General features: G+C 41.8%; 3 protein-coding genes, 1 long non-coding RNA gene and 1 other non-coding gene across 14 annotated transcripts in view; 3 read left to right on the top strand and 2 right to left on the bottom strand.

Moving 5' to 3' along the window:
- Positions 1–1,766, bottom strand: part of LOC121444749 (tripartite motif-containing protein 43-like) — a 5,657-nt gene extending 3,891 nt beyond the window's left edge. Inside the window, exon 1 of the mRNA XM_041646646.1 lies at positions 1,356–1,766. Within this exon, the coding sequence (XP_041502580.1) occupies positions 1,356–1,766 (411 nt within the window). The remainder of the gene's footprint in view (positions 1–1,355) is intronic.
- Positions 1,767–15,233: 13,467 nt separating this feature from the next.
- On the bottom strand, positions 15,234–34,684 carry LOC121444757 (zinc finger protein OZF-like). 7 transcript variants are annotated; one of them, XM_041646666.1, is made up of 7 exons: positions 34,268–34,684; positions 33,219–33,221; positions 30,969–31,172; positions 29,828–29,999; positions 23,553–23,679; positions 23,226–23,318; positions 15,234–20,100 (listed from the first exon to the last, which is right to left on the bottom strand). In XM_041646666.1, exons 4-7 carry the CDS (start codon positions 29,840–29,842, stop codon positions 18,524–18,526), a joined length of 1,812 nt encoding a protein of 603 aa, XP_041502600.1. In that variant the 5' UTR covers positions 29,843–29,999; positions 30,969–31,172; positions 33,219–33,221; positions 34,268–34,684; the 3' UTR covers positions 15,234–18,523. The 7 variants fall into 7 exon arrangements, with proteins under 7 accessions (XP_041502600.1, XP_041502599.1, XP_041502602.1 ...); XM_041646665.1 differs by lacking the exon at positions 33,219–33,221; XM_041646668.1 differs by lacking the exons at positions 23,553–23,679; positions 33,219–33,221.
- Positions 34,685–69,835: 35,151 nt separating this feature from the next.
- On the top strand, positions 69,836–71,456 carry LOC121444758. The gene is made up of 5 exons (XR_005973821.1): positions 69,836–69,918; positions 70,256–70,311; positions 70,396–70,470; positions 70,730–70,788; positions 70,994–71,456. It is a non-coding gene; the product is annotated as an uncharacterized LOC121444758 (long non-coding RNA).
- LOC121444764 lies at positions 70,837–70,909 on the top strand. Its single transcript, XR_005973822.1, has one exon. It is a non-coding gene; the product is annotated as a small nucleolar RNA SNORD50 (small nucleolar RNA).
- Positions 71,457–113,118: 41,662 nt separating the features above from the next.
- LOC121444736 (synaptotagmin binding cytoplasmic RNA interacting protein) overlaps positions 113,119–144,179 on the top strand; it is a 40,121-nt gene continuing 9,060 nt past the window's right edge. For 2 of the 4 annotated variants that reach the window (XM_041646636.1, XM_041646637.1), the window contains exons 1-10: positions 113,527–113,658; positions 114,957–115,116; positions 115,815–115,933; positions 116,054–116,161; positions 118,829–118,942; positions 119,042–119,218; positions 134,647–134,782; positions 137,079–137,284; positions 140,744–140,893; positions 141,185–141,306. In XM_041646636.1, coding sequence (XP_041502570.1) covers positions 114,969–115,116; positions 115,815–115,933; positions 116,054–116,161; positions 118,829–118,942; positions 119,042–119,218; positions 134,647–134,782; positions 137,079–137,284; positions 140,744–140,893; positions 141,185–141,306 — 1,280 coding nt within the window. In that variant the 5' untranslated portion in view covers positions 113,527–113,658; positions 114,957–114,968. Of the gene's footprint in view, positions 113,659–114,956; positions 115,117–115,814; positions 115,934–116,053; positions 116,162–118,828; positions 118,943–119,041; positions 119,219–134,646; positions 134,783–137,078; positions 137,285–140,743; positions 140,894–141,184; positions 141,307–144,179 lie in introns of all 4 variants that reach the window. The other 2 variants (XM_041646635.1, XM_041646638.1) reach the window with 2 other exon arrangements.

Genomic DNA, 144,179 nt, shown 5'->3' on the forward strand with positions numbered 1-144,179 from the left:
CATGGTAATACATAAAATAAGAGGAATTGGTTAATTTAAGATGTAAGAGTTAATAAGAAGCCTAAGATAACCGGTTGAGCAGTGTTTTAATTAATAGTTTCTGTATGATTATTTTGGGTCTGGGTAGCCGGGAATGAATAAGTAGCCTCCATCAATACAAAGGCAATGAAATCCTAAGAATTTCCACCAATATAAAAAAAATTTCACTAGTAGAATTAAAAAGAGGTAGATGTGTGAAATTTAGTAATAGATGTGGTAAAGTTATGTATATATATATAGTCTAAAATAAACAAAATTGATACAATTAACACAAAAAAAGGAAAGAAATGAACAAATGGAGGGAGAAAGAAGGGAGGAAGGAAAAGGAATAAAGCAGTTCAAAATAAAAAAAAACAGGGCTGCCTGAAGGAATGGTATTGATTGATAATTCATATGTTCATGCAAATATGACACTCTGTATACATTCATTAGAATTCATGGGGCAATCCTAGAGTCTAATGCAGTGTGTTGTACTCTCAGCAATACACTCAATAGTCTCAGACTCTTTTGCCATACAGCCAGGCCATCTTCCCGCATGCAGAGCGCTATTTCACACTCAGAATTCAAGGCCATCATCACATGTTTTCAAGTATCATATCCCATGCCTTATACTGAAACCTTGAATGACGATTTGGGAAAATAAGTATCTCAACCAGATTTTCAGCATAAATCTCATACTCACTCTAAACAATAGTTTCATTCTGCACTCTGCCTCTAGATTCTCTTTAACTTCTTGGATCTTCTTCTGTAAAAATGCCATTTGCTTTAGAAGTCTCTCCTGTAAGAAACAATAAATATCAACTTTTGATAAACAGTGATAATGTTCAGACTCTTGGACATTAAATAAAATAACTTTATCAAGAAAACAAGAATAACTATATTCCTTTTTTATTTTAGGTAACTTTGAATTTTAATTTTAAAACACATAAATAGAATATGGCATATCTATTTGTTCAGGTAAAGTGATAATTATGAGTGATAGCTAGATAATTTACATAATTCCCACAGGATTCTCTTTAGCTGACTCCATTGTATTTTCTAATTTAGTCACCAGTCATATACACTTTTAAAAGATATGAATACAGTATATCACTTTCCAATGACCTGGGAATAATGTATAATAAAACACAACTTGATCTTACACCCATGGGTCTCCCTAGGAGTGTTCACATTATAGTCACTCTTTCTTCACTAGCTGCTAATAAAGTGCCAACATTCAGAAATGAGTGGATTCCTCATAATCAAAACCAGCATCTTCCTGTTGTCCACTGAGCCTCACTCTCCAGGTTTCATGTTCTCTCAGGAGTATCACTCACCATTTCACCCTCAGCAGCTGCTTCAATGGAAGAGTGTCTGTGACCTCTGTGTATGAGGGAGTCAGAGCAGAGCTGACAGAGGTAGATCCTGGTCTCCATACAGAAGATCCCCTTGGTCTCCTTGTGGATCACACACTTATTCTCCTCCGAAATCAGGTACTTCTTGAGGCTGGCTTGTTTGGCGATGGACACCAGCTTCTTCAGAACAATGTTGGTTCTGAAGTCCTTCCGCTTGGTTCGTTTCCTACATGTAGGACAATGGCCTGGAAGGAGACGGTCTTCCCAGAAAAGGTGGAGGCAGACTCGACAGAAGCTGTGGCCACAGTTTATGGTGACTGGGTCTATAAGGTAGCTCAGGCAGATAGAGCAGTTGAGTTCTTCAGTGACGGTTCGTGAGAAGTCTGACTCCATTTTGCTGAAGGAAGAAAATCAGAATTACCATTATTACACCAAGAGAAGGAAAAAAACTTCATAAAATTTGATTAAAGTTGTAATTCTGTTATGTCTAAAACAAAGCATTATTCATATTTGGTGTCCAAAAATTCATATAAGCTTAGAACTAAGTTTTTAATTTTTTTCTTATTCACTCTTCTTCACATGAATAGAGATTGATATGATGAATTTCTGTGCCCTACAATCTGCATCTTTTTCAGAGACTCCATTCAAATTAAGAACTTTGTTCAAGGTCTGAGACAGGCTCTCTCAGTGTTTATGAATAAATTTACACCGGCGTGATCAAGGTACTTCAAGTACACAAGTTAGTCTTTTACTACAGATCTATTTGGTTTAACACTTCCCTCTTTGGTTGTCTATTCAAGAGAACAATCTCCAAAAAACAGGATCCCTAGTAAATGTTTTGCTTTCTGGTTGTAGCATCTTACTCATTATCATATTATCCCTTCCCCTTAACACATGAAGGCAACCTTAGTTAATTGTCTTCTTTCTGCTGCAAATGCCTAAAAAGAATAAGATTTTATGTTTACTCATAATTCAAGAAATGGTGGCATAAGCTTGAGTTAGCTGATCTCATGGCCCTGACACCAAACACTTAAACAGTGTTTATGAATTGCCAACAGCATGCTTCTTGTTGGTGTCAGGGACCTTGTAACACCACGGAGTTGTGACAATAAACATGGCTCCAGACAGTACCTCCGCCATGAAGCTAGGCTCTCAGAAACCTAAGGAATGGGATGGATCCAAAAGTCAAAGCAACAGCTTTACTCTTAGCCATATCATTTAGAAAATTAAAGATTCATGTGGTCAGAAAAAGAGATAAAGAGTAAAAATAGATTCAAAGACAAAGAAAACCTCTAAACAGTTAACAGTGTGTTTAAAAATATGTGTAGGCTTGGGAGAGAAAAGATAAAGGATAAAATCCTTAAATTAAAAAAGAAAGAGAGCAGGAAGGTGTGGTAGCACACACCTATAATCCCAGCATTTGGCAGGCAGAGGCAGGCAGACCTCTGTGAGTTCAAGGTGTGGTGGCATAACACCATTAATCCCAACACTTTGAAGGCAGAGCAGGCAGATCTCTGTGAGTTAAATGTGTGGTAGTACACACCTTTAATCCCAACACTTTGGAGGCAGAGGCAGGCTGATCTATGTGAGTTTAAAGTGTGATGGCATACACTTTTAATCCCAGCTCTTGAGAGGCAGATGGAGGCAGATCTCTGTGAGGCAAGGACAGCCTGATCTGCAGAGTGAATTCCAGGACAGCCAAAGATACACACAGAAACCCTGTCTCAAAAAGCCAAAAATTAAAAATAAATGAAATAGAATTTAAACTAAAACCACATAAAGATGGAAAACACACAGACAATCTGGATACTATATGTTATTATGTTCTCTTTGAATTGTTTTAATGCTGAAGAAGGAGCAACAGCTGCTAAAAAAACATTTGATTATAAATGTTGCTGGATTAATTCAACATACATTTTTGAAAATGCTTTGACTTCAAAATTTATGTCAAAACATACGTTGGAGAAGAGATTTTGTTTTTGTTTCTACAGGAAATGAGAGGACGTGGATTCATTCTAGGCTAAGAAAACTCAGGTTTCATCAATAAGACGCCATGAGAAATCTCCGTAGGAGCAGATGACCCAGATGATCCAACGTTTCAGAGGACCTCTGTTGTAGTTTCCTCTGAGTTCTACATCCAGAACAGTTCCAAGACTGCTAGCTGGGATAATCAAGTTGTATGGATAATGGTCAGGAAGAAAGCTAAACAAGCGAGATTCAATTCAGAGACTCACACATCTATGAAGGGCATGAATAAATGCTCTAAAAATATTCTTTAAATTTAGACAACAATCAAAATTGAAAAGTGAAAGGTAAGTACCTTAAACATTTACTTTTAGGGCAACAAAAAATTGTGTATAGATAAAACTAAAATTATCTATCGCAGTAACTCACATGATATTGACAAATAAAGATGACCAGATGGGAACAGAATATTTTTGGTAGTGACAAACACTCATTTCTAAGCAGAAAACTCAGTTTGGTAATATATTAAGAATAGGAACTATGAAGGAATTTCCACTGTAAACTGTGTACTTACCCAAGGAATTGTCTCTGGCCTCAGCAGTGCTGAATGAGAACACCACACAATTTCCTCAGCTCTAGGGTTCAATCCTCAATGTATGCAGAAGATAGATCCACCGGTTGAAGAGCCAGAATGTGTGGAAACACTCTCTATCTGCTCTGGTGAAGAATGCACCAGGCTAAGCTCTGGTGTGTCCTTATATATTCTCTAAAGACCACGCCCACTTCCTCCCATGGTTGCTTTCATGAACACATCCCATTGGTGGCCATTTGTCAGTACCAGTGTTCTGACTGGATGGAAGATTGAATTAACTCTGAGGCCAAACTCCACAAGCAAATCTCCACAACAAGCTTCCCTGAGGGACTGCTTAGCTGATCCAGAGAATCTGAGTTCAAGTCCTAGTAAGAACATGGTGACTAAAACCATCTGTAATGAGATCTGGTGTCTTCTGGAGTGCAGGCAAAAATAATGCATAAAAAATATGCATAATAAATAAATGAATCTTCAAATAATCTTAATAGCTCATTGAGAATTTTGTACACTTTATTTTGATCACATTCATATCAACTGCAAATCCTTCCAAATTCATTCCCTTTACTAAAACACTCAACTTTTTCTTTTAAAAACAAGGGAATGAATATGGAAATTTCCAATACTGAACTTTCAAACTGTAAAAGCACATCACAGTACTTCCATCCTGAGACCACATAACAAATCCCAAATATTTTTCTCCCATGTATATAACCTGTAGATATGATTGGGTTATCATGTTTCATGCATCTTCTTTCTTTCTTTCTTTCTTTTTTTTTTTTTTTTTTTTTTGGTTTTTCGAGACAGGGTTTCTCTGTAGCTTTGGAGCCTGTCCTGGAACTCCCTTTGTAGACCAGGCTGGCCTCTAACTCACAGAGATCTGCCTGCCTCTGCCTCCCGAGTGCTGGGATTAAAGGCATGTGCCACCACCGCCCGGCTTGTTTCATGCATCTTCTAATTTTATTTCAACATGTGGGTTAAAGTCAGACTTTGTATGGTTGGATTCAATGCTGTCTCTGAGAGCTTGTTACAACCAATTAGGTGGGAATAATTATCTAAGATTTTCCAGTAGGTATACAATCAATTGCATCCAGATGAAATAGAAAGATCGTCTCTCTTGAGTGTAAACCTGTGGCTATGACCATTTCAATATTTTTAGCTTTTTCATTATAAGTTTTCCTACCTTTTAAAAAATACAAATCTAGAGATCATATGGATGATAAGTAAATGAAATGATAGTGGTGAGGCTGAATCTTTCTTTCCTCGACAGATAACACAATGTATGCATTCCAGTTGAGTCCTAGATCTAGACCAACTAATATTTGATTCCATTGTTAAGACATGATGTGGGATTCCCCTCTGTATGCTGTGAATACCACTGGTTAATAAAGGACTGGCTTGCGCCTGTGCAGGGTAGAATAGAGGTAGGTGGGGGAAACTAAACTGATGCTGAGAGAAGAGGGGCTGAGTTAGTGAGAAGCTATGGAGTCAAAACTGGAGACAGAGGCAGAAGGTGAAGCAGGTTGTACTCTATTCACATAGGAAAGCTCTACAAGTTTGACAAGACCAGCTACCTCATTTAGGGTTTTATGGGTAAGTTACATGTCATTTTGATATTTTTCCCATCACCATTGTACACATCCCTTGTAATTTGTCTTAACATACTTATAGCTTTTGTGTTCTCTAAATACTATACCCATCTCAAAAACTGACATACCACATAAATAATGCTAAAATGCTTTTGGCTCAGCCCTCCTTATTATTTATATCTCTCATTCTTTTGATCTCAGGATTGCTCAAACATTAATTTATCTTTGATTTGGTTTTCTACAAAAGCAAACAAAACATGAGATTACCAATCTAGTTTTAAAAAGCCTAGTAATGCTCATTTAATAGTTCTTAGAAAAGAAGCATTAGACCTTTCAGGCAGTCACTTACAGAAGACCAAAACTGTGCAAATGCAGAAATCAACAGATCATGGGGATCCCATCCATATCTATATATAGATCTATATCCTAGCTCCTGCATCAATGGTTCCAGAAACATTGTGGAAGAAGGGGGTCAGAAAGACAGTATGAGGCAGAACGCTAGGAAGTCTACTGTGAAACTCTCTCTCTCCTAGGAATGGCTTTATAAACCAGAAAAGAATAATGAATATGTAGATGTGGAAGCAGAAAACTTTTTGAAGAGAGTCACCCCTAAACCAAGAATTATTCTCTATCAGGGATGGGCTCACTCACTGTTCACAAAATACAACGTGGGCAGACCTTGTGAAATTGACTAAAACCCAAGAAGTGACTTTTCCTTTGAGAGATTTTTCTGGGTTGAATCATTTGAAGTAAACAGACCCAACTTAATCCAGATCTTTTGAGGTGTGAGAATGCATCTAAATCTCGGCCACACTTTCTTGTGGCAGCTTTGCAAGGGATGTTTTCCTTTTCCTTTTTGTTTTTTCAAGACAAGCTTTCTCCGTGTATCTTTGATTGTACAGAAACTGTTTGTTGACCAGGCCGGCCTCGACCTCACAGTGATCCATTGTCTCAGCCTCCTGAATGCTGTGATTACAGGTGTGTGTCACCACGCCTGGCCTATGGATTTTTCTTGGTTGAATCATTTGAAGTGGACAGATTCAACTAAAACCCAGTCTTTTGAATTGTGAGAATGCATCTCCAATCTTGGTCACACCTTCTGGTGTCAGCCTAGAAAAAGAAATGTGTAAAAAGAATAGAGGGAGAAGATGATGTGATTTTACTTCAACTAACAACATATTAGAAAGAAAGGATGAAAATGAGGCATCCAGGTGCAAAGCAATCCACAGTACCTGGCTGGGCTACTGTGGGTTCTATCTGGTGATGGTGTCACACATCTTTAACCCCAGCGCTTCATCGGCAGAGGTAGGCAGACCTCCATGAGTCTAGGCTGGCCTGATCTATACAACTAGTTCCAGTAAAGTCAAGGCTGCACCAAGAATTCCAGTCTAAAAAGTGTTGTGGATTCTGAAGTGCCTCACACCTGAATTTCCACACAGCTCTCTATCTCCTTAATTTGAACACTAGTCAGCCCGAGCTAGGCATGCTCGAACTCTGATGTCCCTATATATTGTTGGCACTGAATTAGAATGTTATATACAGAATGCATTTTATTTTATTTTTTATTTTTTTACTGATTTATTATGCTATACATTTTTCTCTGTTCCCTTCCCTTCCTCTCCCCTCCCCCTTCTAGATCAGGCTTGCCTCAAACTCACAGAGATGCGCCTGCCTCTGCCTCTCGAGTGCTGGGATTAAAGGCGTGCGCCACCACTGCCTGGTGAGATCTTGTCTTTTTCTACTTCTCATGTAGATTAGATTCATGTTATCACTCTTAGGGTCCTCATTATTGTCTACGTTCTCTGGGATTGTGAATTGTAGGGTGATTTTCTTTGCTTTATGTCTAAAAGCCACTTATGAGCAAGTGTTGGACTCTAGCGTCCAAACACCGAGAAGGAGTCACCCCCAGAGACCATCTCATACACCACAGCCGATGCAAAAGCATGAGGATTTTATTAATTCTGTCATGACAGGGTCCCCCAGCATTCGGGAAGCCGAGGGACCTCGAATAGCGGGTACAGTCTATTTTTTTTTTTTTTTTTTTTTTTTTATTTTAATTTATTTATTTATTAAGAATTTCTGCCTCGTCCCCACAACCGTACAGTCTATTTTTAAAGGGGCCACAGAAGCAAGGGGGGTTGTTTTTTAACTATTTTGATTGGCTTATTCGAAAGGGCTATTACCAATAATTGACTGGAGAGCTATTGCCAGATCAGATGAGGTAAGAGGTCATTTTGACCCCGTTTCCCAGGGGACCGAACCAAAGCATACATATATGGGTAATAGTTCAGGAACTGAGTACGTGCGAGTGTAGCTGTTAGGTCCTTGGTTCCCAAGGGAGGAGGGGAAGCACTATGGCACAGAGGTTGAGAGGATTCAGAATTGTCAGAAATGACTTTAGGATTGTCTTAAAGTCTTACATTCCCTCCTCTTATTTGGTCAAATATCTCAATCTTGAGATATTAGTAAATTTGGAGGACCAATTGGATCTGTACACAGAGATTAACAAACCAGTGTTGTAGGCCCACCATAGATCAATAGAAGGCACCAGGTCCTGTTGTCCTGGGGCTTTGAAACTGTTAGATGAGGCTATTTCCTCAAAATAGGAGGTCCTGCTGACAAGCATAGCCAACAAGATTGTGTCAAGCTGGGGTCAGTACTATTTAGCAAGGAAAAGACTCCCATTAACAGATTAAACAGTCGCTGGCCTGTATTAGAGCTTGCCAGCAGTCAAGCAGGAGTTGTAGAAGGGTTTTTAGGACTAGGAGTGGAGCCCAGGGCCCTGGAAAGGGGGGCTACCTCAGCAGGGGCTAGCTGGCCCTGGTCAGGTAACATTGGGTTGGGCCCTAGTACTATGGTGATTGGAGGTGTTACAACAACTCACAGGGTGAACAGAATCCCTATGTCTTTTTTTTTTTTTTTTTTTTGGATCATACAACCATAAACCCCAAGTATTGCCTGTTAACCGGTTAGCTCTTTTTTTTTCCTCAGTGAAAGTGATTATGACTTTTTACATTTTCAGGCAGCACAATAAAATACTTTAAGCCCCCCCCATACTGCAGAGTTTGCTTTCCCCCCCAGACAAATATATCATTCAGAATATTTGTATACAGGATAAAAGTTTCTGGGGGTTTTCTCAGTATCCTCCCAAGAGTAATTTGCTAAACATAGGTCAGAAGTTAGCTGGGGGAACCAGGTATTCAGGGGATGAACTCCAGTGGCTAGCCTTAAGGCTTGCCCAGTCTCAAAGTTAGTCAGGGTCCAGGTTAAGTCCTGAGGTATAAACATCAGGGCAAAGATCAGCAAGTCTGGCAGAGTCAGGCCTCCTTGAGAGGACTTTGGGTACACTGAAGCTTTCATTTGGATGGTCCTGGGTCGTCCTGTGAAAGTGCAGGCTTGACGTGAGACGCATGCATCCAGGCTGCAATACTGTCCTCTTTGAGGGCAGTAGGTGTAGGGTCCCTTCCAGCGAGGTCCAAGGTTCTGGGACTGGTGTCTCCGCACGTACACAGAATCGCCAACCTGGAACGGGTGTGCGATTTCCGGGTGCCGGGTTGGTGTTGGGAGGTGTCAGCAGAGAAGGAGGGAGAGTAGCTTAGTCCAGCGGGCAGCAGCAGGGATAGCTAGGGCCCCTTTAGGGAGGGTCTAGTCTGGCCTGCAGCAGCAGGCTCTGATCAGATAAATACCATTTTATGTCCCAAGTCCTTCCCGACACCCATGGAGACAGTCCCGCGAGAAGCCCCTGGGAGACAAGTGGGGGAGATGTCTGAACCCCCGTGTCCAAATATTTCCTCCAGGGGAAAATCTTTTGCCAGCCTCCAGGGGCAGCTGTGGGGGATATGTAGCTCGGATATCCCAGGAGGCTAGCTCTGCCACTAGTTGACAGAAATCAGGGGTGAGGGCAGGGGTATCAAAGCAAGGGCTTGAGGAGGCGTGGATTGCAGGTATGAGCAGGCAGCTGCTGTTCTGGCTGTGGGGTGCTGCAGCTTTTCTCATGTCCCTCCGGATATACCCCAGGTGTCAATTCTGGAATGAATGCGAGATTTCCAGGTGTCAGGGTGGCCCGGGGTCTCTATGCCTGGGCTCGGAGATCTGGAGAGCCTTCAACCGCGCCTGCAGATGGGGTTTGTGAGCAAATGGGTCATGAGGGGCCTTAGGAAACTCAGAGGGGGCTCCCCCATATTGGATCTCATAGGGGGTTAGTCCAAGCTGAGACGGGGTGTTTCGTACACAGAACAGGGCTAGGGGAAGGAGCTGTACCCAGTCTCTGGTGCCAGATTCCAAAGGCTAATTTGGTAAAGGTCTTTATTTATTCTTTTTACCTGTCCTGAACTCTGGGGTCTGTATGCACAATGTAATTTTCCCCAGTCTTACCTATGCCCTGACTTTTCTGAGTAACAAGGCAGTTTTACCATCAACCTCGATTACCTTGAGCAGGCCAAACCTCGAGAAAATTTCTTCTTTGATCTTCTTAGTACTGGTAAGAAAAAGCTTCTCTGCCTTTAGGCCGATGTCCCTTTAAGTAGGCTGCTCAGGTCATTCACCATTGCTGCCCTGTCTTCTTCAGCAAATCTTACCAGCATGCGTCACCAAAACCTGCTCTGCTTGGGCATTGCAGTACCGCAAGCTTCCCACAGTTGCGGTCTGGGAGCTGGGGGCAGTTGTTCTCTGTGAAACTTGCAAGCAGCTCGGGAAGGCTGTTTGGAATTGGGCTCCGGCATCTCCCAGCCCCTCCTCGTTTCAGTCAGTTGCTGCCTGCCGGGGCAGGCGGCTGTAAGCAGAGTTCCCAGGCTTGGGCTGTGACCAAGGCAGCTGGGAGGAGTCAGCCGGCAGTGGCTGCAAAGCCTTCCTCAGCAAGGTGGGCACGGCAAAGGCAGAGAGCAGCCTGCTAATTTTTATCAGCCCTGGAGAACAGTAGGGGAAGTCAAAGTCTCCAACAGGTCTTTTTCTAATAAAAGCGTGGAACACTTAGTAATAATCAGTCATACTTGTGTCCATAGTCAAATGCTTCAGACAAAGCGAGGGGGAACTCCTCCCCCTCCCCCCCCCCCCCGTACACCCCAGAATCGGACACCTGGGTGCACAGCATAAGCAAGGGGGGGGGGGGGGATTTCAGTACTGTCACTGTGGCTGCTGTGTAGGCCTCTCAGGTGGGCAGAGCATCGCTTCAGTAGCCGGCTGTGCTCGGCGCCGTTTTCCGACCTGCTTCTGCTCAGCAGCTGCTTTGGGAAGTGTCTCGAGCCCAAAGCCCTGTAGGGCCACTCCTCACTGAAGTCCGCATTCGGCCACTCAGCAGCTGCTCCGTCTGAGGTGCGCAGTCTCTGCAGCTGTCATCTTCTGTTGCCTCCCTGTCTGTCTAATTTTTTCCTTTACTAAGTCCTGGAGGGAGCATCTCTGCAGTCCCTCCATTCTCTGCAACTTGCTGTCTGATGCTGACTGGCCTATAAAAGACATCACTACATTGGCTTGGCGATCTGCTGCCATGGGATCAAAATGGGTGTACATCCTGTACCCCTCCAATAGTCTTTCTAAAAATCCTGTAGGAGTACTATCCGACCTTTGTACTATTGCTCTTACCTTAGCCAAATTAGCAAATTAGTGGGGTGCTTTGCAACCCCCCCTCCTTTTTTTTAGACCCGCCAACTGGACTCTGGCAATAAAGACGGAGCTGCTCCCTACCAGCTGGAATATTGAAGTCCCATCCTCTATCTTGTCCGGTGATTGGGTTGGCCTGCTGTCAGCTCCTGGGACATTCTTTTTCCTCTGCGGTTAGGAGCACCTGTAAGAGCTGCTGGCAATCATCCCAAGTGGGCTGATGAATAACCAGAACAGATTCTATAAGCCCGGTCACGGCCTGAGAGTCCCAAGAGAAGAAAGGGTTTTAAGAGAAGAAAGGGTTAGAGGCAGAAAAAGGCAATATTGTAATTGGCCTGCTACTGAGCAAAGGGGAAATGCTTGGGAGATCACTCTCTCTAGTGGACATCCCTCCCCTGTCCCAGCATAGACATTGAGTACTGAAGTTTTCAGGGCTAGGCCCCCCCCCCCCCCCCGACCAGACCAGCAGGGCTCCTCAGGAACCAAGTGCTTCCTCCGGGGGAGGAGGAGGAGGGAGAAGTCTGTCATGCTCGGCTGGATATCAGGAAGAACCAGAGGTGCCTGGATTCTGGGTTTCTTTTGCTCCTGTACAGGAAAGAGAGAAGACAAAGGGCTTGGGGAGGGGCAGCCATCAACTCCTTCAGCAGTGGGGCTGCTTTCGGAATCAGGGAAACTGATGATGGCCAGGAGGCCGGTGCCAGGTTCTGAATACCTGCAGGTGGATTTTAACAAAGACAAACAGACATACAAAAACAAAAATACAAAGAGACAGACATAAACTCAAAACCAGAAGCTGGTGCTCTCACCACCACTCTGGTGTAGAACTGAAAATACACAAGAACAAAAGGACAGACATAGACTCAAAATCAGAAGCCGCGCGGCAACAAACTGATACGAACCTGGAAGGGAGTGGGCGATAAGGGCCACACTCCCTAGAAACTAAGATGACCTGGTCGCTCCTAGTTTCACAAATTGCCAGTGAAGCGTCCTCTACGGCTGGGCCAGGGAGTGTTCCCGGACACGTCTGTCCCACTGCCTGGTCCCCTTCAAATACTAGCCCTGCGCAAGTACAATATTCCTTCAAATTTACTGATTCACAATTACACAGAAACAGAAACACAATACACAAACAGACAGACATAAAAATGAGCTCATTTTTTTTATACCTCCAACTGGGTCTAGAGTGTGTCTGGGAGCGACTCAATTCCCTGTCAGGGAACCAAATGTTGGACTCTAGCGTCCAAAGACCGAGAAGGAGTCACCCCCAGAGACCATCTCATACACCACAGCCGATGCAAAAGCATGAGGATTTTATTAATTCTGTCATGACAGGGTCCCCCAGCATTCGGGAAGCCGAGGGACCTCGAATAGCGGGTACAGTCTATTTTTAAAGGGGCCACAGAAGCAAGGGGGGTTGTTTTTTAACTATTTTGATTGGCTTATTCGAAAGGGCTATTACCAATAATTGACTGGAGAGCTGTTGCCAGATCAGATGAGGTAAGAGGTCATTTTGACCCCATTTCCCAGGGGACCGAACCAAAGCACATACATATATGGGTAATTGTTCAGGAACTGAGTACGTGCGAGTGTAGCTGTTAGGTCCTTGGTTCCCAGGGGAGGAGGGGAACCACTATGGCACAGAGGCTGAGAGGATTCAGAATTGTCAGAAATGACTTTAGGATTGTCTTAAAGTCTTACACAAGTACATATGATGTTTGTCTTTCTGGGTCTGAGTTACCTCACTCAATAAGATGTTTTCTAGCTCCATCCATTTGCCTGCAAATCTCAAGATGTCATTATTATTATTATTATTATTATTATTATTATTATTATTATTGCTTTGTAGTACTCCATTGTATAAATGTACCACATTTTCCTCATCCATTCTTCAGTCATGGGACATTTAGGTTGTTTCTAGGTTCTAGTATGATAAAGAACGCTGTGATGAACATAGTTGAGCACATGCCATTCTGGTACGATTGAGAATCTTTTGGGTATACACTCTAAAGTATTGCTGGATTTGAGGAAGGTTATTCCTAATTTTCTGAGAAATCACCATACTGATATTCAATGTGATTGTGCCAGTTTGCACTTCCACCAGCAATGCAGGAGTGTTCCTTCCCTTTGTCCCACATCCTCCCCAGTATAATTTGTCACCAGTAATTTTGATCTTTGCCATTCTTACAAGTTTATGATGGAATCTCAGTCTTGTTTTTATTTACATTTCTCTAATGGCTAAGGATGTTGAACATTTCCTTAAGTGTCTTTCAGCCATTTTAGATTGCTCTGTTGAGAATTCTCTGTTGAGGACTGTACTTTTTTTTTACTGTATTATTTGTTCTTTTGATGACTAATTTCTTGAGTTCATTCATATATATGCATACATATATATTGGGTTTTGTTTTGTTTTTGTTTATTTATTAAAATTTCCACCTCCTCCCAGTTCCCTCCCACTCCTCCCATTCCCCTTTCCCCTCCCTCTCTAGTCCTGAGAGAAGTCAGGGTGCAAAAAAAATTGCCCATTTCCTCTTATGATTGGAGAGGTGGGGTAGGAGGGTCTTGTGGAGGGAGAGGAAAGGGAGGAGGAGGAGGGGAGGAAGTGGGAATTGGGGGGAAGTTTTAATAAATTTTAAAAAATTAAAAAAGAAAAAATTGTCCATTTCTTTTACATTTTCCAATTTTGTGAGGAACAGGCTTTTGTAGTAAGACTTAATGATTCTCTGAATTTTCTCAGTGTCTGTTTTGTCCCGCTTTCCATTTCTGGTTTTCTTAGTGTTCTCTCTCTGCCTTTTGATTAGTTTAGATAGGGGTTCGTCAATCTTGTTGATTTTATCAAAGAACCAACTCTTTGCTTCATTGATTCTTTGCATTGTTTTCTGTGTCTATTTTGTTGATTTCAGCCCCCATTTCGATTATTTCCAGTCTTCTACTCCTCCTGGGTGAGTCTGCTTCTATTTTTTCTAGAGTTTTCAGGTGTGCTGTTAAGTCTCTAATGTGAGCTTTCTCCATTTACTTTATGTCGGCACTTAGTGCTATGAACTTTCCTCTTAGCACTGCTTTCATAATGTCCCATAGGTTTGGGATGTTGTGTCTTCATTTTCACTGAATTCAAGAAAGACTTTAATTTCTTTCTTTTTTTTTCTTTTTTTTTTTTTTTCTTTTTCAACCCACTGGTGGTTCAGTAGTTGACTGTTCGATTTCCATGAGTTTGTAGGCTTTCTGGGGGTAGTATTGTTGTTAAATTCTAACTTTACTCCATGGTGATCTGATAAGACACGGGTGGTTACTCCAATTTTTTTGTATCTGTGGATGTTTACTTTGTTACCAAGTATGTGATCAATTTTCGAGAAGGTTCCATGAGGTGCTGAGAAGAAGGTATATTCTTTCCTGCTTGGTGGGATATAGCTCAAGTTTTTACATTGTCATGCCACACTATCTTTTTAAAATATATCTTTTTTTCTTTAAAGTGTGGTGGAAACAACGCTTACTAATGGAGTAGCTGTTGTTTGGCATGTACCTAGCATTTCATAACTAGAGATTTAATTATACAGAGTAACTTGTTACACATCCTTTGGCATACATACGTATACCTGTCCAGGTACCAATTTCAATAATATTAGAAATTCATCTCCCAGAGACTGCATTTAACTCAGTGGAATAAAATATTACCACTTTTCACAGCTATCTGAGGTAATTCTCAGTTAATCTGTTGAAAGTAATGTGCCAGAATTATACATTTCTACAAAAATGCTTTTTTTTTTTTTTTTTTTTAGATTACTCGGCTTCACTGTGTATACTGAAAACATTGGGGGGGGGGCATGTTTTGCTCAAAGTTTAGGTAATAAAAATAGAAATTGGCTGTCAGTGTTGGCAGGCGCCTTTAATCCCAGACTTGGAAGGCAGAGACAAGTAGATAGGTGAGTTCAAGGTCAGCCTAGTCTACACAGCAAGTTTCAAGGTCAAATGGGTCTCCGTCTCCGTAGCAAGTTCCAGGACAGCAAAAGCTACCTAATAAAGAGATCCTGTCTCAAAACAACAAATTAAATAAATTTTTAAAAAATTAATATTTAATTATTTATTGTGTGTATGCCTGCAGGTCAAAAGAGGGCACTAGACCCCATTACAGATAGTTGTGGGTCACCATGTAGTTGCTGGGAATTGAACTCAGGACCTTTGGACGAACAGGTAATGCTCTTAACCTCTGAGTCATCTCTCCAGCCCCAATAAATTAAAATTTTACATACATTAGTAGAAAATGTGTGGTATGACTCTTTTATGATTCATACTTAAAACAATATGATCTTGCAGTGGCATTTAGTGTAATAATCCCTTTCAAAATGTTATGTGCTGAGTAAAACTTGGTCCACTGTGTGGTGGTGATGACAAGTGAATGAACTTCTGCTCGATGATGCTGACAGGAGGGAAAAACAGTAACCGGATCAAGGGAATTGCCACAAAAGAAATTAATGCTAATCTTAATCAGTCTCATAATTTTGCACTATTTTAAATGTGGGACCAAAGCACATTTGCTGTTTTTCTATACATAGCTTGCTCCCTTTCCAACACTTCAACATCTTGCAAAACAGCAAAGTAGACCCACAGTAGACGCAAAAATGATAAGCCTACCTACCTGCTCTTCAATTTTCAACCTAAAAAAGAAACCATCATCAAAATATGTAGGGGAAGCCCAGCCCAAGAGAGCGTGTTCGCCTTGGGCTAGTGTTTACTTATAAATCTGGCGAGTGTGAGCACCCTGGTCCTTTTTTTGTACTTTCTGCTCATCGCTGGTGTTGTAAGCTAGTCCCTCATTAAAGTTTACTATTTCATATTAAGCTAACCTGGTTATTACACCACATCATTTTGGCGACCTAACGCCTCCGCCCCTAGGCGGGCCCTGGGCGCAGGCTTGAACTTTAGATTGAGAGAGCTGCCCGCTCATGCGCACTACACTCTCTTCCTGAGGGCTGCTACTCATGGAGAGCAGCCCCCAAACGTCCTAGTTTGTTCCCCCTATCTCGCGGCTCACTGCCAGGGTCCGATCTTCCAGGCACTTGCAAGCAATTTTCACAGCGGGCTCCTGGCCCAGTTGCCAGGCGCCCCAAGGCGGTGTACTAAACACAGCCCCGCCTGATTTTCCCAGCTCTAGAGACAGAGAGCAGGATACAAGTACTCAGGCCAGAGTGCACTTACCCCTTCCCGCCTATCTCGGCTGAGTTTGAATACAGCCAAGGCTCAGATGCGGATCCAATACCATCTGATTTTACCCAAGGGGGGGGGGGGGTGTTCGCCTTGGGCTAATGTTTACGTATAAAAATAAATTTAATTTCCTGAAAAAGTTCTAAACATCAAGTGTTTCATTAAGCAATAGGAAATGACAGGGCACACTATTTGTCATGATATTTATTATATTAGCTGTATGGATTATCATATCACAGTTAATGGATCATTAAGAAAGATCTCTAACATAAAGTTCTAACCTGAGGTGGGTATTCAATGCTTCTTAAGCAATGTATCAGAACCCTGGCCTCTACCCAGCAGCTGACAACCAACAGCTCCCAACATGCAGTTAAGTAAACAAGAATGTCTCCAGACTTAGTCAAATGTATCCTCGAAGACTGTATCACCACTCATGTTTTATGCTTGAATATTCAAGCATTTGCAGTTAAAGTAGTTAATGTTTAACATGACCCATATTCATATGTATAATATATACATTGGTAAATCTCTCTTCATTACAATTTCTTATAGAAATGAAAACACTATAAAAATATTTGGCAATTATCTAATTTATTTCTTCAGTGAGATACCCCTGCATGATAAAAAGCATTCCCAAAAATGATTCATTGTAATTTTCTTCCACAATTGATTCTTCTAGAATTAACCTAGAAAAGAAGAATGACAAGGCAGGCTTCTCTTCTGTATGAATGTGCTGATACAAAGTTATTCACATTCCTCAGAAAGAGTCCTTGTATTCATAAAATGAATTGTCAAGAATGACCTGTTAGTAATACAATGAGAACAGATCACACTTGGGGAAATTAAACATTACATTTATTTCACACTAATGTGCCAGGCATAAAGGACAAAAAAAGGAGGAAAGATCACTGTTTCTTCAAACAATTCTTAAATGCCAATAAATTTCTTCCACCTTTATTTGCAAGAACGTCCTTAGGGTCACCTTCGCTTTTCTTTGACACAAACTGGAAAAAAACTGCCTGCTGTTTTTTGGGTTGCCATCAGTGAGTTCACAGTGTCCCAGCAGAGCTCACTTAACTTGCAAGGGCTACGGTGGAGGCAGAGAATTGCAGACTATGTCCAGAGATAAGAAAATGGTCTCTGCGGGACACATGGCCACTCTGCTACTCGGCATCATTTCTCTGTACACATTATGTGATGTATGTCAACGCTTAATTTCTAGATGGTCTTGATTTCTTCCATGCCATAAGACTTCCCTTAGATTATACTGTCTGATGCTTGCCTAGCTGTAATTCATGGGCTTCCAATATTATTGGAGGCTTTCCTCTCTCAAGGAGGTTCTCTAATGCATGCTGTGGTGAATTTCTACTGGAAAGCTCCCACAATAACCCTATTCCCATAGATCTTCTTCACAGGACTATTTCATATTTAACAAGCAGTGACTTCCAGATAATTTTCCAATGGTTACATTTCTTGAAGAGATTTTTACCAGTGTGGACTTTCTCAAGCATATTAAGGCATGAATGATGCCAAAATGGTTTTCAACTTTAATTATATTCATAGATTTTTCTTCTCAATTATGTTATAAAAAGTATTTACCACACTCAGGGCTCTCACTGAGTTCCTCTCCAGTATGAGTTATCTCAAATATACTGAAGAAAAACATGTTTAAAACTTCTATATTCTCGGGGGCTGGAGAGATGGCTCAGAGGTTAAGAGCATTGCCTGCTCTTCCAAAGGTCCTGAGTTCAATTCCCAGCAACCACATGGTGGCTCACAACCATCTGTATTGGGGTCTGGTGCCCTCTTCTGGCCTGCAGGCATACACACAGAATATTGTATACACAATAAATAATAAACAAATATTAAAAAAAAAAACTTCTATATTCTCTACATTCACGTTTCCTCCTATGTAAATACTTAGATGCATTCCAAGTTTAGATCTGTAGTGTGGGACATTTTTCCACATGTATTACATCTATTAAAATTTCCTCTTGTGTGGGTTTTCTCATAGCATGTTAAGGGCAAGTTCTGGTGGGACTCCCCCTCACATCCATTCCTAATTCTTGTCAGCCCTGTGTAGGTCCTCTCATGTTAACTGAAAACTGTTCTGCAGAAAGAACACCTACCCCACTCACACTCAAGGGAATTCCTGGAGTACTGCAAACCTTCTGAGGCTTAAACGTCAGGCAAACATCTTTCTGTACCCATCCCCATCATGCATCCCGATGTCTATGAGTTCTCTGATGCCTAATTAGGTTTGATTTCTGTGAAAACGTTTTTCTACATACAATACATTCATAGGGTTTCTTCCCAGAATGAATCAACTCATGTACAATGAGAGATGATTTGTAACCAAACATTTTCCCACACTGACTGCATTCATAGGGCTTTTCACCTGTGTGAATTCTATAATGCTTACTGAGGACTAACTTCCACTGAAATGTTTTCCCACACTTAGTACATTCGTAGGGTTTCTCACCTGTATGAATTATCTGATGCTTGTTGAGATATGACTTGTTCTGAAAGGCTTTGCCACACTGTTTACATTCATATGGTCTCTCACCTGTGTGAACTTTCTGATGAGTTTTGAGGTATGATTTATTTTGAAAGGCTTTTCCACATTCTTTACATTTGTGTGATTTCTCGCTGTTGTGGATTCTCTGATGCCTCCTGAGGTCTGACTTTTGGTAAAAGGCTTTTCCACACTCGTTGCATGCATAGGTTTTCTCACCAGTGTGAGTTCGAAGGTGCATGTTGAAGTATGATCTGTTATGGAAGGTTTTTCCACATTCTTCGCATTCATATGGTTTATCTCTCTTGTGAGTTCCCTGATGCAATCTGAGGTATGACTTCTTTAGAAACGCTCTTCCACAGTCTTGACATTCGTATGGTTTCTCACCTGTGTGAGTTCTCTGGTGCATTTTGAGGTACCACTTATGCTGGAAGGCTTTACCACACTCACAACATTCAAAGGGTTTCTCACCAGTGTGAGTTCTCTCATGTACAACAAGGGCTGACTTTTGCCTGAAGCTTTTATCACATTTACTACATCCATAGGGCTTTTCTCCTGTGTGAATCCTCTGATGAGTAGTAAGGGAGGATTTAGTGCTAAAGAGTTTCTCACACAGAATACATACATGGGCTTTCTTCTGGTCATGTGTCCTCTGATGAACTGAAAGGTCTAATTTGCTAGTAAAGATTTTCTTTCTTTTAAGGCATTCACAAGGTTTGCTCCCTGAGTATGTTTCTTGGTGTTCAGTGAGGTTACATGTTTTACCAAAAGTTGCCTTCCCTACCTTAACCATGACATCCGACTCAACAGAGACTTGCTCATAATCATTATGCTTATACAAAGTTAGTCCCATTTGAAGTCTGTTAGATGGAGTAATTCTTTTCAGTACTTTTGCCTCCTTTGTATCTTTTCCTTTTCCATTGTGTTCAAAATCCTGTTGCCCAGTTTGAATCTTGGAATGTTGACCAAATTGCTCAGGACACCCGAGGGATTTCCCTGCTACACCACAGTCACTATATTGCTTTAAAGTGTATATGCCATGAGACTCAGAAGGAAGACATGTATTCTCATATCCATTCAACTCCTCAGGCTTCACTCCTGAACATTCTCTATTATTTACAGCAAAATTTGAAATTTTCATGGAGCAAAAATAAAAAGTGTTTTCTAATCCATCTGTTTCCTCAGTTGCTCTATTGTGGCTATTGGCAGTAACTTGCCATAAATGTCTGTCTTCACATTTCTGGTTGGTCTCAACTGTGCCGTCCACACTGTAGAAGCCTAAAAGGACCAAAAAAATTTTTTTTCTGTAAATTACAATTTAGGTTTTCTAGTGGAATTCTCATGTTCATGCCAAGAAATTTTTTCCTATACTACTAGCATAGTGATTCATTAAGATCATATTAAGTACTAGTTTATAAACTTTATTTATTCTTTTGATATAACATACTGAAACACACTAATAGATTAACATATTTTTCCTCACTTTATTTTTGTGAAGCAATATTTTGATGAAATATCCACCAATTCCTATGACCTTTTCTTTCCGGCATTCTCTTTTTCTGGTCTTAAGAAGGGAAATAATTTCTACCTTTTCTTTGCAGATTATGAGAAAAGCCCAATAGGCTGCCTCCTAACCGGAGGTCTCCCTTATGGCCATGTGTTTACATCTTTATTTGTTAGAGTTATTACTTCAGGAGTGATCATGGATTATGAGTTTTCAAACATGAGAGTCCTTTCTTTCCACTTCCACACAAAACAGATATCAGTAATTGAGGTCTTAATTGAACAAAATTTCCTGCTCTTTTCAGAATCAGAATACAAGGAAACTCATGCCCACCACCACCCGGGAGAAATGAGCATGCTGTACATCAATTCTAAAATGTCTGGCTACTTGTGATATCAAGAGCTTTGACATTCACCTCCAAATTGCTGATACACCCTCCTATGTCTGATAATCCATAGATTCTCAAGGATGTTATCATGTTTACAGAAACTTTACTTCTTTTAGTTTCATAGAAGATGGAATCTTCTGCCATTTCTCATTATCTTTGTTGCTTTAGAATGAGAGAAAGAAAATAGATGGAAGTGCTGCATTCAAACTATAATCCCCATTTTAAAAAAACCAGCTTGAGTTCTTCAATATGAAAACTTGTTTCACTTCTCCTTGATTCTTTCTCAAGTGGAAACACCCCTTCCTATGCTGGATCCTCCTTATGGTTTCTTAGATCATGCCTCACACGCCTTAACTTGTAGGTCTCTTCCTGTATTTTATTATAAACTACCTAAGTGAAATACTCTATAACTTTAAACACCATCTGTTACTCATTCTACTCTGGTTCAACATTACAAACAGTTGTTTGTGACTCCTTAGTATAAATAAACTTATCTGTCTTTTATCAAAATATTAATTCCATGAAGTAAGGATATTATTTTTACATTTTTATCGATGAACAAATATAAAATGACCAGCACTTGAAATCTGTCTCATTAAAATGTGCTAAAAAGATAGGGCTGGAGAGATGGCTCAGTGGTTAAGAGCACTGACTGCTCTCCCAGAGGACCAAGGTTCAATTTCCAGTGTCCATGTGGCAGATCACAACTGTGTATAACTCCATTTCCAGGGGATCTGACACCTTTACACCAATGCACATAAGATAAATTTAAATAAATTATTTTTTTTTAAATGTACTAAAACTGATAGCTTATGCTGGAGAGGATGTGGAGTAAGGGGAACATTAATCCATTGCTGGTAGGAATGCAAACTTCTACAACCACTTTAGAAATCAATGTGGCGGTTTCTCAGAAAATTGGGAGTCAACCTACCTCAGGATCCAGCAATACCACTCTTGGGAATATACCCAAGAGATGCCCTATCATACTACAAAAGCATTCTATGTTCATAGCAGCATTACTTGTAATAGCCAGAACCTGGAAACAATCTAGATGCCCTTCAACAGAAGAATGGATAAAGAAAGTGTGGCACATCTACACATTAGAGTACTACTCAGCGGTAAAAAACAATGACATCTTGAATTTTGCATGCAAATGGATGGAATTATATAACACTATCCTGAGTGAGATAACCCAGACCCAAAAATATGTACTCATTAGTGGATTCTAGCCATAAACAAAGGACATTGAGCCTATAGTTCAGATCCTAGAGAAGCTAAGTAATAAGGTGAACCCAAAGAAAAACATATATAGACCCACCAGAAAATTGGAAACGGGCAAGATCACCTGACAAAATTTGGGAGCATGGGGGCGGGGGGGAGGGGAAAAGGAAGGGAGAAGGGGAGGGTTGGGGAGAGCTTGAGGGAATGGTATAGTTGAGATGGAGGAAGGACAGATATGAGAGCAAGGAAAGAGATATCTTGATTGAGGTAGCCATTTTGGGGTTAGCAAGAAACCTGGCTCTAGAAAAATTCCCAAAAATCCACCTGGATGAACCCAGCTAGGACCCTAAGCAATAGAAGAGAGGGTGCCTGAACAGGCCTTGCCCTGTAGTCAGACTGATGAATGTCTTAAATATCACCATAGAACCTTCATCCAACAACAGATGGAAACAGAGGCAGAGAACCACATCAGAGCACTGGACTGAGCTCCCAAGGTCCAGTTGAAGAGCAGAAGGAGGGAGAGTATAAGCAAGGAAGTGAAGACCGTGAGGGATTCCACTGAGACAATGTGCCTGAGCTAATGAGAGCTCACCAACTCCAACTGGACTGAGAATGAACAAGCATAGGACCAAACTAGTCCCTCTAAATGTGGTTGACAGTTGGAGCAGACTGAAGGGTCAATGACAATGGCACTGGGATTTGTGCCTACTCCATATACTGGCTTTTGGGGATCCTATTCTCTTTGGATATATACCTTGCTCAACCTAGATGTAGTAGGGAGTGCCTTGGACTTTCCATAGCGCAGAGTGCCTTGCCCTCTCTTAAGACTGGAAGGGTTTGGGAGGATCTGTGGAGGGGGTGGGAGGAGGGGAGGAAGTGGGAATTTGGATTGGTATTTTTTAAGTAATAAAATAAAATAATAATAAAAAAGAAAGAAAAATCACACAAAAAAAATGTGCTAAAACAAAAAGCACATGAAAAAAAAAATGTCTGAAAACAAAATCCCCATGAGACTGGCGTTTAAGAGGCAACTGAAACAATGGAAAAAGGAAGTACCAGAGAAAAACATCAAATAACAGAAGTCAACAATTAGACTTCAGGGGCAAATCTTAGAAAATTTTTGTCAAATTGAAAGGTAGGAACAAATTCAAGAGAATTCTTTTTGTAGACTATGTCTTCTTGTAGACTTCACCGAACAAGTCTGAGCCCTCAAATATGGAACTTAGGATAAATTAGTAAAACGGCCAACCTGTGCTAGACATGAACTCCCATTCATGAGTACCGACTAACCTGACATACTCTGGTTTGTAGATTCGTCTGCTGTCCATGGCTCTGCTCCCTGTTCCAATCTAAAGATTAACTCGGGTTTAGGGCTGCATTGTCCTGTTAATTAGAAATAATGTAGGACTTAGAAAATTATGCTAATAAGGTTCTTTGAAGAAAGACAAAACCAGGTTTTAGGATCTACGCACCAAAAATACAAATGTGGAACTTTCACTAGAGAGCAGTGAACAGTCATGGAACCCGCGGCCCAGCACCTTATCCCTGAACAGCTCTACACCTCACACTTGCTCACATTCACTGCAGTGAAATGGCTGGCTCCTTAGACGTACTTACCCAGTGACACCAGGCTGCTGTATGTCTCCAGCATCACATTCCTGTACAGCACCCTCTGAGCATCATCGAGATTCTGCCACTCCTCCCAGGTGAAGTTCACAGTGACATCCTCAAATGACACCAAATCCTGTAACAGCACATTCCTCCTCGATTACTCTATGCTTAGAAACAGGACCCGAGGTCTCCTAAATAGTGGAAGGCCTTCATGTGCACTTTACATTATAATTTGTCTTGCTTATGAAGTGGAGAAGAAGAAACATCAAAGAACTATCCTGAGGTTATTGATTTATTAATGGACTACAATAATTACCTTATAGATTAAAACCTTAACTGTTGGAATAAGAGAACCCAGGCCATTCAGGTAACCAGGCCTTAACCACATAGGGCTGTGAGACATGAACACATGCAGGCCTCGCTCTGCCTCCTAGGCGTTGGAGGCAGCCTGACTACTGTTATGCTGTATGGGTCATGCAATAATAATCCCTACACCCCAAAGAAAGAGTAACCCTTCTCACTAAGTTTTATATGCCCTACTCCCTAGCTCAATCATGTATCAAAAGTCGTATGTTTTTTTGTTTGGTTGGTTTTTTGTTGTTGTTTTTTGGTTTTTCAAGACAAGGTTTCTATGTGTAGCTTTGGAGCCTGTTCTGGCACTAGCTTTGGAGACCAGGCTGGCCTCGAACTCACAGAGATTCGCCTACCTCTGCCTCCCAAGTGCTAGTATTAAAGAAGTGCACCACCACTGACTGGCTCAAAAGTCCTATGTTAACCAAACCTGCTTTGTGCAAGACCTCCCGTTCCTCAGAAACATGTCAAAGTTTAACCTTTGCTTCACTTGGCATGGCTGAAACTCCCCTTCAGAACCCTGTCTTAACCACACAAGCAACCACATACCACAGTAATAGTCTTATAGTCCTATACATAGCATCATATGCAGGTAAATGAACCTGTCCTGTGACGACAGGAAAACACAAAACTGAAGGAACTGGTCGCGGAGTGAATGACTCTGCAACTACATATCTTTACTAGTAGTTTCTTTCTTTTTTGGTTTTTCAAAACAGGGTTTCCCTGTGAAGCTCTGGCTGTCCTGGTGCTATATATTCACTATATTGTCCAGACTAGCTTAGAACTCAGAACTGAGTGCTGGAATTAAAGGCGTGTGCCACCACCCAGCTTGATATCTAGACTAATTTCAATGATAAGTGCAAGTCAGAGGAGCAGCAGGTGGCAATTGAAGTTCAGGTCTGCCAGCCAGGAAGCAAAGCTCTAATGGGTGAATCTCAGATAGGCAAGGCCCCAAGGGCTTTGGCCCCATGTCTCTTGCTACTGCTGTCCCATTTTTCTCTGGTATTTGGCATGGCGTGAATGGGCAGGAGGAAATCCCCACTGCCTTTAATGTAGTGTGATTATCTCATGGAAATATCCTGTTCTGCTGGGCATTTTCCCCTGAGGACCATTATGAGATGATTTTCTCCTAAGCTCTACTGTTTAACTGAAGCAGTGATTTTAAACAATAATAGTGTTAGTTTAAATAGGATTTTGATGATTGAGGGTCTTTAATAAATATAATAAGGGATTATAATTTATTAAATATAGTAGAGAAACTAATATAGGAAAAAGCAAGATATAGTGTAGCCCCTACCTCTGATAAAGCAGGGGCTGCAAAGAACAGAAAATATCCACACTGCTACTTTCTCTTGAGGAGCCATATAGACCGTGACTTAGGTTAATGATTAAGAAAAACAATTGAGGACTCAGAAGGCTGGCGGGCAGCTAGGATGGCAGATGAGGAGGAAGACCCCACCTTTGAAGAGGAAAATGAAGAAATTGGAGGAGGAGCAGAAGGTGGACAGGGGAGAAGAAAGAGACTTTTCTCCAAAGAATTACGGTGTATGATGTATGGGTTTGGGGATGACCAGAATCCTTACACCGAGTCGGTGGATATTCTTAAAGACCTTGTCATCGAGTTCATTACTGAAATGACTCACAAGGCAATGTCAATCGGGAGACAGGGTCGAGTGCAAGCTGAAGATATTGTCTTCCTGATTCGAAAGGACCCAAGGAAGTTTGCCAGAGTTAAAGACTTACTATGAATGAAGAATTGAAGCGGGCTAGAAAAGCTTTTGACGAAGCCATCTATGGATCTTGACACCATTTGTAATATCTGAAATTTTGATATTTTATTTGGAAACCATACATTCTAACTTGTCTACAGTAACGCGATGGCTAGGCATGCAATGAAAAAGGCCTTCAGTTCTCGCTCTGTAACTTGAGCCTTTCATTGCCTGCCTTTATATCTTAATCCTTCACCAGGACTCAGTGACTTCTGAAAGTGTCTCAAGTTGTGCAGCTCCATCTGAAAAGGCAGTGTTTCGTAGACTTGTGTATGCCAAGCTCTATGCCATGGCTGCATAACATGCAATCTAAATGTCCTTTTGGCTTTATGAAAGTTGAGACTCGTGCTTTATGTATTGCAAGTTTTTATGACAGTGGCGGGAGAAATTCTTAGAGAATGAACTGGTTTGTGTTTCTTTTAAGGAACTAAGTTCTTGTAAGAATGCTTATTTGTTTTAATATTCTTTTCTAAAGAACTCTTTTTTTTTTTTTAATGAAACTACTATTTGTTAAGTGTTAGTGGACCTCATCTTCCTTGGCAACAGTAAAGTTTCTAAAACAAGTGCTTTCAGGAACAGGGATGGCACAGCTTATAAACCTGAGTCAGGACAGATGTTTTGGGTGGTGTTCTATTGACATAAATGTAAGTAATTTCATTGTAAAAATGTATAGTTGATTTAACCAGTATGTTACTGTGCAAGCATTTTCATAGTTAAGGATATGCAGGCTTCGTGTGTATTTAGCGTATCGCATTAAATTATTTTATTTAGCTTATAATAAGGATTAAAATTACATTTAAAGAGGTTACTGAATGTTACTCTGTGAAACTTACTGGTGCTTCTTAACATCGCTAAATCAGTACTCGGGGAAATGCTACCTGTTTAATCTGTTGATACAAGGAATAAGGGATGAAGAATTAAACACACAAAAAAAAAAGAAAAGAAAAACAATTGAGTGCTAAAAGCCGAGCTAGCTCAAATTCTTTTCATCTTTATGTTGGGAGATGTGTTCACAGGTTTCGGTGTGCATCATAGCTAAAACAAAGCTTTAACAAATGACTTAAGGTTAGGTTAAGATGTTTTTGTTAATGTCTTTGAGGTAATAAAAAAAAGTATCTTGGAAAGCAATTTAAAGGCATACTTTATTAATAAGTTCACTGGTACTGTGGCTTCTCCTTCAATCTCTGAGCTGTTGTTCACTGGTCCTCATGGCAGCAATAGCTAAGTTTTATATGCCTCTTGGTCCTGTCCCTCACTGGCTACAACACTAGGGAGAACTGGTCCTGCACCTCACCTGGGCAGCACAATAGAGCTGATCCTGTTAACAGGGTGCAGGTGAGCTGGTCCTGAGGTCATGAGAGTGGGAGAGTTGATCCTGCCCCCCTCATCTGCCATGCAGTGGTGTGGGCGAAGGAAAGATGCCCTCCCCCCTCCCCCCTTGGCACCTGCGGCAGACAAGAGAGTTGATCCTGCACCTCTCCTGGGCAGCACAGTAGAGCTGACCATGTTGATGGGGGCATGGATGAGCCACCGCAAGAACCTGAACATGGGAGATCTGGCCCTGCTCCTCATCTAGCACACAGTGGCATGGGTAAGGAAGACATTTACACACACACACACAGCATCTCACTGCCTGTGGCAGGTGGGAGAGCAGGCCCTGAGGTCATAGAGCAGGAGAACTAGCCTTGTCCCTCACCAGCTGCATCACTCAAAGAACAGGCCCTTCATCTCGCCTGGGCAGCACAGCAGAGCTGAAAGCATGAGCGTGGGAGAGCTGTGGCCCTGCCCTCTCTGGCACATGGTGTAGAGGGCGAGAGAAAGATTCCCTCCCTCCTCACTCCTTGCCACCTGCAGCAGGCAAGAAAACTGACCCTACCTACACCTCACATGGTGAGGACAAGAGACCCTGTTGATGCCTGCACAGGTGAGCTGGCCCCAAGAATGTGAGCATGGGAAATATGACCCCACCCCTCATCTGCCATATTGGGAGAGATGCCCTACCCACCAACCCTTGCCTGTGACAGGAAGAAGAGCTGGCCTTGCCCCTCACCATCTGCAGCACTTGAGAGAGTGGCCCCTGAATTTCACTCACCCGGGCAACATAGTACCCTGGTGGTGTAGGTGTGGGTGGGCTATTCCTAGGGATGTGAGAACAGGAGAACCAATCCCACCCTTTGCTGCTTGCTATAAAGGATGAACTAGCCAGGGCAGTGCTAGAGCGCTCACCTTGGTAGTGAGGATGAGGGAGAGTTGGCAGGCTGACCAATCCAGTAACCATCCAGACCCAGGCATCAGGGCTATAAGTTGGTCAATCCCCAACTCTCTGGGTAAATATCACTTAACAAAATTAAATCAAGACCAGATAAGCAAATTAAATACACCTATAACTGCTAAAAAAGAAAAAATTTGGAACAGACATCAAAAGTCTCACAACCAAAAAAAGCCCAGGACCAGATGGTTTCAGCTCAAAATTGTTTCAGCTCAGAATTCTACAAGGTTTTCAAAGAACTAATACCAATACTCCTCAAATTGTTCCATACAATAGAAACAGAAGGAACACTGCCAAACTCTTTTTATGAGGCTACAATTTCCCTGATACCCAAACCACATAAAGACATAACATCTTGAAATTTGCAAGCAAATGAATGGAGCTAGAAAACACCATATTAAGTGAGTTCACTCAGACCCAGAAAGACAAATATCATATGTACTCACTCATAAGTGGCTTTTAGATATAAAGCAAAGAAAACCAGCCTACAATTCACAATCCCAGAGAACCTAAACAACAATGAGGACCCTAAGAGACATACATGTATCTAATCTACATGGGAAGTAGAAAAAGACAAGATCTCCTGAGTAAATTAGAAGCATGGGGATCATGGGAGAGGGTTGAAAGGGAGGGATGAGAAAGGGAGGGGAGCAGAGAAAAATATATAGCTAAATAAGATCAATTTTAAAAGCATAAATAAAAAAATAAAAAATAAGTTGGCCCATGCCATCATTCACCCCTTCTACGATCTGCAGGAGGACATGAAGAGGCCAGTCTTAGAGATCCAAAGCTGCAGGATCTGCACAGCAGAGCAACAACAGGATATCTAAGTAGAGTCCCAGTGAGGGCCCAGTGTCAATAATGTAGCAGAAACCAGAGACTTCTTGACCTCTGACTCTTGACGTGTCTCTGACTCTTCATGACCTGACCTTTAATGACTCTGACTCTTCATGACCTCTGACTTGCAATGAACACTTGCAAGTAAAGATAAATGGACTAACAGGTATACTGTGTGACTCAATATGCCACACGACCGCTTCCACAATGAGATTTTTCTTTCCATTCCTTTTAAAATTTATTTGGGGGAGGAAGGGGCAGGTTTTAAGAACAGAGGGCAGATATGAAGGAACGGGGAGATGAATGGGATTGAGATGCATGATATGAAATCCACAAATTAATAAAAAGTTTTTAAAAAGAGAGACAGAAGGAAAGGAAAAAAGAAGGCAAGGAAGGTAGGAGAGTAGAAATGGGGACGGTTCAGGGCGTAGTTCATAATAGGTAAATGCTTAATGTTCATGGGACACGGGGTTCAAGCCCCAATGTATACAAACACACAAATTAAAAGTAAAAAGAGTCTGAGTATTTGGCTGACGTTAGTGAAAAAAAGATGGTTAATTGCAAATGGAGCCATTTTCTAGAGAAAAAGAGTATCAGTTGAGAGACTTGCAAGAGCCAGAGAGCAGAATGAAGACACATGAAGCATGGCCCTGGACTAGGCTTTCGGCAAAGAACTGCCCTAGCTGTCTAATGGGAATATATGCCCAAGTCAGTATACACAGGGCAGCCCTACATCCCACCACCCTTGTCCTCTCCTGAGTGCTGGATGAGTATGGACAGGAGGTTAACAGACACTCGACCATGATCTTATCCAGTTCCGTAACTGGAAAAGCTTCGTGGTGGAAATGACAGTGATCCAAGATATTTTCAACCTGGGAGAAATATGAATAATGTACAGCAACAAGAAAAACCATAATTTCTTAATTGTTGCCATAATTACTACTAATAGGAGTTGAAGTCGAATTCTCTCCATAAATTTGGCCAGGTCTTATTGATGGTCAGACTATAAATAAAATAGCAATATGTATCCAAGCGGGGTATAATAAACAACTCACCACACATTCATTCATGATGTCTGTAAGCTGCTTGTTTGTGTTTTTGCCCTCGAAAACACACAGGTGATACCAGAAGCACAGTTGAGAAAAGGAGACCAAGGTAGAGTCATGAAAGTGAGAGGGTATCCATGGTTTGGTCCTAGATTCTCCGCTCAAAACACTATGCAATTAGCTGAAAAAGAAGAAGAAAAAAAAATTGTAAGAAAATTTCCTAGGGGCTGGAGAGATGGAGAGGGGCTGGAGAGACAGCTGTTCTTCCAGAAGACCCAGGTTCAATTCCCAGCACCCACATGGTAGCTCACAACTGTCTGTAACTCCAGTTCCAAGAGATCTGAAGCCCCCACACAGACATACATGCAGGCCAAACACCAATGCACACAAAAATAAATAAATCTTAAAAAAAAAAAAGCAAAAGAAAATAGTCCCATCTATAAGAAAGTGCAACAAAGATACCATTGACAATGGGCTCACAAGTACATTCAGAGCCATTACACATGAAAGCTATGGCTGAATTCATAAGCACTAACATCAGCAAATAATGAACAATTTGGTAACAACATTCCCTTCCAAAAGTACTTAATAATTGAAACCACAGAAATTATGTTTTCCCTATCATTAACGCAGAAATGCACCTGTTACATGAAATATTCTACAATCCACCCAAATGGGCTCCATTATAAGCACTTCCTCTACATTACTTCTTCCTTCATATAGCTCATTTCCATGGAAAATATGCAGATTGCAAGATTTTTTTTTTTTGCCCATGCTTATACAGGATAAAAAAAAAATGAACATTTCTTATAGGGCATTGATTGCTACAGTAATGTTTCCAAATGGGGCATCTCCACGTATCTACACCCCCATTTACTTCCCATGATTACTATGAGCCATTTGACTCATTTGACCAAGTGAACTCAGTAAATACGAAAACAACCTAAACTTGAAAAGTGTTTCGTGCTGGGCGGTGGTGGTGCACGCCTTTAATCCCAGCACTCGGGAGGCAGAGGCAGGTGGATCTCTGTGAGTTCAAGGTCAGCCTGGTCTACAAGAGCTAGTTCCAGGACAGCCAGGGCTACACAAAGAAACCCTGTCTCACAAAAAAAAAAAAAAAAAAAAAAAGTATTTCCTGCCTAGTACTTACCTACTAGGCACAGGTGTGCTGTGAAGAGCTTTGGTGCCAGCTTGATGAAAACAGAGCTTTGAGAAGACTCAGCAGGAACCACTAAATGTGAGACAGAACACCCTGAATGAAGCAGTCTCAAAACACTGATGAATCAAACCTCATTCATCACTGAAGGCAGGAAAATACAGAAACTTCCCAGTGGAGACCAGTCCAGATATCGACCTACAGAAATGTGAGGGAAAAAAAATTAAATTGTTCTTCAAAGCAATATTTTTGTTGATGTGTTATACAAGAAAGGTTTATACATTTAATGATTTAGAATTCAATTATTTTAACATATAATAGGAAATAGTTTCCAAGCATGGCAAACACAATACAAAGTATTCTGTAGCCAGGTGCCTAAGGTTTGAAAATCACAATAAGAATATGTGAAGTTGCCAGGTGGCACATGTCTTTAATCCCAGCACTTGGGTGGCAGAGGCAGGTGGATCTCTGTGAGTTTGAGGCCAGCCTGGTCTACAGAGTGAGTTCCAGGACAGGCTTCAAAGCTACACAGAGAAACCCTGTCTCGAAAAACCAAAAAAGGAAAGAATACTGAAGTCACATGATTCAAACAAGTAATGTCTGGCTACAAAGACAACATCTAAGCTTTTAAACAGAAAGGCTGCCACTTTCACGTGAGTGTGGCATTTTGTAGTATTTACATGTATAGGTTGACATGCATAAGTTTCATGAGATCTCATTTTGCATTTTACAAAACTGAGACTGATTTCTATTATTTTTATTCTTATAAATTTTGGTTAACAGAATGCTAGCATTAAATAAAACACTTCTGTTTTTAACCTTTAAGGTTCGACAATATACAGAATGTATTGATGGTAATAAGGATAGGAAACTTAAGACAAGGTATTTGGAAAGTGTTTGAAAACTGATCACCTTGTTCTGTGGTAAAGCATTTGCAGATCATACTCAGACACTAGATTTCAACACCAAAAACAGAAGCACACAAATCTAAGACATGTACACATGGTAACTAGAAATCAGTATTAGAAAAAACACAAACATTAGTTTTTGTTAAGTGCATGGTAAACAGACATACATGCAGACAATATACTAAGACACACAAGATTAACTGAAAGAGCTTACACAATGGAAACACTGAGGGAAGAGGAAGGGGAAAGTAAACTAACCAACCACTGATTCAGCCCAGGTGCGACAGGGCACCCATCCACACTAGATCACAACTTCCAGATACAACAAATATTTCCCAGGCCCTTGCCAATCTTTTTCAACTAAGCTGGTAGAAAAGGATCAAGCCCCTACCACCCATATATTGCTAGCTTCTGAGAAGGTGGTAGCTTTGCCCAGAAATTGTTCTAAGCAATGGGATCAGCAGTTGCTTAGGTCATGCAAAGCTACGAGTTGCACCTACACTCTGCCTCCGCTCAAATGCACTAAGTTCATTAATAGTAGATCTTGCCTGCTGTGGGGCAGGTCCCCATCGGAGAACTTTCACAGGACTGAGACTGTTCGCATGCCCATTACACAGCTGGAATTGCATCCACGGTAGCTCTTGCTTAACTCCCTAGAGATGTACACTGCCTTATGTGGACTCATCTTCACACATCATGTATCACATGCACACAAAGAATCTCCCTCTGGCTGAACAAGTATATCCCTGCCTCCGACCCCATCCACAGCTTATCAGCCTATGACGCAGATGGTACTACAGTCACTGCCCAGCTTGCAGCTCTGTTGCATTACACTCAATAAACACACTTCCTATTCTGGTCCAAAGGGCAAATTCATTCACAGCTCAGCAACCAACATAGTAGGCTGAGCATTAGGGTAACGAGGAAGGAATCGGTAGTCCAGATGGGCCACTGTTCTGTTCTGAAACGTGAATGTGTCATGGTGTACAGGTAACTTTCAATTATGCCATGAAGATATGGACAGACCCTGTTAATCGAAGTAAGTTTTAGTCAGAGGGGCTATATCACAAGGTCCTGCTTTTCTGTAGAGTTAGGCTGCAGCAGTCTAAGGCCTGGACCCAGAGCTAATTCCCTACTAGGACCCAGCACTTACTTCCTGGTCTCTTATTAAAGGTTTTCCTCCACACTAGCCGGATGGAGTTCCTACTGATGAAACACCCTCCTTCAGAACCTGAAACCCCCTACTTTGTTCCCAAGAAAATGTTCTTATTTCAATACTTGAATCTTCTGAGAGACCTTCTTGTCTCTGGTGACTTGCAAAAAAACGAAACAAAACCTTCTAAGACAGTGGTTCTCAACCTTCCTAATGCTGCAACCCTTTAATACAGTTCCTCATGTCATGGTGACCTCCAACCATAAAATTATTGTCGTTGCTACTTTATAACTGTAATTATGCTACTGTTATAAATCATAATGTAAATATCTGATATGCAGGATGTCTAATATGCGACCCTTGTGAAAGGGTCGTTTGACCTGTTGATTGAGAATCGCTAAGAACTCAAACCTAGACTGCCAAGCTGGCCATTGTCAAGCCCAAAAAAATTACTTTGTGAAGAGACAGGAAATTTAACGAATACAATTGTCAATACACAACAAGATCTACAGTCACTACGTGAGAATTTCCCCAGGAATTTCGGGTCAATTCATTAGGATAACAAACACCCTTTTTCCGTTACCGACTGTGGGTCACAGGCCCTGTTAAGTTGGGAGCGTAGGTCCCAGTCCCTCGCACCTATCCCAGCCCCCAGGCCTGGTCTGGACTTCAAATCCCAGCAGGCCAGGTCCTCCAGGTGGGGTCAGGACCACTTTTTTCCCCAGGGTACTTAAATGATCCCTCCAAAAGAAGAATACGTGGTCTCCCTTTCTTTCGTTCCTGTGGCCTCCCGTTTCCCCCTCGGGGCCACCTGAGAGCGCAGATCTCCCATTAAACCTGGATATTTTTTGATTTGGCTTGTTTTGATTTGGCTTGATTGGGAATTTTTGCGTCGTCAGGGAGCTAATATTTAAAATTCCTAACAGGCCCCCTTCTCGCTCCAGCACTGTAGTGTCAATTTACACTTTCCCAAGCTCCCAGTTTGGGTTTTCTGGGTCATTCTAGTGAAAATTCCCGGTTCTGTAGTCTGGTCTCCTATTAGTGGTCTTTTTCCACCCCCAACCCCGCCTCAAAAAAAAAAAAAAAAGAGCCACACAGGTAACAGGATTCATCACTGGCAGCAAGGACTGGAATGTCAGCTCACACCGCAGCCTGCTCCCCCAACCCCCAGCCTGGCAATCTATAAAGACACGCACCGCCCTCACCCCCAAGTCGCCATCTTGGGCTCTCACCTTGGCAGAGCTTCTGTAATGGCCCTCTGTTGGGGTCACAGACCCGGACACCTCCTAGGGCAGTCTTCTGACCAGCAACCGTGAAAGCACTGTCCAGGTCGTCTGATCCGATTGGGCACGGTGGGTCCCGCAGTCTCCTTCCAGACCCGCTCCGGCCTGCCCTCGCACTGCGTCTCAGTCCCACCAAGATCCACCTATATTTCTGCTTCCAGCGAGCAAAGGGGTTCGGGTCCCGCTTCCGAGGATCGCGACTCTCCCCTTCCTATTTCGCACCCACTCCAGGAAGCCGGCACCAAACTCGCAGCCCGAGAGATTGCGTCAGCACAACGCCAGGCTGCGACTTTCTAAGCCAAAGTTCTCAGGAGAGTGTGGCACAGAGGAGTCTACCAAGGCCAGAACCTAGCTGTTTACCTGAGCCCCAGAGGGATGGCCTCGTAGGTGAGGGACTACATTACCCATGAGCCTCTGAATAACTATGGCAAGTGGAAAAGGACACTTCCCTCCAAATCCACACTCGTAATTACCAGGAATAGCGGATTTCTGAATAGGTACCTACTTTGTAACAACGATGTGACGTTTCTTCACCTTTCTCTCATTCGAACCCCAGGTGTCTCAAAGCAGTATGGAACCTGAGAAGGAACCTCCAGTGTACTCATTATAGAAACAGACCAATTATCTCTGTGGGAGACACTGAGAAAATCGGTATGATATTGTGGGATATTCACCAGGGAAGACTGCTTTCTATAGGTTTAAACCAATAGAAAGTGTTTATAATCCGGCTGGCGACTACCCCGAGGGTTCAAGAATCCCAGTGACACCCCGAGTCTTCCTCGGGATGAGATTTAAGCACAAAAACTATGTCCTAAGCTACTTCAGTTAACAAGAATAGTTACCCAGAAGAACTACAGAAGCCAAAAACCAAGGTTAGTACATTTAGAGACTTTCCCATAACTATGGGCTTTGATAAATTAGGCCTTTGTTTTAGGTTTGTCAGGCGGTGTTGTCTACGTGCTGAGTTTAACAGCCTGAATGGCAGGCACCCCCATCATGGAGTCAACTGTGCTACAGTCTCAATGGTACTTCCATCATGGAGTCAGTTGCGCTAAGGTCTCAGGGCCTACTAACGTCTGGGGCCCTGTTACAAAATCTTATGATGGCTTCTCAGAGCTCCGCAGGAAGCTAAATGCTTAGTGATCTCCAAAACCTATGAACTAGTTCCAACATCACCAGTCAACTGTCAAATTCAGCATTCTGCTTATACCACACAGTAATTTTCCACCATTTTGGACCTCTTAATAAAAGGAAATAACAAGAAACGACGTAAATAGACAAGAGACAAAAGTCAAGATATTTCCTGTATAGGAATAATTGAAATCTGAGATGAAAAAAGAAAACTCACTTCCTGCCAGGCAGTAGTGGTGCATGACTTTAATCCTAGCACTCAGAAGACAGAGGCAGGCAGATCTCTGAGTTCAACGTCAGACTGGTCTACAGAGAGAGTTCCAAGACAGCCTGGGCTACAGAAAGAAACCTTACTTCAAAAAAAAAAAATCACTTCCTAAAATTTAAATCATTTTCAAAAATCTTCAAAAGTGAACTAATTGAAGCTGGGAGTGGTGGACACATCTTTAAACCCAACAGAGGGATTAAGGGAGGAGGGATGTAGGTGGATCTCTGAGTTCTAGTCTATCCTGGTCTACAGAGCAAGTTCCACAACAACCAGGACTACCAGAGAAAGCCTGTCTCAAAAAAGAAGAGGAGGAGGAAGAAAAGAAAAAAGAACTCAGAAACCAGACAAGCATGAAATGAGACACAGTCTAAAGAAATGTAGACATCCCTTGCTCAGAGTTGAGATGATAGATTGCACATTAAGATGAATTTTTCAACATAATTTAAACATTCACTATATAATCTTAATAAAGTTCTCATGAAAGTATTTCTGTCTGTAAAGTGAAAGACATATGCCTCAAACTTATAGGGGTCCACCTGTCTCTGACTCTCGAGAGTTGGGATTCAGGCCCTTAATAACTTATTCTTTTTTTTTTTTTTTTGGTTTTTCGAGACAGGGTTTCTCTGTGGCTTTGGAGCCTGTCCTGGCACTAGCTCTGTAGACCAGGCTGGTCTCGAACTCACAGAGATCCGCCTGCCTCTGCCTCCCGAGTGCTGGGATTAAAGGCGTGCGCCACCACTGCCCAGCTTTATAACTTATTCTTAACAAAGTAATCAAGTATCATCCTGAGGATTATCTTATAAAGAAATTGTAGCCTCCAATAAAGTAGAGAGTGTAAGCAAGGTGCAGGGAAACCACCGAACTGAACCACTCCACGGGTAGAAAAGAAAAAGTTTACTGGGGATCAAACTGCCACAGCTACTGAAGAGAAAAATGGAGGAAAAGCAAGTGGATTTAACATGACAGCCAGCAGAGTGAGGTTTTTGAGCTAATGCTGGCTGGTTGGACTGACTGGGAATTAGTTATCGTTGCTAAAGGTAGTAGATCTTTGAGGACAAGGATTAAGGGAAGTTCCTAGGTAAAGAGAAACTGGTTCTTTAGGCCTGTTTATCCAACAACAATCCTCTGTTTACCTGTCCAAAGTCTTTCTGTTTAGGATATTGTCACCAGCACTGCCATTTTTAGGGGCTGCTTCTGACCTAACAGAGAGCAATCAAGGAAGACACCTGACGTCGATGTCTGGCCTCCACACACACATGTGTGAGCATGGGCACTGAAAGACCCTCAGAGAGGACTTTTTCTCCGATGAAGACCCCAGAACCAGGACACTCCGAGACCAGGCCACAGGATGCAATTAGCAAGAGGTTTATTGAGTAAACACAGGTACCTGCGGGCGACAAAGTCTTTCGGAGGACTTGCGCGCCTGCAGACTGGGGGAAGGTCTTTTTATAGGAAAGAGGGCAGCAGAATCAGATTACAGAAGCAAATGCGTGGTTAGTGGTCAGTTGGAATGGGGCAAGGGGCATAAGTGGTTTTTCCTTTCCCAGCACAGATGTATGGGAACAGATATCCTGTTCCTCTTTTGGTTTTTCTTTTCCCAGCACAGATGTATGGCAACAGACATCCTGTCATATAGATGTTCTATCTTATATCCTGCTTTACAGATTGTCCTACTTTATAGATAGATATCCTGCTTTGCAGCCAAGGGCCCTGACCTCACTCTGCACTTACATTTGTTCGTCAAAAGCCTTGTGAAATGATATTACAGCAGCTAAGCTGGGATCTTTCATAGGGGGAATTGTTTCTTTTGTGAACTGCTGATATTATAAGTTTGGCACATGTGCTGGCTATAGGCATCCTGTTTCCCTAAGCAAACGGGATGTTCTCATGAGAGCTGGCTAGCTGCAGGTCCTGAAAGGGTCCTGAGGGTCTCAAGCGAACAGGATGTTCTCATGGGAGCAGGCCAGCTGCGGGTTCTGTGGGCGGGGGGGTGTCCAGAGGGTCTTTCAGGCACTACATGTGAACACATACACTCACAAATATACACACACCACACACACAAAAAAAAAACATTATTTTAAGTGGATACACTATGTAAAACAAGTAAATTCTCTTGTCCAAAGAATTGTCCACCTCCCGGCAAGAATTTGTATTTTGTATAATCTTTAAAAATCCTTTTATAGCCGGGTGGTAGTGGTGCATGCCTTTAATCCCAGTAATCCGGAGGCAGAGACAGGTGAATCTCTGTGAGTTCGGGGCCAGCCTGGTTTACAAGAGCTAGTTCCAGGACAGGCTCCAAAGCTACAGAGAAACCCAGTCTCGAAAAAACAAAAACAAAACAAAAATCCTTTCATAGCCAGGAAGTGGTGGCTCAAGCCTTTAATCCCAGCACTCAAGGAGGCAGAGGCAGGCGGATCGCTGTGAATTTGAAGCCAACCTGGTCTACAGAGCGAGTTCCAGGACAGCCAGAGATACACAAAGAAACCCTGTCTCGGAAAAACAAAAAACAAAAATCTTTTTATAGCAGTCCGTGGCAGGCAGCCTGGTCTACAAAGTAAGTTCCAGGACTACACAGGGCTACACAGTGAAACCCTGTATCCAAGAGTTTAAATAAATAGATATTCTTTTTTTTTTCCACTGGGTCCTGAGATGGGGATAAATAGATATTCTTTTATGAAATTAATAAATTTGCATGAGCAGAACTCCCGGTGCAGTCGGATAATAGCCATCCACTGAACTCCAAATTCATTCTGTGGGTCCAAACTGTGTTTCTTTGATCATTTCTCTGGATTCATCATTCCTGTCAAGTTTCAAACCCTGGACAAATAAATGGCTCAGTACCTACTTAACATATCAAAGCAGACCTAGCCACCAGGTTCTCCCAGCATCCCTCAGGTCCCTACTTCTCACAGGGTATTACTGGCATACTCCACCCCCTACCCTCCAGTCCAGGGACTGGGCTGCCCATCCCCCCAGAGAATCTTCCCTGTGTAATCCAGACATTGTGGTTACCTACCCTTTTTGTACCTTTGGCTTCCTGACTGCTGTGACCTGGTTTCTCTTTCCCTTCTCCTAACCTCCCCCCCCCCCCACACACACACACACACCATGGCCCAGCTCAGTCTCGTCATGTCCACTCTGGACTCTCCCAGATGTCTCTGTCCCTGCCTCTACCTGCGCACTCTCTTTTATCTACAATAAACTTTCTCCTGCACCACACCTAGGAGAGTCCTTTCCTTTCCTTTTCATTTTTTTCCCATTCACTACCCAGAGCAACATTCACTTTAAAGAATGGGGCACGAGTGCCCTCTTGTGACAGACTAAGGTGTATACATTTGTCTGGACATAGTTTTTAGTAGCATATGAAAGAGCTTGAAATCAAATCATTTCACAAACATAAAACATCCTGCACTACTAAACCAATTTGTACCAGTACTTTAAGTAAATGAAGGTCACAGTCCCAGAAGACTTGATAATGTTAACAGCCTATATAAATAATTCACACTAAAATGTTCTTCCTTAAATTATTCTCATAGGGGCTGGAGAGATACCTCAGGGATAAAGAGTACTGGCTGCTCTTCCAGAGGTCCTGAGTTCAATTCCCAGCAACAACATGGTGGCTCACAACCATCTATGAGACATGGTGCCCTCTTCTGGTGGACAGGCATACATGCAGACATAACATTGTATACATAATAAGTAAATTATTTTAAAAAATTATTCTGATAGCTCAAACAAAATCTTAGTGGAATAGAGGTTGATCATCACTTAACTGGATAGCAAAGGTTCCCCCTTCTGATTTTTTTTAAATTTTTTTAGTTGATATTTATTGAGCTCTACATTTTTCTCTGCTCCCCTCCCTGGCTCTCCCCTCCTCCCTTCAATCCTCCCCCAAGGTCCTCATGCTCCCAATTTACTCAGGAGATCTTGTCTTTTTATACTTTCTACTTCCCATGTAGATTAGATCTATGTGAGTCTCTCTTAGTGTCCGCATTGTTGTCTAAGTTCTCTGGGATTGTGGTTTGTAGGCTGGTTTCCTTTGCTTCATGTTTAAAAACCACCTATGAGTGCGTACACATGATAATTGTCTTTCTGTGTCTGGGTTACCTCACTCAAAATAATGTTTTCTAGCTCCATCCATTTTCCTGCAAATTTCAAGCTGTCGTTATTTTTTCTGCTGTTTAGTACTCCATAGTGTAAATGTACCATCAGTCGAGGGGCATTTAGGTTGTTTCCAGGTTCTGGCTATGACAAACAAAGCTGCTGTGAACATAGTTGAGCACATGTCCTTGTGGCACGATTGAGCATCCTTTGGATATATACCCAAAAATGGTATTACTGGGTCTTGAGGAAGGTTGTTTCCTAATTTTCTGAGAAATCGCCACACTGACATCCAAAGAGGCTGTACCAGCTTGCATTCCCAGCAGCAATGCCCAAGTGTTCCCTTTTCCCCACAACCTCTCCAGCATAAGTTGTCATCAGTGTTTTTGATTTTGGCTATTCTTTTTTATTCTTATTATTAAAAATTTCCACATCCTTCCTTCCTTCCATTTCCCTCCCCCTCCTCCCCCTCCCCCTCCCACTTCCTCTCCAGTCCTAAGAGAAGTCAGGGTGCCCTGTCCTGTGGGAAGTCCCCTCCATCCAGGTCTAGGAACATGTGCATCCAAACAGACTAGGCTCCCAAAAAGCCAGTACATGCAGTAAAATCAAAATCCAGAGCCATTATCATTGGCTTCTCAGTCCGCCCTCATTGTCAGCCACATTCAGAGAATTCAGTTTGATCACATGCTTGTTCAGTCCCAGTCCAGCTAGCCTTGGTGAGCTCCCATGAGATCAGTCCCACTGTCTCAGTGGATGGATACACCCCTCCCGGTCCTGACTTCCTTGCTCATCTTCTCCCTCCTTCTGCTCTTCATCTGGACCTTGGGATCTCAGTCCAGTGCTCCAATGTGGGTCTCTGTCTCTATCTCCATCCATCGCTGGATGAAGGTTCTATGGTGATATGCAAGATATTCATCAGTGTGGCTATGGGAGGCCAGTTCAGGCACCCTCTCCTCTGCTGCCCAAGTACCTAGCTGGGGACATCCCCTTGGACACCTGAGATCCCCTCTAGAGCCAAGTCTCTTGCCAACATTAAAATGGCTCCCTTAATTAAGATATCTTCTTCCCTGCTCCCATATCCACCCTTCCTCCATCTCAATTACCCCATTCCCCCAAGCTCTCCCCAATCCTCCCCTTCTCCCTTCTATTCTTACAGGTGTAAGATGGAATCTCAGAGTTGTTTTGATTTGTATTTCTCTGATGACTAAGGATGTTGAACATTTCCTTAAGTGTTTTTCAGCCATTTTAGATTTCTCTGTTGAGAGTTCTCTTTTTTTTTTTATTGGATTGTGTTATCTTTTGGTGTCCAATTCCTTGAGTTCTTTGTATATTTTGGAGACCAGACTTCTGTCTGATGTGGAGTTAGTGAATATCTTTTCCCATTCTGTAGGCTGTTGTTTTGTCTTGTTGACCATGTCCTTTGCTTTACAGAAGCTTTTCAGTTTCAGGAGGTCCCATTTATTGTTTCTCTCAGTATCTGTGCTGCTGGGGTTGTATTTAGGAAGTGATTCCTTGTGCTAATGCGTTCAAGTGTACTTCCCACTTTCTCTTGTATACGATTCAGTGTAGCTGGCTTTATGTTGAGATCTTTGATCCATTTGGACTTGAGTTTTGTGCATGGTGATAGATATGGATCTATTTTCATTCTTCTACGTATTGATATCCAATTATGCCAGCACCACTTGTTAAATATGCTTTCTTTTTTCCATTTGACATTTTTTGCACATAGTACACAAATATGCAGACAGGCAAAACACTTACACACCTAAAATTATATTAACTTAAATAAATAGAATAAACACATCTAAGCATTTTTAAATAAAGCCAGGCAGGTGGTGCTCACCTTTAAGCCCAGCACTTGGAAGGCAGATGCAGGCAAATCTCTGAGTTTGAGGTCAACCTGGTATAAAGAGGGAGTTCCAGGACAGCCAGAGCTACACAGAGAAGCCCTGACTTGAAAAACAAAACTAAAAAATTAAATAGTTAATAATATTTAAAACAATTTTTACTAAAAGAGAAAAAATAATTAGTATTTAAGTAGAAGAGGACTAGGCTGAACACATTGAAATGCCTTCTGAAAATATACCTGGCAGGATATAAACTTTTTTGAAACTGAACATGTACAAGATGTGAAAAATAGAAAACTTTTCAGGTGTGTTGGTGTATACCTGTAATCTCAGCATTTGAAAGCTAAGGCAAAAGAACTGTGTGCATGAAGTCAGCCTGGGCTGCGTAACAAGACCCTGAGAAAGGAGAGAAGGAAGAGAAGAAGGGAGGGAGGGAAGGAAGGAAAAAACCGTAGAAGAGCTCTAAATTTAAAAGCTAACTTCAGCATACTTAGAATTTTAATAAAAGCATTCACCAAATTGAAAATTCACAAAATATTCAGATATATTACATATTATATGTATGTATATATATATATATATATATATTATGCTAAGATGAAATCATTTAAACATGTTGTTTTGATTTTCTTCTCCAACCAACTTTTTGATTCACTAACACTGAAAGTTTTTTTCTCAGCTGTTCCTAATATATATACATATATATATATATCAAAGAGATTAAAATATGAATAGATGGTGGCTATGTCCAGATTCTAAAATTAAAATATGCAAGCCGGGCTATGGTGGCGCACGCCTTTAATCCCAGCACTCAGGAGGCAGAGGCAGGCAGATCTCTGTGAGTTAGAGACCAGCCTGGTCTACAAGAGCTAGTTCCAGGACAGGCTCCAAAACCACAGAGAAACCCTGTCTCGAAAAACCAAAAAATAAATAAATAAATAAATAAATAAAATATGCATAGATAGAGACTATGTCCAGATTCTAAAATTAATTTGGGTCCATATGGCTCAAAAGTTGGACTCTCACTAAAAGTCATATTGTAGCATCTGTCACTAACATGTGGAAATATTTGATTTTTTAAAAATTTATTATGGAGGAGGCACACACCTGGAGCAGTGCAGTCTCAAGGTTGGCAAGCTTGGGTGCCCTCACCAACCAGCTCACTGGCTCTGTATGAACCTTTGATACCTAAAAGTACAATATTCTTTTTTTCTGCCACTTCTGGGAACTGGACCTAGGGCCATGCATCCAAGTCAAGCACTCTACCCCAGACCTACATCCCCAACTGTACTGCTCTGATGAGATTGCTGATCTCAATACAACATTCTTGAAGATTACTCTCTAGAGTCCTCACCAAAAGAGGGCACTCCACGACCATTTTAAATAAACCCAAATGTCTGAGCTACAAGAGTGGAGTGAGCATTGGTCTTCATGTCAACAAGGTAAGGGATCTCCTACCTCATTTTTTGTATAGCTTTTTAGCTATTACTGGGGAATGAGGACTATAATGAGTCCAAATGAATGTAAATGGCCAATGTTTCTCTGAATTACAGCTTTTCAAATTCTGAGGCTCTTTTTTTTTTTTTTTTTTGAGGGGGTGCATTTGGTTTTTTGGTTTTGGCTTTTTGGTTTTCTTGAGACAGGGTTTCTCTGGTAACAGCCCTTGCTCTCCTGGAATTTCTTTCTTTTTCTTTTGTTTATTTATTTTACAAACCAATCCCAGTTCCCCCTCCCTCCTCTCCATTCCTCTCATCTTCTCCCCATTCCATCCCCATCCTCTCCTCGAAGAAGGTAAGGCTTCTCCTGGGAAGTCAACTAAGTCTGTCCCATCATCTTGTTGAGGCAGAACGAGCTCTCCTAGAATTTGATTTGTAGACTGACCTCAAACTCACAGAGTTCTGCCTGCCTCTGCCTCCCGAGTGCTGGGAATAAAGGCTTGCACCCCCACGCCCAGCTACATTTCAAGTTTTGAACACTTACACTGTTCTTTTCTGGTTTCCCCTCAAAACATATACAGTAACCTCAGAAATCATCACACTAATCAGCAGATTTTTATATGTAACTATCCTTTGTGTTCCATGAGACATTGTAAATTACTAAATTACAAAATACATGTATCCAGACATCATTTAATAACAATTATTAGGCATCTCCTGCTAGCCAGACCGTGAAGAAAACAAGGATAGGTTCCCGGCCTCAAGGGACCTATGTTTCACTAAGGGAAATGAATTAAAAAAAAAAATCCACAAATAGAAAACGAGAGAGGTGAGTGGGAACTCTTGGATCAGAATTATAGTTTTAAGTAAGTTGATCAAAGAAATCCACATTGAGAAGGTAATGGTTAGGTGAGAGCATACAGGAGGTGAAGTAAGCCAGGAAGAAGAGGGAAGAAAAGGCAATCTTGACCAGGTATGGAAACAGCAGTAACAAATTCTAATCAGAAAATGGCCTCTGGGCCGGGCGGTGGTGGCGCACGCCTTTAATCCCAGCACTCAGGAGGCAGAGGCAGGCGGATCTCTGGGAGTTTGAGGCCAGCCTGGTCTACAAGAGCTAGTTCCAGGACAGGCACCAAAGCTACAGAGAAACGCTGTCTCGAAAAACCAAAAAAAAAAAAAAAAAAAGAAAGAAAGAAAAAGAAAATGGCCTCTGCCCCACCCCACCCCACCAGCTACAACACTTGGGAGAGCAGGCCCTTTACCTCACCTGGGTAACACAGTAGAGTCAACCTTGTGGATGAGCAAGCCCGGAAGTTGTAAGCATGAGTGAGCTGTCCCCACTACTTGCCTGTCATGTGTCGATGTGGGAGGGTGAGAGATGTCCCCCTTTATCCCTTGCCTCTTACTGCCTGCAACAGACAAGAGAGCTGACCGTCCCCCTTACCAGTTGCAAAACTCAGAAAACAGGCCCTACCCTTCACCTAGGCAGGAGGTTGGAGGTGAGGGGAACCCAGCCCCAATGTTATGAGCAAAGGAGACCTGCCCCCATTACTCATCTGGCATGGGCAGAGGAGAGATGCCCTCTCCCCCACCTCCCATCCACCAGTGCCTGAGACAGTGGAGGAGCTGGTCCAGGGATCATAAGAATGGAGGGTCTGTCCTTACCCCTCGCCAGCTGTAGTACTCAGAAGAGTGGCCCCTGTACCTCACCTGGGCAACACAATAGAGCTGGCCCCACCCCTCACTCAACAACCAATGTTCAGGCAACATGGAAGGAGGAAATCTCTCCAGAAACCACCCCTGGACAAAAGGCTACAGGCAATTAGCAACTGCTAAGAGAGAGAAAGAATTAGTCTTCTACAGGAATGAGCCCCTTACTTGGTTATCTAACAGGTCTGTCATGAAAAAATAGATACGAACTTTAAACAGACTCACTAGATTGTGTGTGTGTGTGTGTGTGTGTGTGTGTGTGTGTAACAATAATAAAAAGAGGCAATGAATTTGAGAGAGACCAAGAGAGGAGATAGAAGAAGTTGGAGGGAGAAGAGAAAGTAGGAAATGATATAATTATATTTTTTAATATTTATTTATTATGTATACAATATTCTGTCTATGTATATGCCTGCAGGCCAGAAGAGGGCACTAGACCCCATTACAGATGGTTGTGAGCCACCATGTGGTTGCTGGGAATTGAACTCAGGACCTTTGGAAGAGTAGGCAATGCTCTTAACCTCTGAGCCATCTCTCCAGCCCTATATTTTAATTTTTAAAATCCAAATAAAATAGTATTTTTTTGTTTTTTGGTTTTTCGAGACAGGGTTTCTCTGTGGTTTTGGAGCCTGTCCTGGAACTAGCTCTTGTAGACCAGGCTGGTCTCGAACTCACAGAGATCCGCCTGCCTCTGCCTCCCGAGTGCTGGGATTAAAGGCGTGCGCCACCACTGCCCGGCCTAAAATAGTATTTTTTAAAATCCATGTTTAGGAGCCTGGAAGATAGCTAAGTGGATAAAGCTTTGGCTGTGCAAGCATGGGATTGGAGTTCAGATTTCCAGAACTCATATAGTGCTGAGTGGGTGTGGCGGCCTATAATTCTATCATTCATAAGCGGAGACAGCTGGTTCACTGGTAAAAGAATAGTCAAGGAGACTCCCAATGTCAGTCTTGAACCTGCATAGGCATACATGTATGCACACACACGGAAACATGCAATACACATACATGCACACGACACACATAGACATGCAAAAAGGTTTACATGAAATGGGTTATGAAATGTATCTCAGTTAGTAAAATGCTTGCCTACATTCACAAAGTCCTGGGTTCAATTTTCAGCATGGGTATGGTGGTGTATACCTTTAATCCCAGCATTTCCAGTGGAATAAAGTGATCAAAAGTTCAAAGTCAGTCTTCGTTAGAATAGTCAGCCCAAGGCTAGCTTGGAACATATGAGACTGTCTCAAAATAATTGTGGGATTTTCTATGCTAACTCAGATGATTGGGAGAGCTGAGAAAGAGCAGTGAGGGCCAGTTGAAGATGACACAGAATACTAAGTCAATAACATATACTCAGGTTTCTTCTTCCAGTCTCCAGTGTGTGCAACAAGTCTTTCTCTGCCCCACCAGCCAGCTCCCAAATAATGACACAGAGACTTCTTACTAATTATGAAAGCTTCGCCTATAGCGTGGGCTTGTTCTTAACTAGCTCTTATATCTTAAAGTAACCCATAGTTTTCATCTCTATTCTGCCATGTGCCATTTTACGATTCTTTCATTCTGTACCTCTGACTTGTTCTATGCCTGCTGGCATCTCCTCTGTACACCTAGAGTCAGCCCAGCTCCTCTTCTGGCCCAGAAGTCCCACCTATTCTCCTTGCTTAGCTATTGGCTGTTTAGCCTTTTATTAAACCAGGCACAGTGACACATTTTTGCAATGTTGTCATCAAATATCTTGCAACTTATCTTATTGATAAGTCCATTAGTTAAGGGAGCAGGTAGGAAGACTGTACCAGTCATGTAGGCCAAAGTCAGCAAACAGTCATTTTCTGAATGGAAATGAGAAAGGAAATTGCCATTGAAAAGAATTGTTTCCCATAGATGTGATTGAGATTCTTGAAATGTTGGCTCTCTATTTTAAAGTGTCCAATCAATATACAAAATTTTGAGAACACCTTGAGAAACTTAATTTTTTCACCTTATTATTATTGTGAGAATGTGTGTTGCACAATATGCATATGCATATTACTGACACATACGTGTCATGGCTCATGTAGGGAAGTCAGAGGACAGCCTTGTGAAGTAGTCCTTCCTTTCCACCTTTATGGGGGCTCTGGTGATTGAACTCAGGTCGTCAAGCTTGCACAGCAACTGCTTTTACCGACTGAGCCAACTTTGATGGGCCCCATCTTGGGAACTTTAGTAGAAAGAAAAGCTGCTAGGTAGACCACTATTAAGTAACTATTTGTACTGTAACAGATTAATTATAGCCACTTAATTTCTACACAAATATGGAATATGCTTCCTTCTGCATTTTGTTTTATAAAAAGTATATATGTAAGCTAGGCATGGTGGCTGTCATATATAATTTCAGTACTCTAGAGGCTGAAGCAAGAGGATCATGAGTCACAGGCTAGCCTATGTTATATAGTAAGTTTCAAGCCAGCCTGGGCAACACAGTGAGACCCCCATCTCACAAATCTAAAATATATAAGGTAACACACTTCTGCCCTCAAATCATTAATCAATGTAATTTTCTTACATAAGTTCCAACATCCTGTATTTTAAAAATTGGGGATTCCATATATGTAACACCAACTACAATTTCCACCTAGCTGTAAATATTATATTAATATAATAACAAAGTATTTAACAAGCATGGAAAAGAGAAACAGAGGATCGCAAATAAAATATTTCTCCACTTTTATCTGTCATACTTCTAAATAAATTAATAACTACCATTTATCAAGTTCAAATTCAGCTAGTTCAAGTTCAACTACATATCTTTAAATCTCATTTTGTGACATTTTTTTTCCTGAAAACTATCTGTCCATTGTATTACCCCTCTGCATAGATGTGTAATAGATTTACCAAGGCAAAGTTGTGGAATTCACAACTTTACATAAATGAATGATAAATCCTTTTAAAACACGGTTTTGAGAATACTTCTGGAGGAACTTGAAAACTCTCTTCCACTGCTAACTTCCTAGGTAAATAAACCTCTTACTTCTGTGTTCCTTCTTGCATTTTTTTAAAAATGAAAATAACTTGTGCATTACTGATTACACAATATTAATGTTAGATAATTATGTTAAAAGGTTTTGACCTCTTCATATAAGGCAGCGCATATCATCATCAACATTAGATATTTATTTATTATTACCTACCATGATTAAAGCAGTGTGACATTCGTTTGTGAGGAGTTAAGAGCCAATATATCAAAATAAAACAAAAAAGGAAATAAAACAAAAACAACAGATGTGATGAAACACTCCACTAATCCTCGGCTAAGACATAGGACAATGAGGACTTTAAGATCAGCCTGGGCTACATTGTAGGATCTTATCTCAGAAACAGGGGGAAAGGCTTCTGGTCAAATGGCAGAGTAGAAGCTGCCTCTGTGTGGCCTGGGGAAAAGTGTTAGTATTAGAAAAACTAACTCGACTCCCAAAAGAGAGAGGAAGTGCTTCAGAAATTCACAAAACGAGTGACTGAACAGCTGAAAAGTTTGGAGATAGAGGATCAAGGCAAAAAGAAGAAAGTCAAGCCCTCAGCTCCAGCCATGCAGTTCCTAGGATGAGAAGGTAGACTAGATGGTCCCAGTAAAAGACTAGAAGTATCACTTTCAGGAAAACCCTTCACAAGTTTAAATCCAGTTTTTAGGTTTGGGTGAATGAGTAATTCCTTCAACAAGATGGCTCATTAGTAAAGAGGCTTCTCAGTCACTCTATATAACATAGAGAACAGTGACCAGGTGCCGTCCTCACAAGGACTTTATTGTTTAAAACTGACTTACTTGAAGGCCTGAAAAGAGAGTAATCAGCAGTCAGGACACCTAAATTAAACTGCCACAGCCCCCTGGATGAGAGACATCCTGGGAGACATGTATGGAGAGCAGGAAAGCTAGACATTGCCAAGAACAAACTGCATGCAGCAGGAGGCCCCGCTCTGGCAGCAAAGCCGATCAGGAAAGACAGACCTACCCTCAATGGCCAGGAACTGACCTCATCAACAGAATAACTCCAAAGAATGAGGTCAGTGGGTGGATTAATTGTTGGAGCCAGCATTCTGCCTGAGGCTCGCTGTTAAGGAGTCCAGCGATTCTGAAGCTCCAGAATACCTAAGAGCCGAAGGAAGCTAGTCAATGCTTCAACAAGGTGACTGATGCATAGTGGGCTCCAAAAGCATCAAGAGAGGTGCACCTGGTCAGATCTCAGTGGTGGGGTTGCCTTCCTCACTCCCAGTGCATTCAGGAGACACCTCTCAACTTCGCAAGCACACTGTTAGCTACCCTGAGGGCAGGAACTGTGGCGACTCTAAAGGGTGGAAGAATCTGTTCGACTCATAGCTGTAAACCTAAGAGCATTCAGCAGAGAACCCTGGTATTAAAAGAAGGAGAATTATGAAGGGAAGGCAGTTCAGGCAGCTATCACATGCTTGTCCTGTACAGGCTTAGACCCACAGAGATCAAAGTAAACAGATTCAGCCCACTCTCCCCAGCTCCCAGAAAGAAAATAGTTTCACGTTTCATTTTTTTTCTGTTCTTTCTTTTTTCCCCACCTTGTATATTCCCTTCATTCACTATTTTACTGTAAACTTAATGGTATTTTTACTATATTAGCTTTTTTAAACTTCCATGTTTTTTCCCCTTCATACATTTATTTCAGGTTATTTTTTCTTTTGTTTGTTATTGGACAGTCTTTTTCTTTTCTTCTGATCTCTTGTTTTCCCTCCCAGTTTTTAAGGGGAAGGTGGTTTACTTTGACTGATAATTTTAAGGATACAGACCGTTTGTGATAGGGAAAACATGGAGACAAGGGAAATTTTGAACATACCAATAGGAGCAAACAGCTGTTTACTAACATCTGGGCAGACGAGGAAGCATAGGAAAGAGGAAAAGTCAATGCTCTTCTGATTTTCTTTTTATCCCATCTTACTCAGTCTGGACCATCAGACCATAAAGTGTTACCACCTGCAATCAGGATGTGTCATCAACCCTCGGTGTGAAATCCTTACAGACATGTCTAGAAGACTCAAAACCCATTGACAATGACAGGACAGATTTGCCATCACATGTCTACCCCTTGTCAACCTGGTGCCCAAATGTACCTCTTTTAAATCAAGTATTGTATGAACATAAGTACCATGTGGTATGAGTGCACAGTGGTGCTGCCAGAAGACACACTAAAAATTTCTGGGGCCAAACAGATGGGTCAGCAATTAAGAATACTGACTCCTCTTTCAAAGGATTCAGATTCAATTCCCATCACCTGCAGTGTAGCTCATAGCCACCTGTAATCCCAGTTCAAGGAGATCCAACACCCTCTTCTGACCTCCACGGGCACCAGGCATATATGTGGTGCAAAGATCATGCAGGCAAAACACTCATTCACATAAAATAAAAATGAAATACATCTTTAAAAGGATTCTTTACAATTTTATGTATATATGTAAAATCTGAAAATAGAAAGTCAACTCTGATAGAAGAAGAAGTCTAAAAAAACAGGGGAGAGGGGAACAAGGGAGGCTATATGGAATATGTATGACATGAAAGTTGAATGGGGGACTTTATTTATACTTATTGTGTGTGTGCAGATGTACTTGCTCCGTGGCACATGTGTGGAGACCAGAAGGCAGCTTTCAGATTTGGTTCTTGCCTTCCACCTTTTTAAAGTAGGGTGTCTTGCATCTGATGCAGGCTAGCTCTAGGCTAGCTAGCCTTTCTCTTTCTCCACTTACCGATCTCAGCAGAAGGACAGGGGATTATCAATTCATGGCACTGTTTAAAAGTGTTCTAGAGCTAGAAGTCAGGACGTCAGCCTGACCAATACTTTTCCCTGCTGAGCCATGTCCCTCACCCCAGAATGGTGGACTAGATGAGAGAGGGAAAGGCCAACGAGAGAAGAGAGGGAGCATGAAGAGGGACAATGGGGCTGCAAGTAAGAACAGAGCGTAACAACATGTAGGCGTGGGAATAATGACAATGAAACACATTTTTGTACGTCAACCAAAAGCACAATTTAAAATAATAGCAAAGAGAGATCCAAAACCAAAAATCATAAAACCTGGAGATGGTCTCCACTACCCATGCAACAAGATTAAGATTGGACGAATAAGGCTTGTTGTTGTGTGAGCTCCTGAGCCTATGCCTCAGGCTGCCTAGTACCTCTGCCCTGCTCTGGTCATAAATTGAGTATTGTCTCAAGTGAGAGCACTTTATCCTTCTTAGTATTAGAGCTTGCCAACACTGTTCTCAAGTAAAGCCAAGATCTTGCTAAGATAACACGTGAAGTAAATCACTAGATACTGCAGAGTTTTTGTCGTTTGGGGCAGGTCTTTGGATTTTTTGATTTTGTTTTGGGTCTTTTGTTGTTGTTTGGATTTTTGTATTTTGTTGGTTAGTTGGTTGGTTAGTTTTTGAGACAAGATCTTGCTTAACATTCCAAGTTGACCTGTAATTCACCTTGTAGCTGCCCTTGAACTAGTTCTCAGCGGGTCCTATCCACTCCCCCAACCCCCACCTCAGTACTGAATTTACAAGTGTGAGCCACCACGTGTTGCTGATAGTGCAAATGTTTTGGAGATTGCCTAAAACATAAAAGTTCGTCGGGAACATCCATTGGAAACTGTCATATGAAGACAAGATGGATTTCTTCCTTTGGGACCCTTCCTACACTCAGGAGTCATTCCTCACTTTTACTTAATAAGCCTACATTCGCTCTGCTCAAAGGAAAAAAAAGAGGTAGAAAGGAGAGAAGAAAAAGAGAAAATAAAAGATGACCTAGTAAGTAGGCAAGAGAAAAGCAGGAGGGAAATTAGAAAACTAATGAGGTAAAGAATAAAGTTAGTTTAAAGGCCACGCTAGGGCGGTAACTAAAACAGGATTTTGAAATAGTGGAAATTCCACCATTTTATGTTGAAAGAGAGAAATTCAGTCTTTGTAGCTTAGTTCAGCGTGACCGAGTAGCTTCAGGACTATAAATCACCCATTGCTACAGTTTGATTGCTACGGTTTGATGTCAGAAACCAAATCCTAGGAGGTCACAATATTGCAAAAGCAAGATCCACAGAGCTACTCAACAGAAAGCAGCTATGTTGTAAAAGCACTAATCTTTTTTAAAATTTTTCTTCAGGTGCATGTGAATAAAAGTAAGATTAAGATTATTTTGGGTTAGCCAGGCGATGGTGGCACATGTCTTTAACCCCAGCACTCGGGAGGCAGAAGCAGGCGGATCTCTGTGAGTTCGAGACCAGCCTGGTCTATAGAGCTAGTTCCAGAACAGGCTCCAAAGCCACAGGGAAACCCTGTCTCGGGGAAAAAAAAAAAAAAAAATTATTTTGGGTTTTTTTAATTAGTTAAATAATTTTTTTCATTTATTTTACATACCAACCAGTTCCCTTCCCCGTTTTTTAAATTTAAATAACATTTTTTTTCCAAATTGTTTTTTGAGGCAAGCTTCACTGTGCAGCCCAGGTGGCCTTGAAGGTAGTCTTCCGGCTTTAGCTTTCCTAGTGCGAGGTTTGTTCTAAGAGTCAGTCAGAGTGTCAGAAAGTCTGCTATAAGACTGCCTCTCCTAGAAATGGCTGCATAAACAAGACCTGAGCAATGACGATATCAATAGACATTGTAGGGGTTTGAATGAGATTGATTCCCATAGGCTCATATACTCACAAGCTTAGTCCCCCAGTTGATGAGCTGTAAGGGAAGGACTAGGAGACGTGGCTTTGCCGGAGGATGTGTGTCGCTAAGGGTGGGCTTTGACATTTTAAAAGCCCATGCCAGGCCCTCTCTACTTGCTGCCTGTGAATCAGGATGTAAAGCTCTCAAACTATTGCCCTAACACTGCGCATGCTGCCATGACAGTTACCTCTCTGTAACTGTATACAAAGCCCCCAATTAAATGTTTTTCTTTTTTTTTTGACAAGAGTTGCCTCGGTCCCGGTGTGTCTTCACAGCAATAGAACAATGAATACGATAGACATATTCATACCAAAGGAAGGAAGTCTATCTCACAGGGTCCCACCCCTAGGCAAACGAACACTGACAAGTGCTGAGAGAGGGAGATTAGTCTGCCAATGGAGTGAAGCCCTGCCTGGTTATCTAACACAATGTGGTCAGCCCTGAAACCATGCACACACAACAAAAGTGGTAGACCGGGAGCTGGAGAGATGGCTCAGTGGTTAAGAGCATTGCCTGCTCTTCCAAAGGTCCTGAGTTCAATTCCCAGCAACCATATGGTGGCTCACAACCATCTGTAATGAGGTCTGTTGCCCTCTTCTGGCCTGCAGGCATACACACAGATAGAATACTGTATACATAATAAATAAATAAATGTTTAAAAAAAAAAGTGGTAGACCACATTTACATATTGCGCATCTATCTAAATATGTGCGTGACAATAATAAGCAAAGAAAAAGAGGCTATTGTTTTCAGAGTAAGATGCCTCTCAGGGGAGAGTTTGTAGAGCAGGACCATGAGTGGGGCTGGAGGGAAGAAAGGGAAGGCAGAAAATGATTTAATTACATTTGAATTTAAAATGTACTAAAGAATAAAAGGAGCTGTTTGAAAAAATAAGACTTAAATAAATAAAATAATCTTCCAATTATGACTCCCTAATAGCACGCGATCAAAAGAAGATTATTCAGACTTGTGCTGGCTTTCGCCAGGTCTCTACCCTTCTCCTGCGGCTGCAAAGGTTTAGTCGTATTTCACCGTGGTCCTTCCCACTCATTGTCCGTTCTTCCTTCTGGGCTCCATCCCATCAGGCCATAGTCTTCTTTTCCAGATGTCTGTTTTGACTTTCAGTCATTATTTCTTTTGTTTTGACCCATTTCATCCCTCGATTTTTAAAATCGGCTGCCTTGGCAAAATAATTTTTTTCCAAACCTGGTCCAGGATGGAATTACTGTCTTGGAAAAAAAAAAAAAAATGAGCCCCTGTTGGAATTTCTGTTTATAAGATGCCATGACCAGTTCAGGTTGCTAGGGTTCTGTGCCCTGACACAGACGGTCAAAAGGTCACTGCAGGATGTTGAGGTCTCAAGGCTTGGGATGCAGATTACAGCCTTGGATGCACCTGGGGCCCCTGTCAGGCGCTCAGACCTGGTGGGAAAGAGGTGCAGAGAGGCCTCTTGAGCCATCAGTGACTGAGCAGGAGTCACTTATGTTTGTGATTTCACTTTCGAAGTCTCAATTTGTGATCCATAAATGGTTTAATCAGAGCAACTTCACAAGGCTGTGAAGAGGCTTGAATAACATCATGCTTGCAAAGTTTTTTTTTTTTTTTTTTACAGAAAGGAGCCATGGAGACAAGGCCTGGTAGCAGAGAACACCATCACCCACAGACCACTGGCAGCATGAAAACCCAGAGACGCCAGCAGTCAATGAGATGTGGACCCTCCGTCTTCAGCACCTTTGCCCCAGCAGATACAAGGCCAATACGAGAGGGTCCTACCTGGTGAGACCCTATTTGGCAGCCTTGCAGGCACCAGGCTCACCCACCAGACTTTAACCCTCCCTGGGCCCTGCGTGAAGAATTCTGACAGGACTAGATGAGAGGGCACCAAAACATCAATGATCTCTCTGACCACTGAAGACTGTGAGACCTTAAGGAGTAGCACAGGCACCGTTAGGCTACAGAGGAAGAACAAATACAGTTGGATCAGCCACGCCTGGTCTTACAGTGAGGCGAGGCTGTTTGACAGAGTGTGACAAGCAGGAGAGTCGCTTGGCTAGCCACGGGATGCTGTTGAGCTCCACCACCTTTTTGGACACCAGCTAGCTACCCTTAAGGGTGGCTACTTCCCCAGCCCCAGGGGAACCCTGCAGCCAAACCATTCACCCAGCCAAGCCTTCCAGACAGATCCCGGGGCTCTGCAGTTCCCCAGAAGTTGTTTATCCTGGTTAGTGTTTTGTTTTGTTTTATCAGCTTGACACAACCTAAAGTCATCTGGGAAGAGAAGCCTTGATTGAGAAAATACTTCCCTCAGATAGGCCCGTAGGCAAGCCTGTTTGGTTTTCTTGATTGCTGATTAATGTAGAAGGTCCCAGCCCACTGTGGGCCTTAGGCACGTTGGCCTGGCAGCTATTTTTCCACGGTCTCTGTGTCAGCTCCTGCCTCCAGATTCTGCCTTGAGCTCCCGTCCTATCTTCCCTTCACGGTGGACTAAAAATTCTTAAGTTCACAGCAATAGAAAGCAAACTAAGACATTGTCCAAGGATGGCTTAGATACTCCCTGCCCTCAGAAAAGGTGGGGTATCAAAGTGCCCAACTAAAGACATTTTCTCCTTCCCTTGAATCTTAGCATGAGCATTTGCTTGGTTAAATTACGGCTAGAGTTATTTAAATACAGCTTTTGGAGCAGGATTTCAGGGAAAAACTCTTAAAAGAGAAGTATTGACCTTTTATCTCCGCTTCAGTTTCACCATGCTCCTGCTGTCCGGAATACGGACAGACGCAATGACCAGAGCTACAGGAACTCACAGACCCATAATGCAACACAGGTTATGCAAGTCACACACCAGGATGGTCCAGCAGAAAGACAGACATTTGCATTTCTAATGACAGACGGTCCACCACAGCAATCCTGGGAGACAAAACAATGGTTTTCTGTGGCCTGTGAGACAGAGATCTGGTTTTTGTAAGGGACTACCTTTCAGAAGTTTCCTTACTGAACAACAAAGGCTGGAGCTAAAGGGAAACCATACTAATAAGATATAAAGATTTCAAAACATATAAACCATAAAGATAAGAGTTGGGAAATCTTCTTGAGCAAATGCAGACTCTGCACTGAAAAGGTCAAGAACAACAAAGGTAAAGAACGCTGTGATTCTTTAGCGGTCCAGGGAAGCCCGATGGAAGCCAACCTGATGCCGATGTTCCTCGGAGCGTCTTACATGTGGTGAGAGCTGCAGGGCTGGCTCAGTGGGTAAGAGCACTGGCTGCTCTTTCCAGAGAACACGGGTTCAATTCTCAGCACCTGCACAGTGGCTCTCTACCCTCTGTTACTCCAGTTCCAGGGAATCTGACGCCCTCTGCTGGTCTCTGGAAGCATCAGGCATGCCATGTTGCATGCATACATGCAGTCAAAACACCCATAGGCGTTTTGATAGATAGGCAAGCCTGACGTGAACTTCAGAACTTTCTTCCTCCTGAGTATTGGGGTTTCAGGGTTGCACCACAATGCCAGATTTTATGCGGTGCTGGGGATCAAACCCAGGGCTTCATGCATGCTGAATAAGCACTCGACCAGCTATAGCCTATTTAGTTTCGCTTGAGATGGTTTTGTTGTTGTTGTTTGTTGTTCATTTGAAACACAGCTGAAGCCTTCAACTCACTACATACCTAAGACTTGTCTTGAATTGCTGATGTTCTGCCTCTACCTTCAAGGTGCTGGGAATTACAGCTATATGCTCCCATGCTTAGCTGGCATAGTACTTTTTCAGTATGACAAAATTTTGCTGGATTCCAATTCTTTTTTTTAAATATTTATTTATTTATTTATTATGTATACAATATTCCTTCTGTGTGTATGCCTGCAGGCCAGAAGAGGGCACCAGACCCCATTACAGATGGTTGTGAGCCACCACATGGTTGCTGGGAATTGAACTCAGGACCTTTGGAAGAGCAGGCAATGCTCTTAACCTCTGAGCCATCTCTCCAGCCCTCCAATTCTTTTACTTACTGAGAACTCAGCTGAGATTGCTCTGCTCAGTGTGCAGAAGGCAATCTCAGTGGGCACCTCTGAAGTATCATTAGAGACCATCTTGGTGAAGTAAGCTGTTCCATTTCCTCTGACTCAGATTTTAGATCATGTGATGGTTAGTTTTAATTGGGAGCTTGCCTAGAATGACCAAGGAAGAGAGTTTCAGTGAGGGATTGATCAGCTGGAGCAGGTGAGTCTATGGGCTGTAAATGAAAGTGGGGTTGGCAGTGGTGGGACACAGCTTTAATCCCAGCACTTGCAGGTCAGAGGCAGGCAGATCTCTGAGCTTAAGGCCAATCTGGTCTACAGACTAAGTTCCAGAACATCCAGGGGGCTGCACAGAGAAACGCTGTCTCAAAAAAAAAAAAAAATAGAGAGAGAGAAACAGAGAGAGGCGGGAGTGTTGAGCACAAGCCAGGGAGCAAGCAAGCAGTGTTCTTTCATAGTTCCTGTTTGAGATTCTGCCCTGACCTCTACCAGTGATGGATTTTTACTTGGAAGTGTGAGACAAATTCTTTCTTTCCAAACTTCTTTAGGCTGTGATGCTCATTTCAGCAACAGAAAGCAAAATGGAATATCATCTAATGCACCAAGAACATGCCTTGAGCAGTGGTGGCACATGCCTTTAATCCGCAGAGGCAGGCGGATCTCCGTGAGTTCAAGGCCAACCTGGTCTACAGAGTGATTTCCAGAACAGGTTCCGAAGCTACACAGAGAAACCCTGTCTCCTGTCTCGAAAGAGAGAGAGAGAGAGAGAGAGAGAGAGAGAGAGAGATACCTATAGCTATGTAACCTGAGAAGAACATGCAAGTCTTGACTGGAATTCTTCTAGGTATCTGAATGCGAGACAGAAGTAATTTTTGATGCAATCCTAGAGGCTCCATATCAACATGGTGCCCTGGAATGACAGTTCCATATCTGGAACGCATGTGCTTGTCTGAGAAGCACCACTGAAATCTTTCGCTGTAACTTATCAGTCAGGCTCCTGGGTTCATTGCCACATTCACATAAAGCCTATGTCCCAGTACACCTGGAATTTTTTTTTTTACTATGTCACATGCCAGAGACTTACTGATAAGAATCATATGACTGTTGTATCTCATTAAGTCCTCATGATTTTGTCCATTTTTGTGCATGGGGTGGATTTTTATATCATATGCTTTGAAAAACTGGACCAGAGGGGGCTGGAGAGATGGCTCAGTGGTTAAGAGCATTGCCTGCTCTTCCAAAGGTCCTGAGTTCAATTCCCGGCAACCACATGGTGGCTCACAACCATCTGTAATGATTGTGAAAGAAGGTGCCCTCTTCTGGCCTGCAGGCATACAAGCAAAACAGAATAATGTATACCTAATAAATAAATAAATATTTAAAAAAAAAAAAAAAGAAAGAAAAACTGGACCAGAAATTGTGACCATCCTCTGAGCACTGGCTAGCTCAGGTTGTGAGTTTCATTTTATGATTCCTTTTGAATGGTCCTTTGTCCTGGGCTGCAGCATGATGGACAAATGGATAAATTTTCAGTTTTCAAGGTGCTACCACAGGTTTTGGTTCATGGTCTATTTATTCATTTTGATCATCAACCACATGATTAGCTCATATGTGAGGTTCGTATCTACAAAATATCTACCAGTGAGTCGTTGTTAAAACTAGCCTATAGCCAGGCGGTGGTGGCACACACCTTTAATCCCAGCACTCAAGAGGCAGAGGCAGGCGGATCTCTGCGAATTCGAGGCCAGCCTGGTCTACAAGAGCTAGTTCCAGGACAGGCTCCAAAGCCACAGAGAAACCCTGTCTCGAAAAACAAAAAAAAAACAAAAAAAAATCAAGAAAAAATAGATAGATAGATAGATAGATAGATAGATAGATGATAGATAGATAGATGATAGATAGATAGATAGATAGATAGATAGATAGATAGATAGATAGATAGATAGATAAAACTAGCCTATATACACATCATTGTTATATAGCATTTGGCCCTTGAGGCAGAATGTACTAGACTGGTTTCAGTCAGAAGCTGGCTGTGCTTAGTGTCTTAGGGTTGGTGCTGCTGTAATGACACTGACAGAAGCAACTTGGCGAGGAGAGGGTGCATTTGGCCGACAACTCCACCTCAATGGTCACCACTGATGGAAATCAGGGCAGGAACTCAAACAGGACAGAATGTGGAGGGGTGCTGCTGACTGACCTGCTCCTCATGACCCGCTCAGCCTGCTTTCTTTTAGAACCCAGGAGCGGCTCCACCCACGATGAGCTGGACCCTTCTCATCAATCACTAATTACGAAATGTATTATGGGGCTAGAGAGATGGCTCAGCAGTTGACTGTTCTTCCAGAGGTCCTGGGTTCAATTACATTCAATTCAGTTCAATTCAACCATCTGCAATGCGATCTGGTGCCCTCTTCTGGCCTACAGGCATATATGCAGACAGAACACTGCATACATAATTGTAAGAGGAGGGCCGGCTTGTTCGTCCTGGCCACCCCGAACCAAAATAATCACACAGAAATTGTATTAATTAAAACACTGCTTGGCGGGCTGGAGAGATGGCTCAGTGGTTAAGAGCATTGCCTGTTCTTCCAAAGGTCCTGAGTTCAATTCCCGGCAACCACATGGTGGCTCACAACCATCTGTAATGAGATCTGGCGCCCTCTTCTGGTCTGTAGGCATACAGACAGAACATTGTATACTAAATAAATAAATATTTCTTAAAAAAAACACTGCTTGGCCCATTAGCTCTAGCTTCTTATTGGCTAACTCTTATATTAATTTAACCAACTTCTATTAATTTGTATATCGCCACGTGGCAATGACTTACCAGCAAAGATTCTAACCAGCATCTGTCTCAGGCGCAGGATCCACAGCTTCTCCCTCCACCTGTTCTTTCCAGCATTCCATTTAGTTTTCCCTGCCTAGCTCTATTCCCCTATAGCTCTGCTATAGGCCCAAAGTGGTTCCTTTATTAACCAATGAAAGCAACACATAGACAGAAAAAAATCTCCTACACCACATAATAAATAAATGAACTTTTTTTTAAAAAAAAAAAAAGAAAAGAAAATGTCTTACACAATTGCCTACAAGCCAATATTGTGGATGCATTTTCTCATTTAGGGTTCCCTCCTCCCAGCTGACTATAACTTGGGTCAAGTTGATATAAAACTAGCCAGCTCACTTAGGGAAGATAGATCTTTAAACTCCACTACACTTGAGATTTGAAGATCTATCTGTGAACCAAGCCATACCATCAGCTAAAACTTCTTTGAATAGTGAGTTCCATTTATCTAAAGGAAAATTAGTCTCCCTTATAGGTTATTATTATTCAGCAAGACAAGTATTTGTTAATGGAATTGGTGAAGTTCTTGGGGACCCAGCTGGGCTTTATCTTGAAAGCAGAATTTTATTTAGGGAGGGCTTTTTTGCTAAGATTGCTTCAGTAATAGGATGAATGAGTGTCCATATGCTAATTGGCAGCTCTGGATTCCAGATCATGTAAATATTTAAAGTTGCAATGGTTGAGTGCTATATTTCCATAAATGCCCAATAACAAGCAAAGTTTACGTCTGAAGGTTATATATCTGGTGGCCATCTCAGGTCATTTATGTATTAATTTGGGGGGGTGTTTTTTAAGACAGGGTTGCTCTGTGGCCCTGGCTGTCCTAGAGCTCACTTTGTGGACAAGGCCAACCTCGAACTCACAGATATCTGCCTACCTCTGCCTCCTGAGTGCTGGGATTAAAGGTGTGCACCACCACCGCTCAGTTTATTAATGTATTATGCACAGATGTATTGATGTAGTAGTCTCTGGTTATCAGCTCAAATTTATTGAAGTAAAAGTTGCTGTGGTAACAATATAACCAAGAAAGCCAACTTAACAGGAGGAAAGATCTATTTGGGCTCATAGTTAAAGATGAGCTGGTCCATGGTCACTTGGATTAATTACCTTGGGCCTAAACTGAACAGTATCTAAACAGTGGAGCATGTGGTAGAAGAGGCTACTCACCTCTGGGCAGCCAGGAAGCAGAAAGAGACAGAAAATGTTTGCTGGAATAGGCTATATCTATCCTTCAAAGGTACACTGCCAGAGGCCTCCTTTCTATAACCAGTTTTCTCCTCCTTAAAGTCCATTCAGCTCTAAGTGGGATAATCCATTGTTGAGGTTAGTGCTTCCTCCTCTCAATAGCACCACCAACAGCTACTAAGAGGTCAGTGCTAAGGCCAGAACCACGACACATGAGACCATAGACAAGCATTGCATACCTAAACCCTAACAGACCCTCATTATATACACTAAGCTAACACGCAATCCTCTTTCTTTCTTTCTTTCTTTTTTGTTTTGTTTTTGAGACAGGTTTCTCTGTGGCTTTGGAGACTGTCTTGGAACTCACTCTATAGACCAGGCTGGCCTCGAACTCAGAGAGATCCACCAGTCTCTGCCTCCCAAGTGCTGAGATTAAAGGCATGCGCCACCACTGTCCATCACAATCTTCCTTTTGTTGTTGTTGTTGTTTGTTCATTTAATTAATTTTTTGTTTTGTTTTTGAGACAGGGTCTTATTGAAGGGGGCTGCTTGTTCGTCGCGGCTGCCCAGAACTGAAATAATCACACAGAAACCATATTACTTAAATCACTGTGCTTGGCCCATTAGCTCTAGTTTTTTATTGGCTAACTCTTACATATTAATTTAACCCATTTCTATTAATCTGTATATTGCCACGTGACTGTGGCTTACCAGCTAAAGTTCTGGCATCCGTCTCCAGCAGGTCTACATGGCTTCTCTCTGACTCTGCCCATCTTTCTCCCAGCCTTCAGTTTAGTTTTCCCCACCTACCTAAATTCTGCCCTGCTATAGGTCCAAAGCAGTTTCGTTATTCATTAATGGTAATCACAGCACACAGAGGGGACTCCCATATCAGGGTCTCTGTATGCAGCCTGGCTGTCCTAGAACTTGATATGTAGACCAGGCTGGGCTGTAATTCTCACAAAGATCCTCCTATCTCTGCCTTCTGAGTGCTGGAATTAAAGCTGTGTGCCACCATGCCCAGCACTTGCAATTCTCTGGTCCTAGCATCCCAAGTGTATCCCACTTGGCCCTGATTTGCAGTCTCCGTTAGCAGAGCCTGTTTAGTTCCATGTTTTATGACTTTGGCACTTACAAAGGTGGTCATGTTTTGGGCAATATTGAATAATGGAGTCAAAAGAATACCCAGATAAAATACATGCTATCTGCACTATGCAAACTGGCTCAGTAACCAGGGATCTTCTTTTTTATTTATAGATATTTCCAAGGACAATGATTTTTGTTTCATTTTTATCAATATTCCTCTGACTACTGGCCTAGATTTCTTCCCAAAAAATGCATTTGTTAAATGGATCCCTGGATCTTACCAGGGTTGAGAGCCCAGCTACATTTATCATAACTGTATTTGGGGTGTTTGTTTGTTTTGATTTTGAGACAGATTTTCCTCACTATACAGACCTGGCTGGCCTGGAACTCTCTATATAGACCAGGCTGGCTTTAAACTCTCAGAAATCTACTTGCCTCTGCTTCCCAAGAGCTGAGATTAAAGACATGCACCAACAGACCCAGGCCACCTCTTGTATTTTTATTCTCATCCCTTGTGCTAGTCTCTCCTTATTGACAGAGAGGTGGTCTAGATCCCATTTCCCCAAAGCAACCAGATGGAAGATAGCACCATGGTCAGCCTAACACCTCCTCGGGGAACTGGTACCAGCCTGAAATTGCTAGACGGATGAGACCTGTGTGTCCTCTGTGCTGTGGCAATTCTGTTTCTGTGCCAAACTGTTCATCAAGTAATACCAGGAGTAATAGACCAAGAATGTGATCCATTCTAAGAATTATAGATGTCAAAGTCACCAAGAAAGTGATGGCTCACATGAAACATTGCTTTCCCCACATGAGGGAGATAAAGATTAGTTAACAATGAGTATCGTCCCCTCATGGCCAGCAGGTGTTACCATACAGCAGCCTCAGAGTGATAGTCTATGCTCTCGGGTCATGGCTAAATGAGCTCGTTTCTCCTGACCAGGGACAGATGCAGCAGTGAGATTGACCAAGTGCTGGAGGATGCACATCCTTTTTTTTTTTTTTTTTTTTTTTTTTTGATTTTCGAGACAGGGTTTTTCTATAGCTTTTAGGTTCCTGTCCTGGAACTAGATCTTCTACACCAGGCTGGCCTCGAACTCACAGAGATCCGCCTGCCTCTGCCTCCCGAGTGCTGGGATTAAAGGCGTGTGCCACCACCGCCCGGCTGCACATCCTTTTTTTTATTATTATTATTATTCTCTCATACATTGCAGCCTAACTGCAGTTATCCCTCCCTCTAGTCCTCCCAGTTCCACACACACACACATAGACACCTGTCCTCTGCCCCAGATCCACTCCTCCTCTGTTCAGAAAAAAAAGCAACTCTCCAAGGGATATCAACCAAACACAGTAGAAGTTACTGGAAGACTATACACAAACCCTCATATCAAAGCTGGATGGAGCAATCCAATAGGAGGAAAAAGGTTCCAATAGCAGACAAAAGAGTCAGAGACACTCCCACTCCACTGTTAGGAATTCCACAAGAACTCCTAACCCAAGCTACAGAATACATACCATATATGCAGAGGACCTAGGGCAGACCCACACAGACTCTGTGACTGCTGCTTTGGTCTCTCTGAGCCCCTAGGAGCCCTGCTTAGTTGATTCTGTGGGCTGTGTTTTCCTGGTGTCCTTGACCCCTCTGGTTCTTAGTTCTTCCTCCCCCTCTTCCTTGGGGTTCCTGGAGCTCCACCCAATGTTTAACTGTGAGTCTCTGGAGGATATGCATTCTTGAAGCAGACTAGAGAAGTGCACATAAACCCTGGAGCAGGGAAAGTTATTGCCAAACAGTGATATTCCTAGCACAGGCTGTGAGGACTTCATGACTCCATGCAGAAAAGAAAATGTTCTATGCTCGGCCAAAGCACACTCTTACATAGCCATGGGATGGTGGACAGGCTGCACATGACTGACTCTGCCAAACGCCTGCTTTCTGTTCTGTTTTAACAGATGAAGTGTTCTTGTTCCGATCAAAGACTTCACTTCTATTCTGGGAAGGAGTTCTTGCTGTTTCAAAGATTTGTCTCCTGAAATCTTAACACTTTCTTGCTTTGTAAGGCCACATAACGTCCATGTCTAGTGTCACCCACTTATAAAAGCAGTCCTTTCACCTTCCATTCCTCTCTGCCTGCTAATCCACATCTGCCTTCTCACCTTCATCTCACCTCAGCCTGCTGTGCTACTGAGACCATGGGATGTCACCAGGGGTCTTACTGTTGCCAACCCCAATGACGGTTTCTATCCTCAAACTTAATGTTTTAGAAGCATTCAATCTAGTTGACCTAGATCTCACTGAAACTCTTCATTTCAGTTCTGGAAAATCACATTGTCCAGTTCCCCCTCCCCCCACCCAGGGGTCTGCTTGGCTAGCTCTTCATCCTCTGTTGGAACTCTCAAGTTTCCAGTGTTCCAGAGCCCCCGGACTGGGCTTTCTCGTGTTCTCTATTTATATTCTTTCCCCGATGATCTCACTCCTGTCGTGCTTTAAATTACTTTCTTATGCCAGCAACACTCAAGCCCTAACCTCGCCTCTGAACTTCAGACTCGTGTATCAAATGTTTAATGTTTCCACATTATGAGACTCTTGCCTTGAGTTCACTGACTTGATTGTTTTTTAGTTTGTTTGTTTTTAATTTTCATAAGATAGCCAGGTGTCTGTCTTGCCATGAAACCTAGCACTTGCTGGGTATTTCGGACCAGAGGTGGAGAGGATCACTACACTGAAAAAAAAAAAAAGGTTCTTGAAATTTTAAGATTATTTTTCTGCTTTGAAATAAATGAATTGTGCTTATCATACATAGCTTGGTGTACATATTTTTTCCTGATTTAACTGAAAGCTGCAATAGTGCCATTTATCCATTATTACATGACAGTCTTCTTTTAGGTGCTATGTTTTCCCAGGCTGGCTACTGTAAGATGTCTGCACACACTGTGGTGCTAATCCCAGGCCACTGCTATTGTATTAGTCCTTACCCAGAGACCCTAATCGGCATTTGTCCGCTAGCCTTTCTGTGATCCCAACTTTTCTCTTCGAGTTCAGTTTTACAATTCTGATGGCCCATTGGACAAAGATAGTAAAATGTTACATCTAAAATTTAATTTAATTTTATTTTTTAATTAATTATTTATTTATTAAAGATTTCTATCTCTTCCCCTCCACCGCCTCCCATTTCCCTCTCCCTCCCCCAATCAAGTCCCCCTCCCTCGTCAGCCCAAAGAGCAATCAGGGTTCCCTGCCCTGTGGGAAGTCCAAGGACCACCCACCTCCATCCAGGTCTAGTAAAAGACCTGGGAAGGTTGCTGGCTGCTCTTTCAGAGAATCTGGACTCAATTTCCAGTACCCAAGTGGCGGCTCGCAATCACCTGTAACTCCAATGCCAGGGGATCTGACACCTTCTTCTGGCCTCTGCAGGCACTGCGAACACATGGCACACAGGCATGAAAGCAATCAAACACCCATACACATCCAAATAACTGATTTTTTAAAATTTAACAAGAGCAAAATTATGTCATCCTCTTGTTCTTGACCTCAAACTCCCATGAGTCACTGAGGCTGCCATTCTCTTCACCACTAGGTTTCACTCTGCGTCCTCTCTGCTCCCACAATTCATCATCTTATCCTCCCATTTCCTCGGCGATAGCATGCTTGGCTGACATGATTATGAGTCTGGAGTCACAATCATTTGGAAATATTGGTTAATTCAGATCTCCATACATCTTTTCCCTCATTTTTAAAGCACGGTACAATAGTTTGGATCATATGTTAGAGGCTTGGTGCCCACATTGGCAATGCAGGATAGTGGCTGTGCTTTTCCGTTACTATGACAAAGTACCCGAGGAAAGAAATTTTAGCAAACATTTATTTTGGCTTATGTATAATCCACCATTTAGGAGAAAGAGTGATGGCAAAAATGGCTCAAGTTGTGGCAGCAGGAATGTGAAGCAACTGGTCACATTGCCTCCACAGTCAGGAGTGAATGCTGGTACCCAGCTCACTTTCTCCTTTTTCAGGTTTTATTCTGTCTGCCCTCCCCACCCTCCACCCCACCACTCCAAGGGATGATGCCATCCATATTCAGAGTGATCTTCTTTCCTCAGCTCAATTTCTCTGGAAACATCCTTACAAATACATCCAAAGGTATAGCTCTTGGGTCATTATAAATCCTATCAAGTTGACCACAACCCTTACCCAGCATTTAAGAAGCAACCCAGCAGGTCTTTAGGTCAGCAGAAGTGCACTCTTGGGGCTCTGGTTTCTTTCTCTTCTCTTTCATTTCCTGGCCATGGCGGGGGGGGGGGGGGGTTGCTCTGTTATGTACTTTTCCAGCCTTGTCATAGGCCCTAAGCAATGGACCAAGCAGTCATGGGCAAGAACCTCCAAACCATGAAACAAAACCTTTCTCTTTACAAAAGTTCATTATCTAAAACACTGGTTCTCAGCCTTCCTAGAGCAGCTCCAAATACAGCTCTTTGTGTTGTAGTGACCCCCAACCATAAGGTCATTTCATTGCTACTTAATCACTGTAATTTTGCTATTGTTATGAATAATAATGTAAAGATTTTTGGAAAAAGAGGATTGCCGAAGGATCGAGACCCACAAGTTGAGAAGCACTGATCTAAAGTCTTTGTCACTGTGACAAAAGTTAGCATATAAGGTTAAAAATACACACTAGAGGTGGGCGATGGCAGTGCACACCTTTAATCTGAGCACTTGAATCTCTGTGAGTTCATGGCCAGCCTGGTCTACAAATCGAGTTCCAGAACAGACAGGCCTGTTACACAGGAAAAAAAAAAAAAAAAAAAAAAAAAAAAAAAACCTGTCTTGAAAAACCAGACAAACAAACAAAAACATACTAAAATCGTTTTGAAGATTACATCGATCTAATGATCTTGAGAACCTAATAGCAAAGCTGCAGAGATAGTTCAATAGGTAGAACATTTGCTTTGAAAGCCTAAGACCTGAATTTGATCCCCAGAACCACATAAAAATGATGCTAGTTGTAGCACATGCTCATAATTTCAGCACTGAGTGTTGGAAACAGGAGGACCCCCAGGGCTCATATCTCAGCCAATCTAGACCTATTGTGAGCTCCAGACAAATAAGAGACCCCTATTTAAAAATATATATATTTATTTATTATATGTACAGTATTCTACCTGCACGTATGCCTGCAGGCCAGAAGAGGGCACCAAATCTCATTATGAGCCACAACACGGTTGTTTGGAATTGAACTCAGGATCTTTAAAAGAACAGCCAGTGCTCTTAAGCGTTGAGCCGGCTACCTCTCCAGCCCAAGACCCCACTCAAAAAGAAATGGATGGTGTTCATGAAGTTAACACCTAAGGCTTCCACCTGCACATGCATACCTGAGCACATTTATTTAAAGACACAGGCTGGATATGAAGCCCGGAGACAGAGCACTTAACTTGAAGTTAACACAAGGACTTTACTATGTCAATCTATTTCCTACCTTATTTCAATGGCTAATATTATTGCGATGTTCCACACAATTTTTTATTTAAATAATTCCATTATTTATTCATATCATCACTATAGCATGTGTGCATATGTGGGTGGGCATACATATCACAATGCATGTATGGTGGTCAAAGGACAACTTTTTGGAGTTTGTTCTCATCTTCCATGTCTCCGGGGGTTTCAGGGATTGAACTGAAATCACCAGGCTTTCCTGGCAAGGTTTGTATTCACTAAGCCATCTCAGCAGCCCTGGTTGCACTAATCCTTAAATTCTATTTGTTCAAAGTTGAATGGGAACTTCTAACTAAATCGTTCCTTTGGGAAGGTCAAAGACTTTGGTGTTTTCTCTTTACATTTTTAATTTTGATTGCTGTATATGCTGAGTGTGCCAGTGCCCTCAAAGGCCACAAGAGGATGTTTGATCCACTGGAGTTAGAATCTGATATGGGTGCTGGAATGGAATTTGGGTAGTAGCTGTTAACCAAAGTGCCATTTCTCCAGCCTGACTTTAGGGCTTTCATATCAGGTTTGAAGCACACTGCACACACCAGAACTTAATGAATATTTATTGAAATGATTATCACAACAAAGATCTTATCTGAAAGTTTACTACAGGAAGTGAGCTTTTTAGCATAATGAACTCTTCAACACTTACCAGCATTCAGTTATTATGAAATCACTTCAAATACTTGGGAGCAAATTGCTATCACTGCTATTTTAAGTACGAGGACAACGGTTTCCCTCGGTTCATCTTTCTAGATTTCCTTCTATTTTTTAACTGAATCAATATTTATTTATTTATTTATTTACTTATTTTTTGAGACAGGGTTTCTCTGTGTAACCACGCTGGCTGTCCTTGAACTCACTCCATAAACCAAACTGGCGACCAGCCTGGTCTATAAGAGCTAGTTCCAGGACAGGCTCCAAAACCACAGAGAAACCCTGTCTCGAAAAACAAAAAAAAAAAATAAATAAATAAATAAATAAATAAACCAAACTGGCCTCCTACTCACAGAGATCTCTGTCTCTGCCTCCTGAGTACTAGGTTTAAAGGCAGGCATGCGCCACCATTGCCACCATTGCCCAAATGAATTTTAATTTAATTTTATTTTATTTATTTATTTATTTTTGGTTTTTCGACACAGGGTTTCTCTGTGGCTTTGGAGCCTGTCCTGGAACTAGCTCTGTAGACCAGGTTGGTCTCCAACTCACAGAGATCCTCCTGCCTCTGCCTCCCGAGTGCTGGGATTAAAGGCGTGTGCCACCATCGCCCGGCTGAATTTTAATTTTATTGTGTGCTGTTGTCAATAGTGAAAAACTGGAAACTGCTTAAAATACACTGATACATCCTACTGAACACTGAATATCATGCTGCTACATATATAGATTATTCTGTATTCTGTATAATGTTCTGTCTGCATGCATGCCTAGGAGCAGAAGAGGGCGCCAGATCGCATTACAGATGGTTGTGAGCTACCATGTGGCTGCTGGGAACTGAACTCAGGACCCCTGGAACAGCAGCCACTGTTCTTAACTGCTGAGTCATCTCTCCAGCCACCTGACGGTGTTTTAAAAGCAACGTGAAGAATGCATGAGTTTACACTGTACATTAGGCAACATTGTGAAAAAGAAAAAACACCTAGGAGAAATTTCATCTTTGCTATTACCTTTTGCTGGAGTTCAATCATTCGAGTTTTCTGAGAGACACCACACATACCCCTTCACTCATTTAACAATTACTTGGCCATAGGCTCTGCTCTTAGTCAAATAAAAGAGCAATACCCAAAACCAGAGGAGCTCCTCACACACTGTAACGGAAGCTGAGGACAAATGCACACGTCATTTTATCAGTGCAAACTGCAAATAAAGACCCGAGTTTCCAAATGCTGAAAAATCCAGTGTAGTTTGTGCAACCACACATTCACCTGTACATGCCAATTACTGGAGCATTATTTTTGAGTTTCAAGTCTATGAATTAGTCCCTCTTATTTTTACATTTATAATTTAATAGCAAGAAACTTAAAAATCGCGAAGGACAGCTGTGTGACCTTAGGCCAACCGGCGGTTTTTGACCTGCTTCCTCCTTTGTGAAATGGAGTGTTAAACTTCTCAGGATTGTCACAGAATAACGGTCACTAGAGCCTTGTAACCGGGAGGGGGAGGGGCTGAACCGGGCAGGGGGGCTAAACTGGCACTGGGCCGCACGCACGCGACGGCGTGGCCTTCCGCAGACCTGCGGGATCCGCAGGGTGCACGAAAGATAAGCGCAAGGCTTTCGGGTTTTCACCCGCGTGGTTCTGTCCGCCACGGTCCATTCCGCTGCGCCGCTGGGGACCAAGCGCAGCACCGGGTCACCAGGCCAGCCAAGCTGCTCCGCCAGCCGCGCGCAAAGGCCGCCTGCGCGGCGATCGCAAGGCCGCTCCCAGCCGCCGACCGTCCTAGCCGACTTGGCTCGAAGCAGGCGGCTGTTCGTTTGAATTCTGGCGCCACTCCCACGCCACGTAGAGCCGGCGGCTCGGCAGACTCGGAAGAGACGGGTGGCAGGGTGCCGGCGGGAGCGCGCGCAGAGATGGACGCGCACGCGGGCCGGCGGCCGGCGCGCGCCACGCCCCAGAACGGCCCGGAAGAATAGAGCGGCGGCGCGCGCTCCCACGCGGTGCCTCAGGGAAAGACCACGCCCCTACACTGCACCGAGTCCAATCGGTGCGAGAGGGAGGGGCAGCCCCGGGCTCACGCCACGGAGGCTATAAAGGGAGCTGCAGGCGGAGCGGCTGGTCCTTTTACGTCGGCGAGCTGAGAGTCTACTGTGGTCTGTAGGTGAGTTCGCGGTGCAGACGGATGGGCCGGGGAAATAACGTGGCGCGGGGTGAAGTTGGAGGTTTCTGTTTTGTGGGACAGCCTTGGAGGTTAGCGTGTCGTTGAAAGCTTGCTCTGGGAAGTGCGCATCTGCAGCGAGAGACTGCAAGATTGGAGTGTAGGCCCAAGAAGGTTGGGGCTGGGCGGCCTGGATGGACTCTGGGGTCTGGTTCCTCAGCCCCAGCACGGGTGGGTTCTGACACGTCACTGACGTGCGGAGGAAGGGTCCAGGAGTTAGGAGCTGTTCGGAATGTATTGGTGTTGCCCAAGAGTCGACTGATTAAAAATCCTTTCACAGGAGCGATGACGCCATCTTTTTCTGGGTCTTCAGAGCGGTTGCAAAGAGATGCCCAGGTAAGGGTGATGCAGCTTGGGATTCTTATTGAACGGATAGACCGATTGTATGGTGCTTAAAATTCTGCTTTTTTTTTTAATTAGATGGAGAGAGGTCCAAATCATCCAAGAGAATTAATAACAAAAAGTAATTTGTTTAAGACCTGACTCATTGAAAAGGTGTGTATGAAGCCTAGGTCTTTGTCAGCATAAATAAGCATTACGTTTACATATAAGTAGCTTCCTATTAATGAATACTTAATGATTTGGGGTGGCTATAGTATTGAAGAGCCACCGTAAAACGATTGACTTTAAACAGTCGTGGGTTATATATCAAAGATGGTTGCCCGGAGGAAGAAACAAAATGCGAAAGTGGAGTGTTTTAGATGCATGGGACTTTGTAGATAAGTGTGTCATGGTGCTTTTTTTCTGCCAGCAGTGAAAGCACAGAGGTGCCGGCTGCCTGCAAAGTACCTAGCTCTCCTCGGAGAATCGAGTGTGAGTAGAGGGTTTTTTTCCTTTATTTTCTGAACATGTTTTTGGTCTAATCTATGATGATCCTATCCCGAATCTGAAATTGCTGTTGAAAAATCAAAATTACGGATCTGGCTTCTGAGATAGACTGTTCTAAAAGCACCTTGAGTTTTTTTTTTTTTTTTTTTAAGTGTTGGTAGTATTGTAATCGCTGTGTTTCTTTTTCTAGGGCCAGAGACAAGCTTTTGCTGGCGAATGAGAATTGGAGGTGGTGAAAAGGCAGACACGATGTGCAGTGTTGACTACTAGCGTGTTTGGAGTTGAGGCCTTTGCACGGCTCTGGCTGTCCTCACTCGTCCATCTTACCTCCTAAACAAGGAGACTGTTTGCCTGCGGAGCCATCTGCGATACTAGTTTTTGAGGAGAACGTGGGATCACGCTTACAGAAAGTTGTGGGTTGTATGCAATCAGTGGATGGGAGTGTTTAGTCGTTGATCCTGTTGGGTTTAAAATGAATGGAATTAAAGCTGGGTGAAAATTTTCAGTGGTTTTATGAGAATCTTTACTAGGATTATGACACTGTCTAGTAAACAGAACAGCATATGATGTGGCCTGTAATATTTGTTATATGCCTTATTCTCTTGCCCAGTGGGGTTTAACTGAATGCTGCAATAAATGTACAGTTGCAACAACTATTTCTTCAGTTATTTGCGTCAGTGGTGGGTCAACATATAAGGTTGCTGCATGGAAATGAGATGCCAGGGATTGTGGTCTGTCTTTGGGTGTGATATCCAAATAGCAGTATTGTGGGGGGGGGGTGGTCTTTGCCAGTAAGGTTTCTTTGTAGACCAGGCTGGGCTTAAAGCTGTTCTGCCTGCCTCTGGTGCTTTTGGTTAAAGGGAATGGCCTAGCTTGCCCTTCTATCTTGCTAACTTCGATTATCCATTTGTAGTTGCCAGGGGATTTTTGAGGCAGGGTCTCCCACTCATAATAAAGTAGGCAGATCGTTGTGTCCAGTTTTAGTTTAACACTCATGTGCTTTGTGGAGTCTGATCCAAAGTGCCTCAGCGGCCAGCTTAGAGTTTAAGATAAAGATCCTTAAGTAACTTGCTTATAAAATTTTTATGAGAACAGAATCTAGTAGTCTCGCCTATAACATCCAATTCCTTCTGGTACCATTGGACTTAACCTTGCTGCCTTTGGAAAAGGAGTTGGCTATGAATGCCCATTCTTCATGGGTTCTGACTGCTCAAAGCTAGCATGCTGTTTGGGTGTAGTTGAAGCATCTTGGTCAGATCAGATATTCTCTAGCTTGATATTTTTTAGCTCTGAGTGTTTCTGCAGATTTTTCTAACTCAACTAATGAAATGTGGCAGTGCTGTTTTACATTTTATAAACCTTTTGGTTTTTCAAGACTAGTTTTATCAATGGCAGGAGAGGGCTTTCCTATTTAGAACCAGCTCCTTTTTTGTTTCTTGGTTTTTGAATTGTCTTTTCTGCTGAATGCATCCTCCACTAACTGGCTTATTTTTCTTTTAATAATTAGAACATTAAAACTTTTTGTTTATTTTATTTTTAGTTGCAAAAAAAAATTTCTTAACCCTCCTCGCACACATTACCCCCTACCCCTCCGCCCACTCCATTCCCCCTCTCGAGAATGAAGAGCAGTCCCTATTCCCTGCCCTGTGGGAAGTCCAAGGTCCTCCCACTTCTATCCAGGACCAGGAAGGTGAGCATCCAAACAGGCTAATAGGATCGAAAGCTAGTGCCATTGTCCTTGGCTTCTCATCAGCCTTCATTGTCCGCCATGTTCAGAAAGTCCGGTTTCATCCCATACTTATTCAGTCCCAGTCCCGCTTGCCTTGGTGAGCTCCCAATAGATCAGTTCCACTGTCACGGTGGGTGTACCCCTCGTGGTCCTGACTTCCTTGCTCATAACATTAAAACTCTTGATACTCTGCTTATTATTGGGTTTGGGTGGGTTTTTTAGTTTTTCAAAACAGGGTTTCTCAGATCACCTGCCTCTGCTGGAATTAAAGATGTATGCCACCACTACCTGGCATTTTGGATTTGAGACGGTCCTGGCAATTGGTGGAACTCTTAAAACCAGGCTGCCCACTGCCTGCCTCTGCCTCCCAAATGCTGGGACTAAGGGGCATATAGTTCAAGATTCCTGGCTATTGGGTTTGTTTTGCTCCTGGGACTTGAACCCAGGGACTTGTACATGTTTCTTCGCTCTCTAGTACTGTATTTGCTTTATCATATAAGTTATCTACATTTTTTCAGATTTTTAATTTCCCTATTGACTCCATCCTTGATTCATTTTCTATTCAGCAGTAAGTTACTGAGTTTCTGTGTAAAGTACAAAATGGGAGTATATCCCAGGAGTCATTTGAATCCAGTTTCAGGCTAACTCAGACCCCAAAGACTTTACAAATGATGAGTCTTGCCCACTAGTGATGGTGTATGCCTTTAATCCCAGTCAGCAGACTTCTGGATTTGATGCCAGGCTGGTTTACAGAGTTCTGGGACAGGCCCCAAAGCTGTAGAGAAACCCTGATAAAATTTAAAAAAGAAAAGACAAATAATTCATGGATAACAGTGAATGTGAAATGAGGGAACAATATCTGAGTTTTTGTTGGTTCCCTGGTTCCTGCCCCCTTTTTGCTTGAATCTAATAAATTGAATAAATTGTCATTGTCTCTTGAGGTCTTAAAATCAATGTTTCATTAATTGATAGGTCTCAGGTCCAGAACAAGGAGTAAATCAATAATAAAAAATGTGTGTCCCATGTGTTTTTTAATCCCAGTAGAGTCACGTGGATCTCAGTAAGAAGGCCATCCTGTCTACAGAGCTCCATGATAGCCAGGGCTATCCAGAGAAACCCTATCAGGGAGTGGGTGGGGACTCCTTGCCCTTTTATCCAAGCTGGCAAACAGTAAAAAACAAGGCAGGGTTGTGAAATGATTTGTTTTGAAGCCCTCTGACCTCTTTTTGCAGTTTCTTCTGTTTGTTTCCTTGCCTTCTAATGGGTCTTTTACTATATCATATTCAGTTTATCCAAATTATTGTACATGCTAGTACTAGTTTGCCAAGGAGCCCAAAGATAAAATTTCTCTATTCCATTTACCAACGGTGGTACAAAATATAAAGAAAAATCAAAAGCAAGCCAGGAAGTGGTGATTCCACACAGCTTTTAATCCCAACAGAGGCAGTGGATCCCTGAATTTAAAACCAGCCTTGTCTACAGGACAACAGCTACACAAAAAAAAAAAAAAAAAAAAAAAAAAAAAAAAAACTGTCTTCAAAAGGAATGAAAAAAGACAAAAGCAACCTTAATAGAAACAGAAAACATAAACATTTCTTTTATTGATTAGTTTGGAAGAGGGTGTCAATATGTAGACCTGGCTGACTTGGAACTCACTCAGACCAATCTGGCCTTGAACTTAAGACAATCTTCCTGCTCTCAAGGGTAGGAATATAACAAGCTTGTACCACCATTCACAGCAAGAGATTATTTTTTTTTTTCTACTAAAGGATAGAAAGAGATTGAGTCAAAACCAGTTCAAGTATAGGGAAAATACAGTTAGGCCTAAGGAACACTGCATGTATAAAGTATAGTATAGTTTAGTTTCGGGGCTGGAGAGATGGCTCAGAGGTTAAGAGCATTGCCTGATCTTCCAAAGGTCCTGAGTTCAATTCCCAGCAACCACATGGTGGCTCTCAACCATCTGTAATGGGGTTTGGTGCCCTCTTCTGGCCTGCAGGCATATACACAGACAGAATATTGTATACATAATAAATAAATAAATATTTTTTAAAAAGTATAGTATAGTTTAGAACCTACTTGTAATAAATTGGGGGGGGGGGGTTGGCATAAAAAATGGAATAAAAAATAAGGCCGAGTGCTCAGCACATTACCAGAACTTTTGAGCAGTGGGGTTTAAGTTATAAAAAGGTTATATCTTGACATTTTCAGTAAGAAGACATGATCAGAAGTCGACATATTTATCCATCATTGACTGGAGGGATGTGTGTGTGTGTGTCTATGGCGTGGGGTAGTATGTGCACATGGGTGCAATTGCCCTTTTAGGCTAGAAGAGAGTACAGGTCTACAGCTGGGACATAGAGCTTGCTATGTGGATGCTAGGAACTGAGCATGGGTACTCTGAAACACAAGTACTTTCAACCATTGAGCCATCTCCATCCTCATTGACTGAGGGATTTATACCTGAACAAGAAAGTCCAAAAAGACATCATTTTAGTGGAACTCTATTTGAAAGTGCTAATTTTATAGTTAAAATTAGTTTTCATTAAGCTTGTTGATTCAAACCTTTTAATATACACTGGATGGCTTTTTCTCACAAGCATCAAAGACTAGCTTTCTAATTTACAGGTATTAACTGGGTAATTCTTTTTGTTAATAAAAAGCTAATACTAGTCATTATCAGGAACCTAGAGTTGTTAGTTTGTTAACGAACTACCTAAGAGTTCACTAAAGACTCAAGTCTTTAAAAACCTTAATGGGACCTCACTATGGAATATGAAACGTATTTGTTTCAGACTGGTTTTGCAGGTTGAGAGCAGAATTTACATATTTGGCTTCAGTAACTTTAGCCCAATTGGAATTCAGTTGCCCCTGCCTCGTGTCAGGCTTCCAGATAATCTTAAAATATAGTAAGTACAAATCTACCATTTGTGCTTTCTAAAATTAGTTCTATTGCCAGAAACCTAATCTGCACAGCACTTGGTCATGTGTCCTCTGAACTAACGCCTAAAAAGTTTGCTGCTCGTACTGTATATTTGAGCTTCTGGCTGTTTTTGTGGCTTTTTTCTTCAGTTGCGCGGTGGGGATTAGAGCCCTTTCCGGTTTTTCTTTCAGTTTTTTTTTTTTTTTTTAAGATAGTCTCACTGTGTAGTCCAAGTTGACTTCAAACCTAACTCAAGTTTCTAAAGTATTAGGATTTTTTTTAATTTATTTATTTATTAAAGATTTCTGTCTCTTCCCCGCCACCGCCTCCCATTTCCCTCCCCCTTCCCCAATCAAATCCCCCTCCCTCATCAGCCCAAAGAGCAATCAGGGTTCCCTGCCCTGTGGGAAGTCCAAGGACCACCCACCTCTATCTAGGTCTAGTAAGGTGAGCATCCAAACTGCCTAAGCTCCCACAAAGCCAGTACGTGCAGTAGGATCAAAAACCCATTGCCATTGTTCTTGAGTTCTCAGTAGTCCTCATTGTCCGCTATGTTCAGCAAGTCTGGTTTTATCCCATGCTTTTTCAGATCCAGGCCAGCTGGCCTTGGTGAGTTCCCGATAGAACATCCCCATTGTCTCAGTGTGTGGGTGCGCCCCTCGCGGTCCTGAGTTCCTTGCTCGTGCTCTCTCTCCTTCTGCTCCTGATTTGGACCTTGAGATTTCTGTCCGGTGTTCCAATGTGGGTCTCTGTATCTGTCTCCTTTCATCGCCTGATGAAGGTTAATATTCAGGAGGATGCCTATATGTAAGCTTTTTAGGTTCCCCATGTAAATGAGACACAAGGACTTGACATTTAACTCAGTGGTGGAGTATGTGCCTACCATGTATGAAGTGATGACAGAAAAAAGATCCCCGTCTCTCAGGTTGAATAATGCAAAATTAATCAAAGGCTTAAGTATAAAATTTACAAATATGCGCCAGGCAGTGGTGGCACACGCCTTTAATCCTAGCACTGGGGAGGCAGAGGCAGGCGAATCTCTGTGAGTTCGAGGCCAACCTGGTCTACAGAGTGAGTCCCAGGGCAGGTTCCAAAAGCTACGGAGAAACCCTGTCTCAAAAAACCAAAAAGAAAAGAAAAAAGAGAAAAAAAAGACTTTTTTTTCAAATTAAGAAAAAAAGAAGGATAGAAGGGGAAAGAGAAAGAGTGAGGAGGGCTGAGGATAGAGCTAAGAGGTAATGAGCCCATTCAATATGTGTAAAGTCCTAGCTTGGATTCTAAATATCACAAAAAGGGAGGGGAAAAAACCCTTATAATTGGAAAATATATTTGCTAATTGTACATCTGACAATATACAGAGTACATAAGCAACTTAACAACTCAGTAGCAAACCCCCACATGATCTAATTTCTTTTTTCTTTCTTTTTTTTTTTTTTGTGTGTGTGTATGTGTGTGTTTTGTTTTTCAAGACAGAGTTTCTCTGTATAGCCCTGGCTGTCCTGGAACTAACTCTGTAGAACACGCTGGCCTCGAACTCACAAAGATCCTCCTGTCTCTGCCTCTAGAGTGCTGGTATTAAACGTGTGTATCACCACCACGCAGCGTGATCTAATTTCTTGAAATGGAAAATAATAAAGGCACTTACCACGCAAATGTGACCACCTGAGTTTGAGCCTCAGATGCCACAGAAAGAACAACTCCGGAAAATTGTCCTCTAGCCTTTATATTCACACCCTACTCAAGTATTCATCATGCACGCATGAACAATAAAAATAAATTTTGCAAATTTAGGGCCAGTTTGTGCTGTATGACACCTTGTCTCAAAGTACAAAAATGAAAAAACAATGAGATGGGCTAATGAAGGAGAGTGGAAGAGGGAGGGAAGGCAAAAGGGTGGGTGCATATGAAGAATTTGTGATGTTCATGTCTTGTATGAAAGCAAAATTTAAGCAAAGAGAACTTAGATTTATTAAGGAAAAGTGAATGAATTCCTGAGAATGGGAGGAGTTCAAAGGAAGGAAAGAGTTTGGAGTAGGAAGTGTAGAAGAGGAAGAAAGTACAGTTCGGAGCAAAAGTGGATTCGGACTGCCTCCACCTTCATGGATGCAATCTCCGTTTGCTGGAATCCGCTGGATTCAGGTACAGGTCAGGGAAGACCTCCAAATGATACAGTTTCTCCAGTGCAATGAACCCTTAATCTTGGCCTTTGGTGGGCTTAACTCAGAGGGTTAGGGTTCTGAAAAAGTCAACAGTCACCAAAGCTCATACCCAAAAATAAAAACATGCAGGGCAAGGAGTGAACTGAGTGAATGTAAGCTTATTAGGAAAAAAGAACTCCCAAGAGAAGGGAGGGACTCCAAATGAGGACTACTCAAAACCAGCTCATTGGTACCTTTAGCATGTGCTAGTAAAAGAAATAAAGAGGGGCTGGAGAGATGGCTCAGAGGTTAAGAGCACTGGCTGCTCTTCCAAAGGTCCAGAGTTCAATTCCCAGCAACCACATGGTGGCTTACAACCATCTATAATAAGACCTGGTGCCCTCTTCTGGCATAGAGGCATATATGTGGGCAGAACACTGTATTCATAATTAGTAAATAAATCTTTAAAAAAAAAAAAGAAGGATCTCTGTGAGTTCGAGCCCAGCCTATTCTATAAGAGCTAGTTCCAGGACAGGCTCCAAAAAGCTACAGGGAAACCCTGTCTCAAAAAAACAAAAAACAAAAAAAAAAAAAACAAAAAAAAAAAAAAGAAAGAAAGAAAAGAAAAAGAAAATCTATTATATTGTAAGAAGAAAAGATACCTAGAGTTGTCTGGAAGAGTCCATAGCAGAGACAAAGAGAAGTAAATGAGGACATGGCCAGGGGCGAGGGAAGAGAGAGAGAAAGAGAGAGAGAGAGAGAGAGAGAGAGAGAGAGAATGAGAATAGTGGTGATAGCAAGAGATGGGGGTCGCCTTTATATACAACAAAAAATGGGTATCTGAGAGGAGGGAAGCAGCCTGGGGAGGTGAAAAGGCCCAGGATGATAGTGTAGGGTCTTTGGATGGTGTAACAGGTACTTGTGAAAACGAACCATAGGAGCCTAGGGCCAACATGGGATTTGAAATGTTATAACATAGGTACATGGCAATGAAAAGCCATAGTCCTTCTGCCAGAGGTAAGAGAAATGACTCCTTTTTCCTGTTTCACAAGTTCCTGTGGAATGCAGACTTTTATCTAAGTGCCAGAAATCCTTCCGTACTCCAGCTTCAGCCCATTTCCAGATGTATGGACTGCCTGAGACCTCATAGTTCCTAAAGCCCAAAGAGGACAACAAAGGGAGAAAGAGCGAAAGGATACAGGTTAAGCGGTGTAGTGAGTGGGAGGAATAGCGTCTAATGTTCTGTGTGCCACAGTGGGATAACCATACTTGACAGCAATTAACTGCTTCAGAAGAGAAATAGATTGAGTATGCTCCCAGCACAAAGAAATGATTTTCCGAGGTGACAGTTACACTAATCACTCTGATTGTCTTTGTTAGGGTTTCTATTGCTGTGATAAACACCACAGTTGAAAAGCAACTCTAGGATGAGGGTTTCTGTCTTCTTACAGCTCCACAGCATAGTCTGTCATCTAAGGTAATAGGCTTTCTGCCCCCACCCTCATAGGTTTCTCTGCCTATGAAGTAAGCCAGATCAAGCTGAATTGAAAAACTATAACAACAGGTTTATTTGAGCAATCCAACTTCCAGGCAAGTTCTCTAGTTCCAGAGATTAAGCCCAAAGAAGTTGCACCCCGAACTAAAGCAGGGAGACTTCATAGGTTGTACACATGGGGTGATGACGTTGTGTCCGCCAAAAGCTGGGTTTGTGCCCAAGTATTGTCAAAAGCTGAGAGGCTGGGGGCTGGAGAGATGGCTCAGCGGTTAAGAGCACTGACTGCTCTTCCAGAGGACCTGGGTTCAATTCCCAGCACCCACATGGCGGCTCACAACTGTCTGAAAATGCAGTTCCACAAGATCTGACACTTTCACGCCAATGCACATAAAATAAAGTTAAATAAATCATTTTAAAAAAAAAAGCTGAGAGGCTGGATGGAGATTTGGTCTGCTGACAGCAACAGGGGAGAACATAGTCACTAAGAAGGTAGAATTGGGCTTTTAGAGCCTTTTGTTTGTTCAGAGATTCAGTTGAAGATAAAGAGATAGGATTCAGGCTTTCCAGGTCCTGCAGAGTGAGCTGGAGAGTCCAGCTGAACAGAAGGTAATCAGGGCAAGAACTCAAGGCAGGGTAAGAACCTGGAGGCAGGAAGCAGGGGCCATGGAGAAGTGGTTACTGGCTTGCTCCCCATACCTTGCTCAGTTTGCTTTTTTTAATTGATATTTATTTTTTTTTAAAAGATGTATTTATTTATTGTGTATACAGTATTCTCAGTGCTCTGCCTGCAGACCAGAAGAGGGCACCAGATCTCATTACAGATGGTTGTGAGCCACCATGTGGTTGCTGGGAATTGAACTCAGGACCTTTGGAAGAGCAGGCAGTGCTCTTAACCACTGAGCCATCTCTCAAGCCCTTAATTGATATTTATTGAGCTCTACATTTTTCTCTGCTCCCCTCCCTGGCTCTCCCCTTCCCCTTCAACCCTCCCACAAGGTCAACGTGCTCCCAATTTACTCAGGAGATCTTGTCTTTTTATACTTTCTACTTCCCATGTAGATTAGATCTATGTGAGTCTCTCTTAGTGTCCGCATTGTTGTCTAAATTCTCTGGGATTGTGGTTTGTAAGCTGGTTTTCTTTGCTTTATCTTTAAAAACCACCTATGAGTGAGTACATGTGATAACTGTCTTTCTGTGTCTGGGTTACCTCACTCAAAATAATGTTTTCTAGCTCCATCCATTTTCCTGCACAATTCAAGCTGTCGTTATTTTTTCTGCTGTGTAGTACTCCATTGTGTAAATGTACCACATTTTCCTTATCCATTCTTTGGTTGAGGAGCATTTAGGTTGTTTCCAGGTTCTGCCTATGACAAAAAAAAAAAAAAAGCTGCTATGAACATAATTGAGCACATGCCCTTGTGTCACTATTGAGCATCCCTTGGATATATACCCAAAAGTGGTAATACTGGGTCTTGAGAAAGGTTGTTTCCTAATTTTTTGAGAAATCGCCACACTGATATCCAAAGGGGTTGTACCAGCTTGCATTTCCACCAGCAATGCAGAAGTGTTCCCTTTTTCCCCACAATCTCTCCAGCATAGGTTGTCATCAGTGTTTTTAATCTTGGCCATTCTTACAGGTGTAAGATGGAATCTCAGAGTTGTTTTGGTTTGCATTTCTATGATGACTAAGGATGTTGAACATTTCCTTAAGTGTCTTTCAGCCATTTTAGATTCCTCTGTTAAGAGTTCTCTGTTTAGGTCTGTACTCCATTTTTTTTTATTGGATTATGTGATCTTTTGGTGACCAGTTTCTTGAGTTCTTTGTATATTTTGGAGATCAGACCTCTGTCCGATGTGGGGTTAGTAAAAATCTTTTCCCATTCTGTAGGCTGTCATTTTGTCTTGTTGACCGTGTCCTTTGTTTACAGAAGCTTTTCAGTTTCAGGAGGTCCCATTTATTAATTGTTTCTTTGTGTCTGTGCTGGCGTTATATTTAGGAAGTGGTCTCCTGTGCCAATGCATTCAAGTGTACTTCCCACTTTCTCTTCTACAAGGTTCAGTATGGCTGGCTTTATGTTGAGGTCTTTGATCCATTTAAACTTGAGTTTTGTGCATGGTGATAGATATGGGTCTATTTCCATTCTTCTACGTGTTGATATTCAATTATGCCAGCACCACTTGTTAGATATGCTTTCTTTTTTCCATTTGATATTTTTTGCATTCTTGTCAAAAATCAGGAGTTCGAAGATGTGAGGATTGGTATCTGGGTCTTCTATTCAGTTCCATTGGTCCTCCTGTCTGTTCTTATGCCAATACCAGGCTGTTTTCAGTACTGTAGCTCTGTAGTAGAGTTTGAAGTCAGGGGTTGTGATGCCACCAGAAGTTCTTTTATTGTTCAGGATTGTTTTGGCTATCCTGGGTTTTTTGCTTTCACATATGAAGTTAAGTACCATTCTTTCAAGATCGTGGAAGAATTTTGCTCGGATTTTGATGCGCATTGCGTTGAAGTTGTCAGTTTGCTTTTTTATAGCACCCAGAGCTACTTGACCAAGGTGGCACCACCTAGAGTGAGTTGAGCCCTCCTACATCAATCATCAGTCAAGAATATGCACCATAGGCTTGCCCACAGGCCAAACTGGTGTGGGAATGTTCTCATTTTGACATTCCCTCTTCCAAAATGACTCTAGTTTGGGTCAAACTGACAGAAAACTAGCTAGTATTCTGATCTAATCTTTACACATTGTATACATTCATCGAAATGTCACACTGTGCTTACATAATTATGTACTATGACTAGATATCATCCCCAAATAAAAATAACACACATACATATTATGGTTAACTACATATTTCTTCATATATATCTTATTTTATTTTATTTTTTTAAATATTTATTTTATTTTTTATGTATACAATATTCTGTCTGTGTATATGCCTGAAGGCCAGAAGAGGGCGCCAGACCTCTTTACAGATGGTTTTGAGCCACCATGTGGTTGCTGGGAATTGAACTCAGGACCTTTGGAAGAGCAGGCAATGCTCTTAACCACTGAGCCATCTCTCCAGCCCCCTTCATATATATTTTAAAATATAAAAATTTTTAAGGGTTTTTTTAGATTTATTTATTAATTATGTATATAGTGTTCTGTCTGCGTGTACACCAGGTCTCATTATAGATGGTTATGAGCCACCATGTGGTTGCTGGGAATTGAATCAGGACCTTTGGAAGAGTAGGCAGTGTCTTAACTACTGAGCCATCTCTCCCAGTCCCTATGCATATATATAAATGTGTGAGGTGAGGTCAGAAAAGTTTAGCTAATCTTTGCCTTCTAACTTATCAAATATAAAATATAATTAATATACATTAAGTCATACATTTAAAAATATATAGCTTTCATCATTTCCACAGGTATATACCCATGATATTATTATTACATTCAGGATAATGAGTACATTCATCACGTCCAAAAGTGCAGGGGCATTATTTTGAGTAAAGGATGGCATGTAATATACAAATCAAGATTTGAATAGGCAGTCTCTCTCTAGATTTCTGTGGAGAGATCTAAGATGTAAAAATAAAATTTGGAGTCATTAGTATACAGAGGGACTATTTAGAGCTACAGGATTTGCTGGGTGGTGGTGGTGCACACCTTTAATCCCAGCACTTGGGAGGCAGAAGCAGAAGAATCTCTGTGAGTTTGAGGCCAGCCTGGTCTACAGAGTGAGTTCCAGGATGGTCAGAGCTGTTCTACAGAGAAACCCTATCTTGAAAAACAAAAACAGAAAAAAGGTACAAGATTATGTTATTTCTGCAAGGCGGTGGTGGTGCACGCCTTTAATCCCAGCACTCGGGAGGCAGAGGCAGGCGGATCTCTGTGAGTTCGGGGCCAGCCTGGTCTACAAGAGCTAGTTCCAGGACAGGAACCAAAAGCTTAGGAGAAACCCTGTCTCGAAAATCAAAAAAAAAAAAAAGTGATACACCTTAAAATAATATTCAACAACAACTAACTGAACCCCCAGGGATTTTTGTTTTGTTTTATTTATTTATTTGGTTTTGTTTTTTGTTTTTTTCGAGACAGGGTTTCTCTGTGTAGCAGTCCTGACTGTCCTGGCACTTACTTACTTTGTAGACCAAGTTGGCCTAGAACTCACAGAGATCCACCTGCCTCTGCCTCCCAAGTGCTGCCACCACAGCCCTAAAGCCTGGCTTGTTTTACTTATTTATTTATTTATTTATTTATTTATATTTTTTAGGTGTTTCTCATAGGCCCACATGCTAATTCCAAATTCATGGGCTCAAGAGAATCTCCCACATCACTAAAGTAGTTAGGACTAGAAGAACTCACTACATCACGTACCAAGCCACAAAGCCAAACACGACAACCAGGGGAGTGAAGGGAAAGAGAAGTAATCTATAAATTGAGCTCTGTAGCATTCCACAATTAGGACATTTCAGATTTGTTTAGTTCAAATTCCAGACGTTGCTTTGTTGTCAGGTTCAGGTCCGGCACATGGAACAGGAATGATGAAAGAGACCGAGAGCAAAAGGAGCAGAAAAACAAGCAGACAAACCACAAAAGTCAGGGAAGAGAGCTACAGAAACAACCACACAGTGGTGGGTCAGAAAACTGCCTTGGAATTTTATACAGAGCGCTGCAGGGAAGAAAGTGGAAGAGTGACTATTTGATGAGAGATTTGCAACGTCACAAAGTAACCTTCAGGAAAGAACGAGATAAGGAATTTAACGAGCATAATAAGGGTTTTCATCAGACTTTGTGGAGTTTGGGAAACGGAGTTGACCTTGAACAAGTTATAGGTTGTCCTACACAGCCTTAAGATGTCAGTGGAAGCTGGAAACTCCTGATTTGAATGAGGTTAACTGCATATTTCTTCATTATTCTCCTACTGTGCTTATCGGCTGGGGAGCAGGAAACAGATACCAGTTTAATCAAATTTAGGAATAAATCACCCCGGAGGATCAGAGCTAGGGCTGTCAAGGGTACTAAGGACACAGGAAAAGTGTTAAAAATTATTGGCCTTAAGATCCAGGCTGGTGGATCTAGGATTGGCAGTAAGGATTCTGCCGGAAAGCTAGCCCAAGTAAGAGTGAACGTTAGGTGTGCCTAGGAAGGTGGGGCTGAAAGCCAAATAAAATGAGACCCTCCTCGCTAATCATGCTACACAGACCTCACAGCCTGTCATCTTGGATTTCTGGCTTATCTTTCCTAGCCCTGAAGCTTAAGTTCCTTGAAAAGAGAGACTATGCTACAGCTGTGTCCTCTAGAAAGTCAATGGACAGGATAATGATGTCTGTGGAATATTTTTCTAGTTGAATGAAATTCAGTGTGTACATTTAAAGTGAACATACATTTAGGTATGATTTAAATTTTCTGAAGAAAACATTAAAGAAATAAAATTTGGAAGCTGTTGGGGACGATTGATGTCTATTCCCTGCCAAATTCACATTATCATGCCCTAAAAGAAATGCATTATAAGCCAGGCGGTGGTGGTGCACACCTTTAATCCCAGCACTCGGGAGGCAAAGGCAGGCAGATCTCTGAGTTCGAGGCCAGCCTGGATTAGAGAGGGAGTTCCAGGACAGGCTCCAAAAACCACACAGAGAAACCCTGTCTCGAAAAAAAAGAAAAATCCAAAGCCACAGAGAAACCCTGTCTCGAAAAACAAAAAAAAAAAAAAGAAAAAAAAATTGTACAGAAAAGACTGCTCAAGAGGTTTCAAATGAGAAAGAGGACTCTATTGGGAAAAATGTGGACAAGGGTTTTTGTTTGTCTGTGTTTTGTCACAATGTAACATTTTGTGTGTGCTCTTGACCTAAGATTTTGTGGTTAGTTGTTTGTGACAGATTTAGTAAAGAAAATGTGATAACTTCCAGCATTCTGACCTTCACATGGCTATTATTGGCTGCCTTTAGCTCCTAATTGCACAGGGCCTCCTAGGAAAGTATTTCTTCATTTTTAGCCATCTAGTCACGCAAAGGCCACTGCAGCTGTTAATCCAAGGGTGGCCGTCTACTGCTCTAACTATCAGCTGACCTTGGCATTGCAAGCACACAGAAGAGTTGGCGGGTCAGCCCGACATAGTGGCACACATGTGCAATACCATCACTTAGGGATGCGGAGGCAGAAGGATGAAGGATGGAAAGTCAGCTACACACAGCTACACAGCAACTTTGAGACTAACACTGGCTACGTGAACCTTGGTCCTCCTCAAAATGAATAAATGAAACAAAGTTATAGAGTCATGGAGGCTTCCTCTTAGATTTTCTTTTTTTTTTAAATATTTATTTATTATGTATACAATATTCAATCTGTGTGTGTTTGCAGGCCAGAAGAGGACAGCAGACCTCATTACAGATGGTTGTGAGCCACCATGTGGTTGCCGGGAATTAAACTCATGACCTTTGGAAGAGCAGGCAATGCTCTTAACCACTGAGCCATCTCTCCAGCCCCCCTCTTAGATTTTTCTAGGAAGACCCAAGAAGCCAGATGATGCACTACATAGTAAAGATGCCTGTAGGCTTCCCGTGGAAGGACGATACGTGGAGCTCTGAGGATAAAGCTAACGCTGCAGTAGATACCAAGTTACAGATGCCAAGAACGTGGAATGTCTGCCTAGGACGCAGGCACCAAGCAGTACCAGCCCAAGAGCGGCCTGAAAACGGCAAAAACATACAGGGGCAGCACTTTCTAAACTCTTTGGGATGCATATCACACCATGTGCCCTAGATGCTCTGCATGGAGCCATAGGGCTTACTGTTTGTCTTTCTGGGTTCCAGTCCTGGTTTCTATGCCTCTGCTCCTCTCTTTTGGGACAAGATATTTACTCTGTGTCATTATATTTTAGGGGCATGTAACTTCTTTTTTAATTTCGTGAGAGCTCACAGCAAGTACCTGCCTTGAGTCTCAGAGGAGATGCTGGATTTAAACTTGGTTGTTTTTTTTTTTCCCCCCAAGACAGGTTTTCTTCATGTAACAGCTGACTGTCCTGGAACTCACTTCGTAGACCAGGCTAGCCTTAAATTCAGGAAAGATCCATCTGTCTCTACTTCCCAGTGTTGGAATTAAAGACATGGGTGGGCCACCAAGCCTCACTGGATTTGAACTTTCTAATGGTATTGAAACTATTGTGGCTTTGAGACTCTTGAAGAGAGACTAAGTCACATGATGGGAAGTACATGAGCCTCTAGATTTGACTTAAGGCACACTTCATGAGAAAAATCCCTTGAGCCCTCTGAATCCTTCCTCCCCTTCTTCTGCAGGGTCCCTAAGCTCCACCTAATGTTTGGCTGTAGGTCTCTATTATCTGCTCCCATCAGCTGCCAGAGGAAACCTCTCTGATGATGATTGGTTAGTCAATCTGTTTTTGGTTTTTTTTTTTCTTTTTTTGTTTGGTTTTTGAAAACAGGGTTTCTCTGTAGCTTTGAAGCCTGTCCTGAAACTTGCTCTGTAGACCAAGTTGGCCTCGAACTCACAGAGATCTGCCTGTCTCTGCCTTCTAAGTGCTGGAATTAAAAAATGTGCACTACCACTGCCTGGCAAAATGTTTCTTTTCTTTTCTTTCTTACTTTCTTTCTTTTTTAAGATTTATTCATTTATTATATATGCAGTGTTCTGGTCTGCATGTATGCCTGCAGGCCAGAGGAGGGCTCCAGATCTCACTATAGATGGTTGTAAACCACCATGTAGTTGCTGGGAATTGAACTCGGGACCTCCGGAAGAGCAGCCTGTGCTCTTAACCTCTGAGTCATCTGTCCAGCCCCGTTTTTGCTTTTTGAGACCAGGTTTCTCTATGTAACAGCCATGCTCTCCTGGAACTCACTTTGTAGACCAGGCTGGCAGGCCTTGAACTCACAGAGACCTGCCAGCCTCTACTGGGATTAAAGACGTGAGCCATGCCTGGCTGAAAAAAATTATTTTCAATATATAAAAAAATAACTGCCTAGGAAATCAGCATGGAATACCTCTGGGTGTGTCTATGAGGGTCTTTTAGAGAGTCAGAGGTGTAGGGTTAAGCCAGGGAAGAGCCATTCTAAATGTGAGCATCCAATCAAAATTGGGTTTCTGAGAGGAGTAAAAGAAAGCCCACAAGTGAGCAAAGGTGTTCTGCCTGTGCTTTGTGACTGCTAAAACGAGGAACTTGGCTCTACTGTATCCCTTTGGTCTTAATGGACAGAAACCTCAGGCTATGAGTAAATGCCAATCATCCCTCCTCTAAATTTTTTTCCTAGGTATTTTATCACGATGATGAGAAAACTAAATATAATGCTCCAATTTGGTTTAAAATACAATCCTGGTAAACCAGCTTATTCATAGCACAACTGTGAAGAAAAGGCCTTTGAAGCATTAAGTATGCCCATGAATAACCAGATAAAAGGTGAGAATAGGTTTCTTTTTATTGATTTATTCCAGTAAATAATTAAAATATACTGACATAATCATAATATCATCCCTTTTCTCCTCCTCCTCTTTCCTGTATATGGGTGGGGTTTTTTGCTTGCATGTATGCATGTGCACCCTATGAATGCTTGGCACCCACAGAGACTAGAAGAGAATGGTACTAAAATTATAGAGAGTTGTGAACCACCATGTTGCTGTTGGTGAAACTGAGTCCTGGTCCGCTGGAAGAACAGTCAGTACTTTTAGCCACTCTTTAAAAATATCTCCTTAGCTGCTGTACCACCACCACTTTTTGTTTTATTTTGTTTTGCTTTTTTGTTTTGTTTTGTTTTGTGTAGCCTTGGCTGTCCCAGAAATAGCTCTGTAGACTAGACTGGCCTCAAACTCAGAGATCTGCCTGAATCTTCCTCCAAAATGCTGGAATTGAAAGTGTGACACCATCACCCAGTTTAATATCACCACTTTTCAAGGTCTATTAGCCTATGCAGGAACTGATCTGAGGACATCAAACAGGAGGAGCAAGCAGGCAGTACATGTTCCTGACAACAAGGTAACTCTTTTGCCCACAAAGAACTCTTGCTTGGAAGGAGCAAAGATTGAATATGAATTTAATAAAGCGTCTGGCTATAACTGCTAATTTAGAGAACACACAGGAATATAATAGAAATACAAACGATGGGAAAGTAAATGTTTTAGTTAACATATGTATCACAAGTTTAAAAAAATCAACAACAACTAAAATAAAAAAACCTACCCTCCCACACAGGCAGTGGTGCTGGCGCACACCTTTCATCCCACCACACAGGATGCAGAGGCAGGTGGATCACTGTGTTACTGTGAGATCAAGGCCAACCTCGTCTACAGAGTGATTTCCAGGACAGCCAGAGCTATACAGAAAACCCCATCTTGAAAAACTAAAACCAAAACAAAACCACAAAAACCTACAAAGATTCTTTGTTTCCTCACCATTTCATTCTATTGCATTCAAAATACTAGGATGACAGCATTTCCTGCTCTCAGCGGCCTTTGTTCTCGTTCACATATTTGATGATTCATTTTAGAATATACAGCTCAGAGTAGAGGCACAAGATCCCTGCCCCCCTGCTCTGTGGACCAGAGCTGGCCTTAAACCCATAGAGATCCACCTGTCTCTGCCTCCCGAGTGCTGGGTTTAAAGGGTGTGTGGGGGCCACCACTGCCCGGTTGAGGCACTAGACATTTTTTTAAGGTTTATTTATTTATTATATAGTATATAGTGTTCTGCCTGCATGTATGCCTGCCGGCCAGAAGAGGGAATCAGATCTCATTACAGACGGTTGTGAGCCACCATGTGGTTGCCGGGAATTGAACTAAGGACCTTTGGAAGAGCAGGCAATGCTCTTAACCACTGAGCCATCTCTCCAGCCCCCTGGAAGTATCTTTTAGTGTACTTGAAAGCATGAACGAAGACCCTGGGCAGAACCCCAGTACTAATGTGCGTGTGTATATGCATGTGTGTGTATGATCGCTCACACACCTATACAAACAACTAAAGACAGCTCCTCACCTGTTTCTTTTTTTCTCCTTCCTCCTTCCCTCTTCAACAGCCTCCCACATGTAAATGGAACAGTGACCCTGAGCTTCTGATCCTTCTACTTCCGCCTCTTGAATTACAGGCATAGTCCTAAGATGTCTAGTTTCATGTTGTGCTAGGGATCAAAGTCATGGCTTTGTTTGTGCATGCTGAAAAAGCACCCTACCAACTCTGAGTGTAGCTCCATCCCCTCACCAGTGTCTTGCAGCTTAAAAACACACATCACCATATTAGAATAAATTTATTTTCCATCCTCTGCCTCAGCTTCTTAATTTACCTTCCACGATCCATTTGAAGGGGATTTACAAAGTGACGATACTACTCCTGGGAAGTGGTGAACAAGTGTCTATTCACCATAGATCAGAAATTGAGGACAGATTAAAATAAGGATACCGCCAAAGTTCAAACTTGATGAAGTAATGAATGTATTGGAGTTATTTACAGGAGCAGAAATTCCTCAGGTAACTGAGTCACCAAACTCTCACCCCAGCATGGGTGACATCTCAGGCAAGCTGGAAACATGGAGCACACTGCATAACTTACAGGAGGTGAGACCGTGTCTCTTCCAGGCAGCCTAGCTGGTCTTTCCTTTCCCCAGGCAGCTCAGGTGGTCTGAGAACATCATTCAGCAGTCCTTACAACTTCCATGTGCCAGTGAAGAGAGAATGTATCTGGTCAGTTTCAGGGACTTCCTTTGCAACATGGAATGGTTCACCTCCCTGAGAATGTCCTTTGTCTTAATAGCTTCCCCCAAGACAGGTTTTATCTCAGATCACAACACAACACATGTTGATTTTTCACTTCTGCATTGCTGGTGGGAATGCAAGCTGGTACAACTCCTTTGCTTGTCAGTATAGCGATTTCTCAGAAAATTAGGAAATAACCTTCCTCAAGGCCCAATAATACCACTTTTGGGTATATACCCAAAGGATGCTCAATCGTGCCACAAGGACATGTGCTCAACCATGTTCATAGCAGCTTTGTTTGTCATTGCCAGAACCTGGAAACAACCTAAATGTCCTTCGATCGAAGAGTGGATTAGAAAAATGTGGTACATTTATACAATGGAGTACTACACAGCAGAAAAAAAATGACATCTTGAATTTTGCAGGAAAATGAATGGAGCTAGAAAACATTATTTTGAGTGAGGTAACCCAGACACAGAAAGACAATTATCACATGTATCACTCATAGGTTGTTTTTTTAAAGATAAGGCAAAGAAAACCAGCCTACAAACCACAATCCCAGAGAACTTAGACAACAATGAGGACACTAAGAGAGACTTATATAGATATAATCTACACGGGATGTAGAAAGTATAAAAGGGCCAGGCGGTGGTAGCGCATGCCTTTAATCCCAGCACTCGGGAGGCAGAGGCAGACGGATCTCTGTGAGTTCGAGACCAGCCTGGCCTACAAGAGCTAGTTCCAGAACAGGCTCCAAAACCACAGAGAAACCCTGTCTCAAAAAACCAAAAAAAAAAAAAAAAAAAAAAAAAAAAAAAAAGTATAAAAGGACAAGATCTCCTGAGTAAATTGGAAGCATGGGGACCTTGGGGAGGGTTGAAGTGGGGAGGGGAAAGGCAGGGAGGGGAGCAGAGAAAAATGTAGAGCTCAATAAATATCAATAAAAAAATAAAAACAAAAACAAACAAACAAATGAAACAACATTGTTTAAGTCTAAATTCTCTTCTGAGACTCAAGGCAATCTTTTTCTTTAAGGTTGTTTATTTTTATTTTATTTATGTTTTGCCTGTATTTATGTCTGTGAAGGTGTCAGAGCCCTAGAACTGGAGTTAGAGACAATTGTGAGCTGCCATGTGGGTGCTGGGAATTGAACCCAGGTCCTCTAAAAGAACAGTCAGTGCTCTTAATCTCTGAGCCATCTCTCTAGCCCCAGGACAATCTTTTTGTTTGTTTGTTTGTTTGTTTGTTTTGGAGACAGGGTGTAATGATCTGTTCTGTCTCTTTAAGAGACAAGCCACACACACACCCCTACCCCCCCCACCTCCCCCCCCATCTTCTTTTCTGCTTGTAGCCTGAGTCTCTTCCTTTTCCATCTCCCTCTCTAAGAAGCAGCTTCTGCCTCTCCCCGCCTCTCCCCTTCCCCCTTCTCTCTCTCCTTTCTCTCTCTCTCTCTCTCTCTCTCTCTCTCTTCCCCTCCTCTCTCTGTCTCTCTCTTAGCACACCGATTCCCAGGGCTGTATGCACCCCCTCTAATAAATTCCTAAACAGATTTGTTGCATGTTCCGTGTTTCCTTCTCACTCGTGCCCAGGTAATTTCACAGGGTATCTCTGTGTTTCTGTGGCTGTCCTAGAACTCACTCTGTAGACCAGGCTGGCCTTGAACTCAGAGATTGGCCTGCCTCCTCGTACTGAGATTAAAGGCATGCACCCCCATAGCCTGGTTCAAGGTAATTTCTTAACTATAACCCATGTGAACTCAAAGAGCAAATTACATACTTCCAAAACATAATGTCACATAATATACATTACCATTCCAAAAGGGAGAAATGATTGCATTGTGGGGAAAAAAAAACTGGACCAAAACAAGACCTGAACTCATCAGGGCAAAAATCAGATCCTAGAGTTTCATGTGTAGGCTTAGCCCTCCAGCTCTGCTGCTGCACAGACACTTCCTCTTGGCCTCTTTCTACCATGGCTCTGGCATCTCCAACATCTTGCAGTCTCCACTAAAACTCAGGCTTGACTTGCCCAGCTTCACAGATGGCCTCTCACGGTCTCCTGCTCCCTCTGGGCCTTCATACGTGTTGCCTGGCCTCACTGGTTTTCTAAAACCTCAGAGGAAGGAGCCACGACTCAGTCTTGCATCCTCCATGCCTCTAAAGTCAGCATCTCGTGGACAACTTGGTTAAGTTCAGCTGCGACAGGGCTGAACCCTGTCCCCTGAAATCACACTAGCAGTAGCTTTTCTAGAAGATGTGAATGCCACAAACACCATTTAATCAGCCAGGAAGCTGAAAGAACAAAAGAACAAGAAGGGAGAATCTTGCTAATAAAGTCTCACTCATAAGTATCCCTTCCTCCTCTTTACTATGAGGTGTGTTATTTAGCTCTATCACACGGTCCCCCTCATGATGTCCTCCCTAACCAAACATGGGCCTAAAATCATTGCTGTGACTGTTCCTGACTTATTTAGGCTCACAGAGGTGGTGAGAAAAGACTATACGGTTAGGTTTCCTATTTCTTTTGATTTTGTTCCATCTGGGCTACTAGCCTCATGGCACAAACACCTACATTCAACATTTGTGTTTCCCAGCTAATTTCTGTCTCAAATGCCAATCATCTATGAAAATTCTCTCATAGACTCATCCAGAATTATTATTATTGTTGTTTGGTTTTTGAGACAGTTTCTCTGTGCAGCCCTGATTGTCCTGGAACTCACTCTGTAGACCAGGCTGGCCTCGAACTCATAGAGATCTGCCTGCCTCTGCCTCCCAAGTACTGGGATTAAAGGCAAGCACCATTACCTGACCCTCACCCAGAATTATAATTTACAAATCTCTGATGAATTTTTCTTCACTCCAAGTTTACATTCAAGATTAGTCATCATGGGGGCTGGAGAGATGGCTCAGAGGTTAAGAGCACTGGCTGTTCTTCTAGAGGTCCTGAGTTCAATTCCCAGCAACCACATGGTGGCTCACAACCATCCGTAAGGAGATCTGGTGCCCTCATCTGGGCTGCAGGGATACATGCTGGCAGAACACTGCATACATAATAAATAAATTAATTAAAAAAAAGATTAGCCATCATGAGTTCTTCTTTTGATATGCAAACACATTTCCTTTAAACATATCTAAAAATGCTCCAAAATAAAGATAACAACAAATTCATAATGGCACCTAACATATATAACTATTTGGTGTATTTCAAATTCAAATGAAATTTGAAATTCCTTCACTCTTAAATTCAGATGGGTGGTGGTGGTTCGTGCCTTTAATTCCAGCACTAAGGAGGCTGAGGCAGGCAGATCTCTGAGTTCAAAGCCAACCTGGTTTATACAGTGAGTTCCAGGACAGCCAGGGTTACACAGAGAAACCCTGTCTCAAAAAACAAAAAAGTACAAGTTCAAACTCTCCCCAGAGACTTCCCAGCAGGAAGATCTCTGTGAACTCCAGGGTAGTCTGATCTAAAAAATGAACAAGCTGGGTCTTGATGGTGCATGCGTTTAATCCCGGCACTTGGGAGGCAGAGGTGTGGTCTTAAGTTTGAGGCCAGCCTGGTCTACAGAGTTCCAGGAAAGCCAGGACTGTTACATAGAGAAACCCAGTGCCAGAAAAATCAAAACAAACAAACAAAAAATTAGCCAGCTTATAGTATATAGGGAAACAATTCCCCAAATGACTTAGTGAGAATATGAAGCCCTAGAGTGTACTTCTCAAAGACTTTACACCTTTGTGTCTATGGTGGGTGGAACTTTGTTGAGTTCTGAAATGTTCTTTCAAAGTCTCTCCAGTGTAAATTGTTTCGCTTCTGTTAGTGGTACCAACAGCTTTAGCCACCATACTCTCCTCGTTTTCCACTTTATTATTATCTTTTACAAAAGAGTCTCACTACGTCACGCAGGCTGTTCTGAGCTCTCTGCACAGATCAGATTAGTCTCAAATTCATAGATATCAGCCTGACTCTGCCTCTGGAGTTAAAGGAATGCACCACCACGCCCAGCTTGTTTTCAATTTTAAATGCATTCCATTCTTGGTGAATCCATAAGTTTTTCTAATCTTTCTACTCTGGCTTGATTTCACAATTATTCTTCTAAGCACAGCTGTAAGCATCCAGCAATAGCCATGCCAAAGAACAAGTGTGGGCTACCTTGAAATTTCCTCTGTCAGTCTAATTAGCCTGTCACAAGTAAGCTCAGCCTCCCACGAAGTCTCAGGGCGTGAAGGAAGTGTCAACAAGTGATTTGCCAAGGTGATTTCCAGTGGAGTCTTTGTTTCCATCCAGAACCCTGTGAGCACACTCTTTTCTGTCCGCCTTTCTGTTAGCACGCTGGTCTTCTGAACTCACAACAAAATTACCCATCAAGTTCTGCTAGCAGTATTCCAAGATTTTCTTAGCCAGCAACTCCAAATGTTTTCAAATACCTTCCACAAACTTGTTCTCAGTCTTTTTAACTTCCTGATCAGCTTAAAAGGCAGAAAGATTTATTTAACTAATTGTTTCAGAACTTTGTGGTGGGGCTGGAGAGATGGCCCAGCGGTTAAGAGCACTGACTGCTCTTCCAGAGGACCCGGGTTCGATTCCCAGCACCCACATGGCAGCTCACAACTGTCTGAAAATGCAGTTCCATGAGATCTGACACCTTCACACCAACAAACATAATAAAGTTAAGTAAATAAATAAAAAAAAAGTTTAAAAAAAAAAAGAACTTTGTGGTAAGGTTGTACTTTTAAGGCAGTATAGGACACAGATAACTGCTCAGAGCGTGGAGGCCAGGAAGTAGGAGAAAGGAAAGGAGAAGGACCCAATGTCTCCTCCAATGTATGACCTCAATGACGTTATTTCCTCCAAATACATCTCACACCCTAAAGTTTCCACCATCTCTCAACAACACCACTATATGGGAAGTCCGACCTCTGATGTATGAGGTTCAGGGGACATTAAAGCTGTGAGGTATTTCAAATGGAATGGTGTCCTACCTCTAATGTAAGGTCTTCCCCGAGTGCTTTGTAGCACATCCATCTCTCGTACAGTGAGAGTTCAGGATTTACTCTGTTTACTAGGGGCTGAATTATGCCTCCCTCCAAAATGATGTTCAAATCTTGACTTCCAGTATCACAGGATGTGTCTTCATTTGGAAATAGGAATGTTGCAAGTAAAATTAGTCAAGATGAGGTCATACTAGAGTAATGCAAGTTCCTAATCCAACATGACTATTATGTTTATAGACAAAAAAAAAAAACAAAGAAAACCATGTGACAATGAAAGTCTGAAGTTATAGAGCCACAAGCTAAGGAATGCCAAAGATTGCCCAAATGCCTTCAGGAACAAAGAGTCCAAGACGGTTCCCAAGGAAACAGGAATCTACCAACCTTGACTCTTGACATCCTACCTTCAAAACTATGAGACAATACATTTAAGTTATTTTGAGGCATTCAGCTTAAGGTATTTAATGTGGTATTCCTATGAAAAGAATGCACTGTTGTTGACACAAAAGCAGAGCAAGGCAAAGGTCCCTGTTCTGGTTTGTGGAGTGTCACTAGTTTGTACAAACCTGGATATTACACAGACAATGGATAATACCTTCTTTTGCCTCTGTCTTCAATTTCTCCCCCTCTTCCAGCTCTTCTCAACTTTATCACTTTATATAAGCCCTGAAATACTCCATGACTTGGATTTCATTCTGGTTTGCAGGTAATTTGTTCATTCATTTTTTTCTTATAACTACTGTCCTTAAAGTTTGTTCGTGTATTGATATGTACCCATTGGTGCCAGAGAGTGTCAGATTCCATGGAGCTGGAGTTACAGGAGTTGGTAAGCTGCCGGACATCAGTGCTAGCAACCAAACTTGGGTCCCCTGGAAAAGTAACAAATGCTCTTAACCACTGACTTCTGTGTGTCTGTCTGTCTGTCTCTCTCTCTCCCCCACCTCCCTTTAAAAGATTTATTTAAGTTAATACATACTAGTGTTTTGCCTGCATGTTGGTATGTACATCTGTTGGTATGTTACAAAACTTTTCCTGGGGAGATACTGTTAGCATTGAGGCACACCTTGTCCCTGCCCCTTGAGAAACTGGCACAGCATGTCAAGCCCTGCATGAACGGTAGACAGTACCCTGTCCTTTTAAGAGACAAGCCCTGCCTGCTCCTGCTCCTCCCACTGTTCTGCTAAAAAGGAAAGCCGGGTCTCTCTCTCACACACTCTCTTTCCCTCTTTGCCTTAACCATTTCCTTTATCTCAATAAACTCCACACTCAAACTCTGTCTGCATGGCATATTTCTCTTTCACCTGCTGTGGGACCCACCAAAGGTCCCGCCCTGTGCCATACCACACACATCTACTCACTCTAGGTAGAGACCCTATGACAGATCAAAGTATGGATACCACCAAAAGTTCAACTTGGTGAACCAATGACCTTTATTGGGGTTACTTACGAAAGCAGAAATGACACAGAGACAGTTACATCACCAAGACCCATCAGAGCTGGGAAACTTGGAGTATAATGCATAACCTACAGGCAGCTCAAGGATGTGGAGGGTGTCCTTTCAAAGAGACTGCCTTTTCGAGACCAGCCTGGTCTACAGAGCTAGTTCCAGGACAGGCTCCAAAGCCAAAAAAAAAAAAAAAACCAAAGAGACTGCCTTAAACCTCTTCCAGGCGGTTGGTCAGGTCTCAGAAATTTCTCTGTAGCCCAGCAGGTCAGCAAGTCTTCTTGGCAGCTTAGCTTTACTCTTCTGAGAGGGACTCTGAGCACTTATTCACAAAGAGAGGCCTTTGTGCATCTGATTAATTTCAGGGACTTCCTGGAGCTATCTGGAGTATTCACCTTCTTGCTTAAGGAGGAGCTTCACTGCAGGAGCAACTCTTACGATCTTGAAGGAAGCTATTATGCAATAGCAGCATGTATGTACCTGGTGCCTGCAGAAGCCAGGAGAAGGGATTATTGGAGCCTCTGGAATTGGTGCTATGGGTGGTTGTGAGTCTTCATGAGGGTGCTGGGAAACAAACTAGGGTCCTCTGTAAGATCAGGAAGAGCTCTTCACTACTGAGCCAGCTCTCTGGCCCCAGAACTCCATGTCTTGAAAGAGCTGTGTGCACTTGTCTTTGTATGCTCACATTTCAATTTCTTATAGCCTACTGCGTTCTCATGCCTATGCCTACCTATCTGCACCACTCCACTCAGTTACTCTATTTTTTGGGGTTTTTTCTTTTGAGACAGGGTTTCTCTGTAGCTTTGGAGCCTGTCCTGGAACTAGCTCTTGTAGACCAGGCTGGCCTTGAACTCACAGAGATCCGCCTGCCTCTGCCTCCCGAGTGCTGGGGTTAAAGGCGTGCGCCACCACCACCCGGCTCCACTCAGGTACTCTTGTTGCTCTAAATAGATAACCTCTTTGTTCTCAAATCCAATGGAATCTTAACTTTTTTTTTTCATGACAGGGTTTCTCTGTATCTTTGGAGCCTGTCCTGGAACTAGCCCTTGGAATCCAGGCTGACCTCAAACTCAGAGATTAAAGGTGTGCGCCACCACCGCCCGGCAAGCAGCCAGTACTCTTAACCTCTGAGCCATCTCTCCATCCCCTGAGAAGTCCTTTATTTAAGTAGGGAATGAAAGTTAAAGTAGCTGCTTTCTGACTCAGGCAGAAAAACAACAGCAAATGATCTTGCAGATTGTCTATAGTTAGACTTCTATTACTAATACTTGTTAGGGTCCAAGAGAATCCCCCAAGAAAAGACCAACAGTCATATATGCAATAAACAAGAGCACTTTATTAATATTTAAAAACTGGGCTGGAGAGATGGCTCAGTGGTTAAGAGCATTGCCTGCTCTTCCAGAGGTCCTGAGTTCAATTCCCAGGAACCACATGGTGGCTCACAACCATCTGTAATGATGTCTGGTGCCCTCTTCTGGCCTACAGGCATACAAGCAGACAGAATACTGTATACTAAAAAAAATTAAAAAAAAAAAAACTGCCAACATGTTGGGGTGGCAAATGACGACCCTAAAAGATGGTCACAAACTTATTTTAAGTGAAGTTAGTGGAATTCCAGGGAGGCAGGATTAATCAGGGGCTGTCTGGTGGAGGAGAGATTAGTTCGGGGGGCTGTTGGTGGGGTCTGATTGGTAGGAGGCCCTAGTGATTAGGAACTTTCCAACAGCAAGGTAGGTAAAGCTATCTTTAGTTATCAGGAGACTGTGGTTTTCTGCTGAGGTAGAAGAAGGTCAAGGGACACCTGTTGATTGGTTGCCTCTGAGTTGTGGTTTTTCCTCCAAGAACAGTTTGCTCAGCTCCAGCCACCTCCAGTAAATTAAAACTAAGGCTTGGTCCCTGGCAGGGGCTACTAGAACTCTGTTATGGCTCTGGTCTGGCTCCCCAGGGCTCTCACATCATAATAACCACAGCAATTCTTTTTTTAAAAAAAGGAATTTATTATTATTTTATGTGCATTGGTGTTTTGCCTACAGGTATATCCTTGTGAGAGAGCTAGATCTGCTATAACTCGAGTTACAGACAGTTGTGAGCTGCTATGTGGGTGCTGGGAATTGAACCCATGTCCTCTGGAAGGGTAGCTGGTGCTCTTAACCGCTAAGCCATCTCTCCACCCCCAACCATGGCAAGTCTTGTTTTTTTTTTTTGTTTGTTTGTTTTTGTTTTTTTGAGACAGGGTTTCTCTGTGGTTTTGGAGCCTGTCCTGGAACTAGCTCTTGTAGACCAGGCTGGTCTCGAACTCACAGAGATCCGCCTGCCTCTGCCTCCCGAGTGCTGGGATTAAAGGCGTGCGCCACCACCGCCCGGCTATGGCAAATCTTATAAAGAAAAACATTTAATTGGGGTCGTGTGGTAGTTTGAATGTAATTGGCCTCCATAATCTCATAGGGAGTGCTACTATTAGGAGGTATGACTTTGTTCGAGTGGGTATGATCTTGCTGGAGGAAGTGCGTCACTGTTGGGACAGACTTTGATATTTCCTATGCTCAAGATACCACCCAGTGTCTTAGTTGACTTCTTGTTGTCTGTAAAATGTAGGAATCTCTTTCCAGGGAATAGGGACAATAAAAAACAAAACAAAACAAAAAACACACAAGAAAAAAGTGGGCTGGAGAGATGGCTCAGAAGTTAAGAGCCCTGACTGTTCTTCCAGAGGACCTGAGTGCCGGGCAGTGGTGGCGCACGCCTTTAATCCCTGCACTTGGGAGGCAGAGGCAGGCGGATCTCTGTGAGTTCGAGACCAGCCTGGTCAACAAGAGCTAGTTCCAGGACAGGCTCCAAAACCACAGAGAAACCCTGTCTCGAAAAAACAAAACAAAACAGAGGACCCGAGTTCAATTCCCAGTAACCACATGGTGGCTCACAACCATCTGTAGTAAGATCTGGTGCCCTCTTCTGGCATGTAGGCATACACGCCAGCAGCAATACAGTATATGCATAATAAACAAATTTAAAAGGGGGGGGGTTTGGAGAGATGGCTCAGTGGTTAAGAGCATTGACTGTTCTTCCAGAGGACCTGGGTTCAATTCCTCTGGTGTCTCTAACCTCATTTGCTCCTGTGTTTTTTTTTTTTTTTTTAACTGTCTTCCTATTCCTTCTCAGATTCTTTTTAAGATCCATCTTCTCTGGTAGTTGGTGTCACTTCATGCCCCGTACCAGCTCTTTCTGTTTTTCTGTTCCTAGTTTAGCATTCCTAGGCAATTTCTTTCTTTCTGAGATAATGTTTCTATTTAGTTCTTGCTAGTCTTGAACTCCTTATATAATAAAGAAGGGCCTTCAACTTTCAAACTTGTCTTAGCCTCTTTGAGTGTTGAACTTACAGGTACGCATTATTATAATCACTATAATTTTATCTTAAACTTGTACTTTGAGCCCAGTGTAGCGGAGCATACCTGTAATCGCTGTCCGTGAGCAGGAGGAGGCAGGAAGATGATTCTCCTCAGCTACAGAGGGAGTTCAAAATCAGCCAAGGCTTTATGAGACCAGGTCTCCAATAAACAAACAACAAAGAAGCTCTGCTTGTATAATAGAATATGTGCGTGAACAGGGAGATAGACACAACTCATGTGCCTCTTATTTCACCCGTTTGATTATCGCAGCCATGGCTCGTCACAAGCACAGAGTTCCGGTGGGTTCACCACACATCTGATTGCAATGAAGGTGAAAATGAGTACAAGGTAGGCGTCCTCCATCTAAATCCACACAGAGATGTCTGGCTCTCCACGGAGGGCCCAGAACTTGCTTTGAAGACATAAAAAAAAATACAATGGAATTTTAAGAAATTATCTATGAGTACAGACCTTAATGCTCTGTCATTATACTGAAAATAATGACATAGAAAGAAAGAGAAAGAGGAAGCAACCCCTAATTTCCATTCGGTCATTCCTTATTCATAATTAGGCAAGACACGGAGCATGTGTCCTAGGCTAAGTGTGCTATAATAACAGTGTGACAGCTGTAGTGGCTTCCTTAGCAGGGGTGTGTGTGTGTGTGTGTGTGTGTGTGTGTGTGTGTAGAGGTGGTGTTTATATAAAGTCACCTTTGAAGAGAGCTTTGAGATATCCTGTCAGGGGCATGTTCAGGGAATGAAGGATTGCTGTGCTTTCTCTTTTCCCGTAATAAATCATCTTGAAAATCAGAACAACTGAAGGTTGCTCATATCCTGAACTCCAGTAAGAGAGTTGAGAATGCATTGATAAACCAATTTTGTTGTTGTTGTTGTTTTGTTTTTGTGGTTTTTTTAAGACAGGGTTTCTCTGTGTAGCTTTGGAGTCTGCTCTGGAACTCGCTCTGTAGATAGACCAAGCTGGCCTTAAACTCACAGAGATCCGCCAGCCTCTGCCTCTGAGTGCTGGGATTAAAGGTGTGCACCACCACCGCCTGACTGATAAACCAATTTTGAGGGGAGTTATGTTTGCATAGTCCTGTTCTTTGTGTCATTATTTCTAAAAACTCCCTTTCTTTTCTTTTTTTTGGGTGGGTGGGTGGGTGGGTTTTAAAATAGGTTTCTCTATTTAGCAGCCTGGAACTTACTCTGTAGACTTGACCTTACAGAGAGCTGCCTGTCTCTGCCTCTCAAGTGATAGGCTCAAAGGCAGGTGTCAGGGGGCTGGAGAGATGGCTCAGTGGTTAAGAGCATTGCCTGCTCTTCCAAAGGTCCTGAGTTCAATTCCCATCAACCACATGGTGGCTCACAAACATCTGTAAAGACGTCTGGCGCCCTCAACTGGCCTTCAGGCATACAGACAGAACATTGTATACATAATAAGTAAATAAATATTTAAAAAAAAAACAAAAAAAGGCAGGTGTCACAACACCACATGCATGGTTGCTTATAATTTAAATCGACTTTTCTATTACCAACGTTAGAACCAAGGAGCTAGAATGAGACTGAGCTATGGATTTTATATATAGAGATAAAAAAAGCTATAACCATGCCAGCTGGTTAGATGGCTCAGTGGGGAAAGGCACTGGCCAATAGACTTCATGATCTAAGTCTTATCTCCAGAAGGAGGGAATTGACTCCCCAACATTGTCTTCTAACTTCCACACATGCCCAGTGGTGTGTATGCACCCACCCACATACAAATAAATGTAATTTAAATTTTTAAAAAGAAAAAATATAATTAAAATAGAGTTCTAATTTTTTTCATGTTGAAGAAGTCACCTTTAAAATTTGAATCAACTTCATTTTTAGAGCCCTGCTGGTTAGTTTTTGTCAGTGGAACACAAATAAGTGTCATCTGGGAAGAGGCGACAAGTCCAGTAAGGAATTGCCTCCATCAGAGTGGCCAATGAGCATATCATTTTCCTGATAAATGATTGCTGTGAGAGGGCCCAGACTACTATCAGTGGTTCCATCCCTGGATAGGAGGGCTTGGACTGGACAAGAGAGCAAGCCATGGGATGCAAGTCAGTAAGCAGCATTCCTCACGCTCTCTGCTTCAGTTCCTGCTCAGAGTTCCTTTCTCAGCTTCCCAGTGATGGGTTCTTACTTGGAAGCCAAATAAACCATTTCCTCCCCCTGTTTTCGGTTTTGATGTCTTATAGCAGCAACAGAGAAACGAAGTAGAACAAGAGTCCCTTTAGCTTTACAAAAAACAAACGTGTGGGCTTTCTACTTACCACCTCACCAAACCTTTCTCCTATTATCAACATAGTATATGTTGGCACATTTGTTACAATTGGCAAACTGATACTGATACATTTTACTAAAGTCTATAGTTCACATTAGAGTTCATTCTGGCTGTGTTATACCCTATATGTTTAGGTAAAATATATAATGGCATCCATCTGTACTGCACAACTTTATCACTTGTTTTAGTTAGGGTTATTATTGCTGTAATGAAACACCATGACCTAAGACAAATCCAGGAGGAAAGGGTTTATTTCATCACCAAAGGCAGTCTGGGCAGGAACTCTTAACAGGGCAGGAGCAAGGACGCAGGAACTGATTTAGAGACCAGAGAGGAGTGCTTCTTACTGGCTTGCTCCTCAAGGTTTGCTCAGTGCTCAGGACCACCAGCCTAGGGGTGGCACAGTCCACAATGGGATGGCCCCTTGTCCATCAATCACTAATTAAGAAAATGCCCCTTGTTGGGTGTGGTGGTGGCACACACCTTTAATCCCAGCACTCGGGAGGCAGAGGCAGGCGGATCTCTGTGAGTTCGAGACCAGCCTGGTCTACAAGAGCTAGCTCCAGGACAGGCTCCAAAACCACAGAGAAACCCTGTCTCGAAAAACAAAAACAAACAAACAAAATAAAAATAAATAGCCAGCATGCCTTTAATCCGAGCACTAGAAAGGCAGAGGCAAGTAGATCTCTGTAAATTCAAGTCCAGCCTAGTCTACAGAGTGAGTTCCAGGACAGGCTCCAAAGCTACAGAGAAACCCTATCTTGAAAAACAAAAGGAAAGGAAGGGCTGGAGAGATGGCTCAGAGGTTGGGAGCACTGACTGCTCTTCCAGAGGTCCTGAGTTCAATTCCCAGCGACCACATCGTGGCTCACAGCCATCTGTGGTGAGATCTGGTGCCCTCTTCTGGTATGTAAGCATAAATGGAAGGAATGTTGTTTTGTTTTTTGTTTTCTTTTTTGGATTTTTCTAGACAGGGTTTCTCCATAGCTTTTTTGGTTCCTGTCCTGGAGCTAGCTCTTGTAGACCAGGCTGGCCTCGAACTCACAGAGATCCACCTGCCTCTGCCTCCTGAGTGCTGGGATTAAAGGCGTGTGCCACCACCGCCCCGCTAGGAAGGAATGTTGTATACATAATAATTGGATAAATCTTTGGGGGAAAAAAGAAAAAGCGTAAATAAAGTTTAAAAAAAAATTAAAAAAAGAAAAAAAACAGAAAATGCCCCTCCAGGCCTGCCTACAAGCAGATCATTTGGAGGGAATTCCTCAGTTGAGGCTCCCTCCTCTGAGATGACTTTAGCTTATGGCTAGTTGGCATAAACCTAGTGAGCACAGAACCCTAAAATTCCTGGTATAACTCATTTAGATCTCATTTCTCCTTCCTTCTCCCATGTTGAGCTTCCAGTCACTTTTTAATTAAAATATATTCTATAGAAATATATATAATTTAATGTACATGAGTATTTTGCCTTCATGTCCATATGTGCACAATGAATGTGACTAGTGCCCACAGAGGCTATAAGGGAATATTGGACACCCTGGAACTGGAGTTACAGATAGATGGTCATGAGCCACCAAGGGGGTGCTAGAAATAGGTTTTCTTTAAAAAAATATTTATTTATTTATTATATATACAACATTCCTTCCATGCCTGCCTGCATGCCAGAAGAGGGCATCAGATCTCATTATAGATGGTTGTGAGCCACCATGTGGTTGCTGGGACTTGAACTCAGGACCTTTGGAAGAGCAGGCAATGCTTTTAACCTCTGAGCCATCTCTCCAGCCCTAGAAATAGTTTGAATCCTCTGCAAAAGCAACAAGTGTGTGGGTGTGTGTTTTTGTTTTGTTTTGCTTTTTCAAGACAGGGTTTCTCTGTAGTTTTGAAGCCTGTCCTAGTCCTAGAACTCACTCCGTAGACTAGGTTGACCTTGGCCTCGAACTCACGAAGATTCACCTGTCCCTGCCTCCCAAGTGCTAGGATTAAAGGTGTGTGCCACTACCATCGGGGTGTAACAAGTGCTCTCAACTGCTGAGCTGTCCTTCCACCCATCTCTAGTTTCAGATCATATAGTTGGAAGCACACAGTATAGAAACTTTTCTAATTAGCTTTTTTTTTTCATTAAGTAACACGCACTTGGAATTTCTCTATGTCTTCTTGTTGCTTTACAGCATTTTTGTTTGAGATAGGCTCTCATAATGTAACTCACTATGTATCCCAGGTTACCTCCAACCTCCCAGTGCTGAAATTACAGGCACCAGTCACCTTACCCAGCTTTCTAGCTAATTTTTTTAATAGCACTAAATAATAAACTAAAATATACATATCACCTAGGATAGTTCTAGTTTATTCTAGTTTGGGGAAACTGCAGACAGGCTACCATGAAGATCCACGGGCAGGTTCTTTGGTAGATATATGTTTCAAAATCCTTTGAGTGAAAATACCAAAGACTTCAACTCATAGATTGAACGACAAGGTTCTGTCTAACTGCAATAAGCTGCTCAAACCATAATATAAACGGCCTGTACCATTTTGCATCACCAGGAGCAATGGCAGTTCCTGATTTTTACATCTTTTCTGACACCTTGTGATGTTAGTGTTCTGGACTTTGGCCATCCTAATATAAACATAGTATCTCCCTATTGTTTGACTTTGTTATCTCTTAGTCTTTATATTAGTTAGTTTTCTATTGTGCTAAAACACCACGAGCAAAGCAATTTATAGAAGGAAGAGTTTGTTTGGACTTACGGTTCCTAAGAGATAAGAGTCCATTACATCAAGAGATCATGGCAGCAGACAGCATTCATGGTAGCAATAACAACTGAGAGTTGCAAACAAGAAGCAGAGAATGCAAACTCAACATTGCTTGACATTTTAAACTCTCAAAACCTGTCTTTAGTGACATACTTCCGATGGTAAGACCACACCTCCTAGGTCTCCCTAACCACACCATAAATTGGGGACCATGTTGTAGTGGCATTTCAATTGTATTTTAATAAATAAAGCTTGCCTGGGGATCAGGAGAGTAAACAGCCGCACTGGTCAGCCTTACAGACCTGGCAGTGGTGGGTTGGAGAGATGGCTTAGAGGTTAAGAGCACTGACTGCTCTTCGAGAGGTCCTGAGTTCAATTCCCAGCAACCACATGGTGGCTCACAGCCATCTGTAATGAGATCTGTAATGTAATGGACAGCAAGCATATAGACAGACAGAACACTGTATACATAATAAATAAATAAAAATAAAATAAAATAAAAAAACAGACCTCGGGGCTGGAGAGATGGCTCAGCGGTTAAGAGCACTGGCTATTCTTCCAGAGGTCCTGAGTTCAATTCCACGCAACCACATGGTGGCTCACAACCATCTGTAATGAGATCTGGTGCCCTCGTCTGGCCTGCAGGTGCACATGCAGACAGAACACTGTATACATAATAAATGAATAAAAAAATCTTTAAAAAAAAACAGACCTGGCAGTGGTAACACACACCTTTAATCTCAGAAGCCACACTAGTTGCCATAGAAACCGAGTGGTGCATGCCTTTAATCCCAGAACTAGAGAGGATTATAAAATGGGAGGAAACAAGTCTCTTCAGATTTTAATTTTTGTGTTTCTGAGACAGTGTCTTTGAGACAGTGATCCCCCTGCCTCAGTATCCTTATTGTGGGATTATAAGTGTGTATCATAGCACTTGGTTGGCCAACAATTAACTTAGTTTTATATTACTTTACAAATATTATTTGTATTATATATATATATATATCTGTAAATAATAAAATCAAATTATCAGCCAGGTGTGGTCGAGCATGCCTATAACAGCAGCACTTGGGAAGCAGAGGCAGTGAGTTCTAGGCCAGCCTAATCGATCTAGTGAGTTCCAGGCCAGCCAAGGCTACATAGAGAAAGACCTTGTCTGAAAAAAAAGATGTGTTATGGAGAGTGAATATGACTGTTGATTTCACCATTTGCAAGCTGGGAATGATATCCAAAACTCCAAAACCAAAGATCATCAGTGTGTGCACCCCTGTGCATGCATGTGTGTGTGTGTGTGTGTGCATATATATCTGTATTTGTGGAGTCTAGTAAGCTTAGGCATTGCTTTTCAGGACTGTGCACCTTGTTTTTAAACAGGGTTGCTCACTAGGAGCTGGTCAGGCTGGGCTGGAAGAGCTTTGAGGCCCTTTTATTACGGCCTCCCTAGTGCTGACATAACAGAAGTGTGCCACTCTGCCTTGCTCTTTACAGGTGTGCTGAGCTGTGAACTCCGATCATCATACCTGCACAGCAAGCAATTTCCTGACATAGACATCTGCCTAGCCCTTTAGTGTTTTGTTCCGATTTTTAGTAATTAATATATTTTTATGGGTATGAGTGCTTTTGCCCGCAAAAGTGTATGTGTTCCACTTTTTTTTTTTTTTTTTTTTTTTTTTTTTTTTTTTGGTTTTTCGAGACAGGGTTTCTCTGTGGCTTTGGAGCCTGTCCTGGAGCTAGCTCGGTAGACCAGGCTGGTCTCGAACTCACAGAGATCCGCCTGCCTCTGCCTCCCGAGTGCTGGGATTAAAGGCGTGCGCCACCATCGCCCGGCTTTGTGTTCCACTTTTGTGTCTGGTTGTGTCTGGTCACCATAGGAGTATCAGATCCTCTGGAACTGAAATTTGTAAGCTGCAATGTGGATGCTTGTGACCCAAACCGAGGTCCTTTGCAGGAGCAGTAAATACTCTTTACCAAGTCAGATTGCAAGATTTTTTTCAATTTTTTTTTTCAATTTTTTTTTTTTTCAATTTTTTTTTTTTTTTTTTTTTTTTGGTTTTTCGAGACAGGGTTTCTCTGTGGCTTTGGAGCCTGTCCTGGAACTAGCTCTGTAGACCAGGCTGGTCTCGAACTCACAGAGATCCGCCTGCCTCTGCCTCCCGAGTGATTTTTTTCAATTTTAAATCATTTTTATATGGATCTTTTCCCTGCAAGTACGACCATATACCACTACAGTGCCTGTAGAGGTCAGAGAAGCATATTGGGTCCCCTGGAACTGGAGACGCAGACATTTGTGAGCTGCCATGTGAATGCTGGCAATCGAACCCAGCTTCTCTTAAAGAGTAGCCCATGCTCCTACTCACTGAGCCATCTCTCCTTCTCCCATCATCAGCAGACTTCTGAGACAAGAGCTTTCTCTACTAAAGCATCTTGCTGACCTAGCCTCATACTTTAAAAGGCTTCTTTTTCTCTCTTTCTTTGTATCTGTTTACACCTGTGGATGGATGTGTATTGGTGCACATGTTAAGGTCAGAGGGTAATTTTGGGGAGTTAGTGCTCTTGTTTCATATGTAGATTCCGGGGACTGAATTTAAGTTGTCTGCTTAGCCATCTCAACAGTCCTGGCTTTGAACATTTGATCCTCTTACCTCAGTTTCAACAGGGCAATGATTACAGGGTGTACAGCAATTCTGAGCCTGTACGTCTGCTCAGCGGGTAAACAGACTTGCTATAAAAGCCTGGCAACTGCCGGGCGGTGGTGGCGCACGCCTTTAATCCCAGCACTCGGGAGGCAGAGGCAGGCGGATCTCTGTGAGTTCGAGACCAGCCTGGTCTACAAGAGCTAGTTCCAGGACAGGCTCCAAAACCACAGAGAAACCCTGTCTCGAAAAACAAAAAACAAAAAAAAAAAAAACAATAAAAGCCTGGCAACTTGAGTTTGATTCCTGGGACCCAGGTAAAGATTCATGCAGAGAACTGACGGCACAAGGTTGTCTTCTTTCCTTCACACTGATTTGTCAGGTGCCCCTATTCCTCCTGTTGCCCCTGATGATTTTGAAACAAGAAAGAAATAACTCTAAGACGAGGAAATGCCCAGTTTATTCAGTAGCAGATCTGGGTCGTCAGCCTGTTAACTGCCTCTGGCTTAATGCATCCTAAAGTCTTGTCTATAATACAGACGATTCACACACACACAAGACCCATCTATTGGGCATTTCTCAGGCCAGAGCTTTCATATTTTTCTTTATCTTAAAAATACCACAAGGAGCCAGGCGGTGGTGGCGCACACCTTTAATCCCAGCACTTGGGAGGCAGAGGCAGGCGGATCTCTGTGAGTTCGAGACCAGCCTGGTCTACAAGAGTTAGTTCCAAGCCAGGCGGTGGTGGCGCATGCCTTTAATCCCAGCACTCGGGAGGCAGAGGCAGGCGGATCTCTGTGAGTTCGAGACCAACCTGGTCTACAAGAGCTAGTTCCAGGACAGGCTCCAAAACCACAGAGAAACCCTGTCTCGAAAAACCAAAAAAAAAAAAAAAAAAAAAAAAAAAATCACAAGGGCTGGAGAAATGGCTCAGAGGTTAAGAGCATTGCCTGCTCTTCCAAAGGTCCTGAGTTCAATTCCCAGCAACCGCATGGTGGCTCACAACCATCTGTAATGGGGTCTGGTGCCCTCTTCTGGCCTGCAGGCATACACACAGACAGAATATTGTATACATAACAAATAAATAAATATTAAAATAAATACCACAAGCCTGGTGATGGTGGCGCAAGCCTTTAATCCCAGCACTCGGGAGGCAGAGGCAGGCGGATCTCTGTGAGTTCAAGACCAGCCTGGTCTACAGAGCTAGTTCCAGGACAGGCTCCAAAGCCACAGAGAAACCCTGTCTCGAAAAACAAAAACAGGGCTGGAGAGATGGCTCAGTGGTTAAGAGCATTGCCTGCTCTTCCAAAGGTCCTGAGTTCAATTCCCAGCAACCACATGGTGGCTCACAAACATCTGTAATGAGGTCTGGTGCCCTCTTCTGGCCTGCAGACATACAGACAGAATATTGTATGCATAATAAATAAATATTTAAAAAAAAAGAAAAACAAAAAAAAACAAAAAAATACCACAGTGGAGCCTCGTGCCTCTAACCCCAGCACTCAGAAGGCAGAGGCAGGTGGATCTCTTTGAGCTTGGTGTACAAGAGCTAGTTCTAGGACACGCTCCAAAGCTACAGAGAAACCCTGCCTTGAGAAAAACAAACAAACAAAATAAATAAACAAAACAAAAAGTTTGGCGATGGTGGCACATGCCTTTAATCCCAGCATTCCATTCAGGAGGCAGAGGCAAGTGAGTGTCTTGAGTTCGAGGCCAGCTTGGTCTACAGTGAGAGTTCCAGGATGACCAGAGGTACACAGAGAAACCCTGTGTCATAAACAAACATAAAAATACCACAAAACCAAATAATACCAATAATCTGTTTAGCTTTTTTTTTTTAAAGATTTATTGTATTAAGTATACAACATTCTGCCTCCATGTATGCCCACACATCAGAAGAGGGTGCCAAATCTCATTACAGATGGTTGTGAGCCACCATGTGGTTGCTGGGAATTGAACTCAGGACCTCTGGAAGAGCAGTCAGTGCTCTTAACCACTGAGCCATCTCTCCAGCCCCTCTGTTTAGCTTTTTAAATAAATTTTTAATTTTTATTTTTTTTGAAACTGTCTCACTATGTAGCTCTGCCTGACCCGAAACTTGCTATGTAGACAAGGTTGACCTCAAATTCACAGAGATCCTGTCTACCTCTGCCTCCCAAGTACTGGGATTAAAGGTGTACACTACCATGCCTGACCCTGTTTAGCTTTTAGCCTATTGGTATTGCCCCATATTTTAGTAATAATACTTCTAGATCACGCCTGGAACCAGAATGCTTGAGTGCTAGGAGGACGATTACATTATTGTTTCATCTTTCATTTGGAAGATGTCAAATGAGCTGGGTATGGTGTGTATTTGCTTGTAGTCCCTGCTATTTGGGAGACTGAGGCATGAGGGCAGCTTGAGGCTAGGAGTTTGAGACCAGTCTAGGAAAGTAATGAGAGAGAGAGAGGGAGAGAGAGAGAGAGAGAGAGAGAGAGGAAAAGTGTTAGTCTTTTAGGCAGTTCTGCCTAGACACCAGGCACTCCTCTGAGTAAGCCCTTAGTTTCAGCTACTTTAAGGAACGCCAGAATCGAGCAAAAGCCAGCTGCTGTAGATCAAGGAGCTAAAATGGGAAGATGAGGGTGTTAGACAGTAGAGGGACTTGTTGACTTCAAGATTTGAGCTCTTGGGCTTGGGATGTAGTTCAGGTGACAAGAGAGCTTGTCTAGCTTCCGTGAAGCCAGTTTTAACACTTGGAAGGTGGAGGTAGGAGCATCAGAAATTCAAGTCATCCAGGGTCAGCTGAGCTACAGGAGACTGTGAGGGGGGAAGGTAGACACAGACAGTGTAGGATTCTCTGTCTCTCTCTCTTGGTTTCTCGAGGCAGGATTGCTGGTTGTGGTGGTGCACACTGATAGGATTTGTTAAAGGAGGCAGAAGCAGGAGGATCAGGAGTTTGAGGCAGGGTTTCTCTGTGTAATAGTCTTGGCTGTCCTGAAACTCCCTCTGTAGACCAGGCTGGCCTCGGACTCACAGAGATCTGCTGGCCTCTGCCTCCTGAGTGCTGGGATTAAAGGCGTGCACCACCACTTCCCTGTTTAGGATTTTTCTCTTAGGTGTAATGTTTTGCTTGGGAGGTGCGGGAGGATGTTGGATATCAGCAGAATAGACCACTAAACTCCAAGCGTTTCATAGGATCTTTTAAGTATAGGTGTGGGCCGGGGGTTGGGAGTGCACACAAACAAGCAGACTTGGGCTAGCCTTGAATGGATCAGAACTTCAAGAGTGGATAAATCAGAACAACTCCCCCCCCCCCCCCACACTTTTTTTCTCTCTTTTTTTTTTCTTTTTTGGTTTTTCAAGACAGTGTTTCCCAGCAGCTATGGAGTCAGTCCTGGAACTTGTTCTGTACACGAGGTTTACCTTGAACTCACAGAGATCTGCCCTTCTCTGCCTCCCAAGCGCTGGAATTAAAGGTGTGTGCCATCCATGATCTATTTTTAGAACACATGGTAGAGGGTGCTGGTTATGTACTGTTGCAAGACAGATATGGAACTTTGGGAGAAGAGATAATTGAGATTTGACTAACTGATGTCTCAGCAGGAGAATCTGGTGTCCTACACGACTTCTTTTCCAACTCATTCTGCTGGATGCTAATGGATGACTGGCCTGGCAATGGTAATTCTGGGGATGTTACTGTTTTGTTTTTCAGACAGCATCTCAAAGTCCCAGGCTGGCCTTGAACTTCATATTTAGTCCCTTCTCCTGGGATTATTGAAATGATTGAAGGAAGGAGCTGATGTTCACTATCTTTTGAAACATCAGAGTATCAGAGAGCCTTAAAAAAAGAAAAGGTATGGCAGCTGGAGAGAAGGCTCAGTAGTTAAGGGTGCTTGTTATGGTTTAAATAAAAACCCTGCGATATCCCTGAGTGGCGGCGGTGTGCAGCAGGCCATGCTGCATGATGGGTGAGAGACTGAGACAGGTAGGCACGCCATGCAGAGGAAGAGGGTACTTATTTAGTGGGTTCTGGAGGGGTAAGGGAAAAGGGGAGATAGAGGAAGATGAGAGAGAAGGTAGGAGAGGAGAAGGGACATGGAAAGAGACTCCAGCTGCAAGCATCAAGGAAGATCTGCCTGCCTCAGGTGATGGGTGGGGTGGGGGAGTGGGCGGGTCTTATCTCTTAAAGGGACAGGACAGACCATTCCAGTGCTTACTGCCGCTCTTGTAGAGGACCCAAGTTTTAGTTCCTAGTACCTAAGCCCAGAAGTTCATGACTGCTTGTAACTCTAGTTCCATTGGGATCCAATGCCTCCATAAGCACCTGCACTCACAAATGCACACTCACATGCTGAAACATGCACACAGATAATTAAATAGATCTTTACAGATGTGCAAGGAAAAGTAAGGTCTGAGACACGAAAGGAATTTAGGTCAGAGATCGAGAGGTTTCCATCGGAGAGTTCTTGACATAGCCCTAGGGAGCGGCACTTTTTAAGCAGGCTCTTGTATTCGGGAATCCTTAAATAAAAGCTTAGGTTTCAAATTTTGTCCACCTTCTTTAATCCATAGGCTTTTTATTACCTCTATTAACATTTTGGTTGTTTTTCATTAATACCATTATCCAGACCTTAGGGGTATGAACTAAAATGTCTTGCTAAATTAATCAAATACCATAACAGGAATATGTTTGATAGTAAGAGATGTAGGCAAGGATAATCTGAGCCTTATTAAGCAGGTTTTGGTTAGATAGTACTTCAAAAGTATTTCCCATTTTGTCCACCTGCCAACGGAAAAAAGCTCCATTTTGTACCTAGGCACTTTGGGGAGTGTTTGTCTAACTTTCTTTGGACTCCTGGCTTGTTATCTTAGCATAAAGCTCATTTGGGAGGAACCAATAGCTTTCTAAAAATAAGCTTTTATTTTTTTTTTGCATAAAGTGTTATTTTTCATTACAGTTGGTCTGGATAAAATTAGTATCCATATCGTCTGAGACACAAACGCCTTTGTCTTGTCTTTCTTGTACCTAGTAAACGGTTACAAAGGAAATGTCACTTCACATAACATCTAGTTGCCGAGATGTTTGAAAAGAAACACAGACATTTTCCTCACAGTTGTCCTAGTCACGAAGATTTGTGCTGCTTCAAGTTGTTCAAAGTGTGCCAGGAGGAGCACTCAACTGCTTAAAAGGCCAGGGACAGAAACGGAATATTGCACAACCCAACACCACCGGGCCGGTTAAGCTTCCAAATCTGGCCTCCGTGTCATCCCCGGGCGGGAGGCGCTGGGATTTCCTCGCGAACCCGCGGCGCGGCGCGGCGCGGGGCCCCTCCCTCCGCCCAGGGGATTCGTGGAAGCGGAGCCCGGCGCGCGCCGGGCCGCGGGATGCCCTATTGTCCAGCGGTGGAACCCGGGACTCCCCGGGGTGACTCCCGAACTCCAGCCCCGCCACCCGGTCGCCCCGAACTCTGCCATCCCCCCCGGGCGGCTCCCCTCCCCCGCAGCCCCATTGTCTGCCTCGCCTCGCCCCGCCCCGGGGGACACGTGCGCCTGCAGCTTCCCGAGCGCCCAGGGCGCGGTGCGGCGGGCGGCCCCGGCGGAGCGGGCGACTGGTGCTGGGCACCCTCGGAGCCCAGGGCCGGTGCTGGGGCGGTGGGGGGCGGGGAGGGCGGGGTGGGGAGATGCCCGTCTCCTGACAAAGAACGAGTGGGACACGCCGAGCAGGCCGCCCCGCCCGCGGAGCGCGAGGGAGTGTCCGCACAGAGGGCGGGTCTCTCATTCACTTGGCCCCTCACCGCCGCCGCGGCGGAAGGGCGGGGTCTCGTCCCCCCCCACCCCACCAGGAGCTAGGGGCGGGGCGAGAGGCGGGGCCCGCGGGCGCGCGTCCCGAGGCGTCGGCTGCGTCGTCACGTCAGCGCGGGAGAGAGAAAGAGCGACTCGGCAGGGACTGGGGACGGGCCGAGAGAGCTAGCGAGGGAGGGCGTGAGCCAGAGTGCCAGCGAGGAGGAGAAGGGCGGCCACTCGTGTCCGAGCGGCCGCGGACGGGAGTGGGGACGCTGGGGGAGGAGGTGCGGCGAGGGAAGCAGGAAGGCCGAGGGGCCAGGGCGGCCGGCGGCCGGCGGGGGTGGCAGGGGGAGAAGGAGGAGCTGTAGGAGGGCAGGGGCTGAGGGAGTGAGTGAGAGAAGCGGACGCGCCAGGGAGGGGAGGGAAGGGGGGTCACGCGGGGGCGCGCGCGCGCACTGGGAGCGCGCTCGGAGGCGAGTGGAACTGGATCGGGTTTGCTGCCAGCGGCGTGAGCTTCGGCCGCCATTTTACAACAGCTCCACTCGCGCCGGACACAGGGAGCAGCGAGCACGCGTTCCCCGCCAGCCGACCCGGTCGGACAGGATTCCTCGGCCGCAGCCCCGCGGGAAGGTAACGACCGCCGGCACCCGGGTTCCGGGAGGGGAGCTACATGACATTGTGGAGGGAGCTTGGGGGAGGGCGGCGCGGGGAGAAACCGGCTTTTCTGGAAAATGGATTCCAAGGGGGAGAGGAGCACGTTGGCCGGGGCTGCCAGGGAGTAGGCCGCGGCCGCGCCGCCACTTCCTCCTCTCCATGTGCTGCCGCGGCTGGGCTTTGTCTGCGGCGCTCCGGGAGGAGGCGCCTCGGTAGCCCCGTGGCCCGCGCGGACCCGCGAGCGGCGGGCGGACTTGGTGCTGTCGTGGCCGGCGGCGCGGGAGTGGGCGGAGAGGCGCGGGTGCTGTCCCGCGGCTGGCCGGCGGGCTTGGGCGGTGCTCGGCTCCCGCGGGCGTGCGCCTGGCGGCGGAACGCCCTCCCGGCGCGGGCTGTCGGCCTCGGCGCCGCAGCCGCTGCGCCGAGGGGTGCGGGAGGCCGGGGGTCGCGGGCGCCTGGGGAGCGCCCGGGGCGGAGAGCCATGTGTCACGGCGGAGACGGCGGCGCTGGGGGGCGGGGAGAGCCTGTGGTCTGGCGCCGCCGCGGCCTCGGTGTTGAGGGGCGAGATTGTGCGGCTGCACCGTTCGGGGGGCTCGGACCGCGACTGCGGGGTGATGTGGGGAGGCGGTGATGACCGCCTTGGCCCGGTGCTTCGGTGGGTTTCCGTTGAAGGAAGTTGTAGGACATTTGAAGGCGCAGAGCACGTGTTTCGAATGGGCTCCTGGCGGCCGCAGTGGTGAGGCTGCCGCTCCGGGTGCGGAGTCGGGGGCGGGCTTTGGGGTGTGGGGGTGAAGGGTGGAGGAATTGGGTGGTGGGAAGGTGGCTTGTGTGAGCGCTTTGTTCTTCGCTGGCTGTTGTTACTGATCTATAAGCGGCAGGCGGGAAAAGCGCACTTTCTGGTTTACCTTGGAGAGAGACAAGCCCAGCGTTGCTTTCTTCGCACACACCTTATTCTCCGTTGTGGAACTGCTGCATGTGGCAGGCTGGGCTGGTCCCTGTGCTGATTGGGCTTCATTTGTAATAAGGTTCTTCCTAGCGAGTGTTCGCAGGTGAAGTCAGGGGTGGTGCTCAGGAAGAATGTAGTGAATCGGTCCTTCTGTAACCCGGGCTCCAAATCTGGCTTGTCAGGTGACGGTCGGTGACTTTAAGGTTTCTTTCAAGGGAGGCGCTAGCTGGCTGGTTGTAGTTATTGGTAGAGAAAGTAAAGATTGGGACTGTCATTGTCCTATATTCTTTTTGAAGATCCTAGTTTAATTTTGCTTATTGCGTTTGAACAGATCTCTGGAAACATGGCTACAGAACATGTTAATGGAAATGGTACTGAAGAGCCCATGGATACTACTTCTGCAGTTATCCATTCAGAAAATTTTCAGACATTGCTTGATGCTGGTTTACCACAGAAAGTTGCTGAAAAACTAGATGAAATTTACGTTGCAGGTAAGAACTAACACTTGCAAAATTACATTATGAAATTTTTCTATTGGATTTCTGGCTTTGAGCTAAAATAGCAACTTTTTGTGGTTTCCAATAAATGTGGGAACTGGAGCTTTGCCTTGTTCTGATAGTTGGTTAATTTAGGTTTGATCTAGAGTTTAAAGTGTAAAGGGAGGGATGAAGTGGGGAAAAGACCTCCCCAGGGAAAGGCTGTCTGGCCTGATGGTTAAGTATATGATAGTAGCAACAGCTGCTAAATGTTGAGAGTAGCCCATGTGACTTTTTGGGGTATTTTTAAAGCAGGATTCTTGTTTAATAACTTGGTAACTGTAGGCTAGTTCTCTTGTCTTTTTTGGAGTGGTGGTTCCTTTTTCTAGTGGCACTTGACATTGAGTAGATGTTCAGTTGTTATGCTTGGTGTTTTGTTGGTTGACTTAGGATTTGTAGGCCTATATATTTACTGTAGAAATACTGCAGTGCTCAGGACTACTTGGACACAAAACGGGATGTAAAATATGTTGACTCCTTTTGTGTGGTTGAGAGGACTTAGTTCAGAATGGCTAGAGTATGTTTGTTCTTCATTATGTAGGGGAATAGAATCGTTGTCACATGTGTACCTGTATTGGCCAATACAGGACTTCCTGAAGAAATAACTTGAAAATTTCAAAAGGTGATAACTAACTAAATTTTCTCTTCTCCAGGGCTAGTTGCACATAGTGATTTAGATGAAAGAGCTATCGAAGCTTTAAAAGAGTTCAATGAAGACGGCGCATTGGCAGTACTTCAGCAATTTAAAGACAGTGATCTCTCTCATGTTCAGGTAATGTTAATTTAATGTCCGTGTAGAAAGAATAAAAAAGTACTTCTGATCTGCTCATTTAAATTTAATTAGATACAGACATAATAGTAATGTTAATATGAATGGAAAATTTCTTTACAGAACAAAAGTGCCTTTTTATGTGGAGTCATGAAGACTTACAGGCAGAGAGAGAAACAAGGGACCAAAGTAGCGGACTCTAGTAAAGGACCAGATGAGGCAAAGATTAAGGTATGTTTTTAAAAACTTTCTGTAGCTTAAGCTTGTTTTTTTTTTATTTTATTTATTTTTTTATTTTTCTAGCTTTGGTAACTATTCCTGGGGTGTGGCATGAGTATATTTCTAAGGTTATTGTTTTCTAGTGACTAGATTTTGAAAAGTAACTTACCAAATTCTTATTTTGGTTTTCAAAATAATTTGTTTTTATTTTGTTTGGCCAGTAATGTTCCAAATTGTACTATCTAAATTAAAAAGAGATAGATTCATGGTTAAGTCTAAATTCATGCTTAACAGGTTATTGACAGATAAAACTGGGGGCAGATGGATGACTGTTTTTCTTGGGAGGCTTGGGTCCTGATAAATTTGGAATTTTAATATTGCTCCTTAAATTGGGTTAGTAAGGATAGTTATTTCTCTCTTTTTTTGTATTGATTTATTTTATGTGCTTTTGGTATGAAGGTGTCAGGTTCCCTGGAACTGGAGTTAGACAGTTGTTAGCTGCCAAGTGAGTGCTGGGAATTGAACCTGGGTCCTCTGGGAGAGCATCCAGTGCTCTTAACCATTGAGCCATCTCTCCAGGCCCAAGGATAGTGTCCCCCCCCCCCCCCCCCAAAAAAAAAAAAAGTGTTTCTCTGTAGCTTTGGAGCCTGTCCTGGAGCTAGCTCTTGTAGACCAGGCTGGCTTCGAACTCAGATTACCTGCCTCTGCCTCCTGAATACTGGGATTAAAGATGTGCACCACCACTGCCTGGCTGATATTCTAAAACCAACTTTTGACAATAGTGCTGTTCAGTGTGGTAAGCAAAGACATTAGGTTAGGGTGAAAGTTTGGTTTTTTTTTTTTTTTTTTGATTCTGGTTGGTTGATTTTTAAGGTCATAAAGGAGATTAAATGGCCTCATTTAGCTAGATTTTTAATGTTTGTCTTGGTGAGTATAATTGAATATGGTTTGTTAGTTTTAAGTTGGTGTTCTTTAATATTGTTCCACTTTTCTTGAGGCAAAGGTTATGGTTTAAGAAAACCAGTTACTAAGAAGGGCATAAATGTGATATTTTACCTGTATTGGAAAAGGAAGCCTGAATCATGAACACGATTGGAATATGAAGTTGTTATCAGAAATCATGAGTTTTCACATGTCTAGCTGTGAGTGCATTGAGTTTGGATTATAATTTAGATTTTTTTGTTAAAAGTTGGGTTTAGTTGTTTACATTGCAATTATTCCAGTGATTGAGGAATTACTAAAATTTTTTGAAAGTCTGGAAGGAGCAGGGTTGAATAAACTTTAATGGGACTTAAATTTGGCATTTTTTTTTAAAATTATCATGTATACAGTATTCTGTCTGCATACCAGAAGAGGGAACCTGATCAAATTACAGATGATGTGAGCCACCATGTGGTTGCTGGGAATTGAACTCAGGACCTCTGGAGAAGCAGCCAGTGCTCTTAACCTCTGAGCCATCTCTCCAGTCCCCATATTATGGCATTTTTATAAGAATGTTTGATGGAGGGTGATAAAATTAGTTTTTTACCTAGGTTGACAGTGTTATTTGGGACATATGAATATTATGCTTAAAAAATCTTTTGTAGCATAAAGATTTTCTATGAGCAAAAGGAATGGTAGCCTATTTGGTTGTTAATCATAGTGTCAGACCTTTAAAGGAGTAAAATTTGAGTGTAATGAAAAAGCTTAGAATATACAGCTGTTTAAGAAACTTGGTTAAAAAGTTTGTGAATACTTTTTAAATTGATATATTTTCATAAATCAGTGAATTTTTTTTTTTTTTACTTTGTTTCTGGACAGGTTATGTTAAGCAAACACCCTACCACTGAGCTATAGTACCCACAGTTTCATTTGTGATGCTATTTGAGTGGAAAGGATGAAATCTTGGGGAACTGAGGTGACTCAGTGTCTAGTCATTCAATGAGATTTTGATAAGTTTTGTCACTTCTTTTTATTTTGAATTGTCAGCTAGTTAACTCAGTTTCATTACTTAGAAAACTTGTTTTGTAGTTGATATAATGGAGACTAGGACTTTTGAGGTTTTATTACTTAATGGATTATATATGTCCTTTTGTTACTTTTACTTAAAGGATGAAGAGAAGCTCTTAATTATGTTTTAACAGTTGAGGGAACTAAATGTAGAAGTTTCATTGCTGTAGTTTCATGCAATTTTTAAAGTCATTTTGGCTTTTTTTTCCTGAATGAGCCATGCTGTGTGGTATATAGTACTTCAGCACCAGATAATAAAGAAGCTTTTCACATAATTTCCAACTGTATGGGCCTGGTTTAAGAAGTGGAGTGGTATCTTTAGCGGTCACAAAATGCCCATAAATGGCACCGTGTGTCTGGGGATTAGGTACAAGAATTTATTGGGTAAGAAATGCAGAGTTGGGAAGTAATCAAATTGTCATAGTTATTTTTAATTAAATTTTTGTTAAGAGTGGATATATTTTAAGTTCTTGATGGATTTTAGTTTTTTTATTGCTCAGTAAATAATTGGACACTAAAAACTAATATTACAAAGTCCTGAAATTTTGATAAGTATACATAAAAGGGAGAGTTCTAACACAGACCATACACATTATATAGAGGAATGTTGCTAAGATTTGAACAGGATTGACCTAACTGTATGTGTGTGAACATGTAAATGAAGCATTAATAATATTTGAACTTTTCAAGGCACTCTTGGAAAGAACAGGCTACACACTTGATGTGACTACTGGACAGAGGAAGTATGGGGGACCACCTCCAGATTCCGTTTATTCAGGTCAGCAGCCTTCTGTTGGCACTGAGGTAAAGAAACTTAAAAACTTGTACCATTTGTAGTAAAAGTTAGAGGCATCTAATTTCCTAAAGAATTCTCCATAATTGTAAATTTGTATTAATTTACAGATATTCGTGGGGAAGATCCCCAGAGATCTATTTGAGGATGAACTTGTTCCATTATTTGAGAAAGCTGGGCCTATATGGGATCTTCGTTTAATGATGGATCCACTCACTGGTCTCAACAGAGGTTATGCGTTTGTCACTTTTTGTACAAAAGAAGCAGCACAAGAAGCTGTTAAACTGGTAAGTTGCCCCCCCCCCCCCCCTTTAGTCTTTACAATTTCTATCTTTAATGTCAGGTTTCTCTTATGTGCCTTATCAGGCAGTTTTTGAAGTGCTGATGAGGCAATGTGCCTATTACTTTTTCTCTGATATTGTATAGCAGGGATAGTGGATAAGATTCAAGATGGTCATATAGAATTCCTAGTTGATTATCAAAAGATCTGTCTTTGGATATATCTTTAAGTTTAAGGGACTGTGAAAAGGTTTATGATGTGGCTCCCAAAGGTTTTTTCTCACACCTGGATATTTTTCCCTTCACAATTTCACAAAAGAGAACCGAAGAAATGGCTCAGCTGTTAGAAGCACTGGCTACTCTTCCAGAGACCCCAGGTTCAACTCTGAGCACCCAGAGAGCAACTCAAAACCATTTGTAACTCTAGTTCTTGGATCTGTTGCCCTTTTCTGGTGGCACCAGGCCTGCATTTGCTATACAAAACACATATAGGCCAAACATCCACACACTTACATAAAACAAAATCAAAAAATACTCAACTGGGTGGTGGTGGTGCATGCCTTTAATCCCAGTACTCAAGAGGGAAGGGATCTCTGAGTTCCAGGACAGCCAGGGCTGCACTGAGACTCCTGTCTCCACCAACCAACCAACCAACCAATAAATACTCAGAGACATCAGGATGATAGCAACATAAAGGATTTTACTGTGAGCAGGAACATTTGATTTAATAACATCTGATAATCACAGCACTTGGGAGGCAGAGGCAAACAGATCACTGTGAGTTTGATGTCAGCCTGGTCTACAGAGCAAGTTTCAGGACTGGCTCCAGAGCTATAGAGAAACCCTGTCTTGGAAAAAAACAAAGAACAAACAACAACAACAACAACCAAAAAACATCATTTATTAGGTGTTTTCTTCTAATTCTAAAAATGTTAAGAATTAATGGCTTCTAAAACATATTACTTTTATTAAATTATACGAATCAAAAAGGTTGAGAAAGCTCATACCTGAATGCACCTGAGACACAAGGATTACCGTGATTGAGGCCAGCCTGGTAGGTGGCAAGAAACCCAATAGTGTGCGCACACGTGCATGTGCTCATCCCCCATCCCATATACCACCACGATAATTAAGGTCATTAACTTTAGAGCAAGGGAGTGTATGTATTTGAGGAGTTGCAGGGATGAAGGGAAGTAGGAAATGATGTAATTATATTTTAATTTCTAAATTATAAAATTTTTTTATAAGAGCCAGGGGTTAGTTAAAGCATAAGGAATGTGTTATTTCTTTTCTACTATGTAGTGTTAGCTTACTTATAACTTTTTTTTTTTTTTTTTTTTTTGGTTTTTCGAGACAGGGTTTCTCTGGCTTTGGAGCCTGTCCTGGAACTAGCTCTTGTAGACCAGGCTGGTCTCAGAACTCACAGAGATCCGCCTGCCTCTGCCTCCCGAGTGCTGGGATTAAAGGCGTGCGCGCCACCATCGCCCAGCTTTTGAGTTTACTTATAACTTGAAATTGTAACCATGCTGGCTTCAAACTTCCAGAAATCTTCCTTTTCCACATGCCTATAATTTTTGTAAACAACTCCCTATGTTAGGTACTTGTTAAATTTTGTGGAAATTTTGTTCTCTCAAGAACAATGGCAATGGGGTTTTGATCCTACTGCACGTACTGGCTTTGTGGGAGCCTAGGCAGTTTGGATGCTCACCTTACTAGACCTGGATGGAGGTGGTTGGTCCTTGGACTTCCCACAGGGCAGGGAACCCTGATAGCTCTGAGGGCTGACAAGGGAGGGGAACTTGATTGGGGGAGGGGGAGGGAACTGGGAGATGGTGGCGGGGAAGAGACAGAAATCTTTAATAAATAAATAAACGGAAAAAAAAAGAAAAAACAAAACAAAAAAAATTTGTGGAATCTAAACATATTTAAAACCTTAAGGCTAATTTCTCCTGAATACTTTTTTTTAAAGACTTACCTATTTTTTATGTATACAGGGTTCTGTCTGTATGTATGACTGCAGGCCAGAAGAGGGCACCAGATCTCCTAACTGATAGTTGTGAGCAACCATATGGTTGCTGGGAACTGAATTTATGACCTTTGGAAGAATAGCCAGTAGTCTTAACCTGAGCCATCTCTCCAGTCCCACCCTGAAAATTCTTAAAGAGGATAAGCAGGATATTTGAATTAGAAGTCCTCAGATTTCTGAGGCTTTATTTGTTCGTTCATTCATTTATTTTTGAGACTGGGTCTCACTACAGCTGTGGAATTCAGATATCTGCCTGCTTTTGCCTCTGTAGTGCTGTGATTAAAGGCATGCACCACCATGCACTTTTTTTAAAATTTGGGTTATTTACTGTTATGTTTTAGTTTTGACGATTTCATGCCTGTATATAAGATAACATATTTACGTCCTCGGCCATTACTTTCTTTTTTTCAAAGATTTATTTATTTATTAATTAATTATGTATAGAACATTCCTTCCATGTATGCCTGCATGCCAGAAGAGGGCACCAGAACTCATTATAGATGACTGTGAGCCACCATGTGGTTGCTGGGAATTGAACTCAGGAACTCTCGAAGAGCAGTCAGTGCTCTTAACCTCTGAGCCATCTCTCCAGCCCACCCTTACCCCTCGTGCTGACAACCTGTTTTTCTCAACTAGTCTGAGAATGAGCAGGAGGCTGTTTTTCTGGACAGTTTTGTAGTGGTTACACCACTGAAGAAATTAACGTCCCCCACCATTGCTATGAACATCCCAAGTGCTCCACAGGGAAGGGTGGGACCTCCTGAGACCCTCTCTAATCCTTGAGTTTAAAGTAGCTCAACTCCTCTGTATCTGTGATTGCAAAGATATGTCATATCCAGAAGTTCATGCTTTATAGTACTCCTCCCCATTTTCTAACTCTGACAGTCTTTCTACTCCCAATTCCGTGCTGCTCCCTGAGCCTTGGAGGGAAAAATATAATTGACTCATTTAGACCAAGCAATCAATAGTCCCTTATTCTCAGTACTTTGACTAATTATGAGTCTCTGCATCATCCTTTGCAATAAGTGTTTCTATGCCCAAGGCTGAGAGCATCACTAGTGTATGAATATAAACTTAAATGTTTAGGGGACTGGAGAGATGGCTCAGCAATGAAGAACACATATTCTTGTGGAGGACCCCAGTTTAGTTTCTAGTACTCACATGGGGTGGCTTATAGTCTTGTAACTCTAGCTTCAGGGTATCCAGCACCATCTTCTGGCCTCCTTGGATACCTGCAGCCAACATAGTCAAAAAAATTTTTTTTTTAAAAAAGGAATCCATAAATGTTTAGAAGACATTTTAACTAAATGTCTAGTTAACAAAACAGCACATGGCCGACCTCTTTCGCCTGCCTGTGACTTCCCCAGCCATAGACTTTTTACAGTATTGGACCTGTATTCTCTTTAAGAAGGTGGTCTTAGGAGGATCTTTGTGAGTTCAAGGCCAGCCTGGTCTACAGGAGCCAAAGCTACAGAGAAACCCTGTCTCGAAAAACAACAACAAAAAGGTGGTCTTACCCAAGCTAGTGGTTGATTATGCCACTACTGCACTTACTGCGTGGTCTTTAATTTGCTGGCATAATAGCGTAGCATATATAACCAAATATTCTGAAATGCTCTAAATTGATCACCTTTTTTTAAAGTGTCTTGTAGCCAAAGCATGGCTTCCAACTTGCGTGTAGCCATGGAAAACATGTATTTGGGATTCTTCTGAATCTTAACCTCTTAAGCACCACGACTGGCTTGAAAATCAAAAACTTCTGTATACTGTATCTTTCTGACTTTCAGATTTGGTATGGTTACCATCATTTTAAGAAAAGAGTGTATTTTGCAGTTTTCTGTTGCTTGAATCTCTACTGATGAGTAGAATTGAATATGTAGTCATAACATTAGAAAAGTATGTTTCTGGATTTCTTTAAAGAGAATTCAGGAAATTTAGTTTTTTTTTTCTTTTTTAAGTAATAGCCATCTTTGCTCTTAAAAGAATGCTTCTCTTAGCCTGGTGGTGGTGGTGCACAATTTAATCCTAGCACTTGGGAGGCAGAGGCAGGCGGATCTCTGAGTTTGAGGTCGTCTTGGTCTATTAAGAGCTAGGTCCAGGAAAGACTCCAAAGCTACAGTGAAACCTTGTCTTGAAAAACAAAGAATGCTTCTCTTTTAGAGGGAATATGATATAGCTCTTCAGGGAGCCATTCTCTGTAGTCTGGTAACCTTTGAGGTATCAAAAGTTAGTTGAGGTGAAGTGAAGGCATTCTTGAAGCTGTAGAAAGAAGTGCCTTAGAAATCATCTCCTTGAGGTTAGGGAGATGACTCAATGACCTAATGCCTGCTATGCCATCTTGAGATATAAGTTGAGATCCTCAGCACTCATGTAAAAGAAGGCTTGGTGATAAACTTGTGTAATCCAAGTACTGGGGGATGGGAACAAAGAATCCTTTTAACTCATTTGCTGTTCTTACCTATAAACTCTATCCAGATTCACTGAGAGACCCAATCTTAAAGATAAGATGAGAATTGATAAGACACCTAGTGTCAGCTAGCTCGATTTCCACAGTATACATGTGTACATGACACATTAAAAAATCATTTGCTTGGGATATAAAATACCATTTTTGCTCAGTAGCAATAAAGTAGCTTAAAAAGTGTTTTTTTTTACATGTATGGGTGTTTTTCCTGCATGTAAATCTGTACCACTTTGTGTGCCTGGTGCCTGTCGAGTCCAGAAGAGGGTGTTGGATCCCCGAAACTGGAGTTAACAGAGGACTGAGAGCTGCCAGGTGGGTGCTGGGAATCGAACCTTGGGTCATCTGGAAGAGCATATTGGTGCTCTTAATGACTGAGCCATTTCCCTAAGCCCTTGAAAAACAAAATCCAGAAGCCTTTTAAAGTTGTAGTAGTAACGTGAATGATGAAGACAACCATTTTACTAAATTAAAACTAATAGAGAATTTTTGCTGTTGATACCAGACTCAACTTCTTGGAGGGTGGGAGGTGGGGAAGAAAGGATTAAGTTGGCATTAATGTGGAAATTTTTTTAAAAGATCACTTTATATGTCTGAATGTTTTGCTTACATGTATATATGTGGGTTGTGTGTTTGCCTGGTGCCAGAGGTGGTTGGAAGAGGGCATCTGATCTTGTGAAACTGGATCTACAGATAGTTGTGAAACACCATGTGGTTGCTGGGAATCGAACCTTGGTCATCTGCAAAAGCAGCAATGCTCTAAACTGCCAGATCAGCTTTCTATTCCTGTAGTCTACATTTTTCCTATCAGATTCTCATTTCTAGATGAGCTCCAGAAGCTTTAAATAGTGACAACATATATTTCACTATTAACATGATTTTTGAGTGCCAGTAAATAGACTAAGATGTTTTAGAAAACTCCCATGGTTTAATAAATAGAATCCAAATTTGTATTGTTACGGTTTGAATATATATCATGTATTAATAATAGTATATTTTAACTCTAATACAGAAACTTGACATAGATGACCATGTAGCCTTTTTGATTGGTCTGTAAACTCTCATCTTTAACCTTTCCATTTTTTTTTTCCTGCCTATGGTACAGGTTCTTATATAGGGTCACAATGTTTTAATTGTGCATGAATAGGAGACTTTGCAGTTTGGTGCCTTTTAAAAAGATATTCTTAGTAGCAATTAGATTAGTGGAATCACTTGGATGTATCTTCCTTTATATTTAAGATTTTTGTTTTTTGAGACGGTTTCTGTGTAGCTTTGGATCCTGTCCTGGAACTCACTTTGTAGACCAGTCTGACCTCAAACTCAGAGATCCTCCAACTGCGTCTGCCTCCTGACTACTGGGATGAAGGGCATGTACCACCAAGGTTTTTCCTTTTTTTTTTTTTTTTTTTTTTTTTTTTGAGATGGTTTCTCTGTGGCTTTGGCCGCCTGTCCTAGAACTAGCTCTTGTAGACCAGGCTGGCCTTGAACTCACAGAGGTCCTCCTGCCTCTGCCTCCCAAGTGCTGGGAATAAAGGCGTGGGTTTTTCTTTTTTGAAGTTAGCTCTGTATATAAATAAGTGTTATGTATGCATGTGCACCATTTATGTTCCTGGTGTGGTGGAGGAAAGAAGTGTAGGTATCAGATCCCCAAGAACTGGAGCTACAGATGGTTGTGAGTCACCCTGTGGGTGCTGGGAATTGAATATGGGTTTTCTGGCAGAATAGCTAGTACTCTTAACCCATCTATTCTTCCAGCCCCTTTAAAAACTTAAAATTTCTTAGGATATTTTTGTCTGCATGTATTTCTGTGTAACATATGCATGCAGTGCCCTTGGAGGTCAGAAGATTAGCTGGATTATGTATGCTGGGAATTAAACCTGTAGTCCTGAAAGAGCAGCTATTCTTAACTGGAGCCATTTCCCTAGCCCCTTAAAAAGGAATTCTTTATTGTGCATGGAATTTTACGAGATTTACTTTAAGATGAAAATAACTAAATTTTGGAGGGAATGAAGTGATTGAAACATGAAAATACAAAATTGGCCAGGTGGCGCACGCCTTTAATCCCAGTACTTAGGTTGCAGAGGAAGACGGATCTCAGTAAGTTTGAGGCCAGCCTGGTATACCAAGCAACAGTTCCAGGACAGCTAGGACTGTTACACAGAGAAACCCTGTCTCAAAACACCATAAAAAACAAAACCGAAATTGACTTAAATGTTTTCTGCTACTTTGTGTTTGTGGAAATGAGCATGCTTTTCCTAAATAATTTTTCAGTAGAACATACTTTAGAAATTATCCTGATGTGGGTATATTTTGAGGTTCTATTTGAGTTATAACTCTGACCAATGTTAATATTTATGTAATTGAAGTATCATTCTAGTTATACAGAACCAAACATTGGGAAAAATTCTTAGTGCGTCATAGATAAAAATTGAGGCACTTTTTTGTTTTATGTTGTATTTTGAGAAACATTCTAGGTTAAGATGTTTGGATATTAAATTTTTTATATTGGTTTGTTTCTTTAGGATAAAAACTTTAAGTCAGGCATGGGGGCGCACACTTTTAATCATAGTGCTTGGGAGGAGAGGCTACAGAGCTCTAGTGAGACCACGTCTCTAAAAAAAAAACAAAAATACAAAAGACACTAAAAAACCAAACTATTACAGATTATAAATTTGGATTTTCTTGTAGGTTATCTGTAAAACTGGGTTTATTGTTGAGAACTAAAGAAAAGTCATGAAGTTAAAACAACTTCGGGATTCTTTTAAAATTAATTTTGTTGGGCACTTTGGCATATACCTTTAATCCAAACATTTGGTAGGAAGAGACAGGAGTGTTTCTGAGTTCTACGACAGACAGGGCTACACAGACAGGGCTACCCTGTCTTTTTTTTTTATTAAATATATTTATTTATTATGTATACAATATTCTGCCTGTGTGTATGCCTGAAGGCCAGAAGAGGGCACCAGACCTCATTATAGATGGTTGTGAGCCACCATGTGGTTGCTGGGAATTGAACTCAGGACCTTTGGAAGAGCAGGCAATGCTCTTAACCGCTGAGACATCTCTCCAGCCCCCGAGAAACCCTGTCTTGAAAGCCAGTGTATATATAGTCTGTTTAAAAAAAATTCACGCAATGTATTTTGATCATATTTACATTCCTCCCCTAACTCCTTCCAGTTCCATTCCCACCTCTCTATCCTTCTCTACAATGTCGTTATTTTCTTTTAAAGGACAAAGTCTTACTAAGTAGTTCTGACTGGCCTTGAAATTCATAGATCTATCTGCCTCTGAGTATTTGAATTAAAGGCAGGTCATCCTTTAAAAAATAAACCATTGAGTCCAGTTTGTGCTGCCCATATGCTTTTTTGTATGGTCAACTTACCAGGGGCCATACCCTTAAATAAAACTTGATTCCCTTTACCCCAGAAGCAATTAAGTGACCATATGTACTCAGGAATTGGGGCTAGTGAACTTCTTGCTTCTCCGTGTTAAAGTGCTGACTAGCTTGTGTATTTATCGGTGCAATGATCTTGTCAAGTCTTAGAAGACACTTTGTTCTGGCCCTTCCTGACTTTCTGTCCCTTCTTGATAAAGGTCTCAGTTGTAACTGAGTACTCAATTGACATTTATCCCTACACTTGGTTGTGAGTTTCTGCCCGAACTACCTTCCATTGCACAAAGAAACTTTGTTCATGAAGTCTGAGAATGAATATAGAGGAATGAATTTAGAGGGCAGAGTGAGTGATCTGTGAGGCAATGTAGCTTATAGCTTACTAGCATCACTTAAGTGTGGTACTAGGTTTCTTTATATGGACTGCCTACCATAAACTAGACATAGCAATTTAAGTAGTAGTACGTTAATGTACCAAGTAGCCTAGGTGTTTGAATTACATAGTAAGGTAGTGTAGAAGATCTCAAAGTAAATAGTATCTTTTTAGAACAAGAAAAATTTATTTTATGTGTAAGACCATTTGCTGGATATGTATGCAGCACCTGGCATGGCATGTGTGTTTATAGAAATTTATATTTCTATTTTTCTGAGATGATATCTACTTGTATATTGACAGTGAAGTTTTTTAGCGTTGGTTTTTGGAAAAGGGTCTTACCTCAGCCTCCCAATTCTGGGGGTTTAGACACTCAGATGACATACTTTCACCTTGTGTTGTGTCTGGTGGTGTATAGCTGCAGCATTCAAGAGGCTAAGCTTTTTGCCATGAATTTGAAGCCAATTTGGACTGTTATGGGACCCTTGTTAAACAAAATATATACAAATATTCACATAGATGTGTGTACTACCATCATGTATGTATAATCATTTTAGTCAATAGAGCTGGTGAAAAATCCATGAACTATTTTACCAGCAATTTAGAAAATACTTGTGTTTAACATATGAATTTACTGAATTCTTTTGAGTCTATTTAGTTTTCATTATTAAATCTTAACATATATTGCATAGTAAGTACATTGTTCATTGTTACTGCCTCCCCTTCTCTCTCCTATTTCTCTCCCTTGCTAGTATACTTCAGATATCCCCTTCTGCCCTCTTGTCACATGTTTGTAAATACTGTAGTCTGTATATGAGAGAAATGTTAGCATGACAGTTTTTACTACAGGTGCATAAGTGTTTGGAGAGTTTATATAGACGGGAGACATTATTTACGATTAAATTGCAAGCAGATGGGGCAAAAGATGAAGGGAGGGTAAAAGGATTTACTTGGGTTGGGGTTGGTAGAGAAGGCTTAACAGAATTGAGTAGCACAGTGAAGAAAATATGGCTAGTTTTAACAGTATTTTATGGAAATAAGTAGGAGATAAATCTTCTGTAACACATGCCAGAATGTAGTTGTCTGTAACACATAAGCCAGACTGTAGTTGTTTAAAACTGCAATGATTTCTTTCATTGTATAAAGTTTTGAACTTTAGAGTGGGTGTCATGACAAAAAAAATGATTGAATTATGGAAAATGTTTGAATGAAAAAATAAAGGCTAAAAGAGGGATTACAACAATGAGGATAAGGATAATCTTTTTGAAGAAAAAAGATTGTACTTTGGATGAGAAAATTAGTATCTAAAGCATTTGATAGCCTAGGGAAAAAAGTTCACAAAGTATAGTCAAATCCTTGTATAACTAATGTGATGTGACTGTTAAAATAAGCTAGACTGTGTAGTAGAGGTGTATGTATCTGTGGGTGAAATAATTAGTAGTCTCAATCTCAGTCTATATTTACCAATATTATATTGTAGATGACACTTTGAAGTGATACTTGAGAGTGCTGGCTTCTTGGAGGTAGGTAGTTTTGCTTCCATTATTGGAATAGAATTAGTCAAACATAAGGAACAGCTTAAGTCTTGAGCATTATATGTAGGCATAAGAAGAGTTGTCTTTCGAGTAAGGAAACAGATTTCACTAGAACTTTTTTTCTTTTTTTCCTTTTTATTTCTTTCTTTGTTTTTCAAGACAGGGTTTCTCTGTGTAATAGCACTGGTTGTACTGAAACTCATTTTTATACCAGGCTGGCATAACTCAGAGATCCACCTGCCTCTACCTCCCCAGTGCTGGGATTAAAGGTATGTGTGCCACCATCACCTAGCTCACTAGAATATTTAAGAATAGTTTTTTTGTCTCAGTATAGAGAAAACCTTTTTTTTCTTTTTAAAGATTTATTCTGTATACAGTGTTCTGTCCGCATTATGCCTGCAGGCCAGAAGAAAACTACAGATTTCAATACAAATGGGTGTGAACCACCATGTGGTTGCTGGGAATTGAACCCAGGACCTCTAGAAGAGCCCCCATTGTTTTTAATCACTGAGTCATCTCTCCAGCCCCTAGAGATAACTTTCTAATAAATGTTTTAAAGTGAAACAGGCTTATATTATGTAGTGGCTTTGGGAAGAGTTATGACTGAGAGTAATCACAATTCAAATCTGATATTGCTAAATTTGTGTGTGTGTGTGTGTTTTGTCTTGTGTATGAGTGAGAGTATATGCAGGTGGTTATTAGAGTGTTTTGTCTTAATGTATATGAGTGAGAGAGATTGTATTGTGTACAGGGCTCATTAGAGAGCTAGAGAATGTATATGCTTCTATATGTACACACAGGTGCTTATGTACCACAGTGCTCATACAGTGGTCAGAGCACAACCTAAGGTGTTGGTCAGACCTTTTCTACCTTGTTTGAGACCAGGTAATCTTTGTTTGCTGCTGTGTATGCCAGACTGGCTGGTCAGTAATTTTCCAGGGATTCTCCTGTCTCTGCCTTCCATCTTTGTAAGATATGCTGGTATTACAGTGTTACTGTACATGGGTTCTGGGTATGGGAGTTTTGGGCCTTATGCTTGGATGGCAAGCACTTTACCCCGAGTCATCTCCTCACACTCTGATTAGTGTCAGAAGTAGCACGACTAATAAAAAAGTTTAGAGATCGATATTGGGGTTCAACCTGAAGGTCAGAAAAGCAAAACAGCCAGCCACTGACTCTTAACTCTTCCTTAGTCCAAAATGGCGATCCTGCTTTCAGGAATTCTAAGAATGAGACTGTGTCTGAAACCTGTTATTTATGTCTTATATTCCTCTCTAGTTCTGGGCTTAAAAGCACCCTCCTCTACTGCCTGTTTTCTGTGGCTAACTAGTGTGGCTACTGGGATTAAAGGTGTGTCAACACTGCCTGGTCTATTAAGACTGACCAGTGTGGCTCTTTTACTATAATCTTCAGGCAAGCCTTATTTATTAAAATACAAATGAAACGTCACTACAGACAGAATTCAACTTTTATTCTTTGTCATCTCACTGACATTGGGCTTTCTCAGAAAGCTGGATTTTTAAAACCGTTTTGAGAACCCATTTTACTAAATATGAAAGACTTCACATTTTGTTCATCCTTCATACCATCATGCTGTGCTGAAAAACCCTAACTGCCTAAGTGTCAGTGTCTTAAAAGTTAGGGCATATCGTATTTAATTAGAAATTGTCATAAAAAATCAGGTTGTTTCTATTCTTTCCCTTAGCCTCAGGGTTCAGCAGTAAATGAGGTGGGTATTCTCTCACCTTTCCCCTTGTCTTGTCCCCTCCCTTCTTTCCTTTGTAATATATATACAGCACATGCTGGTCTCCTGCCTTAGACTTCCAAGGGCTAGCTAGGATTACAGGTGTGCATCACTGCATCAGCTTTTTGTTTAGTTAAATATGGGCGAAAAAGTTAATTTTATTTAATAAATTACTCTAAATTTGTCATTCTTCAATCCTTTTATTGATGCAGGATATGATGGTGGTTTAGAAGGGAGGACTAGTAGACATATTCATTACTTAGAAGTACCTTTCTAATGTTGGTGACTGAAGAAATGTTTGTTACTTTACAGATAGACAGCTTCCCTTAAAGTTTTTTTCCCTGTTTTTCTTTAGAATACAGGGTAACTCTTCATAGCCTCGGCTGTCCTGGAACTCATTATGTAGACCAGGTTGACCTACAAGTCAGAGATCTAACTGTTCTGCTTCTCGAGTGCTAGATTTAAAGGCTTGCGCCACAATGCCCAGCCCTTAGAATTTCTAATTACTGTTGCCTTGATGGAATTTTTATTTTGTCTTAACCTTTCCTAGGTTTATTCTATGGATTTTGATGGCTTTCAATAATAATTTGTTGGTGGAAACTTTGGAAATTTTTTAAAAAGGTATTTTTAAAAGTTAGTTCTTTTTCCTCTCTTGTGTTTTGTTTTTGATACTGGCTGGGTCTCACTATGTAGCCCTGGCTGCCTGGAGCTCACTATGTAAACCCCGTTGACCTAAAAAAAATTAGTATAGTTTGCCTGCCTTGCCTCTGGAGTGCTAGAAGTAAAGGCATGTCACCACACTTGGCCTAAGTTAGTATTTTATGTAAATAGCTTTTGTTTAGAACATCTGGAGAAAAACTGTAACAATGAGATTATCAAAAGCTTCTGTTACCCTTACTGTAATTTGTATCTGTGTATATTAAAGCATTTTGTATTTCCCATCTTAATCTTGCTATTTTGTTTTGACAGCTTTTTTTTTCCCAAAAAATTTTATTTATTTATTATAGATACGGTGTTCTGTCTGTCTGTATGCCTGCACACCAGAAGAGGGAACCAGATCTTATTGCAGATGGTGGTGAGCCACCATGTGGTTGCTGGGACTTGAACTCATGACCCCTGGAAGAACAGTCAGTGTTCTTAACCCCTGAGCCATCTCTCTAGCCCTGTTTTGATCAGTTCTTAAGAGTTATTAACTAGATGACCAAATTGAAAGGAGTTGTTAATATTACTAATGATGTTAGATTATGCAAATATTAGGAGGCTCCATACTAAAATACAATTTAGATTATTTTAGCTATTTGGAAAATAAGATGTTGTAATCTACTACTTACTCATAGTCCTTTGCAATAATAGATTCAACTGTCGCATTATTTTTATTTTTTAGTTTATAGGAGTCTTTTGTACAGAGTGAGTTCCAGAACAGTCAGAGCTGCACAGAGAAGCCCTGTCTCAAACAAAACAACAACAACAACAAAAAGAGGTTTTTGGTCTATAGGATAAGATATAAATAAATAAGGATGCAAATGCTATGTGAGGAAATAAAGTGTATAGCAAGATTTGTCAGCCTTGCTGTTAACTGACAATTTTGGTGTACTGTGCCAGAGTGTACAGAAGCAATCCTCCTGCCTCTTAATTGTCCCCTTCAGTCTATGACAACCAATACCATCAGATGTTTCCTGGGCACCAAATTACTCTACTGGATACGATAGGGTGATGTCAACCTGAAAGGGTACCTTTGTTGATCGTTGTAGGTTTTGGGGATCACAGAGTGTTTGTGTGAGCTTGGTTTATTGGTTGAGCTTGACTGGTGGAATTTTCAGGGAAACAGTTTTTTTTTTTTTCCTCTCTAGTGACAGGCTTTCTCTATGTAGCTCTGGCTGTCCTGGAATTCCTGTAGATTAGACCTGTTTTTGCCTTTTGAGTGCTGCGATTAAAAGTATGCATCACTACCATTACTACTGCCTGGCAAAAGTTTTTTGTTTGTTTTATGCTTTTTTTTGAGACAGGGTTTCTCTGTAGCTTTTGGAGCCTGTCCTGGAACTAGCTCTTATAGACCAGGCTGGCCTCGAACTCACAGAGACCCATCTGCCTCTGACTCCCTAGTGCTGGGATTAAAGGCTTGCACCACCACTGCCTGGCTTGGCAAAACTTTTGAGACTGAGAGGTTAAAAAAATTGTCTTAGAAATTGTATATAGGTATTGTGGAAAGAAATGAAAATTAGCTAGGAGTTTTAGTATATATTTGATGCTTGTTATTGGTATGTAAACTGAGATTTTCTTTTTTTATATTTCAACACTACTTTTCCTGTGTGTACTCTGTGTATATGAACATGTGTATCTGCCATGTATGTTAACTGGCACCTGCAAATTCCAGAAGAAGGCACTGAAGCCCCTGGAACTGGAGTTAACAAATGATCATGAGGCTTGTGTGGTTGCTGGGAATCTAACTTGAGAGCGTTAGAAGAGTAACAAGTATTCTTAACTGCTTTTCAGCTCTCCAACTCTGAGATGAAAATAGGCAAAAATTGCAACCTAAAAGTCATGTGTTGGGTATGACGGTTGAGAATTAGATGTAAACATGTAATTGACTTGATCAAAAATGAAGGCCTGAAGCTGTTGTGAACAGTGTGTGAACTTGAGTTATCTAGAGATAAACAAGGTGATGAGGAGTCAACTCCCTGAGTTAAATTTAATACCAGATAATGCCTGGCTTGCTTGGCAAGACTAGATCTCATGTTGGTGTTTTATATGTCATTTGTGAACAAAGTGGATCTTGAGGTCAAGTATGTGTAGAATTGGTTAATCAAGAATTCTTCCTGCCTTTATCATTGTTATTAACATAAAAGTTTGAGTTTTTTATTTTAAATTTAGAAACTACAATCCATAAAATCCATTGTTTTCAGACAAGTTCAAAACTTTAAGACTTAAATTGGGGCTCTTATGATGATGCAAGCAAGCCTTTAATCCCAGTACTCAGGAGGTAGGGACTGACAGATCTCTTGAGTTTGAGGCCAGTCTGGTCTACAGAGCGCATTCCAGGATAGTCAGGTTCACACAGAGACCCGGTCCTGGGGAAAACAAAACACCCCCCCCCCCAAACCGTTTTGTAAATAGTAAGATTGTATTTTGAAGTGTTCTTCCATATCTCACCACTGTATAGAATATGGTTACTAGAATATCACATTTACTTTTTTTTGTAGTTTTATACTTGGCAAAACGCCAAGTATAAAAGGTATATATACAAACGCACACATATCACAACTAGTCTTTTTTCTTTTGGTTTTTATTGTATATTTAGTGAAGATGAAATTTTAGGGGGATAAGAATAAGGCTAAATTTAGAAGTAAAATTTTTAATCTTTAGACTTAAGGTTTTTTTATTACTTTATATTTTTTGAAACTTGTTACAAGAGGACTTGGGAATGAGAAAATGTATTTATGTATGTTGTGGTTACCTTGGAAGCAGGAAACTTCATCGTGAATGAGATTTCCATGATTTTGGATACCTGGATGGAAAAATGATTTTAGTGATTAAGATGCTGTAGAATCAGCAGTTATGAATAAAAACTGCTACAAAATAGTGCCTAATATCAAGATTCCTACACTAAAATAATGAAAAAAACAAACTGACATTAAAATTATGAGCTTGTTTGGCCTTTTTTAAAAATCTTATTTTAAATTGTCATTCTTTCTAAAATGGGAATTATGCTAAACTTTATAATTGGACATAATTAAAAATATATTGTATTTCTATGCATTCATATTATGTAATTTAATCATGTCGACTCCTGTTTCTTTTGATGCCACCTTGTGTCTTTTTGTCTTCACAATCCTAATAGTTGATCTTCTATATTGAATATATAATAAAAATAATTTTAAAATGTGATACACTTTTTTCTTCTTTCAGTATAATAATCATGAAATTCGTTCCGGAAAGCACATTGGTGTCTGCATCTCAGTTGCCAACAATAGGCTTTTCGTGGGCTCTATTCCTAAGAGTAAAACCAAGGAACAGATTCTTGAAGAATTTAGTAAAGTGACAGGTAAGGTTATATTTAATGGGCAGGAGGTACAACCTTATGTAATGAAGGGAATATTTTGTGCCAAGTGTTCTAAATACTATAAACTATATTTGTTGAGTAAGAATTTTTACTGATTTTTATGAGGTAAATTGTGTTCTTAAGCAAGGCAGATGGTGACGGTGCACACCTTTAATGCTAGCACTCGGGAGGCAGAGGCAGGCGATCTATTGAGTTCTAGGGCAGCCAGGGATACAAAGAAAAACTGTGTGTGTGTATTGTCAGATAAGCAGACAGTGAGTTAGAGATTGATTGGCTGTTAAGAGCATTGGTTGCTTTTCCATAGGACTGGAGTTGGATTTCTAGTACCCATTTGGCGGTTCTCAACCATCAGTTTTTAGGTGATTCTGGGTACCAGGCACAGACACGTAAGCAAACGCATCCATAAACATAAATAACTTTAAACAGCAAATGTACACAGGTTTTGGAGGTAATTTCCTGGCAGTTAAGATAATTTAGGAGTATACAGAGCTGGGGACAGAATGTTTACCTAGCATTCACAAAACCTTAGGTTTGATACCCATAGCTACATAAAGCCTGGTGTTGGCACATAAATACCCAGCTGTCATTCCAGAGCTTAGCAGCAATGCTTTATCTCCATGTTTGCCTGCATGCCAGAATAGGCATTAGGGCCCACTATAGATGACTGTGAGCCACCATGTAGGTGCTGGCAATTGAACTGAGACTTCTGGAAGAGCATTGTGTGCTCTTAGCGACTGAGCATCTCTGCAGCCCTGAGACCTTGTCTTAAAAGATAGTAAGACAAGCCGGGCTGTGGTGGCGCACGCCTTTAATCCCAGCACTCAGGAGGCAGAGGCAGGCGGATCTCTGTGAGTTCGAGACCAGCCTGGTCTACAGAGCTAGTTCCAGGACTGGCTCCAAAGCCACAGAGAAACCTTGTCTCGAAAAACCAAAAAAAAAAAAAAAAGAGAGATAGACAAACTAAACTTGGGAATACAGCTGTAATTTGAATTCAGTCTGTGAAATTGTTGTACATCCTCTCCTTGCTTTGTGTTTATTTCCAAACTGTTAGTTTTTAATTGTTACATATGAATGAAGCTTTCTCCCATGTTAAGGAACAAGTGTTATAAGTGGAGATTTATAGTTAACATGGTATATTTTTTAAAATTGATTATCTGGGGGCTGGAGAGATGGCTCAGTGGTTAAGAGCATTGCTTGCTCTTCCAAAGGTCCTGAGTTCAATTCCCAGCAACCACATGGTGGCTCACAACCATCTGTAAAGAGGTCTGGTGCCTTCTTCCGGCCTGTAGGCATACACACAGACAGAATATTGTATACATAATAAATAAATAAAAAAAATTGATTATCTGCCTACAATGTTCAGAAAATTATTGTTAAGTATTTAGAAACATAGAAAAGTGCTCAGCATTAGCAATATTTACTCTCTCATTTGAAAATTTTTGAAATTTCCATCAATATTTGAGAACAAAAAAAAATGCCATTTAAACAAATTTCACCACCTGGCAAAATAGCGAGGCTTTATGTCAAACACAAAAAGTTAGGACAGTGGAATTTTTTTATTTTTTATTTTTTATTTTTTTTTTGGTTTTTCAAGACAGGGTTTCTCTGGTTTTGGATCCTGTCCTGGAACTAGCTCTTGTAGACCAGTCTGGTCTCGAACTCACAGAGATCCGCCTGCCTCTGCCTCCCGAGTGCTGGGATTAAAGGCGTGCGCCACCACCGCCCGGCTCCCAGTGGAATTTTAATGTAGTGAATTAAGTTAACCATGTTTGACAATGTGATGGCATTTTTCTAAATGATGGAAATTTTTTTTTTATTTGCCTCATAGATTTATTGGAATCAAAACAGTTCTTGGGGCTAGTTAAATATTTTGCTCTTGTTGGATTTTCTGGGCTTAGAATACTAGAATAGGGTTTATTTGGAAAATTATTTGGGTCTTTGGGAATATATATTTCTTTCTTTTTTGTTGTTATTGTTTCTTAGAAACAGCGTTTAACAGCTCCTGCTGTACTCGAACTCTGTAGTTCAGGGTAGACTTGAACTACAGAGATCTTCCTACCTCTACCTCCCAGGTACTGGGATTAAAGGTGTGTGCCACCACCACACCTGGCTTTTGGTCCTTTTCAAAATAGTTACTAATCTTTGTAAAAGTGTCTAGGTTAGAAAATGAGATTATTTCTCATTTTTTATTTAAATAGTGTCTTAGTAAAACAAAGCTTTGGCTGTTATATGTTTTTGCTACTTAACTTATTTTTCTGGAATGTTTGCTTAATTTCAGAGGGTCTCACAGATGTCATTTTATATCACCAACCGGATGATAAGAAAAAAAATAGAGGCTTTTGCTTTCTGGAATATGAAGATCACAAAACAGCTGCCCAGGCAAGGCGTAGGTTAATGAGTGGTAAAGTCAAAGTCTGGGGAAATGTTGGAACTGTTGAATGGGCTGATCCCATAGAAGATCCTGATCCTGAAGTTATGGCAAAGGTAAGTATTGTTAAGTAAAGCAATTTTTATTGTGTTATTAGGAGGATGAGAGAAGACTTACTACTAAATGAATTGTATGTATTGTTTTAAATGATGTTTTTGAAGCTAAGAGCAAGAAATGTGAGTACATGGAAAATGAAAATAGAAATCTTTAGGCATTTATCGCATTTTTCTAAAAATTTATTTTTTTTCTGTGTAGTGTTTTGCTGATGTATGTGTCCACACATCAGAAGAGCATACCAGATCTCATAGAGATTGAGAGCCACCTTTTTGGTTGCTGGGTATTGAAATGAGGATCTCTGGCCAGTGCTCTTAAACTCTGAGCATTTCTCTAGCCCTCATCTTGTTAATTTGTATTTATAGAGATGGCTATTTATTTATTTATTGGCGGTTTTCCTAGACAGTGTTTCTTTCCTGGAACTTGCTCTGTACCTCAGCCTGGCCATGAACTCAAGAGTTTTGCCTCTGAGTGCTGGGATTAAAGGCATGCGCCACTACAATTTATTGTGTAGATTCTAGAGCACTTTCTTTTGAGTATTTGAGGGTGGTGTCATTAATGTACATGTTGCTTTGCCCCCCCCCCCCCATTTATTAAGTAGTACCCCTTAAAAAATAAAAGTGAACTATACTAACTTAGCAATGTTTGGATATTATTAAGTATTCTGCTTCTACAAACAGTTGAGACTAATTCTTGAGATAACTCTTAAAGTGCAGTTTGGCACATTGTCTTGTCTTTTAGGAATCCCTTAATAGTTAAAAGGTTCTGTTAAATACAACTAGCTTCTTTAAATCTATAGAGGGCAGTGTCTTTTCTTTAGAGTAACAGTTTTAAATACTATACATACATTAAGAAAGACTAATACTTTATTTTCAAGACAAGATTTCTATGTAGCTTTGAAGCCTGTCCTGGAACTTGCTGTGTAGACCAGGTTGAACTCGAACTCACCTGCCTCTGCCTCCCGAGGGCTGGGATTAAAGGTGTGCACCACCACCACTTGGCAGACTAATACTTCATAACCCCCAAATTACATTTTATAGTAATTGTATTTTGAGAAGTTTTCAGGATGATGGAAATGAGGAGGAAGTCAGATCTTTCTAGAAATTGAACACATAGTCTTGCATGTATGGCAAGTGTACCAAGCTTAAACTCTTAGCATTTTACTAATACTTTAAATACTTTCTCCAATGATTCAAAAGTGGTCTTAATTTTGATCACCTGTGTTGTGTTGAACATGGAATGGGCTATCCTAGAGAACATTGGATTCATATCTTTTAGAAATTAACTGTTCAGGGCCTGGAGAGATGGCTAAGCCAGTTAAGAGGACTGATTGTTCTTTTAGAGGACCTGTTGTTGAATTCCCAGCACTCACATGGCAGCTCACAGCTGTCCTTAACTCCATCCAGTTCCAGGAGTTCTGACACTGTTACACCAGTGCACATGAAACAGAACAAAACAACAACAACAAAAATACTCTTATTTGTTGGAAGTTGCTATTATAGATCAGACTGGCCAGAACTCAGAGATCTGTCTGATCTCACTGCTATGATTAAATGTGGGCACCACCACTCCTCCCCACAGAACTGACCCATTTTTTATTTTGAAATCACGAGAATATCAAAGCTAAACATATAATGTATATAATTTTACCCTTTAAGTTAGGTTTTCTATCCAGAAATTTTCCTATAATTCCAACTACGTCCTATCCTTCTGGACTACCAGTATGCTATATTTGTTAAAATGAACCTATATTGGACATTTTAGAATTACATAGCTTGGGCCTGAAGGGATGGCTCAGCAGTTAAGAGCACTTTGGGCTTCAGAGTACCTTGGTTTGAATCCCCCATCCACAGCCCATCTGTTCTGGGGTGCCCTCTTCTGGCCTCCAAAGGCAATGCATGCAAATGGTGTACAGATACACATGCAACACTCATACATAAAAATAAGAAAAAATAAACACACAGCTCTCGTTGGATTTCATATTTTGTGTAGTTTATGGGTTTTTGACAACTGCAAATCAATGAGTGTTAGAACATTTTAATAAAGTAACTGAACTTTCAAGAAGGAAAAGTTGGAGTTTATAATTTCCCAGAGATTTTAATCCACTGTTGCTTGGTCATCATGTTTTCTGGTCTTGTAACAATGTATAATAAACAGTATCATATGCTATGGAAATAACATGATAAAAGAAGCTTCTTAGGGCAGGTAGCAAGCAAAAAAGGAAGAAGAGAGTCTTGGGTCCTACGGTACTTTCAAGGACACACCTAATTTTCATTAGGCCTAGTTCTACAATCTTCCTAAAATACCACAGTCTTTAGACAAAAATATGGGTTTTTGGGAGGGAGTTAAGATTTCAGTTACAATATGTAGTCTCTATTATAGCATCTTGGAAATTGTATTAGTGCCCTGAATAATCTTGTGCTTTGTCCAGTTATCTCTCAAATCTTGATAGTGACTCATCTGTTAACATTTTAAAATGTCACATGATTAGAATCATGCAACATACAGATTTTTCTGGGTGGTGATAACATTTTAAGTGCCCTCTTTGTAGTATTATGACTCTAGGAAAGAAAGAATCCATGCACCCTCCCCTTCCCCTTTCCCCATTTTTCTTTGAATAGAACTGGCCTGTGGATTCCTCTGCCTCCTGAGTGAATGGAGTGGTGGGGTTGATCAAAGACGTGCACCAACTCTGTCTTGGCTTATAACTATACATTTTGTTCTCTTTGTCCATTCACATTCTGAGGGATATCTTGATTCCTTCTAATTTGGGAGAGTTTTAAATAAGGGTATTAAAAGTGTCTGGATACAGGGCTTTTTTTTTTGTTGTTGTTTGTTTGTTTTTCGAGACAAGGTTTCTCTGGTTTTTGGAGCCTGTCCTGGAACTAGCTCTGTAGGCCAGGCTGGTCTCGAACTCACAGAGATCCCCCTGCCTCTGCTTCCCAAGTGCTGGGATTAAAGGCATGCGCCACCACTGCCCGGCTGGATGCAGGTTTTTATATGAACATAAAATATCACCTCTCTGGTAAATAACAGGAAACAATAAGAGGATAAGACTATATTTAGTTTGTAAGTAGCTGTCCTCTATAGGGTCTGTGTCATTCTTCATCCCTTACACTACGAATGAAAGTGTCTCTTGTTCCACATCCTCACTAACATTTTGTGACTCACAGATCCTCCTACCTCTGCCTTCTGAGTTGGGATTAAAAGTGTGTTGTTTACTTTAGCTTTAGTCTGCTTATTTGCTAATGACTGGTGAGCACATTTTTCATGGTAGAAATTGTTTTGTAATAGCTTACTTTTTAAACTTGACCAGCATATTTCTTCCTTGATACTTACCCACAGGAGTTAAAATATATATAACTGGTTGTAATTCAAGGTAACTGTAGGGTGGGGTGGTTGCTTTTTGGAACTTGAACTTTTTGGAAATATTTAGAGAATTTTTTTTTTTTTTATTTTAGGTAAAAGTGCTGTTTGTTCGCAACCTTGCCAATACTGTAACAGAAGAAATTTTAGAAAAGTCATTTAGTCAGTTTGGGAAACTGGAACGAGTGAAGAAGCTAAAAGATTATGCTTTTATTCATTTTGATGAGCGAGATGGTGCTGTCAAGGTAAACAAGTGGTAGAAATTTTCTAGGCATCTAAATTAAATCAACATTTTTAGTCATAAAAACAGCATGCTTTATAAAATGAAGGCAAAGTTCAAGTTATGAAATTCATTCAAGCAAAGCTTTATTATTGGTTTTACCCAATTTCTTAAGTAAAAATTGTGAAGATGAGGATCTTTAAAGCCCATCCACGTTTTATCTAATTGTCTGAAGCTTTCAGAGCTAATGTTAAGTATTTTTTTTAAGTTTTAATGTTTGAAAGGCCTTTGTTCATATTGATCATTTTTTTTAAAGGCTATGGAAGAAATGAATGGTAAAGACTTGGAGGGAGAAAATATTGAAATTGTTTTTGCTAAGCCACCAGATCAGAAGAGAAAAGAAAGGAAAGCTCAGAGGCAAGCAGCAAAGAATCAAATGTGAGTAAAATTTGTATAATTTAAAGAAAATTGTAAACATATAATTTTGGTATATTTTGTATCACTGAAACATTACCTTTTGAAAACAACTTGAATTGAGAACTTTGGGTAATTGAAAAATGGCAAGGATCTAAATAAATGTTTACAAAGGTCTTGCTGTTGACCATATTTGTGGTAATTCCTAGTAGCTGATATTTGAGCAAAGGGAAGCAGAGTCTTTAATGTTACTGTATAATTCATATTAGTGATCTGTATGACAATATTGTTGGCAAAAGATGGGGATTCCTCATCCCGATTTTTTTAATCTTCATTTATTTTTTAAGTAGTGAGTGCTCACTGTGTAGCATTCTCTAGCCAGACTAGCCTTGAAATCAGAGAGTGCTATCTGCTTCTCCAAGTGCTGGGATTAAAGGTGTGTGCCACCATGCCTCCATGAGAATTTCTTCTCAGAGAGTTATAGAATATTCTGTCTTTTATTAGGTTGTTACCTTTACACCGAAGAGATACAGAGATTCATTTAACATATACCTCATTACTCAGATTTCATATGATGATGAATAGACCTTGTGAAATGGGGATAGATAGTAAAATAAAATATTAAATAAGTTAGAGTCGTTGAAGAGAAGACTTAGCATCAGTTAAGGATGTTTGCTGTTTGCTGCTCTTCTAGAGGGCCAGAATTAAGTCTCTAACATACACATCTGGAATCTTAGAACCTCCATAACTCTAGTTTAGCTTAATTCTGATGCTCCTCTGGGCAGTTTTATTTATGTACGCTTGTGCATACATAAACATATACAATAAACTATAGAAAATAGATATGATGAAATTTATTAATTGGAGACACTTTTATAGAGTATCTACAAGGAGGTGTGTGTGTGTGTTAAGGTAATAGAGGGATTCTCAAGATTCCTTGGGGGTAAGAAAGCCTGTTGATTTGAGATCTGTTCCTTATCCCTTCACACATGAAGCATAATGCCTGTTCATGCACAAACAAAATAAAAAAAATCTTAGTAAAAAGAAAAAAAAAGTAGGTGCTAGAGAGGTGATGACTCACAGTCATCTTGCGAAACTTGATTCAATTTCCAGGGTACTGGAAATTGTAGGACACCAGCAGAAGTTGGCCTTTGGTTTTGTTCAGTGTGCTGGACCATGCCCTCTTATGATGTACACAAAACTACATGTCTTTATAAAAAGGAAAGGGAAACTTTGAGTCTATGAAATGAAGATAGCACTTTACAAATTGTTAGGGATAAAGACGGTAATTGCTGTTTAACATAAAATCAGTATTCACTCACTCACTAACTCATTCATGACAGAGTTCCTTTGTGTAGCAACCATAAACGTCCTAGAACTTGGTCTGTAGGCCAGGCTGGCTTTGAACTCTTGGTCCCGTGCATCTGCCTCCTGGGATTAAAGGTGTGTGTGGTCCACCATATTAGTTACAAGTATTTAATGAAGGACAGTTTTCAGTGAGTAAAGGAAGATCCTTTTTACATATGCCTGTTATTTCATAATCAAAGAAGTGACCACATTCTTGTACACATAATTAAATGTCTAGTGGATGGATGGTAAGTTCAGGGCCTTAATCTCAAATGCTAACTAAGTAATTTGGTATCAAATATATTTTTTCAGATATCTTATGAAACAGTTATCATTGTGATCTTTATTTTTGTTTAAGACCTAAAGAAGTGAGCTGTATTGTTTTGGTGGTTGAAGCCTAACAGAAGAAAAGAGTTTTTTATAGTCTTAATACTCAAATTCTTGAATATTTTAGTCTGTATGTAATAAAAGTAATATTTTGATACTTCCCTTTAGAAGACAATTAGAGATTACTAAAGTGATATCAGATATAAGTATCAAATTATTCCAGATTGTGATTAGAGAAATTACATTTCTGACTTGATAAAACCTATAACGTATTTGAAAGTTCACATTGCATCTTAGTCTTTTACTCAGTTTTAGATGAGGAAATTCTTGATGCACAGATTTCAACTTGTCTAAGATCAGTTATTGAAGAGATGGCATTGAACTAAGGCAGTGGTTCTGGCCCTCTGTTTTTTTGTTACGGACATTTTAGGTTTTTAATTTTTTTTGATTATAAGACAGTATCAACATCTCCCAGCTTTTTCTAGTGGGTAGCAATAGCACCCACTTACATCCCTAGACGTGGTAGGAGTTGGAATGGAACCATTATCCTTGGTGAGAATTATTGCATAGATTAGCTGCTTGGTTTGTGTTCCTTAAGTCAGAAAAAGATAATTTACTACTCATTATGCCAGAATAAAAAAAATCATACTCTATCAAGTCAGGTGGTGGTGGTACACACCTTTAATCCTAGCATGTGGGAGGCAGAGGCAGGTGGATCTCTGAGTTTGAGGCCAACATGGTCTACAGAGTGAAATCTGAATCAGCTAGGGGGTACACAGAGAAGAAATCCAAAATTGAAGGAATAAAAACAATAAAAAATAGCAACAAAAAATATAAACCATCAAAAAAGGTCGGTCTGAAAACCTTTTGTGTCAGAATAGTGTTTTTTTTTTTAAAGATTTATTTATGTATACAGTGTTCAGCCTCCATATATGCCTGCATGCCAGATATCATTACAGATGGTTGTGAGCCACCATGTAGATTGCTGGGAATTGAATCAGGACCTCTGGAAGAGCAGTCAGTGCTCTTAACCTCTGAGCCATCTCTTCAGCCCCTAGATGTTTTTTATGTGTTTATGTTGGAATAGGAAAATGCTTTTATGAATTGAGTGTTAAAAGGGAAATTATTTCTGGAGTTGGTGAGGTAACCAAGCAAGTAAGTTGCTAGCTGTCAAGTTTTCAAATCAGGTTCTGTCCCAGGACTCCCCATCCACTGGTGGAAGG

The sequence above is a fragment of the Microtus oregoni genome, unplaced genomic scaffold, assembly GCF_018167655.1.
Source record: "Microtus oregoni isolate MIOR12 unplaced genomic scaffold, Mior012 000139F_ref0000186, whole genome shotgun sequence".
In the NCBI taxonomy this organism is placed as follows: Eukaryota; Metazoa; Chordata; class Mammalia; order Rodentia; family Cricetidae; genus Microtus; species Microtus oregoni.

Bases quoted from the DNA above. Each gene is read 5' to 3' on its own strand.
- LOC121444757 (XM_041646662.1), bottom strand. From the start codon at position 27,958: ATGCCTGGGTCTGGATGGTTACTGGATTGGTCAGCCTGCCAACTCTCC. The intron at 23,680-27,892 runs GTGAGCGCTCTA...GTGCTGTTACAG, and splicing joins CCCTCATCCTCACTACCAAG to GATTTGGTGTCATTTGAGGA. The intron at 20,101-23,225 runs GTTAGTCGGTAC...TGGTCCTTTTAG, and splicing joins TACAAACCAGAGTATGTCAG to GCTTCTACAGTGTGGACGGC.